General features: G+C 43.0%; 1 protein-coding gene and 2 long non-coding RNA genes across 4 annotated transcripts; 2 read left to right on the top strand and 1 right to left on the bottom strand.

The window, feature by feature from the left end:
• Positions 1-41,264: 41,264 nt before the first annotated feature.
• Positions 41,265-100,200, bottom strand: LOC128107135 (uncharacterized). Of its 2 annotated transcripts, none has more exons than XR_008216977.1 (3): positions 99,921-100,200; positions 94,299-94,474; positions 41,265-43,312 (listed from the first exon to the last, which is right to left on the bottom strand). It is a non-coding gene; the product is annotated as an uncharacterized LOC128107135 (long non-coding RNA). The 2 variants fall into 2 exon arrangements; XR_008216976.1 differs by lacking the exon at positions 41,265-43,312 and adding an exon at positions 75,760-76,179.
• Positions 43,820-48,778, top strand: LOC128107136 (uncharacterized). Its single transcript, XR_008216978.1, has 3 exons — positions 43,820-44,517; positions 45,187-45,285; positions 46,704-48,778. It is a non-coding gene; the product is annotated as an uncharacterized LOC128107136 (long non-coding RNA).
• Positions 100,201-119,914: 19,714 nt separating the features above from the next.
• LOC128107875 (testis-specific serine/threonine-protein kinase 1-like) lies at positions 119,915-121,986 on the top strand. The gene has a single exon (XM_052734225.1). It carries the CDS (start codon positions 120,432-120,434, stop codon positions 121,530-121,532), a length of 1,101 nt encoding a protein of 366 aa, XP_052590185.1. The 5' UTR covers positions 119,915-120,431; the 3' UTR covers positions 121,533-121,986.
• The last annotated feature ends 22,193 nt before the right edge of the window (positions 121,987-144,179 follow it).

Here is a 144,179-nt window from a genome sequence, read left to right as displayed (position 1 = left end):
TGAAAATGGACATTTAAACATAAGAGGTATTTATAGCCCCAAGTACTCATGACCAGAGAAGAACCTCCGTTCCGGTCAAGACGTCAAAACTTCAAAGCAAATAAACAGTGTTAAACCTGTGAGGGGAAAATGCCAACTCACCTCCAAAAGCTGAAACCCAAGAATGAATGAGATCACGACTGAAACTCCCAAGCCAGCGGGGACTTAGAAAGTGTGGGATGCTAGACTCAGAGCCCTGAGAGGGAATAACTGCCAACCAAGATTCGGATATCCAGTAAAGTCCTATAAATTAAGGGGAAATGGAGACATTCCTCCGTAAGATTTTAGCTTCTTTCTAGGGTTGGGGCCCACGAGGTTTTACCCAGCCACACTGGCATGTCAGCTGCTGAGGCCAGTGTTAAGGTTTTGTTTAAGATTTCAGACATGGAGTTGCCCCGTCGTTTCTTGAAGGCACAGTCTTGCAACAGGCTTGCTGGTCCTCTGGCCCTTACAATCTTCCTGGGCTCTGTTCTTTGATGTCACCTGAGCCTCGGCAGTAGAGGTTGTGCTATAGATGTACCAGCTGTTGCTGGGCACCCCGTGGCCAGCTGTTTTCTGCATTTTGACCAACTGTAGATTGCTGCAGTCATCCCTATTTACTGCAAAAACCTTTTCTGATGAATCATGAGAACTCCACATATCTGTGATTATAAGGATAAATATTTAGGATACTCACCAAGTATCATATTTTTAATGTATTTTTCATATATCGTTTTCTGACTGACTTCCATTCTCTCTTCCAGCTCCCTCCAGCACTATTGACATAGCAAAGGTACAGAACCAACATACATATAGATGAACAGACGAATGGCTTTTTAAAATGTGCATATATTCAAGGGATTATTTTCAGCAATAAAGGATACTAAAACCATTTCATTTTGCAGGAAAATGGGTGAAACTAGAGATTAGGTTAAGCAAACTTAGACAGACTCAGAAATATAAACATCATGTTTTTGTTCTCATTATATAGCAAATATATGTGTGTACATACACACACACACACACACACACACATATATATATATATATGTATATACACACATATATTTGATAAAGAATTGGAGTGGGGAGAAGGAGAGGACAGTGGGAAAGAATAAAAAAGGCATGCTCTCTCTCACATGTGAAGCTTGGCTATATACATATATATGTATATATATGTGTGTGTGTGTGTGTGTGTGTGTGTGTGTGTGTGTGTGTGTGTGTATGAAAGACATGAAAATAAAAAGGGGGACATTTGCAGGGAGAGACAGCACTGGTGAGAGGTGAAAGGTGACAAGAGAGGACAAGGGAGGCAAATGAATGAATTACAATAATCCACATGTATTAAATGTCATCAACTTATTTTATATGCCTACTAAAAAATCAATTAAAAACTGTCACATATGAAGGAATGAATTTAAAAGGCACCCTGAATACAATGTATCTGCAAAGAGAAAGAGTTTGAGAGAAAACAAAAGCAGAGATCGCAGAAGAAAACATGGATTGAAAATTCTTTGGCTGAAGGGAAGAAAAGGCTTCAGGAGATAAGAGCATTGAATCACACACCTTAAAGATGAAAGCGTTCAACAGACTTAAAGGTTTGCAACTCTTGTCAATAATTTGAATACATTCCTTCTGGAAATGAGCATGGTAGAGACAAGATCAGCAACCGTCGGCGGAGAACATGAAGCCTCACACAGGATCTGAGGGTTTGCCCATTCTCTCCCGGGAGATAAAGAACTGTTGTGTGCAGAGCTGAGGTTGCCCACTGAGTCTTCCCTGGATGTTTTTCCAGAATATGACAGCTTTCAGGGCACACCGAATCGGCTGATGTACACCCTTGTTCACTCACTACAGTGTGCTGTCATGCCCAGTCAGGGAAGTACTAACAGATACAGGTGTTGGATAATGAAGGTGTTTATCTAAGGCAGTATGTTATAGAAATAGCAGCTGGGATAAAACAAGGCAAGATTGGGTTATCCTAGCTATTACCCTAGCCATTACTAAGCTATTACACTAAACTACCTTGAATACAGAAGAGAGCGCCGATGCTCGGACAGTTACTGCATACAGCTGCTTCCGTCTTCAGGCCCTAATTGCTGATATGACGGTTATCACCACCGCTGCTGTCTCTACTGCTGCTGCTACTAATAGAGATAAAGGAAGGTAAGGGGAGAAAAACCAAACAAAACAACAACAAAGAGCTCTGTTTTCCCCAAACCTTCATGTCTTGTATCCCCTGGATGCCAGCTTGCAAGGAATTCTGGGAAATGCATTTGTAGTTTTCCTACTCCCATGGGAAAAGAAGGTTATAGAAGGGTAATGATAAACCTGGAAGAACTCTGGGCAGCACACATCAGCAATAATGTAAGAAGGCACTCTGGTCTGGGAGCCAAGAATTCAGACAAGAGGTTGAAGAACTTCAAAACGTGCCCAGTGTTTGCCCATGTTACCGAAGACTGAAACTTTGTAAGAGAAAATGGAAGGAAACTGGCCGACTGTGCAGATGGTTTCCAGGAATGAGATGTAAACTTTTTAGACAATATCTTAAGATTTAAGAGTGATGAGATGCTTTATAGCCTCAATTAAGGACAAAAAAATATTTGAGTGCATTTCTGAGGGCTAGAACAAAACATTTCAAATGGAATAAAACTAATTACAAGCAGAATTTTTGTAGAGAATACAGTATTGACTACTGTTTGAAATGGAATGCTAAACCCAAACTCCTAAGACAAATGAAAGAGTTTATTGAACTGTTACAGAAGTTAGCGAGGGAAGAAAGGTTGGTCCAGCAAGTTCTCCTGCTATGTCCCTGGAGCAAGACATGGTATTGGCCAGTAAAAGGTCTACTGTGGTGGTATTTTACTTATACTGAAATGTGATTTTAATTGTATGTTAATAAATAAAGTTGCCTGGGGGTCAGAGCTATTAGAGCCATAGCAAGTGCATGGCGGCGGTGGCACACGCCTTTAAGGACCTGGAGGGCGGTACATACAGGCAGTGACGAGGCAGTCACGTGTTTGGGTTTACAACCAATGAGAAGGCAGAATAGCTAGACTATATAAAGACATACACACAGGAAGTAGGTCCCTGAAGCAGGAAGGGTGAGGCTCTTAGCTCTGACCTCTTGGCTTTCTTCTCTGAATCGGCTCTGTGTTTCTTATTTAATAAGACGGTTGGTTACATCTACAGTCTACTGGATCTAGAAAGTCAAAGTATGTTATAAAGTAACTTTGAAGTGGTCAGCGGAAGTTGTTCATACAGAAACTCCATTGGCTATAGACCATAGGTGGCTTACCGGAAGCAAGGACAGCTTTACCCTAAGAGGGCAGTTTATAAAGAAGAGCAGAATTGCCTCTGGATTGGCTGGGAGACTGTGTGCAGTTTCTCCTAGGTTCTCACGATAGGATTTGGGTTAAGGTGTGCTGGTCAGTTTTTGCAAACTTGATACAAACTAGAGTTACCTGGGAAGAAGAAGCTTCAACTGAGGAATTGCCTTTCATCAGATTAGCTTGTGGGTGTTTCTGGGGGGCATTTCCCTGACTAAAGATTGATATGGGAGGACCCAGACCACTGCAGGCAGTACCACTCCTGGGCAGATGGTCCTGGGTTGTACAAGAAAGCAAACTGGGCAAGTCATGAGGAGCAAGCCAGTAAGCAGCACTCCTCCATGGCCTTTGCTTCAGCTCCCGCCTCCAGGTTCCTGCCCTGCTTCCTTTCATGGAGGACTGTAACCTGAAGTTAGGTAAACTCTCGTCTCCTCCAACTTCAATGTTTTCCCAGTCTTCAGTGTTCTATCACATTAATAAAATAACAACCTAGACATAAGGTTTCAACACACATTTAAGAATGTGAAATCTTTTCTCCTCCTCTTTTTTTTATTAAGAAGATTTTTTTATTTATTTTACACATTAAAGATCCCCCTTTTCCCCCTCCCCCCCACAAAAAGGCAAGGCCTCCCATGGGGAGGCACATCCAGTAGTGGCAAATCCAAGCCCCTCTTCCTGCCTCAAGGCTGCATGAGGTGTCCCATCATAGGTAGTGGCTACAAAAAGCCCTCTCATGCACCAGGGATGGATCTTGATCCTACTGCCAGGGGCCTCCCCAAGCAAATCAAGCTATACAATTGTCTTGCCATGCAGAGGGCCTAATTCAGTCCCATGCAGGCTCTGCATCCATTGATCCAACTTTCATGAGTTCTCACTAGTTTTGTTTGGTCATCTTTGTAGGTTTCCCCATCATGATCTTGATGAACTTGCTCATAGAATCCCTCTTCTCTCTCTTTGACTTGACTCCTGAAGCTCTGCCTGGTGTTTGGCTGTGGATTTCTGCATCTGCTTCCATCAGTCACTGGAGAAAAGCTCTGTGATGACAGTTAGGGTATTCACCGGTCTGATCACTGGGGTAAGCCAGTTCAGTTCAGGCACCCTCTCCACTGTTTCTAGTAGTCCAAGCTGGGGTCATCCTTGTTTGTTTGTTTCTTTGTTTGCTTTTTGGTTGGTTGCTTGGTTTGGCTTGATTTCATTTTTATTTTGGAGACAGGAGACAGGGTGTCCTTTGTGAGGATTACTTTTTCTACAAATTCCTCTTGCCTTCAGAAACTGAACTTTTGCTGGGCCTTGCAATCAAATTACTAGCATGCTTTGGGACCATCTAAACCTTTGTATTCAACCTGTTTTCCCATTGCATACTCAGTTTGTTTAAACTTACCTAAGTCATTTCCCCAGTCCAAATGATCATTTTTTTCTTTTTGTTTTTCATGTGTGGGTGGTATGTGCATGTGGGTGTGTATGTGTGTGTTGCATGTGTGTGGTTACACATGTGTGCTTCTGGGTGTGTATGTCCATCTTACATGTGTGTTGGGACACATATGGGAGAGATATGCACGTGGGTGTGTATGTATGTTTTGCGTATGTGCAGGTACACATATGGGAGGGTGTGCATGTGGAGGCCCCAGATCGACATCAGGAATCACTCTCCATTGCTCTCCCACATTATGCACTGATGCAGGATGTCCCAGTCAAACCCAGGCCTTGCAGTGATGGTTGGTCTTGTTAATCAGCTTGATTCTGGGGTCCTCCACCTGCTTTCCAAGACTGGAATCACGGGCTGGCCACCACACTCTCCTGGCACTTCAGTGGCTTTCTAGGACCCAAACTCCAGCCCTCAAGATTACACACCAAGCATTTTTATCACTGAGCCATCTGCCTGCCCAGCTCCTTCCTCCTCTCATCAGATTTTCAAGCATTTTTCATTATGAACTAGGAATGTTTTTCTGCAAACAAACTCAGTGTCACGGGTATTGAATTGCAGTTACCAGGACTAAAATCCACAGTTGCCTGAAGTCTGTCATTTCTTCCCTTGGTCTCCAAAGCTAAAACAGAAATTCCAGTAACACAAATTCTGCTGTAATAGAAATGTATCCCTCCTGCCCAGCCATTGTCCACTGACAAGATTCATGCATCTTGATTCTCTATGTCCTTGGGATGTGTCTGTTCACATCTGAAACGGAGCTCGGTTGAATAAAGGAAGGCATCCGTTCCATAATAACTCACAGTTATAATTTTGGAGAAAGATGTTAGTCTTACTGTTCCAAGTAAGTCGCTGACCTTCTAATGAGACTCCTAGGAAGTGTCCCTACAAAAAGGCAGACCCACCTGCCCCCACACACTCAGGCATATCCAAATCCACAGTGTTTCTCAGAGGGGAGAAACATGGAAAACCTCTCCAAGCATATCCCAATTTTCAGAGAAGCAAATTAGATTAAAATACCGTCTAGTATATGACAATGGATTATCAGCACAACTTGGGAAACCTTTAAAAGAAAATGCTCAGTTGATCTAATGTTACCTGCATGCCTATTTTTGGAGCTGATGAATTGGATAACCAATTAGTGTCCTCTTCCTTGGAGAAGACCATTTCTCCTGCTCTCGGTATTCCTCCTTAGTTGCCTGTAGTTTTTTGTCTAGGGTTTAGATAGTTCTCCCTTTAGTGTCAACATGGCTTTGTGTGGCATCTTTGGGTGGCATTTTTGGGTGGCATCACAGAAGTGTAGCTTCTCTGACATGTCTAGGAGACACAATCTCACGGCAAACCTCGGTTTTTCTGGCCATTAAAATGTTTCGACCTCTCTTCTGCAATTATCCCTGAACCTTGTTTAAATTTCACACCAAAGGTTCCAGACTAACTAACAGATCAATGACAATTGGTTTCAGCGGCATGCCCTGGTCATTTCCAGTTTGGCAAAGGACCTGGATGAAGACATCATAGACACATTTATCGTACATTTTCTATGACAGCTATCTAGATGGGATGGGAAATATAGAAGGTGACAGAATTAAGACAGAAAGAGACCTTGGCTGGTTAGAACAATGACTGTATCTGATGGAGCAGAATTTAATGAACAGTGGAATAACTATAAGAAGACAACCTGGGATTTAGGGATTTAGACACAAGGAAGGAAATTCAGGACGCGCTAGCAAGACTGCCACAGGGATTTGGCTGTGCATAGACTGCATCAGCGCAAGTGTAGCTTGTGAAAGAAGAAAGAAACTGGGATTGCATGGTACACTTTATTCTGTAGTGTTGTGCTCACTCATGGAACATGTGTCCATTGTGTTAGGGGCTAAAACACAAGCGTCAGTCATAGAATGAGCTGGCATATGTGGAGAAATACTGACTTGGTAAAAGGCCAACAGCCCAAGAGGTTCTACATGGGTAACACGCTAGAAAAAAATCTAAAAAGGTTAATACATTTAAGAGGCACTAGACTTACTCTATATATCCCTAAAAAATTAGTATTAATAAGTTGAAGCCACAGAGCTAAAAGCTCCTGGAGGAATGAACAAACTCAGGAAGGAGCTTTCCTTATTTTAAGAAGTCTGAAGAAGAACAGACTCACCTGATGTAAATACTGTACAGAATATCTAAGCCCTGTATTGGGACACTGACCCCATAAAGCTGTTTTTCTCAGAGCCTTGTATCAGCCATTATATACTGTCTCATTAGCACCCTACTGCTCCACAGACCTCTCCAAACATCATCCATGTTTCTCTCCATGCACTTCAGCATCCTAAATGTTGGTACGTACTCACTGTGAATCTGGCCAGTTCATTCATGACTGTGGTTCACTATGCACCATTCTGGGCATTTTATGTACACGAGCTCATTGAAGCCTCCTAACAATACTATGAGGTCTATGATATTAACATCTTCATTTGCTTATTTATAACAAATAAAGGAATTAAAATGTGCTATGTCTTATGAAATTAATGTTTATGCCCTCCTCAAAATCACATGTTGAAATACCAACTCTCAACATAATGATAGATTTAGATGAAGTCATGATGGTGGGCCCATTTTGGGATCAATGTCTTTACAAGAAAACGAAGAAGGACCACCAACAAATTGAGACTTTGTAAGAAGGGAGCTGTCCACAAGCAAAACAAAAGATCTTTCCTGGAACTTGGCTTGCTGGTACCTTGAACTTGTACTTCTTGGCTTCCAGAACTATGAGAAATAAATATTGTTGAGGCTACCTAGCCTATGCTATTCTGTTGTATAACCTGATCTAAGACAAGGCCCAGTTCTACAGCTGTAAGTGGTAGAACTGAGATCTGAACTCAGGCAGTTTTACTATGGCATCTGTGATCTTTCCTCGTGGCACGTTTAGTTTTAAAGTGAACATTCTAGAATGATTCCTGTCTCACTTCCTGTTACCTCACTTCCTATTATATAGGAATCTCACTTTTATATATCCTTGACCCAGATGTAATGACAGAGGAATAGACACTCTTAAAAGTGGAGACGCATCCCTGAAGGGAAGGAAGCTTTGTATCCATCAACTTGATCGTGGGAAGACCCCGGGAGGAATATCCTAAATGTTTAGGGTTTTTTCTAGATTCATAGAAAATGCTGAGTCAGCAGTGTGAAATTACAATGATCACGGACCAAAGTGACTGTGGGGATGGTCTAATGCATTAGCTTATGTGTTATATTTCCACCACCACAACCAAGCTAATTAATAAGGAGAAAAAGCGTATTGTGGCTCCCAGCCTCAGCTTTGTTCGGCCCTGTTGCTCTGGACCAGTTATTAGACAATACATCATGCTGGGAATGTGTGGCAGAGAAAGTTTGTTCATTTCATGCCAGCTAGGCATCAAATAAGAAGACAGGAGGTGGCCACAGTCCCAACAATTCCTCTTTAGAGCATGGCTGCAATGGCCTCGCTCCAAGCTACCAGGTCACACCTACTAAAGCAGTGGGTCTCAACTTTGGGGGTTGTGGCCCCTTTGGAGGGTTGCCTATCAGATACCCTGTATATCAGATATTTACATTGTGATTCAAAATGGCAGCAAAATTACAGTTATGAAGTAGCAACAAAAATAATGCTATGGTTGGGGGTCACTATCACACGAAAAACTGTATTAAAGGGTCACAGCATTAGGAAGATTTAGAACCACTATATAAAATGTTCTCACTAGCGGCATGTTGCTAACTAAGACTTCAACACATAGCACTTCAAAAGGCCACGTCTGTAGCCCTTAGAAAAACAGTCAAGATCCAAAATGTAGGGGCTTGTGTCATAAAAGCAGAAACAGCTTAAGCCTGAGTGGGTTTCATTTCCATCCTGATGTGTCTCAGTTATCAGCCAGCTGCAGGTGAGAAGTGATGCCAATGGCTCATGGCTTCGACACCCAGGGCTCATTGATTCTTGTCACTTTGGAACAAATGACAGATGATAATTGGTGGCGCTGGATCACGGATTTGGGGTTGCTGTCTGTGACCCCCTATGGTGTTAAGAGGGCACCATTAAAACTCGGGGTGTAGCACTGAGAGATAGTTATCTCCATGTGCCTATTCCTTATCTAAGGGGGGAAAAAAAACAAAAACTATATCCCAGAAGCTTCCTGACTACTTCCCCACTATCTCAATGGGACATCAGCCATTGTTGTCGCCACTGAACAAAGAAACTTTAGGTTTCAAGGAAACATGGGTCATCCAGGAAACTTGTTCCTGGTGTAACTCAGTCTTTGAGACCTGGGCTACCCGACACAGGCCTTTGTATGACAGAGGTCAGTGATTCTCTGAAGAGCAAGCCTCTGCATGCACTTGGCACGTTCTTCTGGTACCCTGCCAACTTAAAAATCAGTGGGGCGGAAAAGGACACTCTTCTTGCAGAGGCCATAAGGAAGCATGTCTATTTGATGAAGGGTAACCAAATACTCCACTAAAGGCATGGAATTAGACCAGAGGACGGGCTGACCTTTGTGGAAGCTGAAAGGTGTTTACCCAGCTTTAAGCAAACATAGAGGGCTGCCAACAGAGAAGGCGGCGATTAATGGCTTCTAGACCGGAGACCAACAAACAGCTGCTACAGGTGGCCATCTGACCTATCCACACCTCAGACAATAGAATGGCACTAGCCTGTAGTGTTTTCCAGGAGGTAATTGTCCTTTTTTATTTCTGTTTTTCACCTCAAGGAAGAGGAAAGAAAATGAGAAAGGAACTATCATTTATTATGTGTCTAGTGTACTCCAGAAACTGTGCTGGGAGCCGAAGATAAACTATTTTATTTATTCATAACCCTCTGAGATAAATATTATTATTATAGTTCTATGAAAGAAAAAAAATGAAGACTTTGGGAAGTAAGTTGACAATTTATATATATCATGTACGGTGGAACTAGGATTTATGCCCATGTTTGTATGGCACCAAGTCATTTATTCTTTATGCTATACAGTGCTGGCTTTATCACATTTTGTTCAATTTGTTTAACAGTTATTTCTAGAATATTCTATATAGAATCTCATGGAAGATGTTTAATTCCCCTCAAACAGGCAAGTTCTTTATATGGGTAAGCTCAATCCTTTTGTCTCTATAAAGCTACTGCCACAACTGGTTAGAGAGAGATCTCTCAAAAATTCCTGTGTCATGTGGGTAACCCTGAGAGACTTCTACTATTTCGCAAGTCCTCACATGCCCAGCCATATAGTTACCCTCTAACGAAAACAATCTGGACTTGTAGCTTATTGGTGGGTCACAAAAGACAATGGACGCAGAAACATACATTTTACATTGAGAAGGATGTCTACATATGTCTTACATATATAAATACTATTTATATGTATTACCATATAAGTGCTATTTCATTTAAAATACATGACTAGAAATTTATTTTCCAGTCTTTTGATACAAGACCAAGGCCCCTTCTTTGAACATAAGCCGTTAATTTCTGTAGGGAGTACTGAAGGATTGTAGTTACTACAAGGAAAATTTGTTAGTCGTTAGAAAGGTTTTTGACTGAAGGCCGTTGTAGAATTGGCTAGTATAGCCCAGGAGATTAAATGTCTCAACACTGGGCAGTCCTACTGAATGAATCATCACACCCAAAATGTCAATAAGACTCTCATTGGATCATTAACTGATGGAATTTCATGTTAGCAAATATGAAACACCCACAATGCACTGCTTAAGAATTACAGCTTCATTGCTTTCAAATAGAAGCAGATCATGGAGGGTGCATGTGAGACAAATGGGAATCAAGGTCCTCCTTGTTTTTATTGTTTCCCCCTCTTTTCTAATTACCCTAGGCACATGGAACTGGGCAGCACATTTTTGAGTGACTCCTAATTATTAACTACTCCAAGTCATTCAGTGTAGTTTGCATAGAAACAACTCTTGTAATCAGTTTATATAGTGTTTGGTGAAGTGTGCACATATAGTAACAAACACAACAACATAATGTGTTGAGGAGCACATCCACCTTGGAAAGCACACAATCAAACTGGAACTATCATGGTTGGGGGATTCTATGAAAATAAGATCAGTTCAGAGAATGTCCACTAAAATATTCTTCCTGGAATCACCATTGGTGAATTAAGGAAGCCCTTTGTAGCCAAATCACAGATACAGTGGACTGAAATCTATTCTGTGGTCCAATTTCTTATTATCTTGGTAAGTTTTCTGATGCTAACAACACAATATATCAGAATAGCTTAAATTTTTATGTTTAATCATGTATATGTTTAATTATATGTGTGGATGTGTGTACATGCACATAAGTGCAGGGACCCACTGAGGCCAGAAGAGGGTTTCAGATCCCTTGGAGCTGGATTATCAGGGGTTTGCCAGCCAGCTGATGTGGATGCTAGAAACTGAGCTGGTACTCTCTGCAAGAGCAGAATCTGCTCTTAATCACTAATCTATCTCCCCAGCTCCAAGCAGGCAAGTGTTAAAGACTGGAAATATGTTTTAGTTAGCAGTCTGGTGGTGTGATTCTAAGGGGCCACATCTAGTGATACCTTCTTGCTGGCAACTCCCAAGAAGGTACAGCACAACATGTGACAAGAGCTAGGAAGTGTACATGTATGGGTTGTCTGTCTGTCTGTCTATCTATCTAACTTTCTCTCTCTCTGCCAGGGTTTAATCATGGAGGCTTAATGACCTTAACACCATAATTAGCATAATTAAGTTTGCATTTTCTCTACTACCTCACAAGAGGAACTAAATTTCAACACATGACCCTTATAGGACACACTCAAACTACATCTAAACCATAGTAAGCGGTTGCTTCTTTCCTACTGTTTCTAAGGCTTCTTTTTTATCCATTTTGATCCATAGGAGTCCTAGTCAGTGTGCAATATGAAACCCAAAGAGTGGCTTCACGAGTCATAGCTTTATTTTTCCCTCAAATAGTGAAGTCAGAATTCTCATCCTACCTTATCCTTGTGTTGTTGCATGTGGATGAGGCAGTTATTTCCCAACAACTCAACTGGTCCAGTTGTGGTGTCACCTCTTATAGGTGTTACTTTAGCTCTGTCCAGGGTTTGGGAACTTAACTGGTGTTGCTGCTCCAGCCTCTCACTCCTTCTAACATCAGAGGTCAGTCCTTGCATAGTGCTGAGGTGGGCTTGCAAGTACCTTGGCATCAACCTCAAGGCAGTAAAGCACATAGGTTAAGATCTCAAATCCTAGAATAAGAAATCCTAAAGTGGTGAGCAGGTTCCATATTATTTTACCGGAGTGGCTTTGAAAAGATTTCTTAACCACTCAATATTTAGCTTTCTCATTTCTAAAATGATTTCAATCATTGCTATGTTTACTAAGGTTGTTCTTAACATTACATAAGATAATATAAGGATACAATATGATTTCTATCCATGATAAACATGCATGACACTTATGATCCAGGCACAAATCTAAGACTTTTTCCAGTGCTGAGAATTACACCCAGAACCTACAGTGTGCTAAGCAAGTGCTCTCCCCTAAGATAGACTCCCAACTCTGTTCAATCTTCAGACCAAGGCTGTGAGTCAAATACCATTTGTTCTGTTTAATAGATGGAAAATTCTGATGCCCAAGAGGTTTAACAACATAGATATTGAGTGGTAGTCCAAGGGTTTGAACCCAGGCAGACAGGCTCCCAAGTTTGACCTGTTCTGCTATTGCTAGACTCTACGCTGTTGTTGGTGTAACCCGGACAAAGGAAACAGCAAGGTCTGAGGCTTCCCCTGCACATAAGTGCTTTTTCCTGCTTTCCTATATTGCCACCAGCTTATGTTCGCCTTTTGCCTTTCCTATGAAGAAGATAAACTTGTCTTCACGCCCTCCCCTAAGTGCTGACTTTTCTCTCCTCTCCAGCTTTCTGCTTCCTCCTTGCCTCCCTAGGAACTGACTGGGTCACTCCTACTCTCCAATTTAGCTTCAGCAGCTGTCAAGGCATAAACTGATGGATTTCTCAGTTAAGGCTAATTGGAGCCAAACCACATGTCCTGTCAGGATGCCTGGTCCCTCTTGCGCTTGTGGAGATAGCCTGCAATTGTCCAACTGCTTCACCCTGCACTGCACACCACCTGAGTGACCGCAGAAGACTCCCCCGAGCCTGGTCCCTTCCCATGAGCTGGCTACTGTCCTTTTACTACTGCCTTTGCGTGTTTCGGATCCCTTAGAAGGCACGTTTAGAAAGGCTGTGTTGATGCAACTAACCATCACAATGAAGTCATCCAGGAATAACTCCTCCCATCTGGTAATGGTAAAATAGATCTTTGCTAAACTTTATCATGCTAATTTTGCAATTGTATTAAATCCTGTTGTCTTAGTTACTTTCCTGTTGCTGTGAAGAGACACCATGACCAGGGTAACTTGTAAAAGGAAGCGTTTAATTTGGGGTTCACTTACAGTTTCAGAGGGTGAGGCCATGAGCATCGTGGTAGAAAGCACAGTAGCAGGCAGGCTTGGTGCTGGAAGAGTAACTGGCAGGTAGCATCCGACTGTAAGTTTCAGAGAGAGAGAGGGAGAGAGGGAGAGGGAGAGGAAGGAAGGGAGGGGGGAGATAGAGAGAGAGAGGGAGAGGGAGAGGGAGAGGGAGAGGGAGAGGGAGAGGGAGAGGGAGAGGGAGAGGGAGAGGGAGAGGGAGAGGAGAGAGAGAGAGAGAGAGAGAGAGAGAGAGAGAGAGAGAGAGAGAGAGACTGGGTGTGGGGTGGGCTTTTTGTAAACCTCAAAGCCCACTCCCAGTGACATACCTCCTCCAACAAGACCAGGTCTCCTAATTCTTCCTAAGCAGTCTATCAGCTGGGAACCAAACATTCAAATAAACGAGCCTGTGGGGGCTATTCTATTCTCATTCAAACCACCACACCTGTCAAGGAAATCTTGATTATGAATTATGCCATCTTCTATATAGTTACTTCCCAGTGTTTGTATAATCAGAAAAAAATCATACATCGTGGTTTGAACGTGAAATGTTCCCCATAGGCCCGTGTGTTTGAACACTTGATAGCCAACTGGGGGTGCTGTTTGTGGAACCTTTAAGAGGTGAACCCTTGTTGGAGGGAGCTGGGCATGGAGAACAGGCTTGGAGGTTTTATAGCCTGCTCCACTTCCTGTTTACCCTCTGCTTCCTGACTGAGGATGGAATAGGACCAGCAGCCTCCAGCTCCTATTGCCATGGTTTCCCCCAACACAATGGATCACATCACCTTGCACCTGCAAGCCAAAGTAAACTGTGCCTCACTCAACTTGCTTCTTGTCAGGTATTCTGCCCGGGGAATGAGAAACGTGTACACTGTATGTGTATGATATTGATTCTTCACAGAAATACGGCTTTCATGGCAGTTTATGAGATTTTAGGGGAAGAAAAAGATGGCCACCATTCGGTGCCAGCGGGAGCTCGTCCAGTCTGGGTTGGGCGGTGCTGACTTCATTTCCTTTAGTTGAGTTGTTAGTCAGAGGGACGCCAAACACACATTGTACTAAATGGAACTCTGATTATGTTGCTGTGAATAGGAGTGTGGTCTTTAGGACAGAACACACCAGGGGGATGCTTCACTTACTGAACATCTAGCTCTCTGTCCCCCAAATACTGATGAGTAACTTTCAATCAACATAGCTCACAGAACCACACATAACAACTTAGCAACAGATGTGGTGGTGTTTAATGTTCGTGTCTAAGATTTGCACCTACATTGTAAATAAATTACAAAAATGTAATAAATTACATATATACATACATAGATAAATAGACCGATGTGTAGATAACATTGGTACTAGCATTGAAAATTCGGATACATTTTTTGGAATCTCTCCCACATTTGTTATTATTCAAGAAGGTGATTAAACGTTCGTGTAGTAGCTGAGATGCCAGTCACCTGGGCCTGGAGCTGTGGGCACTTCAAAGTGTGTGCTCTGGATGGCAATCCCTCCTTTGTATTGCCGGCTCTGCCTTACCCTCTCCAGCTTGCATTTTGTTTTTCTCATTGGAGAAGGCAGCGGTGAAATAGGAGTTGAGTAATTCCACTGCCACCTGGTAAATGGTCCTCACACTCCCCAGCCCTCTGTGCACTTATCTGCTTCTTATTCCTTGTGCCCTTGCATTTTAAATGTCCCTCCCTGCCCATCTGACGATATTTGCAAGTTTTAGTTCGTTCTGGAATTTCGCCTGTTTGAGATCACTTTGTAGGTCTCGGCCATCTATTCAACAAATTTATGGAGTGCACATTCTAACGGAGGAAGAAAGACAGTAACCGCCACAGACAGGTGAATTATGCTGTGTATTATATGGCTAGCGCAATGGGGGAAATACGACCACATGGAGATTTATAGTTCTGAGTTAGGAGGTTAGAGCTTGGACCTTTCTGTTTCTGTTTGTTAGTTTTTGTTACTGTTGTTAATTTTATTTTTATATTTGTGAGACAGGGTCTCACTATGTGCTTCCCTGGAACTCTTGCTATGTAGACCAGGCTGGCCCTAAACTCACAGAGACTGGTCTGCCTCCTCTTACTAAGTCCTGAGATTAAAGGTGAGCGTTTGCATTTTTCTTTTTTTACTTAGTTCTTTGGGAATTTCACATCATACACCCCAATCCCATTCACCTCCCAGTCTCTCCATATCCACCCCTCATCCCTGCAACATGCCCCCCCAAATTAATTAAAAAACAAAACCAAACAAACAAACAAAAAGCCATCACTCCTCCATCTTTTCAACAGCTCTTCATTTATCTTAGTGGCATCAGGAACTGTGGTGTGTCACCCAGTGTACCCTTTTGTCCAGTGAGCCCTGTTCACAAAATATTCATTGCAATGAGTCATTCATCTGGTCCAAGGCACACCCCCTGACACACCATCATCCCTGGACCCTCACCGAAACTCCTCACCGAAACTCCTCTCCAATATCCTGCTGTTGCTCTGAGCCATGGAGATGCTGTGGTTATCTTTCTGCAGTCCCCTCATGCACTCCAGCAGGTTATAGGTGGAATAGATATTAGGGTGGGAGAACCCAAGGCCCAGGATGTGAATATGGGTAGTAGCTGAGCTGATCAGTCCAGACCACTGGGACTGCCCCCTCGGGCAAGGGGCAGAGCCAGTTCCCCTACATCCATGCCATCGGGGCCAGTTCTCCCAAGACTGCAGTGAGGGGTGGGGCCATCTCTCCCCACCACGGGGGAGGGGCAGCTATCTTGCTTCCATGTCCAGTGAGGGGCCAGACCAGCTATCTCAGGACCAGTGAGGGGTGAGCCTGGCTTGGCACAGCTCTCGTATTGTGACAGGGATGGTTCCTATTACCCCCTGTGGTAACATGGGCCATGGGCATCATCACAGACCTCAGCTGCAGCATAAACACAGACCCAGATGTGCCCTCGGCAGCAACTCTGGCCTGGATATCACCATGGCCCTAGTGGCACCAGAGGCCACCCAGATCAGTATGGCCCTGATGACAGCTTGGCCCTGGTTCACCACCATGGCCCCAGGTAGCTGACCAGACCCCTGACATTGGCATTGCCTTCAATGGTATCAGGAGCCACAGACATTAACACAGACTCTGGGTGCTATAGGGCCACAGACCCAGACATGGCCCTTGGAAGCAGCCCTGGTCCAGGTGACACTATGGCCCCAGGCAGCAGTATAGACCACTCAGATTGGTGTGGCCCTGGCAGTGGCATGACCCTTGGGCACCAACCTGGCCATAGGTTGCAGCCTAGATCCCAGGCATCCATGACCTTTGGTGGCACCACAGACCACAGACATCAACACAGACCTTGGCTATGGTAGGACCATGGGCCCAGGTATGGTCCTCAGCAGCAGCCTAGGCTTGGATGTCATCTTGGTCCCAGGTGGCAGTGCAAGCCACTCAGATCTGTATGGCCCCAGCAGCAGCATAATCCTCAGATCCCATCGGGATATTTGCATGGCCTTTGGTGGTATCAGGGGCCATGAATATCAACCCAGCCCCTGGCTGCTATAGGGCGACAGACTCAGACATGGCCGTACTCCAGGCTCAGATGTCACCATGACCCTGGGTGGCAGCACAAACCATCTAGATTAGCATGACCTGGTGGCAGCATGGTCCTCAGACACCAATATGGACTAAGGTGTTTGACAAGACCCAGGTCATCGACATTGCCTTCAGCGGTTATTGAAGCCATGGACGTCAACACAGACCCTGGCTGATGGGGCCACAGACCTAGACATGTCCCCTAGTGGCAACACAGGCCACTCAGATCAACATGGGATTGGGGGCAGCATGGCCCAGACACCAAAATGGCCACAAGTGGCTGCCCAAACCTCAGGCATCCCCGTGGCCTTGGTGGCAACAAGGGTCATAGACATCAACACAGACCCCAGCTGCTGCGGTAGAACTACGGATCTAGACATGGCCCTAGGCAGCCTCCCAGACTCAGATGCCACCCTGGTCCCAGGTGGCAAGCAGGCTGCCAATATCAACCCATTCCTCACTGCCCTCACTTCTTCAGAACTGCCTCTTGCCACAGCACATGAACCATTCTGCCTCTACTTCTCTCCTGTTTCTCCACCATGTACTTGTTCACCATAATGGCACCACCCAGCACTACAAGGCATGGGGTGGGCCTGCGGATGCTTCAGGCAGGCCAGGAGAGTTTGGATCTTAAATGTCCCCCAAAGGCCTGTTGCTGGAGGTTTGATCAGCAGCCTCTGGCATACCTGGGATGATAGAGCCTTGAGGATGTGAGATCTAATGACAGGAAGTGAGGTAGCTGGGCAATGAATCCTTGAAGGGATTAGTGGGATCCCAGATCTCTTTGCTTCCTAATTACTCTGAGGTGAGTGATTTTACTCTGCTTCCTACTTCCTACCAAGGTGCTCTAACCACACTTGGGGCCCCAGAACAAGGCAGAAACCTCTGAAATGGTGAGCCAGAGAAACTCTTCCTCCTTTTAAATTGATTTTCTCAGCTACATTGTTGCTGTGATGGGAAGCTGGCTACAGGACCGGCAGGGTGAGCTGTAATTTGAACCCTGTAGGCAAGGCAGTCTCTGTGATCCCTCATCCTCCACGAATGAACAGAGACTGAAGCCTGTGAGCAGGGAACTAACCTTCTGTAAATGGTACTAATTACACACCTCTTCTCTGTTCTCGCTCAATCACGGGGTTTAAAAAATGGACGTCACATCTATCGCACTCCAGTTTTTCCATTAACACCCTGTCTGTCTCCCAGTTTCCTTCAGTTAAGGACTAAGCTCTACAGGGTAAATACGAATCCAGTTCTTACTTTCAGCCAAGTAACTGGTCATGTGCTTCCTTGGCACATAATAGACACTTAGAAATTATTTATTGTGGCCGGGCGGTGGTGGCGCACGCCTTTAATCCCAGCACTCGGGAGGCAGAGGCAGGCGGATCTTTGTGAGTTCGAGGTTCAAGGCCAGTCTGGTCTACAGAGCGAAATCCAGGAATGGCGCAAAACTACACAGAGAAACCCTGTCTCGGAAAAAAAAAAAAAAAAAAAGAAATTATTTATTAAATTGATGGCTAAGTGAACGAAGGCTACTAGCTTAGTAATAGAAGGTGAGAGTTAATAATAGATTTTGGAGCCTCTGAGGCTATATTCCTTTGATGGAGATCCATTAAAGAGGCACTCGGATGAATGGTAAATAGAAGTAATAGCAAGGGGTAGGCTTATTGTTTGGGGTCAGCTCTGACCTGCTGGCACTGTTAGGAACACTTGTAGTTAGGTGGGAACAGAAGCTCACTGCCAGAGGTTGCCCCTGAACTTGAGAACCGCACACCCACACACTGATTCCCTGAGAATAGGAAGTGGACAAATCACCCATGAGGTATTTTCAGCTTTGAATCTCCCTGAGTGAGCTTTTCTGCTGGCCACCACAAAACAAACAACAGCATGCAGTTTTCCCCGGGTTCCCACATCTTGGGCAGGCTGAAAGTCCCAGCCAAACAATCTGCGAACTCAGCCTACTGTTGGCAAGAAGAGAAAACAGAGATCCACGAAGTTTGGGGTCTTCTTGACAGTCTACATGGGAGAACTATTTGGAACTCACCTTCCTTGGCTTGAAAGATACCAAGTGGAAAAGTAATGCCTTCCGTATTCTGTAAACATAGATGATGAGCAAAAGAAATATAGAAGATGGGTGATGGTATACTTTATTCTCCAACTTGGGGCACCTATTTATCCCAGCAGAAAGAGTTATAAATCAAGACTTCATAGGTAAACGTCAACATATAGTGACCTATACAAACAAAAATAGTGGGAACAAAAAATATACAGAGAGGTCTAGGCACAATTGAATTTGTGTCTCTTGCTTTTTTGCATCCCTCTGACAGGTCCATTCCAAGCCTCTACTCACTGTGCCATAGACTTGTGAACTTTAAGGTAGGCTTGGAGACAATCATTATTCCCTTTGAGCCAAAAGATGGTACATGGATTGGTGGAATAGACATTATCTGCTAGCTAGAACATACCTCCAGGCTCTACTTCATCCCAAAGCTACTTTTTAACAAGTAGCTGGGTTGTTTGTATGCATATCAAAGCTTTGGAGGTAGTGATTTAATCCTTTTCACCAATTTAAAAGTTTATTTCAAGAAAGTTAGAGATCTTGATGGAGTTCTGCTTGCCATACCCAAGGCACTATCTAATTTCTCCCATAAGGCCCTTCGGCATCTGAAATGCAATAGTTCTCTTGTCTAGAATATCTAAAAATCATGAGTTTAATGGTACAGACCTGAAATCGTGTCCTGGTCTTCACAGATTCAAATTAATCATCACATCCCCCTTCCTCATCAATAAATTAAAGAAATTTGACCATACTGGCCACTGAGTATCCCTTCAAGGTTTGGAGTTCCATAAGCCCACAAGCTGTCCAGCCTCTGAGGAGTCCAGAGCTAATGAGGAGAGTCATGGACATTGAGGAACAGGACAGGGTTCTTATCACCATCTCTTATGAGGAAGGAAGAACCCGGAGGACTTCCCGGAAGTAGAAAGACAGACACCGCTGATCGGAGATGGAGCATCTAGGGGCATTGGAAAGACAGGGTATGGGACAATTACAAACGTGAAAAAAAAAAATAAGACATTTAAGCCATGGCATATGACAAATTTTTAACATCCTTCCTCAGCTGGAGGTAACTTACATTCTTTGCTTTGAGCCCTCCTCTTCCCAGCCTTGGGTACTCATGGCTCACAGGCAACATGCTGGTTCATTTATGTGTCAATTTGACTGGACCTTTAGTACCCATTTGTGCAGCTCAACATTAGTCTAGATGTGGCGGGGAAAGGTATTTTTAGATGTGGTTAATGTTTACAGTTAGTTGACTTAAAACAAATTGCAAAGCAGGTAGGCCAACTCCAATCAGTTGAAAATCTTAATAGGCAAGCCCAATGTTTCGGGACACAAAAAGAATTTGCCTCAAGACTGCAGTTTAGAAACCCTGCCTGAGTTCTAGCCTATTGGCTACTCTGTACACCTAAGGGTTAAGATTGAAATATCAATTCTTACCTGGATTTCCAGCCTCATACCTCCCCTACAAAATTCAGACTTACCACCCCTCACAATTATGTGAGCCAAATTTGTTAAATCTTCATCTTTTATTATACATACTATATATTACTTATTATACATGTGTGTTTTATTATGTATTCTATATTATTATGTATGTAATATATATAATCCCAGCTCTATCACTTGGTAGCTGTGTGACTTCAGGGAACTCAGGTTTTCCTTCTTTCAATCCATTCCTTTAAAGACTTGGCATAGTAATGTGCCTGCCCCAATTGGCCACTGGGAAGGCTAAGTGAATTCACACAAATGAAGTGTCAAGATGGTGTATTCAGTAAACACACACAGAAGTGTTGGCTGTCATTGCTATTGAGAAACCTGACTCCTAATGAATACTCAGTGTCTGCTAACTGCTGTGTATGAAAGCAATAATAAACAAACAAACTAAATCTGGATGGGGTGGCCTAGGTTCATAAACTGGGTAAACAGGAAACTAGGGCCGAAAGATCATGAATTCCAGGCTAGGCTAATCTACATGTCGAGACCCTGTTTCGAAAACAAACAGTAGTGTAAGATGAGACTCTGCCCTGAAAAATCATGAAATCCAACGTGAAGAGTGCACAGAACACGCTCCTCAATCTGCATCAGAGCACAGAAGAGAGCGAATTACCTGAACGCCCACATAGTTTGTGAGGCTTCCTGCAGGAGGTGACATTTGGACTAAATCTTAAGAAATGAGTGAGAACTCAGAAGTTGAAGAAGTGTGAAGCACATTTCAAACACAGGGGGAACATTTACAAAAAGCCTGAGGGCAACAGGAGGATACCAGGGATTCCATGTTGAGACTGTGAGGTGTCAACAGAAGAATTACTGCTTGGGAGAACACCAAGAGGGTCTGGAGATCAGCAGCAGCTGGGCTGGAGGAATGTATGTAAGCTGCAGCTTCAGCTGTAAGTGCAATGTGAGAGTCACCAAGGCCACCATGTTCAGAGAGAGGTGGGTGGCACAAAGGAAGCAGAACTCACTGGAAGGGTTGTGAGGCCTTGAAGGAAAAACCCTTCCGAAGGCCAGGAAGAAGAGTATCTCGAGAAAAAAAAGGACTGCAAGCCTACTTTCCATGCAAGTGGCTTTTCATTTTGTGGAAATGGGAAGATAAAATACGTGGCCTTTTGCAGCTAGCTTCTTTCAGTTAGCACAGTGTTTCCCAGATCCATCCATGTTGTAGGACATCACAGTACCTCATTTCTCTTTATCGCGAAGAAAACTGCTTCATACAGACTGACTTATCTACTCATCAGCTGATCGTCCTTAGTACTGCTCACCTTTGGGGCTGTTATGAAGACTACTACTGTGGTTTTCATGGACAAGGCTTTGTGTGAACATATGTTTTTAATTGTCTTATAATTGAAGATTAGCTAAGTAATGCAATAAAATACTATGAGGTCATTAAAAGGAACAATGTAGAGCTGTGCCTATTTGTGTGGCAAGATTATCCAATGAAAATTCAAGATGCATTACACGGTAAGTTGAAAAGTCTTTGTAATTCCAAACGAACGGCCATGATGGGGCAGAATGAAAGGATGTCTAGGAAGTGGATGATAGGTGCATTTCTCCCCAAATGCACAGTCTGATGTGCAGTCAGCTGCACAGGTGTGTGAGGGGCCCCTTACCCCAAGGTGCCTGGGCTAAAATGCAAAGAATGCAGTCAGCCCATTGCTTAGCTTCAAGGCAACCTTATTTCACCTCTTTGGTGAGCTTTTCATGAATAGGCAATCGAGGTAATTGCCAGTAACTCGGCAGACTTGGTCAAATTAGAAAATACACACAATTATAACTTGTGTGGGCACAATTAAGAAATAAAACAGAAAAATGTCTCTTAATACTCCGTAAATGCTTCCGGTACTCTATGTTCTTGGAAAATACTCCAAAATGATCAGTAATTTTAGTTTTACCCCTGTCCCCGCTCCCCTAGGAGAGTACCCTCTTTTTCCTTTTGTTTGGGGAAACCTTTCCTGGACAAAGGCTGTTCTGATCTGTTTCCCTGGTGGCTGCTAAGAGGCTTTCTCATTGGTGTCTGCCCTGTCCCCTCCTCCCCCCTCCCCGCTGTGTATCACTGCAGTCTGGCTGGGCTGTAACTCACTCTGGCTGTATGTGGGGAACACAGCACTGGGGTCCCCCCACAGTGCCCCCACACTGCAGTCTAGCTGGGCTATAACTCACTCTGACTGTGTGGGGGGAACACAGCACTGGGGTCCCCACACTGCAGTCTGGCTGGGTTGTAACTCACTCTGACTGTGTGAGGGGACCACAGCGCTACAGCTGAGCCTTGGAAAGATACTAAGATACTTAGCTTCTACTCCTGTGCTCTCGGGAGCCCTAAGCCACCATGGGAAAAGTGTGGGCACCTTGCTGGAAAGGACATGTGAAGAGGCCACAGAGAGGCACACACAGAAAGGGAGGCCCAGCCATGCCAAGGGTCCCTCTTGACCCAGAGGTGAAATGTAGCCGCCCAGGCAGCCTCTGAGGAAAGCAGCAGCCAAGCTTCTGGCTAAACCCACCTTTGCTACCAAATTTTTGGGGTTGGTATTGGCGGGGGGGGGGGGGGAGCTGGGGGGACGGGTGTCAGTTCCCAAATCTACAGCCACCAAATTCTGGCATGCTTTAGCATGAATTGGTGGGTGACCAAAACACAGGACCAGTTCCTCTGTCTGAGACAAGGGCATCAAGTTAGAAGAGAGATTTTTAAGAGTTGAAAGAAGTCATGAGCTCGACTGTTTGCTTTTGTTAGCACACATATTTCAATCAAAAACTGTTCCCTTTTTACCATGCTCCCTGTCTACAACTTTCCTCTCGTGGCTGGCTGTGTTCCCTGCTTCTCCAGCTTCATCAGAATCCCTGCTCATTGCCCTGTCTCTTCACTGCCCCCTCCAGGCTGTTTCTCTGGACCCTGGTTCTCCAAGTGGGGACCCTGGCCTGGCAGCCTCAGTGCTGTCGCTAGGGAATTCATTAGAAAGGCAAATTTCAGACACTTCTTCTGACCAGCTGATGCTGCAGCTGAGGAGGAAGCTGATGATCTGCTTTAATAGTCCCTCCAGGTGTTTTCTGATGCACAAAAGTTTGAAAATCACGGAGCTAGAACAAGGGTCACCCAAGATTTTCTGTGAAGAGCCGCAGAGACTCTCTATAACAACACTCCAACTCTGGGGTAACATGAGATCAGCTACGGAGCACAAAGAAACATTAGTGCTTGAGTTTTGTATAATTTTTAGTGCATTAGGAAAAATAATGTTGTTTAGCCATTAAAAAATAGGAAACCTATTCTTTTTTTTTTTTTTTTTTTTTTGGTTTTTCGAGACAGGGTTTCTCTCTGTAGCTTTGCGCCTTTCCTGGAACTCGCTTTGGAGACCAGGCTGGCCTCGAACTCACAGAGATCCGCCTGGCTCTGCCTCCCGAGAGGAAACCTATTCTTAGCTCATGAGAGGCACTCAAGCAGATGGTGGGCTGGGTCTTGGTCATAGGGCTCAATATATGAACTCCTACTCTGAGCATCTAATATTTTGCTGTTCTTGAGGACACACTGTGCTGTGAGCTGATCTTCAATTCGACAGTCTTTCCTTTCTGAGCCCCCTTTCCCTCAAATGATCTCCTGATCTCTCCAAGCCACCGATTCTCCTTGAAATCCTGTAGAAGAAATACTGTTTAAATGAATGACATCTATATAAGGCCCTTAACCAGGACCGGCTTCCCAACTAACTCATTTCAGGTCAGGCTTGTGGCATGGATACAGGCCATGGAGCTCCCAAAACTGATCATCTAATTCAGCTGAGCATGGCCTCTGGCAACAATCCCTATTAGCCCATAGCTTGAGCTGGGTGGCCTCTCTGTAATCATCCCAGGCAGGGATGATCTTGGACCAGGTCACATCCCCAAAGCCACTACCGTCAGTGGTTCTCTTCCCAGAGCTAGACAAGGTACCATTCCAAGTTATACCTTCTGGGTGGTCCAGGGAACAGCAAATATGTATCTTGGCACAATTGCATGGGACATAGCGGGAGACGGGGCGGCATTAGAGGCTTCTGATGTTTAAGGCAAAAACTCTCGAGTCGGGCTTCATCTCCCTCTTTCCCTGTGCTCCCTCCCAGGGATCTTACAGACACCTTAATGGCTGCGGGGGTTTGTTTTCCCAGGCTGCGCAGCCACAAACCCTTGCTGCCACGAAACTGCTTCTTCCCTCTTTGGCACAGCTGCTCTGAGAATTGCAGCCATTCCAGGTTCTGGAGGTAGAGGTAAATGGCAGACAGATGGGTGTTGTTGTTGTTGAATACTATTAAAAGAATCAAATATTTGGGGGGTTCTTCTACTGGCACAGCTAACGAATCTGTTGGAAGGAGAGGAGACAGGGGTTAAACTCAAGAGCATCTTTTCCCTTGCTGGAAGCCGAGCAGACCTCCCTCTTGAATACCATGAAAAGAGGCCATGTGTCTCTGTGTTTAAGCTTTCCCAGAAGCTGGATCTCTGCAAGAGCCCTTTCGCTGCAGCAGCACCAAGGACACAGCTCAGCCTGAGCAGAGGGCCCCTTCCTAAGTGGCAACTGAGTCACACACTGGGGGGAAAAAACAAGGACCGGCTGATAGAGTTATTAGGGCAATTGTCATCCTGAGCAATTACTGTGCAGTGCGCACTTGACTCAAAAGATAATGAAACAGGTCCAGGGAAATTGGGGGACTTGTTCAAGGTCACCCAGTTAAGTGGCCAAAGCTGACCGCCGTTCAGGATGGATTTGGCTCTATTCTACTGCCCAGCACCAACCAGGGCAGCTTCTTATTGACGATGGCCCTTTGAATGCAACATGCCTCATGCTGTTCAAGCACCTTACATAATTACTTCATTTAATCCTCATCATTACATGGCAGACACCATTATTATCCAAATTTACATAAGAGGCAATTGAGGTACCAGACAGGAGAAGGACTCACACGGCTAGCCAGTAACTCGGTGGCTGGCTTTGAAGTCCTAGCTCTCACCCACTGAACCTCCTCAGGCTCTAGAATCAGCTAGAGAGGCTCTCAGAGCCCGGAGTGCCCACCACTTATTAGCTGCAGCATCTGTGACAAGTCATGCAAAAACCATCGTTTTCCACATGGGCCTCACAGAGCCTGTGGATGGTCCTCTAACTACCTACGTGGGCAGACAGCAGGTGCTTAAAAAATGGAGCGCTAATGGAGTTAACATTGACTTTCAAATCGTTCCCCAAACTAAAGACAATACAGGTTCATTGCAGAAAATGAGAAAATGCAGATAAGGCTGAAGACAATGGAGATGGTTACAATTCCAGCAGCTGGAGACTAGCACTGTTAGCATTTGACTTACATTCTTCTGGTCTCGTCTCTGCCGATGTGCTCAACTCATAATGTTGAGATTACATTGTATGTTCTGTTGTATGAGTTCTTTTTCACGTGAACCCTGAATTGCTAAACATTCTTCTGTAATGCCTTTGTGTGTATGTGTGCACTTATGTGCAGGGGTGTTCTTGCACGTGCAAGTTTCTGTGTGTGGAGGCCAGAGGTCAACTTCAGGTGTCTTTATGGCTCTCTACTCTTCTTTTTGTGACAGGATTCTTTACTGAACTTGGAGTTCACCCATCCAGCTAAACTAGCTGGCAGCAGGCCTCGAGATCCGTCTCTCCTGGGATCACCCCGTCCCAGTACTGGGACCACAGATGCACACTGCCTCATTCAGCTTTTTACTTGAGTACCAGGGATCCTAATGCTTATATGGCAAGTACTCTGGCAGTTGAACCATCTCTCCAGCCCCACAAGGCAATTTTTAATGTATATCATTTTAGCTATGTGATTTTATTGTTTTAAAATGTAACTCCCTAGTGATGGACATCCAGGTTGCTCCCCATTTTTGTCTTTGAAGAGTTGTGGGGTTTTTGTTTGTTTGGCTGGATGGTTGGTTGTTTTCTTTAAAAACAAACAGACAAACAGACAGACAGACTCTCCCAATGCAGCTCAGTAAATGTACTATCCATCTAGTCCAAACACAGGCTGCTTTAGAACTTTAGATCCTCCTGCCTCAGCCTCTCAAGTGCTAATATTTGCAGACATGCTATATGCCCAGCTCTAAGAATAACTTTGCTGAAATAGTTTGTATTAGGTATAACAACAGAGCTCTAGCATGATTTGAGATTGAAGTATTGTGTCTGAGACTTGCATTTGTGCCATTGCTCATTAATACTTACTGTGCAACCTTCTACAAGTTACTCACCCTTTCTGAGTTCCATTTTCTCTCTGGTAAGTGAGCATGTAAGAATGTAAACTCATGAAATCATCTCAAAAACCAGACTGAGAGCTGAGCACAGGCAACCAAGGTGTAACTGTCAAGTCAAATGGTATGAATATGTTCAAGATATGAGATAAAAATTGTTCTATTACCTTCTAGAACAGCTGTTCTCAACCTGTGGGTTGTGACCCCCAACCCTTTCGTAGGGTTCACCTAAGAGCATCAGAAAACACAGATATTAGCATTACGATTCATAACAGTAGCAGAATTACAGTTACGAAGTAGCAATGAAAGTAATTTCATGGTTGGGGGTCACCATGACATGAGGAGCTGTATTAAAGGGTCACAGCACTAGGAAGGTTGGGAAGCACTATTCTAGAATGTCTGAGCAATTTATATCCTTGCCAGTAGTAAATTACAGTACCTAATTTTGTAGAAACATGACAACATTGGGTATTAATATTAAAAAAAACCAAGATATACCAGCTTGATTGACAAAAAAATAATTTCAGTGTTGTTTTGATTTGCATTTCTGATGAAGTGGATGTTGAATAAGTGTTCACCTCTAGGGTGATGTGCTGTTGCCAACTGAGAAGAGAAAAGATTGATGAGTGTACAAAAATAGCTGGAATAAAGGATGGCAGGGTAATAAAACATGCAGCTGATGGGGAGAGACAGGGCTTGGAAAAATGACACCCCATAAGTCTATAAAGTGCTCTCCCAGAGGCCTGCTCTCATCAGCGGGGGCAACATTTTACATGGGGTTGGCTGGGAATTCCAGGCAGCCAAACACAGTTCCTGGGGGGCAAGATTAAGTTGGAGGGTGGGGATGCAAGACAGAAGAGCCTGCTCCTAACAGGCTAGCTGGCTGCACTCATCCTGTTCCCTGCACGGTGGGGATCAGTTCCCACGGGGCTGTGCTCCTGCTCTGTCTTCCCTTCTCACAGTGGTGGGAGGAGGAAGCTTGTAGGCGAGCCCTCAGCCTGAGGACTTCATGCCTCAGCAGCTGCCAGAGAAGCAAGGCAACCATTGCCAGTTACAGAGCATCGCAGTTCTGGGAGTTCGCCTTGGCTCTTCTTCAGCTTTATTCCAAGTCAGAGAAAAATGAGTAAGCCAGATGCAGATACGGGGTTGAAGTCAACACACGTGACCCTGGTGGATCAGAATATCACCGCCTCCCTCACACACCAACGGTACTTACTGAAAGGTATTTTCAAGTTTACCGAGTTCAAATGTGAATTGACTTGCTGTCTGAGGTCTTCCACGATGTGTTTGATACTCCCACCCAGGACTAGGACAGCCCTTACTCCCTGACCGTGCTCAGCCCTGTGAATCCGTTACAGTCTTGTCTGAGGATGTGGGGGAAATAAATAATCACCCACTTGCAAGTGTTTCCAACTCCATGCCTTAGAAAGTCTGCCAACACAACTTTTAAAAAATGTGAAATTGTAACCAAGTACCAAAGAGGTCACTTTTCTCAAAGAACCAAAGCCAGGTGAGTATAAGACTTGCTGATGACAGTCTCTGGCCAAAAAGGGCTGGGGGTGGGGTTGGGTGGGGTGGGGGCTTCCCTGCTCTGAAGCCTACAAATCAGCCTGTGCCTTTCCTCTGCCATGTTTTGTTCACACTGATGCTTCCAAGAACTACTCTCAGTCCCCCAGAGGTCTTCACCATCCATGAGTTTCGTCACTTCCCAGAACTTCTAATTTAGATCTTTGCCCCCTCTGAAGGGAAAGCCCTGATATGCTTACAGCCAAGATCCTTCTCAGGCTTCCACAATATTCTATCACTTCCTAAGTACCCATGTATTGGCAAAGGAAGAGAAGAGGTACCCTGTCCTTTACTTTCCTCTCCTACGCCCAAGGTAAACAAGAATCTAAGGTCTCTGGTATGCCCAAAGTTCTGCTTGGCATTCAGTCTCTAAGGTCATTGACTTCCCTTAGCATAATTTTCTATCTGGACACCATCTTGCTCACCTTCCAACAGGCAGTCTCTCCTCTTGTTTTTTGGATATCATCTCCTAGCTTCCCAGCACACTCGTCTCTGATTGTGTCCAGCACCATCACTCCATCTCTAGCATCTGTTAGGATTTTCCAGGACTCTGGAAAGTTTTGTCTCCGTATTTTCAGCCCTTTTTCTGCTTTAGGTCATTCTCGCCTCCAGACCTGAGAGATGTTAAAATACTTCAATGACTTCCCCTTGACTTTGATGGATATTCCAACTCTTTGACATGACCTCCAGGGCCTGTATTCTTGGACATATATTCAGATTGATCCTGCCCTCTGGCAACCTAGCCTCTTCCACAACGGCCACAAGGTCTCTGATGTTGTATTTCCTTCTCTGTGGACTCCTTCTGTCCCCAGTATTGAATTCATCTGAACCCTTTAGATCACAACCCAAAAGCCGCTGGAATTGAAGGCAGCTTGTTTTCTTAACTCTAAGTTGCTCTCACTCTTTTTGTCCCTCAGCTGGGCACCCCCAGCCGAATTGTGTCAGATGAGGAGGCTCTTCAACCTGTGTCACATCATTAGTCACACACCATCATGTTGTCCTAACTGGTTGTCCTTATATAAACTTGTCGGGGTTTGCCAGATTTAGCATTTTTTTTTTTAAAAATGGTATGTTTCATGGCTTACCTGTTTTTTCCTTGTATTCAACCCAAACTTCTACCGTAGCCCTATTCTTGGCATTTCCCTCTCCCAAATCCTACGGGTTGCCCAGGCTGACTTGTTCTTCCAGTCATTTCAAATGAGACTCCTCCGAGTCCATTTTCAAAGAAGTGGGCCAGGGTTGTAAAGAGCAGGCTTCCCGAGTGGTGATTTCCCAGTTCATCATTAATCACCTCCTCGTGAACAACTGGGAAAATGAATTTCATGTGACTGTAGGCAGATAGCAAGCAAAATCCTCCACTGGGTCCTGTGAGGATGGAAGTAATTTCACGGAATGAAGAAAAAATAAGTTTTCCATTTTTCTAACCTGAGGTTTCTCCTTCCATTTCAAAGTCTCAATAGCTTTCACTTTTATCATTTCAATCAATCATAGGGAATGATTCCAAGGAGTTTATTTGTATAGCTGGTAGAGAGCAAGAGTGTTCCAGTGAGTAGGGTGTGTAAAAGGTGTCACCAGTCCAATGGGGTCACAGTCTTGTCTGAGAAATAATTCCCACCTCACATGTTAGATTTATTAAACCAGAGGTCTATGGCAGAGGAGAAAGTAATGAGCCATGTGGACCCCTTAGTTCTAAATTGCCTTCACTTACATGTGACCCAGCTCCACATGATGAATTTATTATAGGCTACAGCCCATAACCAAGAGCTATTCACACTACAAAAGCAAAGTCTTAAGACGGTAACCCCATCCTTGACACACAATTACTACCCCAAGGTGCTTGAAAGCTCTGGCAGAGATTCTGACTTATAATCAGTCTACATTTTCCTTGGCAGAATAGGCAGTTGTCCTCTATCTTTCAGTAGGAGTGAGCTCAAAAACAAGACAGAATGTACAGCTCTTGCTTTGGCAGGTGGGGCGACAAGCTGAAGTGAGGGGGACACAGGGAAACCTAGATTCTCCAGGAACACAAAGCTGTGAACTGATGGGAGACCAAGGGCTTAACCTTACAGATCTCCCATTGGAAACTAACCACCAACAGAAACAGTCCCCAAGGAAGCCAGCACAGCAAATGAGCACAAGCAGCAACCTGGATTAGTGCTGTGGAGATACTCTAGATCGCAACATCCATCCTCAGACAGAAAACAGAGCTGCTGAACCCCAGGGTGGGATGCACTACACAAAGGATCTTACTTTACTGTACGTGAGAGGCCACTTCAGGAGGACAGTTTTCTCTTCTTCCTCCTCCTCCTCCTCCTTCTTCTTCTTGGACAGTTTTCTGTTCTTCCTCCTCCTCCTCCTCCTTCTCTTCCTCCTCCTCCTTCCTCTCCTTCTTCTTCTCCTCCTCCTCCTTCTTCTTCTCCTCCTTCCTCTCCTCTTCCTCCCCTCCTCCTCCATCACCATCCTCATCATCCTCATCATCACCACTATTATTATTTGTGAGCATATAAAAATGGATTTTGTCATGGCACTTTCACACATATCAATACTTTGTTCTAATCATTTCCCCTTGCCCCTCCCTTCCTCCTTCCTTCCCTCTTCTACCTCTTGTTGGTCCCTTTCCTCCTGTCATGTTCCCACCCACTTCTGCCCTCACACCATGTATATTCTATTACTCTCCTTCTCTTTTTTCTCTTCCCTTTAAGATCTTTTCTATCCCTGTCATACAATCCCTTTTCTAATTCCATGACTATAATACACACACACACACACACACACACACACACACACACACACACTAAAATATAGAAACTACATGTGAGAGAAATCATGTAGTGTCTGTCTTCCTGGGTCTGACTTATTTCACTTAAGTTCAGTGATCTCCAATTACACTCATTTTCTTGCAAATGTTTTGATTTCATTTTCCTTCATGACTGAGTAAAATGGCATTAGTAACATGTACCACACTTACTCTATGCATTCAGCGGTTAATGGAAAACTAAGCTAAGCTATCATGACTAGTACACCAATAAACACAGATGTTCAGTTATCCCTGTGGTAAAACTTAAGAGGCTTTGGGTATAGCTGGAAGTTTTTCTGTGTCCCATACCCTCTCAGTCCCAAATAAGTACACAGAGGCTTATATTAATTACCAACTGTTTGGTCTATGGCTCAGGCTTATTATTAACTAGCTCTTTCATCTTAAATTAACCCATTTTCATTCATCTATGTATCGCCACATGTCTCGTGGCTTTACCTGTGTTCCATTACATCTTGTTCCCCTGGTGGCTCTAAACACCCCTCAACTCAGCCTTTCCCACTCCCCTCCTGTTATCTCTCTTGGATTTCCCGCCTGACTATAACCTGTCTTACCACAGGCCAAATCCGCTTCTTTATTAACCAATGCTAGCAACACATATTCACAGCATACAGAAAGACCACCCCACAGCATTTGGGTATCTGATCAGGAGCAGTACAGCTTGGCTCATATGGCAGTTCCAGTTTTCGGTTTTTGAGGAAACTCCATCCTAGTTATTACAGTCTCTTCACAAGTTTGTTTGTGCTCTTGATGTTAGTCAGTCTTACTGGGATGAGATGGAGTCTAAGTACTTTCAATTTGCATTTCCTGGGTGGGTAAGGATGTTGAACTCATTTTCAAATATTCATTGGCTGTTTGTGTTTCTTCTTTAGAGAACCATCTGTCCAGTTTGCCAGCCATTTATTGTTTAGGTAAGTTGGTTTTATGTGCTTTGATTTTTGTAGTTCTTTATATATCCTAGATATTAACCCATGGTGCATAGCTGGAAAATTATTTCTCCCATTCCATAGGCATTCTTTTTATTCTGCTGATGGTTTCTATTGCTGTGTTAAGGACTTTTTAATTTCATGTAACCCCAGTGGTCAATACTAGGGTCATTTTCTGTGTTATCATAGTCCTTTTCAGTAACACCTTGCCCATGCATATATATTTAACTGTTCCCTCTATATTTTCCTCTAGCAGCTACAGCATTTTAGGTCTTCACTAAGGTCTTTGCTCTATTTTGATTTAATTTTATATAGGGTGAGAGATATGAATCTAGTTTCATTCTTCTACAGGTAGATATCTAGTTCCTGTAGTACTAGTTGTTGGAGTTACTATCTTTGGAAATCTTTGTCAAAAATTATGTGACTGTATCTATGTGAGTTTATTTCTGAGTTCTCTATTCCATTCTATTGTTCTACATGTCTGATTTTGTCCCAGTAACAATAGTTTTGGTTATTATGGCTCTGTATCATGATTTGAGATCAGGTATTTGTGATCTTTCTAGTATTATTCTTTCTACTTACGATCACTTTGCTATTAGGGATCTTTTGCATTTTCATATAAACTTTAGGGTTCCTTTTTCTAGTTTTGTGAATCACTGGAATTTTGATGGGATTTTATTGAATTCATAGACCACTTTTAGGAAGACAGCTGTTTTCACTATTTTCAACCAATCCATGAACATGGGAAGTCTCTCTATCACCTACTGTCTTCTCCAATTTAATTCTTAGGAAGTTTTTGCTTGGATCATATTTAAAATATTCAGAATCAATGTTGCTTGAATATGACCCAAACAAAAGCCCAGGGATGAGGGTGGTGACAGGAAAGAATCTATTTCAATTCTTTGGGGCTTTGTTCTACCTTGAGACAGGATCTCACATATCCTAGCTTGGCTACAAATTTTCTATGTACCCGGGGGATAACCTTCAGTTCATCCTAATCATCTTGGCTCCCCGCCCCCCAAGTGCTGGGATTACAGACGTGTACCAACCAATCACTGTAGTTGCCTTACTTTATACAGCTTTTCATTTTAAAATGTTGCCTTATTTTCAGTTGCATCCAGCTTAAGGTTTTCATAATTTGTTAACCATGGGCCTGAACCTGTGTCAGACATCATGACAGGAAGATGATCAAGGCACGAGATTCTCACGGGCTCCAGAGCGGTTGAATGAGAGTGCCCTCAATTCTCAGTTCTACTTCTGAAGGGTTTCTGAGAAATAACGTTCTTTTGGTGCTATGATTTTTCTGAAAGGAACTGGCTTACAGATTGATGAAATGCTATAGTTACTCTAAAGATTCTAATTTAATGGAGACACGCCCCAAAAAAGTGGCATGCCAAGCACTTGGCCAGAGTTGGAGAGCAGCTGCCCTCAGCTGAGAGCCTGCATGGAAGTCATCGAAAGGATGGCTCCTGGTATCAAAGATGGCGTCTATCTGGCCAATTTTTGTTTCTGAAGTAAAATCTGGAGGAAATTTACTACAGGCCTCTGAGCCTGCTGGTCTGTCTTAGTTACTGGTCCATGGCTGTGAAGAGACAACACCATGATCAAGGCAACTTATAAAATAAAGCACTTAATTAAGGGCTTGCTTCCAGTTTCAGAGGATGAGTCATGATCATCATGGCGGGGAGCATGGCGGCAGGCAAGCAGTTAGGACGCTGGAGTAATAGCAGATATCGGAGCCACAAGCAGGCTACAGAGAGAGAGAAGGGGGGCATAGGCTTTTGAAACCTCAAACCCTACCCCCACTGATACACCTTCTCCAACAATGCAACACTTCTTAATCCTTCCTAAACAGTCCTCCCACTGGGAACCAAGCATACAAATATATAGGCCTATGGGGGCCATTTTCTTTCAAACCACTGCATGGTTGAATTGAAAAAAAAAAAGCAAGAAAGAAACAGGTAAGTTTTTTTTGTTTTTTTGTTTTTTTGTTTTTTTGTTTTGATTTTTCGAGACAGGGTTTCTCTGTGTAGCTGTGCACCTTTCCTGGAACTCACTTGGTAGTCCAGGCTGGTCTCGAACTCACAGAGATTCTCCTGCCTCTGCCTCCCGAGTGCTGGGACTAAAGGCGTGCGCCACCACCGCCTGGCATATATATTCTTTTAAACCAAGCAATAAAGGACTTTCTCTAAACACTTAACTTGTTGCAAGCAATGTTTACATGGGAAAAACAAAGCAAATGAGAAGGGTGCTCATTTGCTATGTGTGGCAGCCATGTAGACGGCCATCTTGGATAAAGGAGCCCAGAGAGCTGGCGAGAAGGAAGCAGCATGCCCTGACTTTAATATCACAGAATGAGTATTTCCATAATTAGGTTACTGGGTGGAAGTGATTTAGCAGATTAGATCTGCAAGAAAAGACAATCAGGAATGTGATCAAGCCAAGAAAAATGATAGCGAATGGCACTTTTGTGTTAAGTCCTCCTCAGAATGCCATACTTGCCCAAACATATGGCGAAAGACAAAACCCTTGCCAACAACTTTGGCTCTAAGTGAAAATGAGAGTTGAGGAAAAATATATACAGTCATATGGTTTCCACAGCTGTAGTCATTGGTTCAAATATTGACTTCAAGTCTAGCAGGCCCTACTGCCTGCTTTATAGTGGTTGAGGAAGACTGAAAAATCACAGCTATGCTGTCAGACAAGTTTCTGGGATGTTACTGGTAGTTACTTACCTTAGAGTCTGGGGAAGTGTAATTGAAGGGTTTGGGGAACTATAACTGAAGGACTATGTGAGCCTACCCCGTCTGAGGGAGATATGAACTGTTTTGCTGTAAACTCTGGCCTGAATGACTGCTCTGTGAACTGTGGGATCATCTCCTCCCTTTTCTCCAAGAGTCACAGACAGAGATGCTGGCACTTAGGGGATTCATTGTACATTGTACGCCTTGCATGATTCTGAGATAGAAAATGCTGGAAACCCCCATTTCACACTTTCCCCTCTCAGTAGTGATTCCTCTCTCACAGAAGGCAGCCTCCATGGTTTGTACCTCAGCGGTCACACCTGGGCATTGTCCCCTCAAAATTTCACCGTGTGAAACTGATGGTTCCTGCTTTTCCAGCTTTCCTTAGATGTGGATGCACCCACATTGCAGCATCACCACCACCCTGTCTTCAGCAACAGACTCGGAAGGCCATGTTGACAAACGCTCTCCCCCTGGAGCCTCCCGAAGTCCTGAGGTGGCCTTGACAGAGCTCTGACCATCTTTACTTTGGAAATCCTTGACTTCTCCTTCTGGTTTGTAAAAGAACAGAGACTTAACAGGCTGAGAAAATTAATTTCATTCAAATCTTTCTCTGAGTTCTGATGTCTATTCTCTCCGTGGCCTGAAAATGTGGGGCCAGCAGAAGCTTCTAAGTCCATCAGCAAGCAGCCCCTGGGACAAGCTGGGTGGACAGAGCCCAGAACATCTCTTCTCCTGTTGCAACCAGAGTACACGTGACATTTTTCTCTTTTCAATAATGTGCTTCCCTGATAGTTTCCCTTAGGCAAAGGCTTCTGTAGCTATAGAGCCCTTGAAGACCTCTAGGCTAAATTATCATCGCAGGTTCTAAGACTGAGGATGCTAACTCCACCATCCACACCTAACTGTTTTACAAAACAGGGACCAAACACCATCTCCCTGGTGTGGAGAAAAGAGCAATCTGCCTGGTGTATTTCCCCACCCATTTTGCCTGACACATAGGAAGATGCTGATGGGGCTAAGGCACCATCTAACCTGAAGAGCATCCTCTGGCAGGATGAAGTCTTCACCGATGTCCACTTACACATCAACTGCAGCCCTCCAGAGCCACTAGAACCAAAATGTTAGCCCCCTAGCACATTTACTTAAATCTAAACTAATTAAAAACAAATATAATTTAAACTCCAGTTTTGTAGTCATGTTTCTACATGTTGTACCATGTGGGGTTTACATGAGGGTGTAACCAGAGAGAAACAAATCTAGTGTTTTCTGCCTGTGAGATAAATGGTATGGTTGTTGAGTCTCTCCACCATGACCGAAAGTTCTGCTGGGTGAAAAGATCTCCTGGACCCCGCTTCTATAAAGTATCAGATATCCTAAGAGACCTGAAATACAGGAACCCATGCATCTCATTTAACACCTTAGTAAAAAGAAAAATCTGAAGAGGCAGCATGGTCTGCCAGTCACCAGGCTGTGCCTCTTGTCCTGTACTCCAGCAGACTCTATCTGTGCCCACACTCCCTGACATCTCCACTGTCTAAAGAGAGAGAACCCAGTACTAGGCAGCTCAGAAGTTTGAAAAGGGACATTAAATTTTACACACATTCAATCAGCTTCACGCATTTAAATAGAGACATTTAAACTCACATCAGGCACAAGCAGATGTGGTGGGAAATACTGTCAATTAGTGAGCAGCTAATTAATCTTTCTTTGCCACATACACTCTGGCAGGATCTAGAAAGTGCTGTTTTGCTCCGAGCTGTGGGAGTGCTTCCTATGGAAACAATGCATGATTATAATGTTGATTTCTTGACTCTGTGCAGAAGCTGGCGGGCAGAGGGCAGCTCTTGCCAACAGCCACCCTGCAGTCAGAAAGGGAAAGGATTAGAAGTTGGAAAGATACTTTAATTAGTGAACCAGGGCATTTTTGAGTCTCCACTTTTCATATAATAAGCATATTTTATCCTCAGAGCATCTCCCAACTCAGATATGCCTCACTGTATCTTATTTCCAAATCTACATGTGGTTGTATTTTGCAATATACAGAGATCCAGATTATTGAGAGGATTATTGCTCTCCAGGACCTGGTCCCGGGCTATGAGCTCAGAATTTGCCTAGTTCTACTATGTATAGATCATTTCTTCATTCCTGTCACTATTACCCTGTGGCTGTCTGTTCAGAGAGAGATGCCCTGAAATTGCAAACAAAAATTAGCATCTCTATGTATCAATCCAGGCAGAAGCCTCAGGAGCCACCTAAACAGCCTGAAGCTGGGAGCTTGAACCCTGTGCAGGCATTGGAGTAGTTATATCGAAGAGAACTTCATCTCATTCCAGAAAGGGACTCCTGAACTCAGTCATAGTATGGCAGACTATGTGTTTGTGTTAGAAACATTTCAAGTTCTGGCTTGAAGTGAAATGGCTTCGGCTCCCATCACTTCCTGAGAGGGGTTCTCTCTAGTGTTCTGCTCTGGATCTTCTGGAGGTGCACTTATCTTGGCCTTTTCACTTGTCTAGGTAACTTCCATTGATTCATCAAAGTTAAATCGAAGTCACTTTTACTTGAATCCTCTCTGACCACACTAAGTAATCGGGAGAGCTGAACGCTTCTCTGTTAGGGTCTCCCATTCACTTCTGTAACTAATATATCACATTAGATTGTGGTGTATGTTTATTATTGATTAAATATTTACCACCCCTTTAGACTAGAACAATATGTGTGTGTGGGGGGGATATACATCTTCAAATTATTGCTAAAGAGGTAGTGTGGTTTGCCAGTAACCAAGCTATACTTTAGGTCAAGTACTCGACCAGACTCCATCTGCACACATACCCTAACGTCACTGCTATCATGAATAAATGGATGAATGGAGGAGATAGAGTATATGTCACGATTTATGGACTAGTGTGTGAGTACCATTCGGTTATGAAAAATGAAAAGATATTTACCAGGTATGAAGTATGTATTATGTTTAATAATACCCTTCTCAAAGTTCAGAATTAATCTAAAAACTGAGAACAAGTTTGTTGAAAGTCCAATGTTCAGATCACTAGGGTACATTTTAATTTCACTCATTTATTCATTTGTCCAATAAGCATTTTTCATAAGTATATATATGAGATATTTATGTAATCTTGACAAAAGAAAGACACAAGCCTTCCTTTGAAATAGTTTAAGGCAATGATACAGAGAATACTTAAGTTATGGATAAATAATTAGAAGCTGCAAAATGAATAATAGACATAAAGTACATATGCAAATGTATTTGTGTGTATTTATGATCGATGATATCTAGAGGTTGTAATTATGCTCTGATTGTAATTGAGAAAAGTTCATGAAATAAATGGAACTTAAATGGGCCTGGAGAGTGTAATATTTGGAGGGACTAGAAATCTAATACTAGACACAACGATGTTTAACTTCATGGAGCTTACATTCTACTGGGCCAGACAGACCATACAGACAGAAGCAGTAAATACAGGTGTCAGGAAGCAGTGGGAACTATGAAGAAAAATAAAGTAGGAAAAGAGAAAAGAGCATGAAAAGTGACAGAAACTGCTGTCTGGGGCAACAAGGCCAAGGAAGCTCTACTCTAGACGGTGTCATTTGAACGGCGACCTGCATGCAGTAGGGAAAACAGACAGAAAAGTCCATCAAGAAAGCAACCTCATGTGGAGATGACATCAAGTGCTAAGTCTGAGGAGAGTCAGAAGGACAGCCAAGCATTATGAACTAAGGGAGGAGTAACAGAACACGTTCGCAGAGGGTAAGCAGGAGCTAGCTCCAGCAAAGCCAGATGCACCATGACAATCACTTTGAATTTCTTCATAGCTTTGCTACAGGCAATTTGGGACCTTGGAAAATGAGGTACATGGTTTTGTTTTAAATGATCCTTTGACTAGTGCATGAAGAACTTATCTTATGAAATCTGGGCAAGGAAGGAAAAGGTAGGACAATAACCACTCAGTGATGATGAGGATGGTAATGACCACGACAATGTCAGAGGGCCAAGAGCTGGTTTAAGTGTTTCACATAGATGAGCACGTTTAATGCCAACAGAGCTCCTTGAGGAACTCACTGTGCTAATCCCCACTTTACATGTGAGGAAAGTGCAGTGCACAGAGTCGGAGAGTGAGTGGTAAGGATGGGATGTGATCACATGGTCCGCCCATGTCCCTAAAAATCACTCAGTAGCTGCAAGACTGGTAAGTTAGAGTCAGCCTGTGGATACATGTTGAAGGTACAGCCAGTAGGATCTACTGAAGGGTTAAATTTAGTGTTAGAGTAAATAGTTGGTGAGAGGGAATAAAAAAAATGTATGTGTCTGTCCTATGGTTTGAGTGTTCGAATATCTTCAAAATTCATGTTGAAACTTAGTCCACAATACAAGGTGAAACTTTAGACAGTTGTAAGTCCAAGAGGGATTAGTGCCCTTATAAAATGTCCTTTGTCACGGCCACATCAAGAAGGTGTTATCTTGGTGGGGAGGATGTCCATATTAGGCATCAAGTCTCGATTTTAGAATCCCCAGCTTAGAATGATAATGTGTAAGCATTTGCTGTTTATACTTTTCACAGTTTTGAGTATTTTGTTATAGCATCCTGAGTATACTCAGAAAACCTGCATCCTCTGCAGTGACTATCCCAGCAGGTAACAGAAGGGAGGAAAAAAATTCCCCTTTGTCATTTAATTGTTTTTATGTGTGAGCATTATATAGTCAATATGAGTATCTTAAGGCAAAGCTCAAGTATTAAATATTACCAATTTATCACCAATAAATCTATGGTGTTATTTCAATAACAAATAAATGTTAAGAAATGAGTACCCCCACTGTGCCTGTTAACAAAGATAGCAGGACATTTGGGAGACCATGAAACACTCTCCATTGCCTTTTGATGTTTCCTGAGTGAAACACCAGGGTCCCTAGAGTGTAGTACTAGCCTGAATATTGAAAGACAAAGGGGGAAAATCCTTCTTATGGATGACATTTTTCTGATAATATGTGCTTGCTAGTAATCCAATCACTTAGCAGTATTCTGAATGCCTACCATACACAAGTACGCTGATAGCATGTGGAGGAGGGGACATCTTTAAAGGTTCAGACATAGTCTCTGTCCTCAACAAACCTCTGATCATGTGAGAAAGAGCAATCTCATACACAAAACTACTTTTTTTCTATCTGTAAAATAATTCAGTTTATCCATGTGATCTATGGTCTTTCTCAATGCTGTTTTCTAATTGTGATCAGCAAACAGCGCATGACCTTATGTAGCCTTATGGTTCTGAGCAGGCTGGGGTGTGGGTGTTGGTGTTTGAGTACACAGAAATCATGGGTGACAAAAGAGGTTCTGTCACAGCAGGGAAAGCTGATGTGGACAGACAGGAGGGTTGGTGAATTGGCAGTGGTGTCTCTCTCTCCCTCTCTCCCTCTTTACCCTCCTCTTTCTCAATGTGGGAGACTTTTTGTTTCATTAGTTTTAGTGTTTTACTCACATATATTGACTGTCAACACAACAGATTTGCTGTGACACTTTCACGCAGGCCCCTCTGTTAATGCATTGGTCCTCCATCTTCGCACAGTAGGGGGCTTTTCCTCTCCATTAGGCGTGATGGATACTGCTTTCTTCCATCCTTCAGCTCCAACACTAATATGTTAATGACAGCGGGTGTTATCAAAGCTGGGGAGTGCCAGCAAGTATAAATAAACACAGAGGTGAGTGTCATAGGCTGGTGACATTTTTTTGCTTGCTTTAGAGTTCTGAGGAAGAGGTCTCGATAGACCTTTTCCCACTCAGTACATTGAAGGGGAAAATTAGGCCTGTAGAATAGAGAAGCCTGGATTTACTGTGATTACTTCTTCACTTACCTGTAGAGCCCTGAGACTTGTCTACCAACTAAAAATGGGAAGCATTTTGTAGGGCTATTTTGAAGATTAAATTAGATGGATATAAAGATAAGGAACACATATCAGACATCTATTACACTGGAGCTGCCCATTGTTATTGGAGTCTGCTTCTCAGCTCTAACCCTAGCAACACTCAGGACATAGGAGATTCTCCTTCACAGGTCATCATCACTGCATGTCTCCAAGGGACCAGCTGTTTCACCACGGTCCTGGGTTCCCCGCCAACTCTTTCCACCTTGCCAGGTGGAGAGGTGGAAGCTCTGAACTGCTTTTATTTCCTTCAGGATGTAGGTACAGGACTTGTATTTCCCATGAGGATCTCCTCATCTGTACATCAGTATGTCTGTACACACATACATACATACATATATACATGTTCGTGTATATAAATATATATATATACATATATATATACATATATGGCATTGGACCTTATTATAAATCCTTAGGGCTAATCCTAGCTTTTTAAGTTTATACTTATATTAATAATAACATTCAATCTTAGTTTATGGATCAACAACTATCTGTCAGGGCCTATATACTAATTAGTCTGCATAAATTAATATAGTGGAATGCTCTATGATGCAAAGAAGTTTCTCTCAAACATTTAATTCATAATTACTTATGCTTTTTGTCATAAACAGTAAAGCAGAAAAGTTCAATAACTTCCTTTAAGTCACTAAATCAAAATGATTTAAATCAAAACATATATCCAAAATTACTTTATTTGTCTGGGCATGTGCTAGGCATTGTACAAAAGAAATTGACAGAAGATAATTCTTGTCAGTAAGAATTTACTACTCGGAGAAGGCAAATCAATATCCTGTATCACTGAGGCTAGTTCCATAATTATATTCTGCAGCAGCAGGAGTCAATCTTGCAGAGATGTCAAAAAAGATAAGAAAAAGACGAACTCCATAAAACCTCCATTAGCAGGAACCCAGCTAATTGTAACAGTCAAAACCTTCTTTCTCATCTGCTCCTGCCTTCATTTTCTGTTTTCTATTTTTAGGACCCAGCAACAAATGACAAGAACATTTCTCATCAGGGAGGTAAATGATGTGGCTGATGCTTGTGATTCTGTGGATGTGCTGGTAGGTGGTTGTCTCGGAGGGAGGATGAGTGACAGGGAGCTGCCAGCAGACACAGGCAGGGAATACAAATGATTTTCCTGAAGGGGTGCAAGCAAGAGCTTTTTCTGCAGGAAGACAGGTGCAGGGGAAGGGGCCTTGTGGAAAGCTTATGGCTAGGGACACAGTTTCCTTCACCCCTGCATGTTTTAAGCTAGAACACAAACAGATGATGCTCTAACTACCACGGTGTGGGATTGACTGTACAGCAAGTCCTCCTAGGTTAGAGTGTGGAGTGGTATGTGTGTGGGCAGGCTTCTTTTCACTTCTCTGATATTTCTTTATGGTTTAGAGAGTGGAAAGCAGACTTTCTGGTCATGTATCTACTGCTCCTGGTGCTGCCCAGAGCAAATTATTTTTTAGCTGCATCAAGGTAGGAATGCATTTTGCCCCAGGGATGTTTACCTACATCTTTCATCTCCGCAGGAGCTAGTGCAAGTCAGTCTTGCACATTGCTGGCTAGAAGATGTAGGCTGTACTGAAGTACTCAGTACAGGAGACTCTGAGAGCTAGCCATCCCAAGGAGACCCAGATTCCATTCTGCTTGAAGTCAGATTCTCACCACTAAGCTTTAGCTTTACCCGGACTTGAAAGATACACTTGTACAAGTTAGCACTGCACAACTCCAGGGAACAAGCTGTTTCATGACGGTCCTGGACTCACCTCAGACTCTCATTCTCCCTTCCCAGGCACAACTACTTATCACAGATGCTTTTGGTAATATAAAAAATACCCTACATCTCAGACACCAAACAAGAGGAAGGCCTACTCTTTTCTACTTCGTCTGGGTAGAAAGTAAACCAGCACAACATTCATCACATTCTAAGACTTCAAAACAGAATAGGAAAGACAACTGTCTCCGCCTTAAATTTAATTTTCACAAATTCATTTATTTGGGGTTCTGTACTGTAGATGCTACATAGCCTATCATAATCCATACATAATGAATCATATTTTGGCTGCCTACTCACTAGCACCCTTCCATGCTGAAAATTATCTTGTGAGCTTTCCATTTCAGTAAGAGTTCTAAATACTCAGTCTATGAATCAAAAACCTATTAGCTGAAAGTGAACAGTGGTTTGGGAGGTTAATTTGTAATTCATGACTACCCCCAGATAATACAGGCAAGTAGAAAGAAAGAGCAGATGGAATACACAGACAATTAACACATTTTAAGGTGCATGGAGATTGGACAAATAAAGACAGAGTCAGAGCCAGAAGTGGTGATACACATCTGTAATGTTAGCTCTCTCACTCTGGAGGTGAAATCAGGAGCTTTGGGAGTTTAAATGCCAGCCTAAATTACTTAGTAAAACTATGCCTCTAAAAACCGGGGTGTGGGGAAGGGCTGGAACGCCGTTCTCAGTTTAGGAGCGCCCTGTCTTTGATTCCAAATTAGAAGTGGTAATTGTCCCATCTCCATTTTCTTGAGTTTACAACAGAAACAGAAGTTAAAGCTGTATGCAATTCATGAAAGATCGCGGCCAATTGGAATGGCATTATCTAATACGAGCAGCACAATTTCCCGATGGAAGCAGCAGTTCTTTCTGATTTCTCAAGTTCAGCTAATACAAGCCATTTTGTAGCAGCCTCTCTCTGCACGGTTCCCCCCACCGAGAGGACTCCGCTAAACAGCCTCCTCATCCAGGAAGAGAAAGGTTCAAGGACCGAACACCTTGAGTGGGAGGAAACGACAATTAAACCAATTAGCCATTTCATAACCTCCATCTAGTTTGAAGACAGGTTTTGTTCCAGCTTCTTTATGTTTCGGATGCTCAGAATGTTTTTTACACGCGGTAATCATTATTCTGTAATTACATTAAATGCTAGCTTCTGTGATCTCTCTTGAACCCTGTGAAGCAGTAAAGCAATCCACCTAGGCTATGCTGAACTTTCTAAATTAGACACAATACACCGATTTAATGTGGATACGGCTGGAGCCCAGTGGGGATAGCTCATTATTTGTGGTGGTAAACGTTAACAAATGAGCAAGGATGAAGTCATTGCGCTCTCATTCTTTCCTACACACACACACACACACACACACACCACTCACACACACACCTTTCATTAAATTGCTACTCAAGGAATATTTGTAAAATGATAAAAAAAAATCACAAGTCTTGTACAAATTGAACTCTAGTAAGATGCTTTATTTCTTTCTCTAAAGGGGAAACCAATACATTGTTACTAGTGAATTTGAGGAATTTGAAGATCAGACAATAAAAGATGCTGAAATCTGCTAACAAATGCAGGCTCTCTTACCAGGTAATAAAATATACTATTTGGCGTGATCTTTTCAGCAGGTGAGTAACACTGTATGTACTTACCAGACAAAATTCATGTTCAAGACTCTTGATTTTCACAACCTCCCTCTGCCTCTACAGATTGCTGGACACCCAGTGAAGATGTAGCCTCTACAGAACCCAATAATCCTTAGAAGATCTGCCAGGCAATGGCCACCATGGCCAGGGCCAAGGCATTGTGCCAAAAGTGCACCCTGCTGTCTCCTTTGCCTGTGTCTAAGCATTTGACCATTTTCTTTTGTCAGAGAAAACCATCTATTCACACTGTTGTTTCAAAGGAATAAAAAGACAAGCTGGAGAAAAATCAAGCAATTCATTCAAACCCACGTTAGCAGGTGCTAAATAAAGCAAAGGCTAAAAGTGGGGGATGCTTAGAGTCCTCAAAACTGACAGTTGAAAGGAACTCTAGAAATCACCTAAGAATTTCACTTTATGGAAAATAAGTCTGAGGCTGCCTTCTTGGTAGTGGGAAGATATTAAATGCATCTCAGGTGTCTCAAACTCTGTGGGGGTACACCTCCACTCCCTCTTGGTGCAAAGATTCCACACACACCCCCATCGTTCACATACCATGGTAAGAATGAGGTGCTTGTGCTCGTATTCAGAAGTAATCAAAATTTAAATGTATAAGAAAAAAATATGTATCATGAATGCATGCCTTAATTTTTCTCTAATGGAGATATGGGAACATTGACTTTATTCATTTTATTTTTTGGTGTGTATGTGTGTCCTGATATGTCTGAAGGTGCACATGTGTGCACATGTATGTGGGGGACAGAGCTTGCTCTTTACATTGTATATCTAGGCAGGGTCTTTCACTCAACCTAGTGCTCACCTACTCCGATGGTCTAGTTAGCCGTCTTGTTTCCAGGAGCTCCTGTTTCTCCCTTCTGTGACCTTAGATAATGAGTAGGGGCCATCGCACCCACTCGACATTCACAAGAGCTCTGGGGATCCAAACTCAGCTCATCACGTTTGCATAGCATGTGCCTTCCCCACTAAGCCAACCCCTAAGCCCAATAATGAGCTTTGCAATAGACATTATATGGTTCAGGTAAGTTGTGGTGGTTTGAATGGCTCCCATAGGCTCATAGAGTTGAGTGTTTAGTGACCAGAGAGTGGAACCATTTGAAGGGATGAGGAGGAATGGCCTTGTTGGAGGAAATGTGCCACTGGGGTGTGGGCTTTGAGGTTTCAGAAGCACATGCCAAGCCCACAGTCTCCCTCTTTCTGTTGCCTGTAGATCCAGATGTAGAACTCTCGGCTCCTTCCCCAGCACCATGTCTGCCTGCATGCCACCATACTTCCTGCCATGATGACAATGGACTAACCCTCTGAAACGGTAAGCCAACCCAAATTAAATGCTTTCCTTTATAAGAGTTGCCATGATCACTGTGTCTCTTCACAGCAGTAGACCATGACTAAGACATAAGAGTTATGAAGTATTGTGGGAAACAGTTCTACAGGTAGAAATGAGATCCAAATGTCAAGTTCCTTTGATGGGGGATAAATTCCTTATGCCCCATGAAGAGTGAGAAGGTGGTAGCCTTGTTTACTCAGAACTCTGGTTCCTTCTGTGGAAGCTTTTGTTGGGTTGGCAATCTAGCCTTTCTCTACATGTTAAAGCCCTCAAGCTCCCAAAATGTTAGGGGATCGAAGAGAAGAAAGCACTCAGGTAAAATAAAATACCCTGTTTCATTCATCTTTTACCTCCCAAACATAATCTTTTAAATCCATCCTTTCCTATAGCTTCTTATACATAACCCCACTCAGATCTGTGTAGTCTACATAATCAATTCTTGAACATTAAAATTGATTAAACACAGGGGAGCATAGATCTGGATCATTAGATATATGCTATTTAATTGGTAGATTAAAGATACTCATTAGGTGAAATTATATTGATGCCTAAGCAACTTCTCTAATTTATAGCTCATAAAAAGTCAAATTCTGATTACTGTAATCATTTCTTTCAAAATGTAAAAATATGTGAATGTAACTCCATAAATGAATGAGAATCAGAAAAATGATTCTCATTTGTCACCTTGTCTAGGTCTTCAAGACAAAATAAATTGCTATTATTTCATTTTCTTAAGTTTGACTCGTCTCTGCTAATGCTTCAGAGACAATGGTAATGAACGAAACTTCACAGTCTCCCTGAACTCTATTCAGAATCTTCACAAAGAGATGCTGATGTACATGTGAAGTTCTGAAGGAGCTGAGACCGGCCATTTTGTTTCCCGTACATGTTGAGTCACATCTCCCCAAACTCTATTCAGAATCTTCACAGAGAAATGCTGATGTGAAGTTCTGAAGAGGCTGAGACCGGCCATTTTGTTTCCGGTACATGTTGAGTGTTTAGTTCTGAACACAGTGCCATCATCCTCTGTTATTAGAAGCAAAGAACAAAGAAAACCTCTTGTCACCAAGCTAATCTTTTGTCTGTAGATAGAGAAGCCTTTCCTTTTGCAGGGGCTTCTCCACTGTCTCCCCTTTGGGATTCACAAGCAGCCTGCCTGGCAGCTTTCTACACCAGAAGGCAATGGAGTCACTCAGGGACTGCACAAAGCCTCATTCCTAGGCAATAGAAGAGCTGTGAATAGTTGAGCTTCTGTCTTCTCATTTCAAACCCTGTGTTCTCCTTTCTCTACAATCCCAATTACTAAAACTTGTCATTGAAAATGATTAAATTATGAATAAGTATTGTATTTTAGGCTATTAGCAGAAATCTCTATCCTTGGCTTTTATGATCTCTTCCAGGAACCAGTACTTCCTAGCTTCGTGATCACCTTGAAAAGCAATAGAGAGTAGATGTCACACTCCCAAAATGTAATGAGCCACATGAACAATGGAATCATTCCTAATAGAGAAGATATTTTGTCCCAGTAGGAATAAATGAACCATTTATTGCCACTGAAGTATGAAATTTGTTTCTAATGTAGTTAATAAATGCAAATAATTTCCTTCAACTGCTCGGAGGAACTCAACTAAGCAAGACAATGAGGCAATGTTTTTGAAACTGAGTGTGACTCAAGACTACAGTGCATAAAAGCAAATGCAAACTGACACTGCATTGTTTAAGTAGCAGAACCACAGCCAGAGTGGAACCGGAGAAAAAGCGGTACCTAGCACACTAGTAAATCGACGTGGTGATCATTTCCTTACTTCCATCAACTTGAAGCAGTCAGAAACACTGATCGTGAGACAGAAACCAGGCTGTCATGTACAAACTGCTCTTGACTGATCCATAGGGACAAGGAAGTACAAATTTACCGCCTGGCATGGAAAGATGGGACACAAAGTAGGGGTGCCGGGAGACCCCCTTCTATTGCTTTGACACCAGTGTTTAGCTAAAGGGTCTCTAAATGACTATCTGATTACTTTCTGTATAGTTCAGTTCCCATGCCCAGAATGAAAGGAGGTTTTCTCGCTTTCAGTATTTGGTTTTTACAAAGAAGGTCCTTTGCCCTTATAAGAAACATAAAAACACATTGCTTGACACATGCCATTTGAGGAAAACTCACGCTTTGGATTCTGAAGGGTTGTATGAAATCTGAATGTTGTCTCCAAAAGCACAGGGCCAGAATGCGTGTAGAACTGGGCCCCATTCATTGCATGGAGCACGCAGCACCGTCATGCAACACCGTCATGCAACACCGTCATGAAACACCGTCTCTGGTGCTTTGACAGTAGCTTGAGAGCAGGAACAGGTTTACATTTTAGCTCCTGCATCAGCTTCAAACGTCAGTCACTTCCCCTTGCTACTTTGATGCCTGACTTCTCCTGCCTTCTCCACCCCCTTCCCCTCTCATTCTCCCCACTTTCCACATCTCCTGCTTGCTCATGGCCACAGCCTCTGTTCCACACAGCCTCCACACCTGTCTCCTCACGTGTGCCACTTTGAGCCCTGCTGGCTTTCTGGGCCTTTCATTCGAAGTTCCCTGAAGAAAACTTGCACGAGCCAAGCAGTTATGCCTATGGCAGGCCCTGTGCAGAGCTTCTTGTGCTAAGAACCTGGAAAGTCCATCCAGATCACAGATGGTACAGCTCTACCCCTGGTCTGCTCTGTGGAAGCCAGGTGGGCAGGTACCCACGGAATAAACAGGGAGGCCTTTATAAAAGCAAACAACAGAGGCTGGGGTGAGTCTAGCACGTCATGCCTCAAAAGAGACCAGTGAGACCCAAGAGTTAAGCTACCTTCCAGGAAGTCCTTTTCTATCTCAAGTTCTATGACAAACCTTTTAAAAAAAATTTTTTTTCAATGCCGGAGCCACCAGTGTGATAATTCTCAATCTTGTATGTGTCTGACTTTTTACCTAAATAGAAACTAATCCCCAAGGGAGAAAGGGAGCTGAGGGCAATGACTCCCTATACTAAGAGAGCAAGTACTCTACACAAAGGGGAACGAGGCTGGTTATGTTTCTGATGTACCGAAACAACCATTACAGCAATTACTCACATTGCCACTAACCCGCTAAGGTGACACAAAACAAAGCAGAATCATAACTCTCCTAAAAGCACCGTCAAGGCCAAGGCCAGAATTTGTCTCCAACACAGATCCGTTCATTTATACCTCTACTCACTTCCACTGAGATGACCAGTTTCCATATAAATGGGTTTATTAATAAAAATTGGCAGATAAAGATATATGATAGGAGGTATATACTTCAATCCCTATAACATTGGGTTGTATAGTGTTTTATTATTTCATTTTTCCCCAAATGCATCTTTCAATTCTAAAAGAAAGTGTACATTTCTTTAAAAATATGTCACATTGCACAGACTCTTCACTCTTTCTATTGTATTTTTTGATAATTGGTTACCCATGACACTATTTTCCTACACAGGCCCTTTAATGTTGAAGTTGAAACCAATTATTGACCTGCCTCACAAAAGTTTGTAGTAGCAGTTTCTTTTCTAAATTAAAAATAAATAAATTTTGAAAAATTTTCCCTAACAAAAGTTATTGTTCCTTCACGGCATGTAAAACATCATGTCCAAGATGCTGACTTTCTTATAAAAAAAAATGAAAATTCTCCATTCCCAGTAACAACATCACAGTGGTGTTATTTCATCAAAATAGGGTAATTTCTCCAGCACTCAGAGTTAATATACTGACTTAGTACAGGGAAATCTTATCTCTATGTCTCTGTAGGCCCTTCAATCAACACTGCTAGAAATAATTACATTTGGCATGGCATGGTGGTCCAGGTCTGTAACTATGGTGTTTTGGAAACAGAGACCAGGGAATCCTGAGTTCCTAAGCCAGACTGGGCTATAATAGTGAGTTCAAGGCCAATCCTGGAACATAGTAAGACTCTGTCTCTGAAAACCAATAATACTAATTAACAATACTATTATGATCTGAATTTTTATTATTCAGTTATTATTGTTATTTTTGAGCACTTCTGCATTACCTAACTTTTTAGAAGGTACTGGAGAGACTCAGGAGATAAGAGTCAGATAAATGGTATTTAAGTCACAAGTATGGAGAAAGATGTTCCAACGTTTGCTGCTACTGAGTACTTCTGCACTGAAGAGGACAGAAAGTGCTACTTGGAGATCAGACCTACAGTTGATTGTCATTGATGAAGGATTCCCCCAAAGATGTTTTCACATCCTATTCCCTTAAATTTGCAAATGTTTAGAAAGTTGAGTTTCCTTATTTGGAAAAGGAGTCTTTATGTATGTAATTAAGGATTTTAATATGGAACCTCCCTGGGTTATGTAGGTGGTGAATGACAAATACTGCTTCGTCTTCTCTGCCTCCTCCTTCTCCTCCTTCATCTCCCCCACTTTCTTTGAGACAAAATCTTGCTGTAGCTGGAGCCCAGCTTTGATCTCATTGTCCTCTTTCCTCAGCCTTCAAGTGCTAAGATCATAGGTGTGCACCATCATGCTTAGTTCTTGTGAGCAAGAGCATAGGAAAGCCTCACAGAAAAAGAGCAGGCAACATGAAGATTGTGTCAGATATGGAAGGGATTAAGCTCCTAGCCAAGGAATTCCAGGACTAGAAGTTGGAAGACACAGGGAAGGACTCCCCAGAGCCTCTGGAGAATGTGTGTGGCACTGCTACCTACCTTGGCATTGGATTTATGCCAGAACTGAAAGAATAATATAAACGAGGTATTGTCTCATTTACTGTTCTATTGCTGTGAGGAGAAACCATGGCCAAGGAAACCCATAAGAGAAAGCACAGAATTGGAGGCTTCCTTACAGTTTCAGAGGAGGAAGCAGACAGGCATGGCATTGGAGCAGTAGCTGAGAGCTTTACATTCATATCCACAGAGAGCAGGAAGAGAGAGAGAGAGAGAGAGAGAGAGAGAGAGAGAGAGAGAGAGAGAGAGAGAGAGAGAGCTTAGGCCTGGCTTGACCTTTTGAAACTTCAAAGCCCACTCACTCCCAGTAACATACCTTCACCAACGAGGCCAAACCTACTACAACAAGGCCATGCCTCCTAATTCCTCCCAAAGAGTCCCACTCCCTGGTGTGTAGCTAGAGTTTTCCTGCTTGGCCCACAGTCAGGACAAAACTCTCTCACCTGCCAGTCCCACAGCCTCTCAGACCCAACCAAGTAAACACAGAGACTTACATTGGTTACAAACTGTATGGCCGTGGCAGGCTTCTTGCTGACTGTTCTTACAGCTTAAATTAATCCATTTCTATACCTTGCCACGTGGCTCATGGCTTACCAGCATCTTCACATGCTATTTCTCATCGTGGCAGCTGGCAGTGTCTCTCTGACTCAGCCTTCCACTTGCCAGCTTTATTCTCCTCCTTGTCCCGCCTACACTTCCTGCCTAGCCAATGGCCAACCAGTGTTTTATTTATTGACTAATCAGCAACACATTTGCCATATAGACCATCCCACAGCACTGGTGACTAAGCATTAAAATACATGAGCTAATGGGAGCTGTTCTCATTCAAACCACTACATTTTAAAGTCACTTAGTCTGGGCCATTTGTTACAGCAGCCATAGGAAGCTAAAGCAGTAACCTTTTTGCATGCGACTGTGATGGCCATTTTGAGTTGCTAGGAACTCTGGGATATAGTAGCCAGGGGGCAAAGTTTTGAACACTACATTGCACAGGATTAGAGTAATGGAAAACACCATGTACTACTCATATCACAATAGCAAAACATAAAATCTGCATAATAAGGAATTATCCTCAATGGGGTCAGAAGTGAAAATGGCTGACTCAGAAGAGCAATACAAATAAAACTCTTACAGACAACAAAGGACAATAGAGGTTAAAACCCAGGGACTCTTCAGGCTAGACAAATACTCTACCGCCAAACTACATAACTAGATATACAAGGGGCAATTTAAAATAAAGATTTCGGCAAGCATACTTCTATGAAGAATAAATTCAGGACTTCTCAGCACAGCAGATTCCCATATCCATTTATGTCAAAACTCAAAGAACCCTTTGTGTGTGGCTAGTTTGTCCATGGTACATTGCTGGGTGTCATAAATATAACATTAACAATAATAATGCAGGTCCTGAAAGTATACACTCTAGTGGCACAGACTTGGAAGTACACTGTAATATAATTACAGCACAATGTAGTAAGGAGCTGTTAGATTGTTCTAGATGCATAAATAGTCAGATTTAGGGGAAGAAGATTTCTGAGAAGAGATATTTGAGTGGAGTTTTTAAGGAAAATTAGATTCATGACTTAAACATAGATGATGATAGCCCCGTACAAAGGAAAGGAAAGTATCAGCTTAGGACCCCCAAGACCAAGTTCTCAGCACAAAAGATTTATTTGCCCCAGAGGGACAGAGGGCAGGGAATGAGAGACAAAGACAGGAGACAGAGGATGAGGGAGAAGGGGAAGGGAACAAAGGCAGAAGGGTAGGAATGTTTGCTCTAGAGAGCAAAGGACGCTTCTGGATAGCGAGGAGCGGACTGGCCCACAGGAAATGGCAGTTTATAAAGGTACAAGGGGAAACCGCATGTTAGGGTGAGGTGTTTAATTTTAATTTGGCCTGTTAATTAGGTAAGCCAAAGGGGTCTTTTGAATTCTGGACTTGAATACATTGATAGCTGGACTTTGGTAGTCAGCCTCAGGAGGAGGGATTGACCAAATAAGGGAACAGACTGGGCTGTATGTGTCCTTCCCCACCCCACCCCCACTTCCTGCCCCTACACACCCCCAGCCTCGCTCCATCTGTAAGTACTTCCAGGAGAATGAGATTAAATTCCTGAGTGAATGAAGAGTGAAATGTCTCTGGGGGAATTCGTTAGCTGATAACCGAGATAGACATCTTTGGTGAACTCCCCCGTTAATGAATACCCACATGTTCTTTCCTTCATTGTGGGTAAATTTTTATGGTACAAGCTGAAGATGTCCAGAGGCATTCCCTTCTGCCATTTTAACTTCTCACTCGTGTGTTCCTTACCTGAATTGTGGCTGAAAATATGTAGGCTATCTTTCCTTCCTGAGTTGTGGCTGCTATCTGAGCATGCTCAGGAATGCACTCTTTAACTGAGCATGCCCACAAATGTACTCCCTACCCCCCACCCCCCAAAAAATACTTTCCTGTGTGGATATGTACAGGCTCCCTGATACAGGTTTCCTTTGTTTGGGGAGGGTGTGGCTTTAGAGTTCATCCTCCTGCATTCGTTGGGGGTATGTAATAAACCTTTACTGTTTACAGAAAGGGCAGCTCTCTAAGCTGGTATCTATCTTTTCATTATTGTAAGTGCCATAAAAGGCTTGAGACCAGAGAGCATTTGCTCTGATTTCTCTGTTTTCTTTATGTGGAGTATAGTGCACTATATTCTGGAGTCTGCTCCTCTTACAAGATTATTCTATTCCAAGATTACTGAAATTCTTAGAAAAGGTGTAGTTCTGATTAGTTTTAGTGAGTCGGTTTCTTTGAATATATTGACTACCTATCAAGTGCCATTTGGTCCACTATCAATCATTAGCAGTCTGCATGCTATTACTAGAATCACTTAGCTGAATGAGACTCAGCCCATTTTTGTAATAAGGCTTGTCATAAGCATGAAGGTGAACATGCAGCTTATGACTCATAAAAATGCATAAATCCTGGGTGTTCGTAGAAGGAAAAAGCTGTGCCCAGTAGAAAAGGATCAAAGGCAACGGCTTGACAGAGGTGGCCCAAGGCCTTGGAGGACACCTTGGGTTTTTAAAGACACAGGAGTAACGTCTCATGGAGCCATGGTTCATGTTGAACTTCCTTCTCACTCGTGAACGTTTCTGGAGAGTGGATGCTGCACACTTCTCACCTTCAGCAATTTTTATGTAATTGCATTTTAATGTAATGACACTGGCTGGGAAGTGAGACAGGAAGATCTTCCCATGATCTAAATGTCCCCGGCTATGACTCCCATTCATATCGACTGTGTCGCTTTTCCAGTCTTTTTATTTAATTTTGTGCTTTAAGCAGCTTACACAGTAGCTGGTCTCCTCGTGGCGTTTTCTCAGTAGCTGTTTGTGACGTCTTTGATTTTTTCATCGTTTGACAAGAACCTCATCATTGTTCCAGTCCACACATCCCACTTTCCTTTCCCTCTTCGCCAGTATGTTCTTACAGAATAATTTCTGCTTATTTAAAATTTTAACTTCTTTTTTTTTATTTCATTTTTTTCTTTCTCAAAGGCACTCTCTTGATCTGAGAACTTACCTCATTTATTGACTGCTTTTCCTTTTATGATATGAACTGTGTACACACACACACACACACACACACACACACACACACATTCACACACATATACATACTCACACATACACGCACATATAACACCCATGCATATATACTCACACGCACACATACATACATACCCATAGTCACACACATATACACACTTATACATACACTCACACTTACACACATTTACCACACATGTATGTGCAAACACACACACATATACTTTTAAATATTACCTTTTGATTTGTCCCCAAAAATGTTATTACTATATAACTGTGTTTTCTGATTCCATTATCTAATAGATTTCTTTATTTTAAAAGCATGTGTCAGGAAGAGGGAAGAATCTGAGATCCTATACTATAATTCATCTTTTTTCTGAATTCTACATGCTGCTAAAAGCCACGAGCCATCCGGGCCAAGCACAGAGGACAGCCTACTGCGCATGGCAATTGCTAGTCCCAGAGTATGTGCCCTTTGCCAGTTTCCCCAACTCCAGTCCTCTTCGGATGCTGTAGAAGGAGCCAGGCAATGTGTTCTAAGCTTCAGTGCTCCCCTACGAGGAAAAGGGGGGCTCTCTTGCCTGCCTTTCCTCCTTCCTTCTAGTTGGGAGACAGTGAAGGCAGTGGGCCCCTTTGATCACCCTGCTCATGCAAACACAACCAGATCCAAGTCTGGGCTTTGACAGCTGAGCAGAGAGAAACTTCTACTTGGCTAGCCATGATTATTTATAAGCATGGTCACGCAGACACGATGGCTCCGATGGTAAAAACACACGCTCTGAGAGCCTGTGGACCCTGAGTTTGACACCCGCCCCCAAACAAAGCAGGATGTGGCAGCAGCGTAGCATCTGTGATCCCAGCACACCTACAGACTTCGGACTAACAGAATGAGAGGCAGACGCAGGAGAACTGGCAGGAAGCTGCTGAGGCCAGCTAGCCTGGAGGGAAACTATGAGAGAAAGAAAACCCACCTCAGCAAGGCGGAAGCTGAGAACTTACTCCTGAAAGTTACCTCCTGACCTCCACACATGCACTGTGACCCATGTGCTCGCTACCTCCCCACACAGGCACTAATCATAACTGGTCACCGAATTAACAATTAGCATTGTATAATAAACCAGAAGGTTTGATACAGGGAAGGCAAGAGACGACAAGCAATGTACAACTGGAGATAGTAGACATGAGCTGGTGAGTAGGTGGATGGGTGAGGGGCCCGAAAAGAAGAGTCTAGACTGTGTTCACAAAGTTCTCTCGATATTTCAGTTTCCTTCAAAAGCTAGCACTGCCCTTTGCAGCGTGTGTGTGTGTGTGTGTGTGTGTGTGTGTGTGTGTGTGTGTGTGTGTATGTGTGTGTGTGTGTGTGTGTAACAGAAGGCACTGATAGGACATTTGTGATCCTTTATATTCCTATCTTGGCAGACTATTTTATCTTTGCAAATACTCTCCCTTAATTAGCTGTCCCAGAAGGAACTATGCAGTCCCAATTACTGCCGAGCAGTATAGGTGACAGAGGCTTGACATTAAAGTGTTTTCTCTGGAAGGTAAACTTTTTCCTCAAAAATGAATCTTTTTACCAATGACACATACATGTTACTAAGTACCAGTATGCCTTTATACAGTAAACATCAAAGACTGTGAGAAGGAGTTGCAAAGGTATTCACATGGCTGTTCTAAGAACCTTCTTGGTCTAGAGATGCATTGATTAATCTAGCGTGTGTGTGTGTGTGTGTGTGTGTGTGTGTGTGTGTGTGTGTGTGTGTGTGTATGTGTGTAATGTGTGTACATATATACACATAGATATATAATATGCCTATATAGAGACACACAGAGAGAAAATAAAGAAAATGGAAATGATATACAATAAACATAGTAACTAATGTCATTTATCTGAAAATTCATGTTTTTATTCACCATATAACACATTACCAACACATTCTCAAAAGGCAACAAAAACTTATAAGATAAAATCTCTGTCAAAATGTTTATACCCTAGTGTAATAACTAAAAAATAGTCTGAAATAAATATAACACATTCAAAACGTGACAAGTGTATGAGTGAGAGCCCTGTGAGGCCCCTGGAAGAGCTGTCTGTCTCACCGATGGTCACAGCCCTTGGCCCCTGTGGTCCTTTTTACCCAGATTTGGAATCTTTGGTCTTGAGTAGATGGTAGTTGTTCAGCTTCCTGGATCTTTTCTAACACTGCACTGGAAAAGCCTTCATTTTATTTCAGAAGCAATCATTGGAACGGTATAAGCCATCATTTACGGTGGCCTTTGGAATGAATAAGGCACAAAGACGTCTCTTGAGCTACCATAACCATTAGGAACTATACACAAACAAAAACCCAAATCAATAGTTAAAGTCACAGTGAAATAATGTCTTGTTTCTTCTTTCTGGAAGAGACGGCGTGAAGCACTCCATTCTCTTTAATCTGTTCTCTCCCATCATACACCGTTGTTTATGATGCTAACAATTATAGCAGTGCAGCCGCATACTCAGTGACTCATCGGCGGCCGCCTTCCAGAGGCACTCGGCTGTCACATACGCAGTGAGTAATGGCTCACCGAGACGTTGCTTAATATCTGTAATCAGTTTTAGTCTGATGCAATTCTCAAAATGCATTCTTCTTCCTCAATAAATGATAAATTATAATGCTATTGCCTGGCAAAGAGAGAGTCATTTTTCCCCAGCCAAAGATTTATTTCCCAACCAAGTTGTTTTTGAATCCATGAATGTCACTTTTAGTTGTTTCCAATCCTCTAAACAAGTTATCTGCCAGTCATGCAGGCACGTGAGGGCCAACCATAGAGTGTGGAGTTGTTTAGGAGGAAAGGCTCTTCAGAATGGAAGAAATGGTCAGCCTGAATCTGTGGTGGGCGTACAAAGAATAAGGAAGTGTTGTTTTTAGCAAAATCTCAGCCATTTGATTTTACCAATAGAGACTCAGGAGCCAGATGCCAGGGTGAAAGCCTGCTAGCTCAGAGAGGCAGAGAAAGAACCCAGCTGACCTTCCTCTTCCATTGATGACACTAAACGGAAAAGACTTTTCTCCTACACCATCTCAAACAAAACTCCTCCTACTCAATATTCCTCCTTTCTACTTCCTGTGCATCTCTCTCTCCGTCCTCCTGACTCAGAGTTCTACTCTGTGGTCTAGGTTGTCCTAGAACTCTATGTAGTCCTGGTGTGGTAGATTGAATGTAATTGGCTGTAAGCTTATTACAAGTGGCACTATTAGGAGGTGTGGCTTTGTTGGGGGAACTGTGTCACTGTGGAGTGGGCTCTGAAGTCTCCTATGCTCAAGATACACCCAGTGCCTCAATTTACTTCCTGCTGCTTGCAAGTCAAGATCTAGAATTCTCCAGAACCTTCTCCAGCACCATGTCTGTCTGCATGCCACCATGTCCCATCATGATGATAGTGGACTAAACTTCTGAACTGTAAGCCACCCCCAATTAAATATTTTTCCTTCTAAGAGTTGCATGGTCAAGATGTCTCTTCACAGCTAATGAAGACACCAGGTTAGCTCAAACTCAGTTACCTCTTCACTCAGCATTTCTAATGCTGAGATTATAGGCATGAACCCCCATGCCCACTATATGGAGATTAAGAACATGGGCTTTAGAACGGTCATTTTCTGTTATTTACTGGTCATATGGTATTTTACAAGTTGCTCTAGCCCATGCCTCTGTTCTATCTTTAAAATGAATAGAGTATTTACAATGGCCAAATAATGTAACATATGAATAGTCTATGTCAAAGTGCCTGGTGAAGGTTGAATAAGCAGTAGCTAAAGACTTTTGAAAAAAATACTACATCATTTTTACAGCTCTGCTCAAATGTGACCTCTTATGACCTATTTTCAAATCCACACAGGTAATTTAGTTGTGTGCCCATGTGTTTAGTTGTGAGATTCTTGATGTCAAGAATCTCCCAAGTTTATCCATTTTTATGAACTTCAACACCCTGTCATATCCAGTCCACATTGAGTTTTAAGAATTATCTGTTATGGAATAAGACATAATTTTAATGCATTAGAAACTGACAGGTGAGTTGAAGACATTAAGTTCAGCACAAAGGAAAAAAGGTGACAAACACATAATCATTTAAAAATGCTATATAACCAGGTGTGGAATCCTGTGATTTGAACCATAATTTGATTGAAGAGAAGCTGGATGTAGATTGGAGAAGCTGAGAATGATTCTTTAACTGATAGGAGCCGGGTTGCCCTCAACTCAGTGAAAATACCTTTCCTTGGGCCCAGTATGGTTTGTTGTTGTTGTTGAGTTTAATAGCTAGATGTTGTTTTGTTTTAAATCCAATGGATTGAATGATTTTTGCTCACTGTGAAAATTATTTGTCCATTTTTGTCTGTTTCTTTGTATTCGAACCAGGCTCTCATTCTATAACCTAGGTTGTTCTGGGATTCCCTATTCCAGGTTGGCCTCAAACTCATAGGTAATCTCTTCCCTTAGACTATGTGCTGATTAATTTTAGTCAATTTGACACAGACTAGAGTCACCTGGGAAGAGGGAACTCAATTGAGCAATCTCCTCCATCAAACTGGTCTGGGGGTGTTGTGGAATAATCTTTTTGTACACTATGAAGATGTGTCTTTGCCAAGGCACCTTCTGATTGTCTTAATAAAAAGCTAAATGCCCATTAGCTAGGCAGGAGTTACAGGTGGGAGAGCCAGACAGAGAGAACTCTGGGAAGAAGGGCAGAATGGCCAGCAGGTGAGAGGGAACAGGCATGCAAGAAAAGAGGTAAAAGCCATGAGTCACATGGCAACATGTAGATGAATAGAAATGAGTTAATTTAAGTTATAAGAGCTAACTAGAAACAAGCCTAAGCTATTGGCCAAGAATTTATAATTAATAAGAAATCTCCATGTTGTGATTTGGGAGCTAGCAGGAGAGACAGAAAAATCCACCTATGTGGGGTTATGTCTGTGGGCCATTTCTTTAATTTAAGATTGATATGGAAAGGGAGGTCCCGGCACACTGTGGATGGTACCGCCCTTGGCAGGCAGTCCTGGGTGCTATAAGAAAGCAAGTTGAGCAAGCCATGGAAGCAAGCAAGCATTCCTGCGTGATCATTACCTCAGTTCCTGCCTCCAGGTTCCTGCCTTGCATTCCTAAGCAGTTCCTGCCTTAGCTTTGCACATGATGAACTCTAACTTGTAAGCTGAAATAAACCCTTTCCCCCCAAAGTAGCTTTTGGTCAATATTTTAATCACAGGAACAGAAAGAAAACTAGGGCAGCCTATTTAGCACTGAGATCACAGTCAAGAGCCGCCATGCCTGGCGAGGTAATGATTAAGAACTATGTTTGCTACATACTGAGTTTTAAGATCTATCTGTTTAGGAAAAAGATTAAGACAGGGTTTTAATGTATTAGGAAGTGACAGGTAAGTTCAAGACAGCAAGTCCAACACAAGGGAAACAGTGATGAACACAGACTAAGAGCATTCAGTTATTTAATATAACAATTTAGCAAATTATTCAGCTTGAGAATGTGGCTAAATTGGATTGAGTCTAAGAATGCAACTAAGCTAAAGTCAGACTACATGTTTTCGAAGCTACTGTTATTTCTTAATATATAAAAATATTTGATATAGAATCTGGCCTCCATCTTTCTCCTTCCTTTCTTCCTCTTATTTTTTCTAAATATATAAATCCTGCCATCTGTCAACATAATGTCATTGTTTTGGCACATATAAATTAAAAGTAAAAATTATCATTCATGATGAAGTTCATTCTTTAATATTGCATCTGTGATCCATGTTCCTGGTTTACAGCTCACATACATTGCAGTAACACTACTGCAAAGTTCACAATTATGGTTTCTTTTGGAGGAGAAGAAATGCCCAACAGACCAATAGTTGTGTAGTAGATGCCCTGTTCTCCCTTCCCTACTCACCCTCCAACACCCTAGGAGTTTCTATATAGCTTATAGAGTCACCATTTGTCAGATCAGACCACAAAGGGCAGAAGGGTCAGCATACTGCTCTCAGAAGCCTTCCAATGCCATTAAAAATATAAAAGACTAGGCGAGTTTATCTTCTTACCAAAATTCTTCACAGTATGAATTCTGATAGAATGTATTGGTGGTAGCAAGGTTAGAGGATAAAGCACAGGAACCCAAAAACAGCTTGCGAATCAAGAGGTGATGTTTCGTTCTCCTCTCAGATGTGGTTAATGGGCTTTTGTAGAGAAGTCTCTTGTTTTTCTGAATAGAGAGTGGAAGTTTGTGGCTTTTAATAAACTGTTTAAGACTAAGGGTTCTCAAGCACTAGGAAGCAGAAACCCTCAGGCAGCTTGGCAAAACTCTTTGTCTGGCCTCCCTCCCCCCATCCCCTGGAGTTCCAGACTCAGTAGGTCTGGGATGAGTTCTAGTAACTGCACTTCTACAGGTTCTTGTGTGAAGCTGATGCTACTTTGGGGACCACAACTTACAAAGCTGCACTCTAAACAGAGTGAAAGTGTATGTCCCAGTCACAAGATATCTTATGTCTCCTCTCTGTACTATATATCCAGCAATTATAGGTTAAAATTAAGTGTAATAGCTAGTCAGTAATGAGCCTGAGCTAATGGCCAAGTAGTTATAATTAATACAAGCTTCTGAGTGATTATTTTATAAGTGGGCTGCAGGACCACAGAACTGGTGGGACCAGAGAAACCTTCCGACTACACAAAGATGCCAAACTTAAATGGTTACGTGTATGAAGATTCATCAACAAGGTATTCTGAAGAGGTAAAATTACAAGAAAAAGAATTGATCAGCCATTTCCAGAGTCTAGCAAGGAGAAGAGTTTGATCTGAAAAAGACTACAGTGGTGAACATTTCAGTTTCTTTGGGGTAGCAGAAGTGGTGATAAGACATGTTCTTCTGTTGAAATTCATCTAACTATCCAAAATAAAGCATACTTTGTATACTATTTAAATTACACTTTATCAAGTTCCTTAAAATAACTTGTTATTCTAATTATTCAATGTCTAATACTTCTAATTAATAATGTCTTCAGCAGCCCTTTAGTCAACTGAATGAAACATAGTTGTATGTTATGTGACAACATTTCAGCCAAGGACTTACCACTTAGATGATGTTGGCCCCATGAGACTCTGTCAATCATTTACTGATGTAGCAGTCTTACTTTCATTAAGTCACTATCCCAGGTTAACAGAATGACAACTTACCATAATAATCTAATAATGCAAGTCTTAGAACTTACCCCCACTGTTTAGAGGGCATGATCTATATAAAGCACTGTCATCTCCAGATATACTGGGATTTTGCTTTTCTCAAAACTGAGTAGTGCAGGGGCTGAAGAAACAACTCAGTGGTTAAGAGCACTTGTTGCTCTTGCAGAGGGCCAGAGTTCGATTCCCAGCAACCATATGTGGCTCTCAAAAGCCTGTAACTTCATGCCCAGGGGATCTATAGCCCTCATCTGACCTCCAAGGGCATCAGGTACACACACACAGTGCACACACATACATGCAGGCAAAACACTAATATACATAAAAAAATTTAAAAACTGAGAAATACGAAATTATAGTTTGTGCAGCAAAATCACTAAAGTTTAAGAAGGTATTTCCTCTTTGGTTGCCACCTCTACTCCAGCTTGTTTCCTTTTGCCATTTCATGAAGATCAGACCCCATCTTTCAGACTGCTCACTAGAGATTAAGTAAATTCACGGGTTGCCATGAAAACATTCTAAATGGTTTGAGTTCATTTAACATTCTGCATAATAGTATTTTTGCTCATATATCTTATCAATTAAGGAGTAATTTTAGATAAGTGAGTATCATTAGAGAAAGAAGTATTAAGTGGAGGATATTTAAGCACTTATGTTGGCCAGAGCGAGAATAATTTGATTAGATAATTTGGACAGATTCCCTCTCTTTGTAATTCTATGAGAAACAAAGGGGGTGAATATGAGTTCCCTGGGGGACTGAATGGAACAGATAATCCTGTGGTCAAACAAGCAAAGAGAAGCACGCTGCTGAAGATGAGGCTCTCTGTCTTCATTGAGGATGCTTTAAAGAACTCCATTAAGATAATGGTGTCTCTTGAAAGAACTGTGTGCTTCACGGTGTAGGTACTTGATTAAGTGGTAATTCACCCTCGGCTTATCTAATTGATCTTCTTTTCCCCTCCTTCATCCTGCCCTTGAGATACCCAGAAGTAAATGACATGTAACCAATAGCGATTTCTTTGCTTTACTCATCAAGCAATGTCAAACTCCATCCACTGCGACCTCAGGTCCTCTCAGTGCCCAAAAAATGAGGAGATGAATTTGGGGAGGAAGAAGTGAATTTTCCTGAGAGAGCAGCACCTGGCTTCCCTGAGGATGGGAAGCCATTCTTAGTGTGTTTTCAGAGGAAGGGGAGTTCACCATGATGGGCAAAAGAGACTTTTCCCTTAGGCCACTAATCCATGTTCGCTGTGTAGCCCAGTAAGACACCCTTATCATAGGAGAAAGATAGCATGACAGCTGATGGGCAGCTCAAAGGCCTCCAGAACAAATTAGTGTTTATTCTGCTCCTCATAAAATGTGACATGCCCAATCGTCTGCTGTCACACACATGATTGATGAGATTTACACTTCTGACGTAGACATTCATTTATTCTGGACAAATCTGTTGAGTACCCATCGTGGGCTAGGTGCTCTTCTATACCCTAGCAACCTAAGTGAACAGATAGAAATAATTAGTCCCTCTGACACTTAGCGTTTCAGTAGAACAAAGGAAATGGTTTAGACTCCAAGCACATTCATAATTTTAGATACAAGGAGATTAAGAGAGACAGACAGAATACCACGTGAAGACACGGGCATAGATAAAGGTGACACATCCACAAGCCAAGGAACCCACACGTGGCAGAAGACAGATGCTGGCAATGAGGAAATAGGATGCTTTTCTTGATCTGATGAAAGGAGCCCTGGCCAGCCAACAGTTTGATTCAATCTTCCAGCTTCCAGATCCGTGGAAGAAGTCGTTTCTTTTATTCTCTGCCATGGCCTCGTGTCACAGCTGCCCAGGAACACTGCTGCACTCATGACCATAAAGCCCACAGGAGTTTTTGATGAGTTAGGAATAGATAGCAAGAGAAAGAAAAGTTAAAAAACAAAACAAAACAAAACCCACTAAAATTGGTGGAACTGAAAGAATGCCACTTCGAGGCAATATCTGACCTTCATTTTTTAATATTTCATTAAAATATCCATACAGTACCCGAACCATATAATAGTTACTCTACTTACTCTGTGCTAAGAAAAGAAGAAGATAAGCTCTCCTGTCCTTTGGCCTCCGGATAGGAATAAGAAGGATAGGTTTAACAAAAGCCATGCTTGATAGACATTTAAAGAAGTATTTAATTGCAAAGAAACAATGAGAGAAGGAAAGGCGCCAGATGACCCCGTGCTTTTGTAACGAGTGCAGGCCTTCTCTCTCGTGCCAGCAGAGACCATGTGTAGTACAGGACGCAGGGTACCGGGCGTGAGTTGTAAGCAAGCCTCCTATAGCGCTATGGCCAGAAACCAAAGGACTTTCACTTGCTAAAGAGTCAGTCACCAGATTTTAAAGCAAGAGTAGGTTTTCTTCCATTGATATAGGGAATAGATACAGTAAGATCTCCTACAGAGAGAGGCTTCTGCTTTAAAATGGTGCAGTTTGTACTCTCCTTTGTCCCAGAGCTCATTAAAATAACAAAATAATTTTTAAAATTACGATTTAACTTCTGTTTCCTCGAAACAAACAAACAAAATGATTGTGACTCCAAACCACAAATCCTAATGAATATTTTCTAGACACCATGAAAATTTGGACCAAAATTGGGAGGGATGCTGAGAACTTATGTAAAGGTCTTAAGACCTCAGGTGTGAAACAAGAAACGAAAACCAGTTTTTAAGTCAGTGTATAATGTGGGTGTGGTAAGTTTGCCACTTGCTGTGCTGTGAAGTTTTATTCCAACTTGACATAACTTAGAGTCATCTAAGAGAAGAAAGTCTCAATTAGAAAATGCCTCCCTAAGATGGGGCTGTAGGCAAGCCAAGGGACATGGTGTTTCGTCACAGCAATAGTAACCCTGCCTAGGACAGCAATTGGTACCCAGGATCATGGGGTGCTGTGACAGACAGACCTGACCATGTTTGGGGGAGGATTGTGAAAGGACTTTGGAACTTTGGATTTGAAAAGTCATTGAGTATTCGAAGCTTGGTGAGCTGCTTTGTGTGAGCTTGGAAGATACGAGTGTTGAAAGCCATTCAGATGATGGCGACCTGGCTTGTGATGTTCCCGAGGAAATTTGAGAGTGCTTTAAAAGACTCTGTCAGGGCCATTTACCATTTTGAGTTGAAAATCTACAGTTCTGGTTAGGTGGGGCTGAAGAATTAGCATTAATAAGATACCAGAATGACGGAAGTGAAACCTTTGCTTTGCTGGGACAGCTGAGGCTGCAGATGGAGCTGAGAAACTAGAGGAGATGAACAGGAAGTCAGCATTAGTGAGGTGAAATCTTCAGGGAAGTGTTTGCTCAGAGTCAGCACACACAAGCTGTGTTCTAAGAGGTAGCCAAGGTTGTTGTGCAATATCATTTTAAGATGTGTTACACTTGTTTATGCTGTGGAACATCTGTTTTAATGATGCAAAATTGTGTTGCATTCTTTTATGTTGCATTTGTTTAACTCTGAAGCTGTGCTACTTTGCCTGTCTAAAACACCTGATTGGTCTAATAAAGAGCTGAACAGCCAATAGCTAGGCAGGAGAAAGGATAGTTAGTACTGGCAGGCAGAGAGAATAAATAGGAGGAGAAATCTGGGAGGAGAAGAAGAAGGAGCAAGAGAACAAAGAGAAGAGGATGCTAGGGTCCAGCCACCCATCCAGCCATGGAGTAAGAGTGAAAGTAAGATTACAGAAGTAAGAAATGGGAAAAGCCCAGAGGCAAAAAGTAGATGGGATAATTTAAGCTAAGAAAAACTGGCTAGAAATAAGCGAAGCAGCTGGATGGTGAGTCCCCAAAAGAGCCAAAGAATAAAGCATAACATGAAAACAACCAACAACACAAGGTTGTACCTCCTGCTAGCAGCCGAACTTGCTAGCGTACGAGTCATCCAATTGGTACTTGCTTTGAAGGTATGAAGGGGTCGTAGAGAGCAGCTGTGTTTGGCACTGGCACTGTGTGAGGCCAGGGGAGGCTCCTGATGAAGGTGCAGCCTCAGCAGCAGTTGAAGGCTCAGGATTGAGGGGTCATGCAGGGAAGTTGAGGCTTGACACCATGAGGAGAGCCTAGAGAGGTTATTGGTGAAATTGCAGCTCAATTGCAACAAGAGACCCAGCATTTTGGAGATGCCAGTACCATGGGGTGATCACCAAGAACAGCAGCATTGGGGAGTGGATGCAGCCAGAGCTTAGAAGACTAACTGTGTGCTGTAGAGGGTGGAGCTGGAGAAGTGACCCAGACCTTTGGGAGGAGCCCACAAGATTGTGAGTTTATCTCAGATATTGGATACAGAGTTACTTACCGTTGGAGTCTGGTTTTTTATTTTATTTGGTTGTGACTGTACCTGGTTCTTCCCTTTTGGAAGAAGGCATTAAACTTATTTTTGATTTTATGGGAAGTCACAATTGAGGGACTTTCAATTTTAAAAGAGACTTTGGATTTTTTTAAGAGATTTAATTTTTAAAGTGTTTGAATTTGTAAGACTGTGGAACTTCTTTTTTTTCAAGACAGGGTATCTCTGTGTAACAACCCCAACTGTTCCATAACTCGCTTTTTATGCCAGGCTGGCCTCAGACTCACAGAGATCCACCTGCCTCTGCCCCCCGAAGTGCTGGGATTACAGATATGAGCCATCTGTGCCCTGTGGCCATGGGACTTTTTAAGTTTGTAAACTGTTTTCTATTGTGCTGTTTATATTAATGTGAGATCTTGGGGATGACTGAGAAAGGAAAGGTTGTGGCTTTACAATGATGTGTTTGTGTGCCAAGTTGGCATTGGCTCAGTTGTGCTGGATGGTTTTGTCAACTTGACACGAGCTAAAGTCATCTGAGAGGAGGGAACCTCAATTAAGAAAATGCCTCCATAAGATCAGGCTGTAGGCAGACCTGTAGGGCATTTTCTTAATTAGTGATTGATGGGGCAGGGTCCAGCCCATTGTGTGGTGTCACCCCTGGGCTGGTGGTCCTAAGTTCTATAAGAAAACAGGCTGAGCAAGCCAGAGGGAGCAAGCCAGTAAATAGCACTTCTTCATGGCCTCTGCATCAGCTCCTGCCTCCAGGATCCTGCCCTGTTTGAGTTCCTGTCCTGACTTCCTTCAATGATGAACAGTGTTGTGGAAGTGTAAGTCAAGTGAACCTTTTCCTCCCCAACTTGCTTTTTGGTCGTGGGCTTTTTACCACAGCAATGCTAATCCTAACTAGGACACTTGGGTTTAGAAGAGATCTCCAACAGTCACACACCCAGTCCCATGAGATGTTAGATGGTTAGTGCAGAATTCATAAAAGATGAGGCAGAAAATCAGATTAGCCTTTATGTCCCCAGCCCTCACCACAGAGGGATCAACAAGTTGGAATTCCAAGAGTTGATAGACCCTGGCGCACTGTGTCCTCTCCGAGCCTGCGTACTCAGAACTCCCACTCTGGCACAGTAGAAGAGCAGCCTGCTTCTCCCATCTCAGGCCGGATAGGAGGTCCTTCCCAGTGGCCACTGAAGCAACTTGACTTGTTCCAGACAGAACTGCTTGGCTCTGTCATGGTTAGAGCCCAGAGAGTCGACAGCAAGGTGCGATGGCTGTACTAGAATCAGCCTTGGGTTTTTCAAGGGAAAGAATAAATGAGTATGAGATTTTTGTTGTTGTTGTTGTTCAAAAGAAATTGAAGATAGCATTTTCCCTCTAAGGATAGCAGAGGGAAATAAATATTAGAATTCAACAAGGAATGACAAAACCTTGGGAAATGAAAGGTAAGCCAGCAGTATTCAGGAAAAAATAAAAATTGTTTTAGGAGTAAAAACTATACTTAAAAATACACAGCAGAAAGCATATCACTGAAAAAATAATGTTTAAATCCAGATAAGGAGTTAAACATAAGATTATAGATCACGAAGATAAAAGCTCTAACACTTTATAGTTTGTGTATCCCAAAATCATGTATATAGTTTCACTGTATCATTGAAAAGTCCCCTTAAAAATAAAACCCTGAGGGGCTGGAAAAAGGACTCAGTGGTTAAGAGCACTGCCTGCTCTTCCAGAGGACCTGGGTTCAATTCTCAGCACCCACATGGCAGCACACAACTGTCTGTAATTCCAGTCCCAGGGGACCCAACACCCATGGCAAAACACCAATGCACACAAAATTAAAATAAATAAATTAAAAGAAAAATAAAATCCCGCGTCTTGGAAAACTTGGTGAATTTAAGTGATAAGCAAGGCTCTTACAAGAATTGCTATGAAAATTAAAATTGCAACATTATTTTTAAAAAAATCAGAATTCTTTTAAGGTATATTTACTGCCCCCATATTTGTACAAAATATTGTTATAAATCTTGAAGGTCCAAGAATTTTATGCCCAGCAAAGTTGTCCTCTGAGTCAAGTACAGAAGTGTTAGACAGTTTTAGCCATGAGAGAAAACATGAGACTCAGACAAAAAAAAAAATCTCTGATTACAACATCTTTTTCAACCAGAAATAAAATTGTAACTAAAGAGTTCATGGTAAAGGGCCTGCTAGCCAGCATGGATCCCACTTTCCTAGTATTATAGACCTGAGAGAATTGTAAAGATGGCATAGAAATCCCAGGTTAAACAAACAAAACAAAAAAACAAAAAACAGAAAAACCACAACCAACCAAACAAAAAACGCTGAGAGAAGAGGACATAGAGAGTGCAAGTGTAAGAGGATGAATTTTCTTATATTTATAATGGGGATTTAATCGAGATTGAAACATGTCACAAATACACACTCACACCCTGACTTTAATCTCATTCCGTTTTCATTATCTCTCTTCTGACTTGGAGAATATTTTAGAAACTAAAAAGCACTTATGACAAAGAAATGTTTATGCATTATAATCTTATTTTAGAAAATTATGTCTCATTATTTTGCTGTCCACATGAGTACATAGAGAAATAGTCTAGTTAATGCTTCTCAGATGTAGATAGTAATTATTTCTGTGTGGTACTATCCAAAAACTTTTCATAGATTTCTTCCTTCTATTTTTCTAAATTGCTTGAGCAGTAATAATGAGAATGTATAGTTTTGGTAATAATAATTTATAAAAAATCTGTCCCATGATCTTTTATGCAAAAAGTATTTAGGACCAGATGTGTTTCAAAATTAGAATTTTTCAGTTTTTAGAAAGACACAGTAATATGGGTCTTACAGTCTTGAGGCCAGCACCCTATAATCAAACTTATTAATATCACCACAGGTGAAATCCATACAGAAGGCAAAATTGTTTCTATAATTAGCTTTTTAATTGTCTATTCCGGTCAGGGACAGCAAATCATAAATGACAGTGATTTTTCTGCAAACCAGCCGTAACAGCCCTCCATTTTCACAGTGCTTCAGATAGTGTTTTGTGAATACGGACACATGGACCATTCTTTGAATGTCGATGCTGTAAGCAGTTAGTGACTTCATCTTATGTGAATGTGCTGCTGTTTTAAGGTGGAGCTTATACACAGCCCCTCACTCTTCCATGCTGTTTGGGGTACAGAGCATGCCTCTGAGCACCCCCACTATCTGAGCCTCTCCTCACACACACCTTTTACTCTCACTCTCTTGGGTTTCTCGACACAGAGAGGCAGGACAATGGGGTGGAAAAAGACTAAAGTGAGAATTATTTAGGCTCTGACATGTAATCCATGTGTGACTTTGGACAAGTCAATTCCCCCAATAATCCTGTTTCTGCATGACAGAAGTATTTGTAGCACCTTTTAAATCTAATTACAATTAGGTATAACTCACATTTTATACCTAACTGCTAAAGCAGTCGGCCTTGAATGGAAAAGCAGGGAGGGATTTGTTAAATAAGAAGAGCAATGAATGGAAGAGACCATAGTGGCCAGGAAGCCAGCCTTTGAAGCCAATGGGCTAGGAGGATCAAATCCACCTTAGCATGGACACACATGCTCTGTGAGCACCCTGATCAAAGGAAAATCCCCCCCCCCTCTCTCTCTCTCTCTCCCTCCCTCCCTCCCTCCCTCCCCTCCTCTCCCCTCCCTCCCTCCCTCCTTCTCCCTCTTCCTATCCTTCACCTTCTCCCTCCCCTTCTCCCTCCCCCAAAACTACCTGTCATGTCTTTTTATTTTCTCAGTTGCTTTGAGGTCAGAATATCTGGGCTAGCCTTAGATTCACTCCACTTCCCTCCATGAGATAAGCAACCTGTGTGTCAAACTAGTCACACTGAGTTTGAGGTCCTAGGAAGTTCAGGGGAATTCTAACCCAAATCCTCCAGGTCTACAAATATACAAGAGCCCAGGGAAGAAAAGCAAGCAATACCAAAGAAGTCTTTGCGCCTCTGTGGCTATGAATCATTCAAATATGTTTAGAAATAATGGAAGTGTGCCTTACCCTGCTAAAATTCCTCCATAACGGGGATGTAAGCATATTCATCAGATATGGACTTGGTTAAAAAAGCTCCATTCCGAGCAGCTTTTGGCTATGAAAGCAGTGAAGCTGTGCTAAAAGATCACTTAGAGTCATAAAAAGCGATTGGATTGCTCTAGTTCCATCAGCACAAGTTGTGGGAAGATCGGATGGAGGAGATTTCCAGCGTAACAAGCTTTGGGCCGATTAATACGCAGCCCCAGGAAGCCGGACCCTTGGGCTGCCGACCGACACGGCAAACCCTTTTATACTGAATCTCCTTTTGGTGGTTACTGTTCACACAGGGGAGGGAACTCTGCTCTGATGTCTGGCCAGCTTGCCTCCCACGGGGGCTGCCTATGTAGGGGATGCAGGATTCACTGCGGTACTGTAGCCCTCTGCATCAGAGGAAAAGGAAAGAGGAGGAAGTTCACGGTTTATTTCCTCTGATTGATGTCCAAATTGCTGCAATGGCATCCAGCTCCAAGTACTGGCGTCCAGCTCCAAGTACTGGGTTAGAACCAAGAAAATCTGTGTTTCTGGGCATGTGCTCAAACCAGTCAAAACTTCCATTTCTTAGCCACATAATTTGATGGCTTCTGTGATGTAAGAGGTCCTGGGGACTGGACTTGTGAACTTGACCAGTCTCTGTACTAGACCTTCTTAAACGTTTTCTACTGGGGCCTCTTTTTCCCTTGAGAAATGTTTGTGTGATCCTTAGAATATAGAAACATGAAATAGGAATACAAGTCAACTTTTTTTTCTGATGATAAATTATAAGAAATTTATTATTTAATAATCCTTTGGTATACATATCATTTTACCATTTATTAAAGATAAAAGCAAATTTGCATACATGATGAGATGATTATGCTTGTTTTATATATAAAGAATTAATGTGTGATACTGCAGTGTGTGAGGCATGTTCAGTGTTTTTCAGAGTTGATTGATATTTTGATTTTATAATCATCAATGCTGAGAATGATAAGTTTTCTATTTTGAAGCTCAAGTCAGCAATTCAAATAACAATTTTAAAAATCAAACATTCTAACACAATGTATTTCAAAGATATACTAATTTTCTATTTATATTTGAAGAATGACATTAGGAAAATATTACAAGTTTAGTTTTCTGTAATTATACCATTATGATTCTAGGGGGCCAGACAATTTTTTATGTATAGGTTTACAAGCTCTAGTAGGCTTTCTTGGACCACCAGCCCCCAAATCATGACGTGGAGATATATTATTAATTATAAATGCTCAGCATTAGCTTAGGCCTGTTACTAGCTAACTTTTTTTAACTTAAATTAACCCATTTCTATTAACTTATGTGCTGCCCCAAGGCTCATTTACCTCATCTATGTACTGTCCACCCCGCTTTTCTGCTTCCTCATGTCTGTCTGTCTGTCTGGCCCCCGGCTGGCTGGCTCGCCTTTTCTCTCTGCCCACCAGCCCTACCTATCACTCCTCTGCTTAGCTATTGGCTGTTCAACTTTTGATTAGACCAATCAGGTGCTTTAAGCAGACAAGGTAAAAGAGCAACACATCTTTACCCAGTTAAATAAATGCAGCATGAACAAAGGCAACACATCTTTACATAGTTAAACAATTATTCTGCAACACAAATATAGTTAAACAAATGTTCTATTCCACCACAGCGAGCGCTGCAGCCTGCAACACAGAGTGGTCTCAAATCTCTACTGAGTTATCCCACACAATAGTCATTGTTATTGTTTGGTGTGGTGGCATGAACCAATGCAAAGTACGTGTTATACATTCAGAACCAAAACAGTATAAAAGCCACATGATGCACCATGGCAGGAGATGGGCCACACCAGAAATACCTCAGATACATTGCATGTGTGACTTTTAGTTATCTTTGGTTGTTGTGTGTTTGGTAACCTCCAGTTGTTACCAAGTGTTTCATGACCACCACAGGCAGGTAACAAACATGGAGTTGTGGTCCACAGTTTAAGAAGCAGAGTCATAAGCCATTCATTAAGTTGGCCTGTCTGCATCTTCACAGAATTGCAGCTGGGTTCAAATCAAGGCCATGGATCCCAAAGTAAGTGTATGTTCATACATATGTACACACACACACACACACACACACACACACACACACACACACACACAGAGAGAGAGAGAGAGAGAGAGAGAGAGAGACAGACAGACAGACAGACAGACACAAATACAGAAAGACAGAGTGAGTCCTAATGGATTACTATTTTTTTCTTTTTGAGCAAATAATATTCTTATTTCTTAGACACACAATGCTGTACCAGCATGCTGCTCAGCTTGCAGGGTAACTATCCACAAGCTGGCAACACAAAGATTTGCATTTTACCTAGCTCTTTGAATAATCTGTTTCTTCTTCTACAAAATTAGATTCCAGTCTCTGAACACTTTCTCAAAAACAATGTGATGTTCAGATGAGTCTGTACATCAGAAGAGTGCCTTCACGCTCCAACCCTGCAGCCAAACAGAAGTCTCTAACGACGGTAATGAGTATTTGACAAAGATGAAATAAATAAGTACAATTTCCAGCTCAAATTAAGTTGGAGAAAATTTAGGTTAAGCACACTGTCCCTCCTAAAGAATTTTCCAGAGCTTGGATATCCCCAGTGAGTAGTTAGAATTTCCAGGGGAGCTGGTATGAGCCGCAGTGCTGTCCAATGTACCTCACCTTGGAATCATTTCTCAGTAAGAATCTCAGGGGATATTTTCTGGGACACACTTAATTTTAAAATTCGAGTCACGTTGCGGTGGGTATAAATGAGCCGAACAGCCTGGCCAGGACCTTAATGGAATTAACCAGAAGGCATAGCAACGTTCATGTTTCTGCTCAGAAGGGAGCCTATTTCTCAGTTTGGAGCCTCAATCAGAAAAGTATTTCTCATGCTGGAAAGGAGGCAAGAATTTTATCACTTCATCACAGTTTAGACAGGATATGCAGGCAGAAGGCGGGCCACACAGAGCTGCTGGGGTACACAGCTGGTGGCCACATTCCTGGACTGATTAATAAGTGACTTCAGATGCTGCTAGACTTGCAATAGTGTTAGCCCATCATCAGTTGGAAATACATTTAATATTTACCTGCTGAACACCATAGCTTAGCAACACAGCACTCTGGACTAGCAGTGAGTTTCTCATACGATCACCTGGGTGACTGACTGAGCACCACAGCTTCCCAGCATCCTAAGAGAGCATCATATTGTACACTGCTAACCTGGAGTTTAGCAATCAAAATTCAAAGTATATCTTCCAACAAATTAGTGGAATCCTTCACATTCTTGTAAAGTCAAAAAATGACAAATCAAATCATCATAATTTGGAGACCATGTGTAATGAGAGCAATTTGTATAATATGTGGAAAGATGCAAATCTCTTTGTACATAACTTTGAAAAACATTATTACAAATTCTACACATGCAGAATTACCATAATATTGTTTATTCAAGAGTCCAACCAAATCCCAAATCAGGAAAATTTCTTAAACACAATTCCAGCTCACAGAATGGGAAATTGAAAACTGGCAACAGGATACTATCACATGCATATTATCAATTACAGGCTAACATATATAAAATATACATTTCACGGTGTAACTTCTCTAATGAGTTTTCAAATGCTTTACATAAAGCCACAGTCCTTCCAAACATCATTAGAGACTAAGATGTAAACAAGGTGGATTACCTGAGCATATAGATCTCAGCTGTTCTCGTACCTTATAGGGTATAGTTCCCCTATGGAAAGTGCTATTACCATGATTTACTTATGCAAGCCCCAAAACATGTCCAAGTTTATCAGCCTGAGAACAGTTTTCAGTTTTGTTTTTTTAAAGCACTATTGAGTTAATTGAAGATTACTTCAATATAATGTCTCCTCTCTGATTATCATTCCACTTTGAGAAGTCAATATTCCCAATTCAAATTATGACTATTATGTAGGAAGCTCTGTAAATGGTCTATGCATTAATCATAGAAAAACAGTGACAGTTAGTATTAAAGCCCACAATATCACATATTCAAGTGTTCAGGATGGGTCTGAACCAAGTTGCAGTCCCACATTTATTACTCTGGCTTGAGAGGTACAACACCCACTCCTTGAACTTTTGAACAAAATTAATGGTAAAGTTATACAACTATTGGCCAAACCTGTGACTTTCACTACAGAGGATCCCAGTGCTTGGAGATCTGACTCACACACATGGGAGAGAATTTAGATGAGACTCTAAGGATTATGGGAATGCATAAGTGTTGATTTTCCTCCTTCACCAGCAAGCTGGTAGACTACAGCAAAGAGTGAGACCACCGAGAACTCAGTGAAAAGGCTGAGGCATCTAGATGGAGAATGCACATCCAACTTTTCAGCTTTCCTGGAGGAATAAATAAGCAAGGTGGTGGTGACCAGCCTGTGTGAATCACTCAGCCAGACAAGGTTGAGAACTTCCTACCACAAAAAGCAACTGAAGTCGTCATAACTGTCTTAAAATAAAGGGATTTTGGAGAGAGATGGACTAAGAGAAAGAAGCTAAGGGGATGAAGTGTTGAATATAAAATTGTAAGGAAATTTGTGTCTATTTAATTCAGTGTATTCATAACTGTCCGGATGTGGATCCATAGTGAGACATCACCATCACAGCCCTTAGTTCAGTCTTCCTAGTGGCATGTTTTACAGCAAGCATGAGGTGGGGTGAAGTTTTGTGAAGATTACAGAGGCTGGGTGTGTGTGAGGACAGGTGACCTGGGAGCCGATCATCAAGAGAAGAGTTTAAAGGACACTGTCTGTGCTTCTTGGGGACATTAGTATGCCCTGTTCCACTGTTCTGTAGTCTAGTTCCACAGCATGACACATGCCACCAGAGAGAGCAATTGTTTGACAGCGAAGGAAAGGAGAAACAAATCTTTTTGTTTGTTTGTTTGTTTTTCGAGACAGGGTTTCTCTGTGTAGCTTTGTGCCTTTCCTGAAACTCACTCTGTAAACCAGGCTGGCCTCGAACTCACAGAGATCCACCTGCCTCTGCCTCCTGAGTGCTGGGGTGAAAGGCCTGTGCCACCACCGCTACAAATTCTTTAGCTTCTAACAAAGCTCAAATCAGAAAGCCCAGGAATGCCTCCAGCTGCGACAGGGAAGCAGAAGAGGAAGCGAGGAAGACGTGTCCATGCCTGTCCCTTCCCTGGTGTGGATTCTGAGGCTGTGATGGAGAAGAGAGCAAACCTCAAAGAGCAATGAGAAGTTCAGGCTGGGACAGATCTTAGAACCTGCGAGTCACTGGCAAAGGTCTGGAGTCGGCTCAAAACAAGACTGAGGAAGAGCAAGCCTACAGAGTCAGCTAGAAACAACGGCGGGAAGGAAGGAAGGACGGAAGAATGTTACTCTCTGCTTGTTCTTCATTGAGTCTAGCCTGTTGCCAGGAAGGGTGGTAGATATCCCGCATTTGTATCTTTCCCTCATAGCCGTTGGAGCTCTTCTTCCTTCCTTGTTCTTATCCCAATCGAAGTAAGTATCGGTTATCACCTACTCTATTTTGCCATCTGGGCAGGTAGTTCCCCAGAGCCAGAGGCCTTCTTGCCTCTTGCTCACTGTCTGCTGGGCTCCTCCGGTGAACTTAGTGCACAGTTGGCAATCAATACATATTTGTTGTGAAATGGGATAAGAACTGACAGCTGAGGGCATTCTAGCTGTGGGACCTGCAGTCTGATAAGTGATAGGCCAAGAAGAGCGTGGGGATGAGTTGTCAGTTTCTAAGCAGGACTGGAAAACACTATAAGAGCAGATAAACATACCAGCTTCTCAGAAATGAGAAATGCTAATGGGCAGGGCTGTGTGGCCCAAAGAGAAACCCATGTGAAGGGAGCTGATACTAATGAGTTCAATGAATCTCCAAACATTCAAAACCAGTCCATACCCTCACAGCGTAAATGTATTCTTCTAGAATTCCTTATTCTAAGATGTATTTTGGGCTGAGTGTGTGCTTTAGAGGGTTTGTTGTTTTTTTTTTAAAGTTTCGGATATATTATCAGGAAGAAGTTGACAAGGGAACTAAAATGCTTTAAAACTAAGGATTTGCTTTAAAAAAACAACTTATAAATTATCTCTAGGGAATGCAGAGATGACTCATTGGTTAAGAACACTTATTCTTCCAGAGGGCCCAGGTTCAAGTCCTGACATCCATACAGTGGCTCACAACAGCCTGTAAGACCAGTTCCAGGGGTTCTAATACCCTTTTCTGACCTTCACCAGGCATGCAAATGATGCACAGACGTAGAGACAAAACGTGCATACCTATCAGATAAAAATCAAAAATAAAAAGTAAATTGTCATCTAATCACTGTTTAAAAAAAAAACAGCACCACTGATCTCAGACAGGAATCCTTTTTTGCCATCAAATCTATTATTTATTTATTTGTTTGTTCTTATTTAAAAAATTTTTTAATTCATTTTACATACCAACCACATCTCATCCCCCTTTCATGTCTCCTCCTGCTCTTTGCTCCCCACCCCAACCCTGGCCTACCCCTCATCCCCTCGTCCAAAAGGGTAAGTCCTCCCATGGGAGGACAGCAAAGTCTGGTACATTCAGTTGAGGCAGGACCAAGCTCCCCCACTGCATTAAGGGTGAGCAAGGTGTCCATCCATGGGTAATAGGATCCAGGAAGCCAGCTCATGCACCGGGGATAAATCCTGAACACACTGCCAGGGGCCCCTCAAACAGACCCAGCTGCACAACTGTCTCCCATATGCAGATGGTCTACTCTGGGCCCATGCAGGTTCCACAGCTGTCAGTCTAAAGTTTGTGAGTGCTGTTGAGCTTGGTTCAGTTGTCTCTGTAGATTTCCTCATCATGATCTTGACCCCCCTTGCTCATATAATCCCTCTTCCATCTCTTTGATGGCCTGGTACTTGGCTGTGGATCTCTGCATCTGCTTCCATCAGTTACTGGATGAAGGCTCTATGATGACAGTTAAGGTATTCACCAATCTGATTACCAGGGTAGGCCAGTTCAGGCACCCTCTCCACTATTGTTATTAGTCTAAGGTGGGGTCGTCCTTGTGGATTCCTGGGAATTTCCCTAGCACCAGGTTTCTCCCTTAACCCATAATGTCTCCCTGTATCAAGATATCTCTTTCATTGCTCTCCCCCTCTGTCCCTCCCCCAGCTCAACCATCCTGTTCCCTCATGTTCTCAACCCCCATCCCCTACCGTCTATTGCTTCCCCCTCATGCCCAGTTTACTCATGGAGATCTCCTCTGTTTCCCCTTCCCAAGGTGATCTATACCAAAATATATAAAGAACTCAAGGAGGCGGAGGCAGGAGGATCACAAAAAATGGGCTACAGATCTAAACAGAGAATTCTCAACAGAAGAATCCCAAATGGCTCAAAGACATTTAAGGAATTGCTCAAATCCTTAGTCTTTAGGGAAATGCAAATCAAAACAACTCTGAGATACCATCTTACACCTGTCAGAATGGCTAAGATCAAAAACACTGAAGACAGCTTATGTTGGAGAGGATGTGGAGCAAGGGAAACGCTCCTCCCCTGCCAGTGGGAGTATAAACTTGTACAGCCACTTTGGAAGTCAGTATGTCAACTTCTCAGAAAATTGAGAATCAATCTACCTCAAGACTCAATGATACCACTCTTAGGCATACACCCAAGGGATGCTCGACCATACCACAAGGACACTCGCTCAACTATGTTCATAGCAGCATTATTCTTAATAGGCAGAACCTGGAAGCAACCTAGATGCCCTTCAACCAAAGAATGAATAAAGAAAATGTGGTATATATACACAATGGAGTACTACTCATCTGTAAAAAACAATGACATCATGAAATTTGCAGGGAAATGGATGGAACTAGAAAATACCATCCTGAGTGAAGTAACCCAGACTCAGAAAGACAAACATGGTATATATTCACTCATAAGTGGATACTAGATGTAAAGCAAAGGATAATCAGATTGCCAGTAACTCTTAATAGATGGCGAGGAAGCATTAGATGTCTAATACTTCGTTGTTGGTGTGTTTAAATGTAAGGTAAGGCTAGAGGGGCAAGGTGGTTGATGAGCAGTTGCCTTTGCACCATGCCTTGTATGGGAAGAGCCAGGATAACTGAGATAAAGGGTAGACTTTATCTCAGAGAAAAAGGGAGGAAAGGCATTGGAAATCACTGAAGAGCTAATAGGACAGCCAAGAAGCCTGGTGAAGCAGAACAGATAGCTAAAAGGGAGAAAATAGCAAAGAATCCGTGTCTCCCAGCTCTGCTCCCCAGTGGAAAGAGAACAGAAGCCTCATCCACAATGTAAGGCAGGTGGCACTTGTGACAAAAGACTGGTAAGCCAAGCCACAGGACAAGCCTGCGGTTCTCGTGAGCCCTAAACCCAACCAGAGGATCTGGTATAGCAATGATGCAGACTGGCCGCATGAGAGCCAGCTCAACCTACATGGAAGAAGAAACCTGCTGTCAGTCGCCATGTCTTTGAGGGCTTTGGCCAAGTGCTTGCTTGAAAGGTGGACTGCTGTTTGAACCTGAGCTCCTGTGAGGGTCTAAAAAACAAGGAGCAGTGCAAATCAAGGACCCTAGGGGGTACTTCAAAAAGGGGGGGGGGCTAAGTATACATACACGGAGAAGTTCAGGTGTCAGGAGAGGCAGGATTGATAGGCAAGGGACCCCTGGTAGCCTCTTCTTTAGCAAAGAACAGAGTTGTCCCTTGAGGACAGCATGAGATTGATCATCCCGATACAAGGAGGTTCAGCCTCACAAGCCACCTCTCTACTGTGTGGCTCACTGTCAGTAGGTGTGAGCATGCTGGAGTTCAGGTTCAGTGGGGTACAGGGTGGCTGGAGCCCTCTCTCTGCTGTAGTGGGTTTGCTGGGGTAGGATTTGAATGCACTCAGGTGGGTTCTCCTGGACAGATCTCAGGACTCTGTTTCTTTCCTCCACTATCCAGCCAGTCTAAGAACCAGGCTTGATAGATTACATTTATGTACTTTTTTTATTTGTGCATGTAACAATAATAATTAAAGAACAAGAGGCTATGAATTTGAAAGAAAGTGGGATGGGGGAGGCATGGGAAGAGCTGAGGAAGGAGGGAAATGATGTAATTATATTTTAATTAAATAAAAATTGCCTGACCAAGACCTGAAGAAGTACAACACCAATAGGCAGTCTAACATGGAAAGGGGAACTCTTACAGGGCTCTACCCATGGACAAAAAATCTGCAAGCAAATAAGAAATGCTGAGAGCAGGAAGATTGTCTTCCTTGGGGATAAGTCCTTAAGTGTTTATTTAGTACCAAGTGGTCAGCTCTGAAATCATATACACTAAAGTAATACTAAACAGACTGAACAGGTGTACTTACATACTAGGTAGGTAGGTGTGTGTGTGCGTGTAACAGTAATGAAAAAGAGGCCATGATTTCAAAGGGGAACTAGTGAGAGTTCACTGGAGGGACTTGAGGGAGAAAGGGACAAGGACTTATGTAACTATATTTTAATTAAAATGTTTAAAGTAATTATTTATTTAAAAAGAAACATCCTTTGGCTTAGACGTTAACAACTCCAGGTTATGTATGTGACTACTCGTCTAGCTCACAAGCTGCAAAGCTACGTGTTGCCAGCAGAGGTTCTAGACATACCAGCGGACACACAGATGGAGTTTCTAAACTGAATGCAGTACGATTCTGTGGCTTTTGAAGATAGCTTGTTGAAAGTATGTCATTGACAACAAGGTTCAAAGATTAAAGTTGTAATATTAAGGGAGAGAAAGGACAAATGTGTGAAAGTATGTGTGAAAAACAAAACACTCCAACTGAGGCCTCTCACATAGGTCCAGCATCAGACACCTGATAACAAGCCACGCCAGCGTCCTCTCTTGAATGTATTGTTAGCCCCCGGTGTTTTCCTTTTTCTTCCTTTTTACTTCTCTATTGGTATTATTTTAAGTTTATTATTTCAAGTTGTTGAGTCTGTTCCTTCCCTTCATATGTTTTTCTTTCCTGTGGAAGTACATCTCTTGACCTGTCCCCCCGCCACCGCTCACCGTGCCCCCCTTCTTCCTCGTCTCCTTGACTTAACTTTGCTCGCCCTCATTTGCTGTCCCCCTGTTTTGCTTCATTCCGTTATTATTTTTACCTCTACCCAGGCTGGCGTTTCAACTCATGGCCTCATAAAGCATGTTGGGTTTTTGTTGTTGTTGTTGTTGTTGCCATTTTTGTTTCTGCTGTATAGGTCATGGAGTAGTTGGCCTTAGTCAGTTTTGATTATTTCTATATCAGCTTTGGGTTAGTACCCTTGCTGTTACAATAGTCCCTTTCCCCCTCTGTGTGTGGTATTGGGTGTTGAGCTTCTCACTGAAGGAAGCCCCAACTATGCCAGAACAGGTAGTCATGTCAACTTGTGTATAAATACCAACAGAGACACACAGGAACCATGAAAAAGCAAGGAAATGGGAATCTTACAAAAAAATTTATAACCATTCAATAACCAATGACACTGAATGGTTAAGGTGTGAATGACAAAGAATTCACAAATCTAATTGGAAAATTGACCAGTATTTTGGTCTTTCATATAATAGGTGAAAGCTTGGCATTTTGAGTATCTGCTAAATGCACCATTATCAGGGACTGAGCAAAGTAGTAGGTCCCTGTCTTCACGATACACACCATCTAATAGGAGGAAAGAGCATTGTAGCAAATTATCATTCTCTCATAGTTACAGTGAAAGAAAGTTCTAGAAACAGCCTTCACAGACAGGCTGATTGTGAGCAGATGATTAAACAGAGAATTTGACACCTACGTGTGGCCTGACCTCCACCCCCTGCTTATTTTCCCATTCTTGGTACCTGAGACTGTCTAAGACATTCGGATTCTACTCCATGATGAACTTGGGAGTCACCAACCATAAACAAGACTGACTGGTTGTTCATTCAAGCTGCTCTTTACTTAGCCAGGATGCCAGAAAGCCAGAAATGAATATTGGGCAGGGTGACTCATTCCTCAGCATCCAGAAAGCTGAAGCAGGAGAATCAAGACTTTAAGGCTAGCGTGGGGTACACAACAAGACTCTGTTCCAAAGTGTACAATAATGTCAGGAAGTTTTGTTTCTCAATAGAAGTATTATATTTTAATATAAAGTGTTACATTTATCCATTATTCCCACTTCTCTGGAATAGAGTATTTCATATAACAGATTTTTCATATTTTGGAACATTAGTATATACATAATGAGATCTCTTAGAGCTGAGACTCAGGTTTGAACACACGATTCATTTATGTTTTATGTGCACCTTATGCACAGAGGCCCAAAGTAATTTTATGTAGCATTTTAAGTTTTATTTTATTTTTATTTGTGTGCATGTGCATGTCTGTGTGTGTGTGTGTGTGTGTGTGTGTGTGTGTGTGTGTGTGTGTGTGTGTGTACATGGTCAGGGGATTGTTCTGTAGAGGCCGGAAGAGGGCATTTGCTCTCTTAGAGCTGAGTTACAAGCAATTGTGAGTCGTCCAATGCGAGTGCTAGGAACCCACTCTGTTCTGCACTTCTGTCTGCCCAGCTATCTCTCCAGCCCCTTAGGAAGCATTTTTAATAATCATTGGCATGAAAAAATGGGTTTATGATGTGGAATCTCCTACTCATGGTATCCTGCCAAGAATCTGAGAAAGAACAGCACATTGGAAAATGTCAGTGTGCGCGCGTGGGGGCTTGGAGTGTCTGTGGAACTGAAATTGTATGAGTTCATTATGTTTGGGCCTTCAGCTTTTCAGTTTCAGGGTGATCAGCCTGTATTTTTATGTTGTTTTGTTATCACTGTTGTTATTCTTTTCGTAAGTGGCTGAGATTAGCACATACATCGACAATGAATGTGGTTTGCACTTTAAAGATAGGCCTCCTGTTTAGAAGTCCTCGAGCACATTTTTATTTCTACCACACAGTACTTTGCAAAGGTAAGGGATTATTATTACCACTGCTCTGATAAGGTCACAGCATATGTTTTTTTATCAGTGGATTAGCTCCATTTATTTTTCTATTGCTAAGCATTGTCAATTTATTTTAAGCTTACTCTAGTCTAGCCAGCGAATCTGTGGATCTTTCTGTTCCAATACTTGCCTTTGAAGCATTACCGAACCTAAAGCAGCATGGAGCCAGAGAAAGGAGCCGTGCTCCACAGTGGGTCTAGTTTTTCTCGCTCATTCCCAAGTCACCATTGCAACTTCTGCTTACAGGGCAGAGCAGATTGTCTCTGAACCATCTGGACAGCTGTGGCGACGTGCTTCATCCCCAGAATGCAGTGTCGTTCTACACGGTCCCTTTGTGCCATCCTTCTCCCTCTGCCTCATCCCCTCTTGACTCCTCCTCACCCCCCCTTCATCCCCTTCGTTCATTCTTGGAGGTCAGGGCTCCTGGGAGCTACCTGGAGGTCCCCATTATGTCTACCCCCCACATATCTAATTTATTTAAATCTTCTCTCTAGGCCATGGGGTTAGTCATCTGCCTCCAAATCTATTACCTTACTTTATAGTCCCCAAATGAAGCTACTCACTCACAAAACCAAAAAGAGTAAGATCCAAATGCCCCTGCAGCCTTCATGGTCTGCCTCCGTATTTATGTTTCCCTTATGTCTGCAGAGAATCTTGAAGTCATCCTTGACTTTGTTCCTTCACCTTTCACATTCAGTCGGCCAAGAAGATATTGCAGACTCTACCATCAATACCTCTGTGTGTGTGTGTATGTGTGTGCATATGTTTGTATGTATGTACTTGTGTGTGGTATGTATACATGTGTATGTGTATGCACATGCATGTGTGTACATATGCATGTGTGCATATGTATGTGTACTTGTATGTATGTGCATGTGTGTGTGTGCATACGCGAGTGTGTGTGTGCTTGTATGTGTGCAAGTGCAAGTGTGTGTTGAGTGTGCATGTGCATATTTTTGCATGGTGTATGTGCATGTGCATGTGTATGTATATGTGGGTGGGTGTGCTTGTATGTGTGTGCGTGGTTTTGAGTGTGTGTGTACACACTTCTATTGCTACTTCATAAACACCATCACTCCTCAGCCGGATAAAAGCTATAACCTTTCACCCCCACTTTTGTTATCATCCCCCACCCTCCACACTTACTGAATCTTAAGTCTGTGTTCTTCTGCTCAAACTCCTAAAACATCCCTGGGTTTTATTCAGTTAAAAGCCAAACTCCGTAGAATGAGTGACTCTTGATTCTGACCCCATTTCTGGCTTCTTCTCACATCTCTGGTCAGGTCTTCTGGGACACACTAGGCATATACTTGCCTCAGGGCCTTTGTATCTGCTCTTCTCTCCACCTGGGATGTTTTTCTCCAGGGTAGAACACAGAGAACCCCTTAACCTTCAAGCCCAAACTTCAACACTCTCTTTCCAGTTCAGCCTGGATCTCTGGAAACTGGCTTCACTGCACTGTGCTAATAAGCAATTCACAGAGCTCAGTGTCTGGGCACAGCATTACTCACAGGGTGCGTCAGCCCAGTTTCCCAGGGAGTATCTGCTTGTGCTGCCTCCTTGGGGACCTAGGCCACTGGTGGTGTCCTTTGTCATGTCCTAGCACCAGCACGGCTCAGACAAACGGTGAGCTGCCTTGTCTTCCATAGGTAACTAAACAGGTCCACTCAGGAAACCCCATAGCAAACCTACTTACGTTTTCCTTCTTGTACTATGGTGCATGACTATTCTCAGGTTAAAGAGGTTGAGAAAAAAATCATTCTACTTGGTATCTAAAAGGAGGAAAATTAAAATAGTGAGAAGAGGCTCTATGTGTGTGTCAGAGATTTGTTACAATTACGCTGTATAACCAACAGTGGGATGCTGTTGTGGCATACAAGATGGGCAGCATTTGCTGGCTACCTACTTCATTCCCCATAACCACAGGATCTATGTCTTCAGAGTCAATCAACTGTAAGTCAAACACTATTCAAAGAAGTTAGGGCCTGCACTGCCCATGGACAGGCTTTTTGTCATTATTCTCCCCCTAGTACAGTCTAATGGGTATTTAGAGAACACTTTCACAGGAAGCTGGAGACAATTTAAACTGTATACGGAGCTGTGCATAGGTTATATACAAATCCTACATGATTTTCCAGGAGGTTGCACCTCCCTGAATTTTGGTACCTGCAACTGATTCTCCATCAGGCAGCCAGATGTTCACGAAGTTCTTCTGCTCCTGGCTATGCTGCTCACATGTGTTACAAGAGACAGCTCACCATCATCTGCAAAGGCAGATGGACCAAGCTCTGTCCAAAGTTTGGTTTGCATGTCAACACCGATGATGCTCTGTGCACCAAGAAGACATAAAAAGAGAGGATCTTGTGTGTCCCTGTATTGCCAGCAGGTCAGCTGGGTGTGTTAAGGTGGTAGCAGAGAAATACCAGTGAATGGATATACACAAGGAGTCAGGAGACCTAGGCTTGGAAGTGGCTGCAAATAATGTACTAGTGTTTCAAGTTCTGAGCCAAGGGTCACAATGTTTATATTGGGCTTTATAACCACGGAGCAGATCATACTCTTTCTCTATGAAATACAGGAATTCTAAATACTAAAAGGAACCAACAGAGCTGTGGAATAGCCCAGTCAGTAAAGTGCTTGCTGCGTTTTCAATACCCAGAATTCAAGTAAAGAATAATCAAGTTGGTGATCAGCACTTGGATGGAGACAGGCAGATGGTGCTCACTGGCCAGTTAGACAGCCTAGTCTACTTGGAAAGTTCCAGGCTAGCAGGAGACTCTGTCTTTAATTAATTAATTAAATTATTAATTAATCTTTTTAATTAATTATAATTAATTAGTTTTTAAAAAGGTGCATGACACCCAAGGAACAGTGCTCTTAATGGTCCTCTGGCCTCTACATGGACTTAACCTGCACACATATATACACTTACACATCACAAAATAAATGAATAAATAAAGTCACAGTGACAATGTTCTAACATCAGCTTTTTCAGTAGATCATCACTGGCTGCAGCAAGTATTAGAATATCTTGTGTTAAAAACCATGGAAAAGCCAGGCATAGTGATCCATGCTTTCAAGGCCAGTACTCTGGAAGCAGAGGCAGGTGGATCTCTGTGAGTTTGAGGCCAGCCTGGCTTATATAGTGAGTTCCAGGACAGCCAGAGCGACATAGTGAGACCCGATTTCAAAACAAACAAACAAAAAATCATGGAAGACCATTTTTTTCACCTAAGTTCCTGCACCAGATCCCAACAAAACAGAACACAATGAAATTGGACCTCTTCTATTAAGCGCTACACGAGCAAACTGAAATTTTAGGATGCAGGTAGATGGAAAAATAGACTGCTTCTTCCTGGAAGCAGGGGCTGCCCGTCTACAGGGTCCACAGAGCAAGGGTAGCCCCCCAGCTCAGCCCTTACAAAATCTCTAACCTAAGTGACCTGATACCAACCAATCAGCTCTTCGTCTACGTTCTATTTCTCTGTCCCCCACCTTTCAGAACCCCTTGTCCTGCCATTGTGCAGTGGAAGCTTTTATTCTGCCTCGATTCATAAACTGCAAATAAAAACCAATTAGATCTATAACTAAATGTTTTATAATTTTGTCTTTTGACACCAGCCGAAAGTCCCTTACACAAGAAAGGGTTTATTATTTCACATAATAAGTAGGCTCTGTCGGTTATTTCGACTCTAAAGAATGCTTAGCCTTTGGGCATAATTTTCTGAAATTCTCATGGCTTTCTCCTGATAGTTGCAACCCAACTACTGGAGTTTCAGAAACCACGTTTTATAAAACAGCACACAATGACAGAGAGGATCAAGTCACTGCCTGAGTCACCTTTAAAGAGTGAAGACATTTTTGTTTTCTAGAAGTTCCCTTAGGAGGATTACTCCTAGTCACCACTAGCCAGGATTGAAGTCTGTTCTGTCCTTAAGCTAGCCACTAAGAGAATGGTTGCCATGTTGGCTTGACTAAATCACCATGTATTGCCTACACTGGGTAAAAGTTCCTGATGCATTCTAATTCCTGGACATGATATGAATATTCTTGGAAGAAATTTGTAAAACAGGGAATAATTGTTGAGCAGGCCACAGACACTTTCTCCACATCCACATTCTTTTCCATGTAGGGACTTTGAAAAATGCTCCTTCCTACATAGAACATACTCAGCCAGTCCTCTAAGAAGGAGAAAATCCAAAGTCTGTTCACATGTGTGTGAGTGCATGTGCATGAGTGTGTATGTGTGTGAGGTCTGAAATTGATGTCACATGTCTTCTATTACTCTCACTTTATTTACTGAGACAGGGTTTCCCACCCAACCAAACTCTAACTTAAGCTAGTCTAGCTAGCTAGTTTGCCTCAGCAATCTCCCGTCTCTGCCTCCCTCATGCTGGGATTACAGGTGGCCACCACACCTACTTGGGTTTTCTACGTATAGTGGGATCTGAACCCTGCTCCTCATGCTTCTTCAGCAAGTGTTTATGTAAGACAAATTGCTAAATGGTTTTAATAATAAAAAGCCCAGAGCCAGATATTGAGGTAAAAATTGAAAGATCAGAGGAATAGGACTAGCCACAGCCAACCTCACCTCACCAACTCCTCAGCCTCCAGAGAGAGCCACTTCCTGTATACCCACACCTATGTCCTTTCTGTGCCCTGCCATATCACTTCCTCTCTCCGCCCAGCTACATCATGTCCTCTTTCTGCCCAGCTCTATCACTTCCTGTCTGTCTGTACAGACCTCCAGACCTCTATGGTTAACTACCCCTGGGAATTAAAGGTGTGTGCCACCATGGCTGGCTGTGTTCCCAGTGTGGCCTTGAACTCACAAAGATCTGGATGAATCTCTGCCTCCCAAATGCTAGGATTAAAGGTATGTGCTACCATTGCCTGACTTCTATGTTTAATATAGTGACTGGCTTTTTCCTCTGATCTCCAGATAAGCCTTGTTGGGGTGCACAAAGAAAATATCACCACATGTTTTATCCACTGAGACATCTCGCCAGCCCCCAGAAGCTTTAGTTTTTAAAGATTCCATCTTAAATAAGGTAGGATAGTAAAACCCACAAGAAAGACATTTGGTCCTTCAGGCTGGCTATCTTTGCTGTCTAGAAGGTTTGCTCCTATCATTGTCCCTCACGGTTCTGGTTATTACCTCTTGAAAAATAGTATTTTCCCACTATACTCTAAAACCACAGCTCATTAAAGAGTTCTGGAAGCTACAGGGTATGGTGATATATTGTGTCCCCCAATATTGTGCACCCTAATAAAGTTTATCTGAGGATCAAGGGAAAAAGCCAGTCACTATAATAAACATAGAAGTCAGGCAATGGTGGCACATACCTTTAATCCTAGCATTCGGGAGGCAGAGATCCATTCAGATCTCTGTGAGTTCAAGGCCACACTGGGAACAGAGCCAGGCCTGGTGACACATGCCTTTAATCCCAGCACTAACCATAGAGGACTGGAGGTCTGTACAGACAGATAGGAAATGACGTTGTTGGGCAGAGAGAGGAAATGAGATGGCAAACAGAAAGGCATATAGGTGTGGGTATACAGGAAGTAGGTCTCTTTGGAAACCGAGGTATCGGTGAGGTGAGGTTGTCAGTGGCTTTTCCTATTCCTCTGATCTCTCGAGTTTTTACCCCAATATCTGGCTCTGGGTTTTTTAGTAATAAGATCATTTAGCAATTCATGTTACAACAGAGATTTGGCAGCCTGCTTCCTTTTAGAGAATTCAAGGATAGTATTTACTTAACAGGCCAGTGCCATAGTTTAATAACTAAATAGGCTTCTATAATATCTGTTTAGGGACAATAACATAATGATAACATGATTAATGGCAGCTGTCTTGTCTAGAGGTGACCTTTGGAGAGTCCCATCTCCTATCTTTCTGGTGTTTGTCCATGATCCTTCTTCAAGAGTAGTGAAGTCTGAATGCTTTTCTCTTCACTAAGTCAGGGCTCTGAACCCCTTATTGTTTGGCCCCGGTGGAAGTAGGGACATAAAATGTTGGCTTTGGGAAAGAGAAGCCTAGTTCCATTAAAAAAGGTTTTGTCACCCCATCCCTCCCTCTTCTTTCTGTGCCTCACATTTGGACTGAGTGAGAAGAAAACCAGGGCATCCCATCCTTTGGTGCCACTGGGTGAGTCCAGCAATACCACAAACCCTCACCCGAGCCTCTGTCTTCCAATTGCAATAGAACTCATCTGTCGCCTTCCCTCATCCACCGCTACCCAGTGAAGCCTGCCTTGATTTCCCCAGCATTTCAGTTATGTGGATAACACAGTCTTCTACCTCCACCCGAGGCATGTGTAACCTCACCAGCCATGACAGTTAAAGCACGTTTGGGGTAGGGGTCTCCCTGCCTCTACAGATGAAGCTTGCCTGGTGGTGTTTACTTACCTACAAATTCCACTGCAAATTGCTACCAGCAAGAACAGTTCTTAAGAGGCCTGTCTTTTCTCCCTGTTCTGCTTTTAGGCTAGATGAACTTCAGTCTGTAGGTAAGTCTTTCCTTTTTCTATTGACAAACTTAAAAGTCTCCAGGAATGCGCTCATTTTTTTCCTATTGTATCGTAACATTTGACTCCCTCTAGCAAATAGCGTGAATCTGAGATAGGAGGGCCACAATTGGTAACCTGTCATTCTTAATAGGCAGGGTCCATTGACTTCCCTGCCTGGAAAGCAGGCACCTCCCTATCTTCTTTAATTCTGCCTCAGCAGATCCCCAAATTTAGTAGCTGCTCCTTCCAGTAGCAAATTCTATAGTAGACAGAAGGTCTCTCACTGAAGTTCTAAAAATACTGCAAAGAGGGCTAAGCCAAAGTCAAAAGGTCCCAAAGTAGGCTAAATCTGTAACTTAAAAGAATTAACTCTCTGTACTAGTCAGGAACAGAACTGATAGAATATATCAGATATATGTAATATTATACACATATAATGCTGGAATATATAGATATAGATGTAGATATATACACACACACATATACATACAATACATCTGGCACTTGAACGTGGAGTTTCTGTTACTTTGTTTCTCCCAGCACAGGTTCTGATCGTCTCCCTCTCTTCACTCGCAGTGCTTGACGGTACCCCCAAGACGGTGTGTTTCAGTAAGAAGGCCCCTCTGTGTTGCGTACTTTTGGTCCCTTTGGCAGGTAAGCAATGGGACCCCATTTCATTCCTTCTTTTGTGTTGTCAGTCATGTTTGTCTGCCCATTCCATTAGGAAGGCACATGCCCAGCACCTCCACATAAAGATTGATCCCCCAGGAGGTGGAACCAAATCTCGGTTCCCGATCACCATGCCTCATCTGGAGATACCGTGTAGGCATACAGTCATGGCCTAAAAAAAACCATGAAAGTCCCCCACTAAGCACAGGACAAAAGGGTTCAATACAAATTTTCATCCCATTGAAAAGATGGGTAATCTTTTCACCACTCCTGCCAGTTCCCTGTCAGATATCTCTATGATATCCGATGATGAGGAGACAGACAATTTGGGCCCCAAGAAATCTGTCAGTTTAGGCCCTACATTGGGCACCAGATGTTGCTTAGATTCTAACAGCTCCGGGGGCGGGGGGGGGGTAAGAAGGTGCAGCGTCAACATCACAGACACCAGAAGTCTGTTGAAAGCAAATAACAAACTAATTTATTCAATAACAGGGAAGGCCTTATATACCCTCTTCCCAGAACCCAGTCTGTTTGGTCTTCCCTCATTGGCTGGGCATGATCAGGAACTCTGACAGTTGCTAGGCCTTCAGGCAGACTCTGCATGATCAGGAACTCTGACAACTCCTGTTGCTAGGCCCTCAGGCAGACTCTAGGTTGGCCCTTAAGGAGTACATTATGTGCATGCCTTGGCTACTGGTCTGAGCCAATTTCCTCGACCCTATGGGCCTGTCCTACTACATATGTGTAGTATGTATGTATGTATGTATGTATGTATGTATACATGTCTGTATAGACATTTATTAGGCTGATAGGATGCATTCTGGGAGTGCAGCAATGGCTGTCTCACACTGGTGAGTTGGGGAAGCTGATAGCTGGTCACTCCGTGAGGCAGGGTGTGTCTTTATGCTTCAAGTCATCTGATAAAAAGCCCTCACAGGAGTACCCAGCAGCTTATATTTTTACTGGTTCCATATGCAGTCAAGTTGACAGCCAAAATTAGCCATCACATGCTCAGATCTGACTTTCAAATTACTGTATAGTAGGTGCAGGGCCGATGTGCAATCTCTATTTTATAAGCAATTCCCACTGCCAAAATCATGCAGACTGACTCTAGTTGCTGAGTGTCTGTGATATGCCAACTGCTGGCCTACCATTATAGAGATACAAGACAGAACCTATTCTAACCTTCAAAGAGTTTATACTGCACTATGTAAGGAATTCTTACATTTTAAAATGATGCTCTGTGACTGGATTCATTAAGAAGAAAATACAACCATGTAGCCATGCTTACACTTTTCCAAAGAGAATATATGAACTACTAAGATAATGTTAAGTCTCTTCTTATACTATGTATACCCATAATCATACTATATTTTACTTTCATTTTTTTAACCCAGTATTATTTGGTTTTACCTTGTGTATTATTTGGTTTTAGGTTCTTAGGCTATCTAGTCTCATGGTCACCCAAGCAGTGTTGGGTATGGATTCCATCTCATGGAGTGGACCCTAAGTCAGATCAGGTATTGGTTGGTTACTCCTGTAAGCTTGTGCCACCCTTGCCCCAGCATATCTTGCAGGCAGCTCACCACTGTAGATCAAAGGCTTTGCGGCTAGCTTGGCATTTACATTTCCCTTTTGGGAGTGTGCAGAGTTCTTTCCTGTACCAAAGGTGCTGGGAAGTAGGGGTGGGGGCTTCATGTGGGCACATGCTTGACATCTCCAAGTTCAATGAATTGTGTAAGTGGTGTTTTCAACAATAGGGCCTCACTGTCAGTTTCTGGAGAGCAACTTTATAGTCTTGGCAATAGCCTGGTTTGTTTGAGAATTCCTGTGGGGCTCTTTTGGCCAACAACTCAAATAGGTACAACCCATTTCCAGTACTAGAAGCTTTGAAGAGATGGCCAGTTGGGACTCTGTCCATGCCCTGCCCCCAATTATTTGACAATTTTATTTAGGTTACTTTCATGTGTTGTATATATTTTAGGAAGTTTCTACTGTATTAGGTTTCCATACTACCCCTCAAATGCCCCCCCATTTTAACTGTCTCTCCCTGTATTCCCTCCCACATCCCCGTTCTCTGTCCCTACTTGATCCTTCCATTACAGTCCCCACCTGTCCATCCATAACTATTATCTCTTCTATTTCCCTTTCCTAATGAGACCTATCTGTTCTCTCTGGTTCCTTACTCTATGCCTACCCTCTGCGGTTCTATGGGTTGTAGCTTAGTTATAATTGGCTTAACAGCTAATATTGAAATATAAGCAAATACATATTTGTCTTTCTGGGTCTGGGATGCTTCACTCAGGATGATTTTTTTCTAGTTCTATCTATTTGCTTGCAAAATTCATAATGTCATTTTTTTTAACAGCTAAGTAATTCCATTGTGTAAATGTACCACATTTTCTTTATCCATTCCTTTGTTGAGGAACATCTCAGTTGTTTCCAATTTCTGGCTTTTATGAATAGAGCAGTAATGAACATGGTTGAGCAAGTATCTCTGAGATAGGATGAAGCATCCTTTGGGATATGCCCAAGAATGGTACAGCTGGATCTTGGGGTAGATTGATTCCCATCTTCCTGAGGAACTGCCACATTGATTTCCATAGTAGCTGTACAAGTTTGCAGGCCCACCAGCAATGGAGGAGTGTTTCCCTTGCTCCACATCCTCTCCAGCATAAGCTACCACTTGTTTTGTTGATCTTGGCCATTCTGACATGCGTAGGATAAAACCTCAAAGTGGTTTTTATTTGAATTTCCCTGATGGCTAAGGATGTTAAGGATTTCTTTAAGTACTTCTCAGCCATTTGCATTTCCTCTGTTGAGAATTCCCCATTTAAATCTGTGTCCCATTTTTTAATTGGGTAATTTGTTTTCTTGATATCCATTTTACTTTCTTAATTTACAAATCTTGACGTTCTTCCCAGCCTTCTCTTCTCCATGGAAAGTTTCTTTTTGCCTTGTTAAAAAGGGTGGTCTCCACCTGGCTATTTAAAACACCTGTGTTGTGTCCTCTGATGTCTTGCCTTCTTGGAGACAACCAGCCCAGAGGCACTGTGAACTCTGTTCCCTCTGCGGCTGCTGCACAGAGCTTATGCTGGCATTTCTTTCAATTCATTTCTAACTACCTCCCTTGTGTCCGTGAGTCTGAACACACTGCCTCTCGTTTCCCAGTTCCCTTCCTGGCTTGCCCAACTGTTTCCTAAAGCAGTATTTTCCTATGGGAAGAATGTTGGCAGATTCCTTGACTGTTTGAAAATATCCTCATTTTGATATTTATTAGCTATGATATCATACAGTTTTGTTGTATCTTCCACAAATTCAGGATTTCTGATTGTCTCACTTCTTCGTTGCCATTGCTACCATTACTATTTGTACTTAGTGCCACTGTAATTTGAGGAAGAGGTGGAGGGGGAGCTATGTGCAGTCCTCAGACTTGAGTTAGAGGTCAACTTCTCACTTTCTTGAAAACTCTGTATTTCAGATCGGCCTTTCGGTTTTGTTTCTTTGTTCCATTCTTAGAATTTGACACCATTTTAATACATATAAATGAGCCACCAGATGGTATTGTGGATATCTCTAAACTTATTCATAAATTCTTAGGTTCATATAGATTTTGTGAAGTCCTATGATAATATTCTTTCTTGCAAAATATTCAATTAAAAGAGGAAAGTTTTCCCAGTTTAAAAAAACAAAACAAGCCGGGCGGTGGTGGCGCACGCCTTTAATCCCAGCACTCGGGAGGCAGAGCCAGGCGGATCTCTGTGAGTTCGAGGCCAGCCTGGTCTCCAAAGCGAGTTCCAGGAAAGGCGCAAAGCTACACAGAGAAGCCCTGTCTCGAAAAAAACCAAAAAAAAAAAAAAAAAAAAACAAAACAAAAACAAAACCCTAGGCTACCATTCCTTTTAATTCTAGTAAAATAAATCACCCCAAATCTCATGTATCTCTAAAGTTTTAAGTTTTAGTTTCCCAACTTTTTCTGAGAAAAAAATGTTTCTGGTTTGTTGACCCATTTTTATGTCATATATATTATATAATATATTCTATTTATATTCATTTGATAAACATTATATTAGATATATTTCATGCTCATCTCTCAAGGACATTCTTTTAAATGTTGGTGATATTTCTGTATTTTCCCCAGATTTGCTAGACACATCTAATTACACAAGTGTACACTGTCTCCATTTAAGAAAAACTATAACCTTTTAATACAACAGAAGTTAGATCTCTTTCTGCTCTGTGATAAGGGATGATTTTTCTATCCTGCACCACATGTTTCTGTGGTTCAAATTTCCAAACAAACTCTGCTTTCTCAAAGAAACATTACTGAAACTTTGGCCTCTGGTATTAAATTTTCTCCAGACATCAAGAGTCCACCGCACAGAGGTAACATCAATCTCCTCTCCTGAGACAAGATGTTCCCATTACTTACCAAGATAACCAGTTCCCAGATTTTGCTGACAAGATCCTTTCTCAAATGTTCAGCCCAAAGAAGTTGGCAAGAACCCCCTTCAGGGAAGAGGACAGCCAGGGTAGAGTCCTCCCTTACTGATGCTCAGAGCATGAGTCATGTCAACCCCAGTGGTGACAGACATGAAAGTCACTCCACAGTGGGTGGTTGGGTGTCAGTAAGACATGAGGACTGTTTTCCTACAAACAGGAACTTTTTATTTGTCCATATACCCCATAAAAAGACAACAGCCTCTTAGCCCTATGCTTTGGTTTTATGTTTGAAGTATTACTTTTGAGGCTTTATTTATTGTTGCAGACACCTGGTCATTTGCATATAATGAAGTACTCAGACAGGGGACACATTGCAAAACCATGCATGAGCAATCTATATTGACTTGAAGTTTAATTACCCACCTGATGTCTACAAGAGAAAAGTGAACAGCTTATGTTGAAAACTGAGTTTTAATCAAAGTCTTTAAAACAAGTAAGTGTACTTTTCTCTCACTCCTTCATATTTTTAAAACACTTCTGAAGTTGTTTGTTGTATTTAAACAACTATTTTTTAGAAGATTTAACCAATGAATGCCTAGATATTTGGTCTTGAACTCTACCAAGAAGTTATGTATGTTAGATTTCCATAAGCATAATGAAATATCTAAGGCATATAGTTTTATATACAGAAAGGATTATTTGAACCACACCTGGGGGAGTTCAAGCACATGTTGTTAGTATAGGTGGACAGTGGTGGGCAATCAAATGACATCTCAGATTAAAAGGCAGCAGGTAGGGCCAAGTTTGTTCCTTTTAATAAATTTCTCTCACAAGAATTTCATGATTCTACTTCAATCCCTTGGTGACATAAAGAGCTAACTCTAAGTCATACTTCTCGAAGGTTTCAGGACTTTCCTAGCGATCACCATAGCCGATGATCACTAAGGACCTTTAGGAACATTCAGACGACCCTCATACCGTGACACTATGTAAGTTCACCTCTGTGTACCTCAGTTTCTCATCCTACAAAGACAGGGTGGCCCTTCATAAGTTCATGTCTACTCCATCTCAGAAACACAACTGATTCCAGAATCTCTGTTGTGTTGCAAAATTCCTAATCGGTGTTAGCCATGGACACGGCATTTGGTAATGATGATTGCAGAAACTAAAGCTATTGATCCCTGCAACTAAAGCAGCTTGTTTCTCTGGATTCCTGCCTTCCTCAGAACCATGGACTGCTAGTAATGCTCCAGTAATGAGATGTGTCCATCACCTGACATCCTTTGATTGAGCACTCACTGGTATTCCTAGCAGTGGCCAACTGTGAACCCAGGGATGTTTCTATCCCCTTCTCTGACACTTTCTGCCCTGTAACTACCATAAACTGTAAGCAGATGATAGACTGATTGATGCAGTGATGTCCTTTGCAGGTTCCCTGTGATGCCTATTCTTGGTTGTCAACTTTACTATACCTGGAATGAACTACAATCCGGAAATGGAGGGCACAGCTGTGAGAGATACTCTGCTTGGTTTGAAGTGGGTGAATCCACATCCAGTCTGGATCTTTGAGGTAGGAAGACACACCTCTGTCCAGATATTGAGGCGAGAAGACATACCTTTAATCTGGGCCACACCTTCTTCTGGCAGCCTATATAAGGACATGGAAGAAGAAACGTTTTATTCTTCACTTGCTTGTCCTCGTCTCGCTAGACATCCATTCCTTCACTGGCATTGCAGCCTACTTCTTCAGGATTCCAGCATATACAGAAGACCAGCTGAGACACCCAGCCTTGTGGGACTGGGCAACTACTAGATTCTTGGACTTTCTGTTCACAGCCAGCCATTATTGGATTAGTTGGACTTGTGGCCTGTAAGTCATTCTAATAAGTTTCCATATATATGAGAGATTCATTCCATAAGCTCTGTGACTCTAGAGAACCCTGACAAATACTTCCCCCACCCCCAAAATGCATGCATTGTCAGAGGTCACCCTCTGCCTTGTCTCCTGGCCTCCTCACTGACCTTACAAGTTGGGTAAATGAACTAAGACTAACATGGGTGAGGGCATCAGGCATTCCTTGGTCTAAACATGTTTGCTCTGGAGTTCCGTATTAAGAACCTTGAATATTGTGTAATTAAAATATGACCATAAATTCATGCAAACTGGTTGACCTTCCCAAAGAAGGTAAATGGCGTCCTTGCTAATAATCTAAGAATGATAGTTGGTGTGTGTGACTATGTGGGAAAATAAGCTTGTGATTTTCCAGGACAACATTAAAGTTGACAAGATGAAAAAAATTCGTTTCCCTCAAAGGGATACTGTTTCTGGCCTCTTTTGGCAATGTTGATGGAATGTGACAGTTTTATATAAGGTTGTGATTTGGTTCAAACATAGCAATTTTAGATTATTCTCTTCCCTCTTTCAGGGTAAAGACGTAAGCAAGGTGCCATTGATCTGTCACGCATCCCACTGAAAATGTCTGAGTTAATGAAGTGTTCAGGCTCAAAGAGTTTTGGAAGTTGAACAGCACATTAAGGATCTCTTTATTTATTTTATTTATTTTTGAACCTGACAGCACTAGAAGCCAGGTATTTCATTGTCAGATAAACTTACTGCCAAGATTCCCTTTATTTTCTGGAGGAGTCACTGGTCCTGTTGTTTTGTTTTGAAATAGCTTACAGAGCAGCAGGTTTCTGTGTGAGGTTTTCACACATATTTCTCTCAGTTGATTCTTCCTCACCGTACTGCCTCATCTCTCTACCCTGCTGTCCTCCACTGGACCCTTTTCATTCCTACCACTCCCTCTTCCCACTGGATTCAATTGTCTTCCTCATCCTCCTTCTTCTCTTAAAGCCTCCTTGTTTCCAGTCTCCTTGGCCCCTTTCCAGTATCATGGTCTTTGCCCACTTTTCTTCCCACCTGGATATACATATTTAACGGTTAGAAGCAACGATCTGCATTTGAGAGAGAAAACCTAGAGTAACAAGTAGTATTTCCAAATTAAAAAAAATAAAGTCACAAGAAAAACAACTACAACAGGCAAGCAGTTAGCAATACTGTCAGCACATTTTGGGGGGTTATAATATTCCAACAGAAGAAATCATCTAGACTAAGGATTGGAAACTGCAGCCACGGGCCAAATCTGGTCATGCTCATACACCTGTGAATTACCTCTTTCCTTGCTATAGTAGCAGAACTAGTTACCATGGAGACCATGAGTCACACAGCCTAAGCAATGAGTGAACCAACCTTTTCCAGGAAAAGTTAACTTAGCTCTGATTAAACCAGGGGTCCTTAACCATGGCCGCTGCTGAGCCTTCTGAGTGTAAGTGGCACACCAATCCATTCACAGAGCAGAAATAACTAAATTGCCATTGCTTTCCCCAATAGTAAATCTGTCCCCAACCTTTTCTTCTGATTAAGCACCATTTCTGCAGCTATAATTTTCAGCACATGTTGGGTTAGGCCAGGTAGGCATGCTCATATAGAACTTTGAAGATGTTGGAGACAGGGATTCCCCTGCGGCCACAGTCCAGTGTTTGTTCTTTAGCTAGAACATAGGCTGCAGAGACAGTAGGTTCCTCACTCGTATACCACAGCCATGGCAACATTTCTTAGGCTCTACTGTTGAGGTGGCTTGCCGATCCCCTCCCTTGCTGGTGAGAGCTGAAACAATCAGGGTCTAGAAGCATACTGGAAGTGAGTCATGCCAGAGTCTGCCCTGAACCTGATTCTTTACCCTGTTAGTGATTTGTGAGTGCTTGTCCTTTTATTCAAAAACCTCAAGTTGTTTTAATCTCTCTGTACACATGCTCACATAGTTCGTGACTCTGCTTTGAGATTCTTTTTCTTCTTCCTGACTTCCTGTTTCCTTCAGCTTCTCGCTTACCCCATTGAACCTGTATAAGCGATGGCCATTTGATAGGAAAACAGTCCTACACATTTTTTAAAGGGAGGGCCATTATTGATAATTAAAGTATTAAAAACAAACTTTGGGCCGGGCGGTGGTGGCGCACGCCTTTAATCCCAGCACTCGGGAGGCAGAGCCAGGCGGATCTCTGTGAGTTCGAGGCCAGCATGGACTACCAAGTGAGTTCCAGGAAAGGCGCAAAGCTACACAGAGAAACCCTGTCTCGAAAAAAACCAAAAAAAAAAAACAAAAAAAAAAAAAAACTTTGGAATAAACTTGTCAGCCAGGCTGCAGTGGTGCATGCTTTCTTCGTTGTTCTTTTCTTTTTTGTTTTTTTTTGTTTTGTTTTTGTTTGTTTTGAGATAGGGTTTCTTTGTGCAGCCTAATCCTAGCTCTCAGGAGGCAGAGGCAAGAGTCCTTCTGTCAGTTCGAGGCCAGCCTGATCTACAGAACAAGTTCCAGAACAGCCAGAGTTATACATATTGAAGAATGTTTCCCTCTCTATATTTTTTTCTTTTCTCTTTTAAAGCTTTATTCCATAACATATTTTTAATTTCTTGGAGAAAAAGAGAAATGAAAAGAATTAAAATCCACCCAGACTTCATGCATTATTATAGTTGTGTAGACAGATAGTAATAGAAACTAAAGCAAAATGTAATGTCATATGGGTGGTGAATCCCATCATCTACAAGTGGTTGAAAACAGTGATGGGTATGGAGGAAAACATGGTCTTTACTGGGTCTAAATATTATACTTGAGGTTCACAAAAACTAGAGCACCCTTTGAAATAATCTAATTACTCCTGTTCAGGTACTCAATCTGCTAAGAAAACCAATTCAGACCAACCATCTCCCACCTGTAAGAAATTTTTGAATTGCATTCCTAGTTAATCATTGTGGAAACTAAGCTTATTACTTGGTGAGGTTTCTATTTCATTCAGGGCAAAAAAAGTCTAATGGGAGAAGATTGCTCATAGGCCATCAAATTCCCCTATAATCCTACCTTCTTCTAGATCTAACATGAAGAAATGTTACTGTCTTGATTACTTTTCTATTGCTGTGAAGGGACACTATGACTAAAGCAACTTATAAAAGAAAAGCAGTTATTTGGGGGCTGGCTTACAGTTTCAGAGGGTGAATCTATTTCCATGATGGCAGGAAGTACGGTGGTGTGCAGGCAGACATGGTGCTGGAGCAGTAGCTGAGGGCTTCCATCTCAGTAGCAGGTTAGAAGCAGAGAAAGAAGCAAGGCCTGATCTGGGCTTTTGAAACTTTTGAAAACCCACCGCCAGTGACACATCTCCTCCAACAACACCACACTTCCTGACCTTTCCTACATAGCCCAATAACCAGTGACCGAGCATTCAAATACATGAGCCTATGAAGGCCATTCTCATTGAAACCACCACAGTTACGTTTGGAAAAGCCAATCCTTCACAGACCTAACAGTAACTTTCATCTCCCTATGCACACCTCAGTGGGCCCCTTTTAGTTTCCCAAACATCCTTTTCCAGCTTATGCCTCTCCCCTTCTCTGCTCTGTCATCCTTCTGCAAACTTATCTCCATGTGTCACAGCTCCATTCATGAGCAATGTCCTATGAGCCTTCTTCTCCCATTCAGCAGGCCCTTACTCCCTCTCCATATTTATGATGTTCCATTTAAAGGAATGCTTTCATGAACATTGAATTGTTTGATCCATAGTGTACATTTTATCATCCAGGTGTCTTATTTTTCTTACCTGAAATTTAAGGCAGAGGCGCTCTGAAGCTGCATGTTATATACATGCCTGCATGTGCCCCCCCTCTCTGAAAATAATTTCATCTCAGGATAATAGTACAAAGAGTGCCCATGTGTTCTTTACCCATAGTGACAATTATTATATCCTTCTCCACCTGCTTTATCACATGAGTCCCACCCCCTCTCTGCTAGACTGTCCTCTCTTTGGCCAGTGACAGTACTTCAAGCTGACTCTGGCATCCTCTCCACAGGCCATATTATGTGCATTCCTTCAGTTTGGGGGTAGTGCACAGCTGTCTATGCTTACCTATATTACACCAGCCCCAGAACCAGCTATGCTTTAATGGTCCCTACTTCCTAATAATAGGGAATTACATCCATGCTTATAATCAATCGCTATCTTTAAAGCCTAGGAGTAGCCCAGATGTCCTGTGCCCCACCCTTCTTTATATGAATTACTCAAACTCAAGCAGCTATCTGGAACCAGAGCCATGACAAAGCCATGACTAACTTCCAAATATCTGTTCTTTCTATTTCCTAACCCTTTGTCCTTTGGGTCTTGTGGTGGCCCACAGAGACCTTACTCAGGGTCAGAGAATCTGAGCTTGCTTTGCCCAGCAGGGCTGTGTAAGGGGGTGATTTGGCGACGGGCATGCTTACTAGGTGTTTGGAAGGGTCTATACTTGGCTGTATGGTGTGCTTTCATCTAGCAAGGGGGAGGTCTTTTGCCTCTCCCCTTGGCATATTATAAAAAGCCCTTTTGAATAAAGCTCTGGGTGGGTGGGTATTGATACAGGGCCCTCCCGAAGCTATCCTGTGTCTGTCTTTCTTATCGTCTCTTTTTATCTTTCTGTCTAATATTTCCTCATTCCTCCCTCCTCCACCCAAGAACCCTTTGATAAGTGGGAGCAGGTTGGAGCTGGACTCTGGCAGACTCCCACAGGGTCTGTGTGGTTTCATTATATTGATTTTGGCCCAACATTTTATCACTCCAATGTATTCCTCTATTACAGGTGCCCTCACTGGCTATTCAAACCCCTCCGACAGACTTTAAATGTGAGCTTCAAAACTGAGCTCAAATCTGTTTACAACTTCAAAAGAGATTTCTTGGGCTGAGTTATAAATCTTTGAATAATGAGGTTTTTAATGAAACCAGGCCCAACACATCGTTAACTGTGGAGAGAAAATGGCGTTCATATAATCACTATTTTTTGGAGCTTAATGGAAAAATACAGAATATTGAAAATGTTTTCTTATTATTACTTAATTTGTCAAAACCACATCATTTATGCCACATTTTAAATGAGGTGGAATAGTTTTTAAAGATGCAACAGAGATCATTATAAAAGCCCTGGGAAGCCAAATATGGGGGAGAATCATGGGAGGGAGAAAAAGCATTACTAAGCTCAATGTGCATCCGGGCGCCTGCAGCACGCATCAGCTTACCTCCTTGCCAACAGTCCACAGGGGGACATAATGTGCACGTTAAAATGGGCTGGAGATAGGTATGTTGACAGCTTTGCCTCGGTAACATCCATTCATCCCCAGGCACCATCTGTTACATCTTCAGTCTTTTTGTGAGTATCAGCAACAGGGGTAATTAAGCAAATGAGCAGCTAATATTGAAGTTTTCAGAAAGGAGAAAGAGTTTGCAAAGGCATGACAGTGGGGTGTCATTGTAGGAGCAGAGCCTGAACACCTGGAGGCTCCTGCAGGGAAAGGCAGAGTGGCCAATGGGGGTGGAGCATGGATGGAGCCATAAAGCCCAGAGCATCATGGTAGTTGTAGTAGCAGGAGCTGTTGAGAACAAAGGGAAATGCTTCTGACTTCTTTATTAAAGGGGAACAGGGTCTCGAAAAACCAAAAAAAAAAAAAAAAAAAAAAAAAAAAAAAAAAGGGGAACAGGGATGTACTCTGGAAAGACAAAAGACCAGCTTACTACTTTGATGGCACACAACAGTCAGTGTCTTAAGTTAGGGCTTCTAAACCCTAACTTAAAAAAAAAAAAAAGCAAGTTGGGGAGAAAAGGGTTTATTTAGCTTACACTTCCATACTGCTGATTATTATTGATAGAAGTCAGGACAGGAACTGAAGCGGGCCAGGAACCTGGAGGCAGGAGCTGATGCAGAGGCCATGGAGGGGAAGTGCTTACTGACTTGCTTGCACTGGCTTGTTCAGCTTGCTTTCCTATAGAATCCAGGGCCACCAGTCCAGAGATGGCGCCACTTACCATGGGCTGGGCCCTCCCCTAGTGATCTCTAATTGAGAAAATGCCTTACAGGCCTTTCCTCAGCTGAGGCTCCTTCCTCTCTGATGACTCTAGCTTATGCCAAGTTGATACACAAACCCAGCCAGTACAGTCAGTGAGTCTTCCACTCACAAATCTCCTAAGAATGGTGCTCCTTTTATCACTGAGATGTCAATGGAAACTCCATGTTTGAAGTGGCATTAGGTGGTCATTGGTCTCGGGACATGAAAGAACCTAGCACAATCCAACTGAGAGACTAAACCACCAGGTTGCATAGAACCAAATTAAGTGCAGAGAAACACCAGCCATGATTCCTCTGTGTGCACATTAGCCTCCATATTCCCTGTGCCAGAACCATCCCTAAATAGGCTCAAAGGGCTGGAGAGCTGAAAGGAAGAAACCCGTATCTGAAGTGACATTTTTGATGGTGAGATGTTGGGGGCCAAAAAGGCATTGGGCTTCTTTGCTGGTTTTGTTTGTTTGTTTGTTTTTGTTTTTTGTTTTCTTTTTAATGGCAATGTTTTGCTTTCAGCACATCCTTTTGAGCATTTTCTAACGTCCTTCCCTAACTCCTTCCTTCCCTTCTTCCCACCCCCATGTCATTCTATAGGTCTTAGGAATCTGTCACTGCACAAACCCTGCAGTTTGACACTGATCTACTCTCCCTCCTCAAGAGGATGAACCGGTTTTCCTTGAATACTGTCCCATAGCTGTCCCAGCCACTCAGGCCTCAGAATGCATTTCTACTACCTGGCCTTCTGCCTTGCTCTTCTTCAGCCAGTCTTCTGTCGATCACCAGCTTCCTGGTTCTTCTGTCCCCACTGGTGTCTCTGCTGCGCTTTTCTGGCCATGCCCTTCCTTCTTAGGGAGTGGCACTTGCATCGTCTGCCTCTGTGTTGCTATGGAAACAACTTAAGGATGGAAGAGTTTCATCTGGCTCACAGTTTCAGAGGGTTCCGTCCATGGTTGCTTGGTTCCATGTGCTCGAACAGGACATCATGGTGGTGGGAATGTATGACAGGAGGGTTCTTCATGTCATGGCTAACCGAGAGGCCAGGAATAATAATACATCCCCAGGAATCTTCCTTAGTGACCTCATCTTCCATCTAGTCGGGTCCTACCTCCCACTGATTCCACAGCTTCCCAAAATAGCATCACCATTAGGGACTGGACAGCAAGTATTCAAAACATGAGCCAGGAAGTGGGTTGGGCACTTCAGGTCAAATGCTAATCAGAGCCACAGCAGTGACCTTCACAAGCTTGGGGACCATTGTGTTTAGACTCGACCTTTTCCTATCTATCAGGAACCTGTACCTGCAGGCTGAGCTGTTGGCCCATGTTGTATCCCTGTTCCTGGCTGATAGACGCCTTGGGTTTCCTACAAGGTCCTTCAGGAGCTTTCTCTGAGCCCTCCCCTTCCCTTCGGAGTTCCACTCCAGCTGAAAGCCCTTCCTTCCCTGAACCATGGTCATGACTGAGGCGCTTATCTAGAAACCAGTAGAAGATACCAGCTGAGTGTGAGTACATTGCAAGTCACGTTCAAGTAAGACGGAAAGACTCAAAAGAACGGATGTCTCAGTCAAGGCTGGTGGCACAAAACTGTCCCAAATTCATGGGCTCTTAAAATAGTTTCAATTAGCTTCAGCTCCCTGAGCAGACTTGGAGGCCCACCAGTAAGCTCAACAATGTTTTCACACTGATTTATCTAACGGGTGTCAAGCTATTTGCTCTCGGTATCTTATTGATTAAGGCAGAAAAGGTGAACGGTGAAGAATTTGCGTTAAAAGGCAATTCTGTCAAGGAGGAATGCTCCTTGATGGGAGGCATTTGGTTTCAAGAAAAGAAAGATTAACTATAAACACTCGTATCAAAACTTCTAAATGTCTCAGCCCACCTCCCGACCACCAGGGACATCCTCAGGGAGCTTCTTTCTGCCTAGGTTACCTCAAGACCCAAATTAGAAGCTACCTTGTGTGAGCCAGCTCCTTTTCTAGATGTGACCATTAACTCCAAGAAAGAATGAGAAGAGAGTGCTGAGCCACTCCCTGCACGTGTGGGCCATCACAGAACAAGTACAGGGAACACGGACAGCAGGGTGAAGACCACAGTCGGAGGCTGTTCTCTGGGAGAGAGGCGCCAATCACCACCTTTCAGAGTCTCAGAGATGCAGATGCCTACGATGATATCCAAAGAAAAGGAAACTCAGCATAGAAAACACTTGCAAGAGAATATGAGGAGGGGCTGGTATAGAATAGCCTGGAAACGTGGTGAGACCTCAGTGCTGTCCCAATCCCAGGGAGAAACAAAGGAAGGGAGGCTGGATTAGAGGAAAGATCTTCAACTACAGTGCAGTTCACAGCAAAGATCAGGAAGTCTGTGAAGCCGAAAGTACGTGTCAGGTGGACGTTACATTCCAACATGGGCCTGTCTGAGTACTCCGGGGGTACTCATTAGGGAAAAGCATCGGCCCTGACACAAATATACCAAGGGACTTACAGCGACCTCAGCCACCTACGCTCTCATCCACTATACAAAGTGGCCAGCTCAGATTCTTAGATGTCATTTGTACATTTGTATTCCTGCCCCTGTCAATCACAATTTCAGGAGGTTTACCAACAACAACAGAAAACCTGCAGGAAAAAAAACTAACAAACAAGCAACAAATAAGAACCAAAACAAACAACCTTGGTCTCAACAATTCTTGCTCATATAAACCCTCCTCATTCTCGCTAATTGGACTCCCAGAGATCCACCTGGGGCCTAGCCATGGATCTCTGCATCCAGATCCCTCAGTAGTTGGATGGGGTTTCTAGCATGACAATTAGGGTGTTTGGCCATCCCATCACCAGAGTAGGTCAGTTTAGGCTGTATCTCGACCATTGCCAGCAGTCTGTTGTGGGGGTATCTTTGTGGATTTCTGTGGGCCTCTCTAGCACTTTGCTTCTTCCTATTCTCATGTGGTCTTCATTTACCATGGTCTCCTATTTCTTGTTCTCCCTCTGTGTTGTTGATCCAGCTGGGATCTCCCGAAAGCACAGGGACAAATAGCCAAACGAATGGAAACACATGAACTATGAACCAATGGCTGAGGGGTCACCAACTGGATCAGGCCCTCTGAATGGGTGAGACAGTTGATTGGCTTGATCTGTTTGGGAGGCATCCAGGCAGTGGGACCGGGACCTGTGCTCATTGCATGAGTTGGCTGTTTGAAACCTGGGGCCTATGCAGGGTCGCTTGGCTCGGCCTGGGAGGAGGGGACTAGACCTACCTGGACTGAGTCTACCAGGTTGATCTCAGTCCGCGGGGGAGGCTTTGCCCTGGAGGAGGTGGGAATGTGGGGTGGGCTAGGGGGAAGGGGAGGGGGTGGTGGGGGGAGAACAAGGGAATCCGTGGCTGATATGTAGAACTGAATTGTATTGCAAAATAAAAATAAAAAAATTAAATTAAAAAAAAAGAACCAAAACAAACAAACAAAAACTAATACGAAAAAGGGGATAAGTTCGTAAGATAAGTTCTTATTTAACACTCACCAAGCGTCAGGTTCTTTATATCATTATTTCTAATCCTCACAACCTTGAGAAGTTATTTTGCCAGTGAGGACATATTTAAGGGCTTACGTGACTTTGCTAAAGCTATCAGCCATCACGTTGAATATATAGGTCTTGGATACATTATACACTGACAAATTTTAGTTGTACATATTTTGGAGGGTACAAATTAGTTACTATAGTTTGGATAAAGGTCCCCTAAAAGTTCATGTATTACAGGCTTGGTCATCAGGCTGTGGTACTAGTGGAAGCTGAGGGAATCTTTAGTGGGTAGGGTTTGCTGGGATGAGGTTAATAAGTCACGGGAGAAATTTATTAGTCAGGTTTCTGTAACTGTGACAAAACACCTGAGAAAATAAGAAAAATGAAGGAACGTTGATTTTGACTCACAGTTTCAAAGATGTCACTTCATAGTTGACTTCCTCCTCTTCTTTAGGCCTCTGGCAAGACAGAAACTTAACCAAAGGGCAGGACAGAAGAAGGCTACCCACATCTTGGAAATGAGAAAGTACAGCTAGGATCAAGGATCATAATAATGTACCCTTTAAAGGCATCCCAGCAGCCTACTTCTTTCAACGAGGCCATGTCTCCTAAAGTTCCCAGCATCTCCCAGTAATGCCGCCAGCTGGGGACCAGGCCTTCGAAGCAAGCCTTTGGGAGGTATTCCACATATGAACCCACAGGGTATTCGGGACCTTCAGTTCTCCCTCTGTCTCTTGTGTCCCAGCTGTCAGGAGGTGAGCAGGCCTCCTCAGGAATGTGTTTCCACCAAGATGTAGTGTGTGGCCACAGACCCAATGCAATAAGGTCCAACAGCCATGGGCAGAAGCCTCTACAGCTAAAAGCCCAGTCTTTCCCTTGGAGTGTCCAGGGCTTGAGCACTCGGATCTGCAGCCTGGACATGAGAAGAAGAGACCAAATTCCTTCTCTTTTCATACTGAGAAGCAGTCAGTGACATACAGAGGAGGGGCAACTATAAATACGCTGAAACCCAGCAACGCTTTGGGGCTGCTGCAAAGCTAAAGCCATTAAAAATACACAATTCCCACATGGTTGCTCATCTGCTCAACGGTCCTTTAATGTCCCCTAGCTTAACATCTGAGTCACCTACTGGTTTTCAGAGCTCAAGGCTAGACACATGTTTATTTTCTCATGTTATCTTCTCATGTTTGATTCTCTCTCTCTCTCTCTCTCTCTCTCTCTCTCTCTCTCTCTCTCTCTCTCACACACACACACACACACACACACACCCCTCTGGTACAGCTGATGTCTTCTCCTTTATGTTCCCCCCAACTCCATTAACAAGGCAAACAACAAGCTCCCAAAGTTGAGCCATTTCCCCCACACACACACCTCCGACTCACCCACAGCTGTCACATGGCCGAGGTTGCCTGTGTTTAGAATTCTTCTATTCTTAGATCTGAAATCACTTGACAAATAGAGCCTAATCCTCTAAATGGTTCAGGGCTGTGGAGTGTGATTCTTCCCACTGCACAAATGAGAAAATTTGAGCTCCAAGTGTGACAGATTGTCTGGGCCTCCCAGACCTGCCCATGGGCTACACTGCAAAGTAACAGACCTGGCCTTGCTGGTTACTGCTGCAGGCCCCCAACTCCTCAACCCTTGTTAAGTCCCCTTGATTAAATCATGGCCAGATTGAGAAAAATGGCTTTGAAAACAAGCTGACTTCAGTATTTCCCTCTTCTCTGGGCTCTCTGGAAAGCACGCTTCCAGTCGGATGATATCCTTACCCATTTCATTAGCAGTGAGTCAGAAATATAAGAATACCCACCTCTGTCACTGACGAGTTCCCCTCTCCACTGGACTCACAGAGTCATCTTTTCTTGGGTAATTTTGTCAGTGACATGTTTGTTGCCGGCAAAGGCAAGCCAGTGCAGCTGATTCAGGGTGACTTGGGCTCTGCTCCACTCCCAGCATCAATAAAATTCCTGGGTCTACTTTGATTTCGGAATTTAGATCGCAGGTAATGATGATATATGAGCTTACAGAACAGATTCGATTCTCCGTGATAAGACCAGTTCTGGCAGCTGAGGAAGGGAAACATCATTTTGATTTATAGTCGACAGGCTTCTTCTGATACGGATGCCATCAATGGAACACTCGCATGAGCGTCAAGACGCCTATTCTGCCCCGACAACTGGCCCGCACTGACCAAGGAGTGGCAGCTGTAACACAGCCAAAGATAGGAGAAAGGAGAGATGGGTGTGGGACGTGAGACAGGAGGCCAGACTGTAAGTCAGCTGCCTTCCATTCACGCTTTATTATGCACCAGTGGTATGCAGGGGACACAACCAGGTTCAAGCAAATGATTACGCATTTACAACAAGGTAATCTGAAAAGACAACTCCAGCCCAGGACTGCAGCTTCTGCAAATCAGTCAGGATCTGACAGGGGCTGACAGCCTCCCGTTGAGGTGGTAAGGAAGGCAGGCTCTAGTGCTAATTAAAAGTGTCGGACGGTCAGGAGGGCAGGCTGGGCTGCTGGAATTGTGTGGTACCCCACTCGCTGCCCTGCTCCAGTTGGGCAGAGCAGACTCTCCTGCTGGCTCCTATATTAGACTCTATGTGTACGTGTGATGAAAACATATATAACTACAAAGTGAACTATTTAACTATTTTTAACTGGCAACCCAGTGACAAGACGATCGCGTGATTTTGCGCCAGCTCCAGGACTCTTTTGCCATCTCCAGCAGGAGCTCTGTACCCATCACACACCAACTCGGAACTCTGCCTGCCTCTCAGCCTGGCACCTACTGTTCTCCTTTCTATCCATCTTGCTTATTCTAGACACATCACAACATTCATCTTTTTACGTCTGTCTCATTTTACTTAGCATAATGTTTTTGAGGTTCATTCGCCCAGTAATTTTGTCACTGTAGCAAAATACCTGCGGAAGTTAACTCAGTAGTTTGTCTTCTGGCTTCAGAGGTTCGGACACAGAGTTGGGAGCAGGGTGATCCAGCTCAGAGAAGGGTCCAAGGACAAGCTGCAGGTATCTCAAGGACACTCCTGGGACCTACCTCCTCCAGCCAGGCCCCACATCCTAATAACCCATTTAGCTATGAGCTCATCAACAAGCTAATCCACTGAGAGGGTTAACACCCTCATGATCCAATCTCCTCCAAATGGAGTCACTAGCCTTTTAGGGGCACATTTCATATGCAACCATCACATCGTGCCACACAGTAAAACTATATCCCTGTTGGAAGCTGAATGATACTCTGTTGTAGTTAGACTCCACATTGTATGCATCTATTCAGCATGGCGGACATTTTGGTTATTCTACCTTTTGGCTATTGTAAACAATGATGTCATGAACATGGATTCACAAACTCTTGCTTTCTGTTATTTTGGGGTATAGTCTCAAAAATGGAGTTGCTGGATCCTGTGGTGGTTTCGAATTTATTTTAGTAAATTATCTATAAACAGTATTTTTTAATGTGAAAAATGTCATCAGTGTCTTGGAGATAAGACACGAGTTAGCCGGGTAGGATGGCAGAGACCTGTGGTCCTAACTCATAGGAAGTAGAGGCAGGATGAGTTCAAGACCATCCTCTGGTTCATACTGAATTCAAAGCCAGTTTGGGTTACATAAAACCAAATTTTACACACACACACACACACACACACACTATATATATATATATATATATATATATATATATATATATATATATATATATAGTGTGTGTGTATATATATATATATATATATATATATATATATATATATATATATATATATATATATTAAGAAGAGTACAGTCATCCTGCTAAAGGATGCACACAAGTCAACTGGGGTTAAGGCAGCCTGACAGGCAGAGGGAACACAATGCTACCAAGCACATAGATGCTCACTGTGACTTACTGAGTATCCAGTGGGATTCAGAAGCCAGGGATTTCTTTTTACCACAATCTAACTTAAACCTCATATGTGCAGTATTATTACATATTTACTAATGAGTGAGTGTGTTTACTAGAGACAACACAAACCTCAGAGATTAGGGGCATCAGCATTAAGGGGACCAAGTGAGGAGCAGGCAAGGTTATGCTCATCATACTGGAAACGGTTCTCCAGAGTTCATTCCGAGCGCTCAGATTGTGACTCTACAGTTTCCTAAGCCTGGGGAAGTGTGAAAACATGCCGTGTGCTCTCTCTATATATACATATAAATCTGTTTCTGATCTTTATCCTTCCCCTTCTCTCTGAAGGACTGCTTTAGCATATCTGCCAAGGCAGGTCTAGTAGCATCAAATTGCTTGCATTTTCGTTTGTCTTAGAAAGTCTTTATTTCTTCACCTCATGAGATGGATAATTTCATGGAGTAAGAACTCCAGGGTGCATTTTATTTTTTCTCTCTCAACACTATAAATACTTCACTCTTCTCTCTTGCTTGCATGACCTCTGAGAAATCGGGTGTTATTCTTGCTTTTCTGTTAGTGAAATGGCTTCCCTCCAGCCTCTTGGTTTCTTTCAGGGTTTATTTTACCTCAAATTTTTGTAGTTTGAATATAAACATGTTATGTACATGTGTGAGTCTTTTTTCCCTCCTTGGTTTGATGTCTTACATTATCGTTTCAGGTATTCTTTGCTGTTTTTTGTTTTGTTTTGCTTTGTTTTGTTTTTTTGCCTGTCTTCTGCTCTTATATTCCCATGAAGTGGAGTCATTTGTAGCTGTCTCATGGTTCTTTGATAGTCTGGTCTTCAACTTTCAGTTTTAGGGGCTTCTAATAATTTATCTCCAAGCCAAGATATTTCTTATCCAGCTGTGTCTAGTCTACTAATAACTCCACTGAAGACATTCATCATTTCTGTTACAATTTGTCATTGTCCTTAGTCTTGCTGATTTGACAAGCAGCAAGAACAATTCAACTGAGAACTTAAGAACTGCCCTCAATGATTTTTTAAATGTGCACATGTTACTACCAATATAGGTAAATGCTGTTCAGCATATCTCTAAAACATCTTCATCCTTAACTGAAGCTTCATGTTCATTGATTGATTTATTGATTGATAATTTCCCATTTCTCTCCTCTTCCTGCCCCTGGCAACCATCATTCCTCTCTTGAGTTCTACTAGAGACTCATGTTTGTGGATCATGCAGTAGTTGTCACCTTATTTTTGTCCTTTATGCTGTTTGCCTTTTAATCCATCAGTTTACAACAACCTTCATTTCTCAAATACTATCAATGCACTAAAACCCTACATATCAATTATATTTATTTGAAATTCTTAGTATGTTAATCCCATCATCCTTGGCATATCTGAATCCCATTCTGAGTATTGGCCTCTCTCTTCAAACTGAGTTTTTCCTTTAAGTGCATCTTCTATTCTATTTCTTGATAGCCAGACATAGGAAATTGATAAACAATCTGCTAAGAACAGACTTGGCAGTGCTGTATGGGGAGGGCAAGTGAAGCCTTCTGCAGTCACAAAATGATGGTTTAATCTTTTCCTGGGCCTGGGCCTGTATGTTATCCCCAAGTGTCCTTCAACAGCCCAAGCTCTCAAAGTGTAACAGGATGGCTATATGCACTGGAATTGGGTGTTGTGCCTCTTCCTCCAGGACAGTTAAGATTCTGATAAAACTCCAACATGGTAGGTTTGGTTCAATAATCTCTGCTGGGAATAAGCCTTCTCAAAAACAGAATGTTCCCACCTATGTCCAGACAGTTTCTTTTCCTTTCTTCCTGCTTGGAGTACACATGTATGTTTTTCTGATGGTGACTATAAGTACTAGATTGAGCTCCTAGAGGTCACCCATGACAGGCTCCTACAGAGTTCTTGACTCCCAGCTTTGTCAACTACAGATCAGAAGTCCCTCACCCCAGCATAGACTCCCTTTTGCTCCTCGGTGTAGTCCCTGGTAAGTTGGACATCTCAGAATTGAGCCATCACTCCATTTGGGAATTGATGCAGTTCGGATTTGAGTGTGCCCCAAAGTCCCATGTGTTAAAGGCTTAGTCCGCAGTTTGTTATACAAGTAGGAGAAGGTAGGACCTTGGTGGAAAGAAATTAAGTCATTGGAGACATGCTCTTGACAGAGATGTTGACATCCCAAGCCTTCCTGTATCTCTTTCCTTGTACAGCAGTGGAAAGATGAGCAGGCCTCCTCTACCGCATGCTCCATCCATTGTATCATCTGCCACCACAAGCCAAGAGCAATAGCACCAAGGGCCATAGACTGAATCCTCTGAAAAAGGCAAACTAAATGTGTTCCTTTATTAGGCTAATTATCTGTGTACTTTGTTATAGTGGTGGGCAGCTGCCTGACATGAAGTTAAGAATTGCTGACTCCTCAGTTTGTCTCACTTTGTGTTGGTTGTTATGGTGATGGGATGGTGGCCACTTCCAAATATCTTATATGGTGTACTGTGTAGCTGTTTTCCCCAGATTGGACCATTCCCTGTGAATGCAAGGGAGAAGCTCATGAAACTCACAGGAAAGTTACAGGACTCACAAAGCTCCTTCCACCCTGGCCTACCTCCCCACTCCATCCCTTACCCCCACATACACACTGTGGAGTCCGTAAACCATCACTGAGAGGGGGAAGCGTCCTTGTCGTGATGCCTGAACGTTTTGCAGAGAGCTCCAGTGATGCTGGGATGGGATTTTTAGTGATGCAGCTGTCAGCATCACACATGCACCTGCAAATTATCTCTCATCCTTAGTTTCTTGTCTTGTTGCTGTAATAAAATATTCTGACCAAAAAAAAACAACAACTTAAGGGCGAGGCATTTGTTTTTGCTTATAGTTCAAGGTACCATCAGTCATAGCAGGGAAGTCAAGCCAGCAGGAGCTTGAAGCCGCTGCTCACATCACATCCACAGTCAGGAAACAGAGAAGGGAGAATGCATGCTGGTGCTCAGCACACTGTCTCCACTTTAGACAGTCCAGGATCCCCTGCCTAGGGAACAGCCCTGTCCACAGGCAAGACGGGTCTTCCTACATCACTCAACATGATCAAGATGATTCCCTGCAAATATAGCCCACTAATGGCTTGTCTCCCAGGTGGTTCTATTCTGTCAGACTGACAATTAATATTAACTATCATAAATATACTCCTATGGCTAACCACAATAAACTCATTGGTCCACCAACCCAGTCATGAGTAGGATGTGTCTTTTGGTAGCCATCAATACTTTATCTTTGGTAAATGGACATCTGTGTTTATCTTCCAGGAAAATTGCACAACAACCTGAAACAGGAAGTCAACTGTCAACCTGAAAAGGTAGGAAGTTGTGATCAGAGGGCACCTCCTCCCACAACCTTGCTGCCAGTTCTTGCTGCCAGTTTTCGACAGCCCACATGGAAAGAGAGCCCTGGTCTGTCAGTACTCATGGTCTCAAAGGATTTCACAATCTCCATTCTAATAGTTTGGTAGACTTTGGTGGAACTAACCTTCAGACTTAAAATAGACTGAAGAAAGCAATTCTTAGAATGCAAGCAGGTTGAGCAAGATGTGAAAAGTTGATCAAAGGGTTGGGTTTGGGAAAGGCTTGTTTCTGAATCCCAGGTTTCTTCTGGATACTGTTAGCCGGGCTTCCAGCCTCCATCTCCTTGCCTATGAAAGGACCAGAAACTGCTTCTCAGACATAGGATGATGTAACATGAATTGCTAAATGGTCTTATTAATAGAAAACCCAGAGCCAGATATTGGGGTGAAAGCTGAAAGATCAGAGAAGCAGAACAGCCAGCCACTAGCTTACCTCTATGAAATCCTCAGCCTCAAGAAAGCGAGTTCCTGTTTCCTCACACCTTATATACTTTCTGTGTCCTACCATATTACTTCCTGGGATTAAAGGTGTATGTCACCACTACCTGGTTCTGTTTTTCTCATGTAGCCCAGAACTCACAGAGATCCACACGGATCTCTGCCTCCTGAGTGATAGGATTAAAGGTGTGTGCCACCACTGCCTGACCTCTATGTCTAATTTAGTGGCTGGCTCTGTCCTGTGATCCCCAGGTAAGCTTTATTGGGGTACACAATATATCACCACAGGACTTGATATAGTGTGCTGTTTGTTCATGGAGGCTGCACAAAATCATCATCATTAATGAGTTTATTAAACTTGAGAGGAGATCAGTACAGAATGAGGCCTCTTGGGTGACAGGAAGGAGGAGTCAAATTCTAAAGACAAATAGATGAACTTTCCAGAGCCTCTCAGAGGACAGTCTTCCCCTTGGCTAATTACATGAGGTGCTAATGAATGTAAAGACAGGTTTGAAGCTTGACTGTGTTGGCAGGGCATGACAGGAAATCATAAGCTGATTTTCCTAATCTTAGTTGCTTAGGTCACACTAAGCATCACTTTTGCCTCCCGCCCCTTCATTATGTAACTGCAGGGATTGGGATCCTGAAGAGTTTCATGTGTCATGGGTGGAGGAAATATACCCACATGGAACACTCATTTCATGCTGAGGGACTGATGGATGTCCATAGTGGCAGGTCTTTTTCTTTAAGTCATTTAAGTGCTATTATTGAATGTCATAGCCTAGACTTCTGGGAGAGAGAACACAAACGCTAACCCACAGGCAGTCTGAGGCAGGGCAGCTGATCAGAACAGGTACCCATTCCGCAAACAGGCTCTCACATTGTAACCTTCTACAGCCTAAGCTGAGTGTGCCTGTACCTAGGGCCGTATTGTCTCCACAAAGAACATTCTAGGCGATTTTTATTGATGCTTCTGCATTTAAGGAATCTCCCTGTGTCAAATCCTATCTTTGTTTCTTTTACTTTTATTTCTGAGATTTTAATATAATTACAACATTTCTCCCTTCTCTTTCCTCCTGCCAAAATGTCCTATATACTCTTCCTTGCTGTCCTCTATGCTCTCTTCTTTCAAATTCATGGCCTCTTTTTAAAAAAATTAATTGTTACTACATGCATATCTAAAATAAATACAAATACATCCTGCTCAGTCTGTATAATGTTGCTTGTACGTACATTTTCAGGGCTGACCATTTGGTGTTGGATAACCAACTGGTGTGCTCTTCATGGAGGAGGACTATTTTCCCTGCTCTCAGCATTCCTTAGTTTCTTGCAGTTCTTTGTGTAGGGTTGAGGTGCTTGTATGCTCCCTCCAAACACCCCCATCACAAGATCGTATCTCCTGGGTATGTCAGAAGCTTCACCCTTAAAGTCTCACCCATGTAGCTGCCTACACGTGAGCTGAACAAGGACGACACCTACCTTTGTTTCTCTCTGCTTGCATCTTCAGAAACTCTAAAATACAACCAGGTAACTCCAGAGCATGTTACTAACTGTACCTCAGCCACCGAGAGAATGTCATAGTTATAGATAGGATGGAAGGCAAAGGGAGCACAGTGGGAAGAACACAGAGACACAATCACATTTTCTGACATTTTCTCTCATAAAATATTAGTGGCTATTAAGCATGCATAAGCGCTATCCCTACTGGTTTTTTAGAAGCTATTTGCTGCATGGCCCTTGACAATTGGTTCCCTTCCTGCTCCCCAACACTGCTAGACAAACAGCACATTTCAAATCCTTCCTCCAGTAACGAACACATCTCAGCACTGTTTTCCACCAGTATCCAAACGACTAGTTCCCTGAGCATTTCTGCACCAAAGAGAAACGTTTCCTCATCTATAAAGCTCTGATCTAGAGGAAACTGTAAGTGACCATGAGACTGGAAGTAGCAATCATCCCCACACATTGTGTGTGTGCACTAAGGTATATTCCGTGTCAATTCCTCACGATGGTTCTTACCATTAGAGAAAGGTCTATATCAGGAATCTTCTGTATCCTCACATTGAACCATGTGTTCTTCCCCTAAACTCAGGACAAGCCCTGAATGTAGACAACCATCCTCAGCATCTGGACGTTTGGCTCCCCGTCATTCCAGAATACAGAAGTTCTGGAACACCTGCATTTCTTTGATTCATTGAATTTAGATTTGCCGTTTACTTGTATCAATCAATCAATAGTGAATGGAAGTGACTTAGCATGAGGAAGGTGATTATCTGAAGCCATGCTGGGCAGTCAACAGTATAAATGAGGACTACAATGCCAGAAGACTCCAGAAAGTCACCCTCACTATGTCCCACTCCTGTGCAGAAGTACCCGCACTCTATCTCAGGATTATATACCACCCTCAGCGCTAATTCCTATTCGTCCTAACCAAGTTATTTTGTAGCTTTCATCTTCGCTTTATAAGCAAGTTCAAAGGACTGTCTCTGAAATAGCCAGTGACCTGCAGCTGTCCATGTGAATTTCCTGATGTAGTCATATTTAAAAGATTATCAAGTACATTTGAAAATCTAGTTTTTCAAGATTGAAAAGTTAAATATGTCTCAATTACCCATCTTTTGCAGAACATCTGTAATGATTTTTAAAGTGGATTTCACAATCTCTTTTAAAATAGAAGAAATAAGTATTTGGTGAGTGAAAGTTTTGCTGACAGCGCAGTTATTGCTGTTAACGGCTTGGGCATATTCATTTGCCGGGGAACAAGATGAAGAGTTTGAAAAGGCCTATAATAAAGTGGAAGTTTGATTTGTGTGGAGGATGATATCTCTGCTCCATCCTAATTTACTTCATTAATGTACCCAGATAGTATAGAGTTGGCAATTAAACTTGGTAGAAATACAAACAGTGCCATCTTTTGGACGATGCTCAAACCACACATCTACACAGACATACCTGTTGAACTTTGGTTCACAAGCTTGGTCCCCACAAGCCTCATCACAGACGCAATGAGATCTTTTTTTATCATTAGTTAATTTGCATGGCATAAAAATGTTTATTGTCTATGGCAATGCAAGCCATCATGAGGTAGAAGCTGTACCTTTCAACTTACCTGTCATAGAACATTCAGACTGGCCTTATTTTTAAAAAAAAATGTGTGTGTGTGTGTGTGTGTGTGTGTGTGTGTGTGTGTGTGTGTGTGTGTGTGTGTTGTATGTGCATGTGAGTGTGCAGGTGGATATCTTTGTTTCTCACATGCAAAGGCCATAGGAGGATATCAGGTGTCCTGACCTATCACTCTCCATTTACTTTCTTTGAGACAGTCTTCCACTGAACCTGGAGTTCTGCTGGGAGCCAGAAATTCTCCGGTTTCTGCTCCCACAATCCTGAGGTACCGGGTATGTGTTGTTCTATGCCCAGCCTTTTATGTGGGTGCTGGGGGTTTGAACTTGAGTCATCATGCTTATACAGCAAGTACTCTTAGCCACCGAGCCATCTCTCCAAGACCTAACATGGTTTTTTAGCAGCTCCCTGAAAGTATCATAATAATCATGTGCTCATGTACTTCTTAGAGTGCATGAGGACCTCTCACCACCTTGGAAGTTCCTTTCTAAATCTGAGATGAAGTGTATCTGTCTTAGGTGTCAGTTTCAAAAAGCAAATAGATGGATACTATGTACAAAAAAAAAATAGAATGCCATTGCTATTCTGCTCATAAATGTTATTCAAACTGAAATGGAGGATAGACAAGCTAAGAATATTTCACCAAAACCTGTTTCTGTTGAATACCACAAAGCAGTGCTGGGAATCTGAAAAAGATGACCCAAGCATAAGAATTCTTTAAAAAAAATAAACAAAAAAGCTCAAAGAACCATTCTAGTCTGGCACCCAATAGCCATCTAGCATTATGCTAAGAACTAAGCATGATCAGCCCTATAGACCCTAAATTAGTTAAACAATTACTTCTTGAAGACTTTGTGGGAGGAAAAAAAGGGATTAAAGGATTGTTTTAAATGGGTGACATATATAAAACTTAAATGGAAGTACTTTTATGATAATCATAAAGAGGAAGAGGAGGAAGAGGAACTCATATACTGGGCATTTACCACACACTTGACAGTTTAAACACTGAATATAGATAAACTCATTTAACACCCATGAAAATTTAATGAGGTGGTTTCCTTTAAGCCCATCATTTTACAGAAGGGGAAACTGAGCCAGAGAGAGAGTCCTAATAATTTGTTCAATGTCAAATAGCCAATGACTACATACTGGAAATTTTCATATCAAAGAAATTGAAAAAAAGAAAATAATTTATCCTGGTGAAGAAATACTGGGCCAATGCCAGAATAAAAACATGACACCAGAGGCTGGAGAGATGGCTCAGGGGTTAAGAGCACTGGTTGCTCTTCCAGAGGTCCTGAGTTCAATGCCCAGCAACCACATAGTGGCTTACAACCATCTATAATGAGACCTGATGCCCTCATCTGGCCTGCAGGGATACATGCAGGCAGAATATTGTCTATGTAATAAATAAATCTTTTTTAAAAAATGACACCAAACTCATTCACTCATTCATGCAACAAATACACAATCATCTGGGCACCTGTTGTGTATCAAGGCTGAAGTGAACGAAGTCCCTGACCCGGCACAAGCACTTACATTGCAGATAATATCCTGAATGTCTTGAGGAGCAAGAAAGAGAGCTAGTGTCAATGTGTACCTGAGGACACTGTATGAAGTTCAGGTTAATATGTGATGAAATTGTTAATTCTAGTGCTCTGAGCCTGATGAAGGATACAAAGGAGTTCTGTATGTAAATGATACAGTTTCCTTTAAAACTATAATTTTATGGAAGGAGAGTCTGAGCCCCATCTATATAACATTTTATATTACTATAAAAATGCTGTGACCAGTGCTGGGGAAGAGGTTGGTATAGCATGGCTAGAGCCCTTAGGGTTTCCCACCTTGGCTGGAATGCAGTTTTTGAAGGAGGCTTTTTAGAGATTGTGATGTCACCACTGAGAATTTTAGCCTGGAAAGAATTAACTGGACAGGAAGTATAGGTGGACATTGGGAAAGAACACACAACACACACACACACACACACACACACACACACACACACACACACACACACACCCTAGAGCTTCCGAGTTGGGGAAGGTAAGTGAATGCAGTCCACAGAGTGGGGAAGCTTAGAACCTTTATTAAGGAGTAGATGGAAAGAGGCGTTCCTGGAGCTGGGGACGTGGCTCCTCAGGTAAAGTGCTTGTTGTGTAAGGGTGAGGATCTGAGTTTGGACGTCCAGGACCTGTGCACACAACCATCTGTAACCCTGGTGCTGAGGGAAGGGGAACAGGCAGATATCAGGAGCTTACTAGAGAGCCAGTCCAGTCAAAGCGGTAAGTTCCAGGTTCAGTGAGATATCCTGTCTCAAAGTAAGAAATAAGGTGGAAAGCAATAGAGGAAGACACTCAGCAATGACCTTCAGCCTCCAGAGATATGCATGTACCCACATATATATGTGCACACACATACATGCAACACACACACATAGGGACACAGACACAGACACACACACACACACACACACACACACACACACACACACACACACACACACACAGGATGTCTGTAAAGTTGGACAGAAGTTAAGTCACCAGATCTTTATGCTCAGAGGTGAAGGGACTGCTGATCCTGAGGATTGTGAGTAAACAGGAAGTAGTCAGTGATGAGAAATAACATGGTAGATTCAGTTCTCTACAAGGCACTCCAACAATGACGAAAACTATTGGCTGCAGGCATCAAGGCAAAGGTGGGGTAAGTATAGGGGTTGTCATAGCAATGTATGAGAGGAATGGGGGGGGGAATCTTAGCGGAAAGGACTGACATTTGTGAGGCCCTGAGAAGAAAGATGGTGGATTATTGGACTTAAGGGGAGAAAGAAAAAAAGAAGGAAAATGGGAAGATGTGTTGTTTCCCTCCAAATAAGAAGATGGCAAGTGCCATTCATAAGAAGAGGGAAGAATAGATAGAGAATTTAGTCTTTGAAGAGCACCAGATGTTCAGCCAACTCAAATCCTCATCAAATACGTGATGCCTATTCTCTCTGGGCATTTGAAAAGACTGCAGTCCCAACATGTCTCCCCACACATCCCATGGCCTCCTGTGGCTGAACTTTCTCTAGGTAATCCGTCCTCAAACCTCAAATCGTACCTCTGATATCATGACCACCCTGATCCCCACAAACCAAGGCAGGGTGCCTCCTGCCCTTCCAGGTTTAGTTCATTCTTCTCCAGCTGTGTGAAAATTTGTTTTTACTTGTCTCTCTCCCAAATTCAACACAAATCCTGGGTATTTTACTACCCAGTCCCTGCCCCAGGCACACCCTCCAAAAATGCCCAGATGCCTGAATGAATGAGTATCCTACAGGCCTGCAGATAGATTGGTGTCAACCTCCAAGGAAGGATCTGAAATTAGATGATTTGGACATCATCAAGTGGCAGAAGCCATTTCCTTTCAACTGATGATCTTGCTGTCCTAGAAGAAAAATGTTTTGTTGGTTTTATAACCCCATTCTGAAAAGCAGTGCTAAAAAGAAATACTGTATGTTCTCATGCTCAAGGTTCCTTGAATCTGTTTTCTTTAAACATTATCTTATCTTCCCAGGAAAACAGGAGCTAATGTACACTTATCTCCCCCCCCCCCACACACACACACACACTGGTTTCTTTTCAGCTACAGAGAAAGACTTTTTACAACAGAGATAACATAGAGTATACACAGAAATGTCATGTAAACCAAAGGTCTCCCCTTCAGTCCTAGGGAATGACTTTTCTTCAGGGACAAAGATAGAAACATTTTTTTCCTCTCCTCCCCTTCTAAGCCCTCTCCCATCCCTGGGGTTCTTCCTGTCTCTAATGTCTCACAATGACCTGCACCCTTCTGAGCCCCATTCTTTTCAGTAGCCTCCTCAGTATAGGATGGCTGAACTTGAGCCTTTGACCTAACTTCTCTATCATATCTTCTCACCAAGGTGAAGCAATGCTTTTTTTTTCTGCCGGAGGTTAATGGAGACATTGCTTCTGTGGCACACCTTGTGTTCTGTGCCTGTTAAATACAACCTGATATGCTAATGAGTGATAATTAGGGTGGGTTATGGCATAGCCATCTGTCACATCACTTTGTATCATTGTATTCCTCTGCTGGAAGAAGTTACACTTCCTACTCCTGTGAAAATTACTTAAATGCGATGTAGAATAAGGGGATTTCTGTCTTCCACTGATGACTCAATAGTCATCATCATTTGGATTTAGTTTGAACATTTTTCTACACCTGTCTAGATAGCTGAACATCACATAAACCCTGAAAAACAACACAAGACTAATTAGTACATATTAAATAAATGTACAAAGCATGTATACATTCGGACACAGATGATGAAGCATATAAGAGGTCTTTCTGAAATGCTTGGCTAGGGGTGTTGGGAATGGCTCCTGAGTTGCTGGGTATTATTTTAAATTGGAATGAAGGTGTGATTCAGGGTTAAATGGGTTACATCCTTCAAATCTCCCTGGGAAAAAAATCATACAATTATTATAAATTACTCATTATTTTCTGGAAATATTGAGACTGTCACAGAGGACTTTTTGTTAGAAGGATGTGTGTGGCTCTCATCTAAAGCTGGAGAGTGATTTCAATGTAAGCTGAAATGATTTATCTTTTTGTCAAAAGTAGTCTCTTCCTGGTTCAGATACTATAATATGAAGCCGATCACCCCGTAAGTGACTTATAATTGCTTTGGCACCCTCCTCAATGTTCACATTTGAAGGATAACAGGCAGGAAGTTTTTGAATCAATTTCAGGACTTTCTTTTTTTTCCATAAAAGGAGATTTATTTAATGGCGTAACTTACAAATTAAGGGATAGGTAGATCGCGGGGTCTGGGGAAGGTGTATCACAGTCCAGCGGTGTTCTCTGGAGCTCTGCTTGGTCCACCTCCACTATCCAGGGTCCCAGAACCGAGTGAGCGCCCCCCGATCCAGATCTCGGGTCTCCAGGCACCTCCCTTGGCCCTGCCTTGTAGGTGTGACAGTTGCCGAAGTCTCAATGGGGGTTGGAACTTCCAGATCAAAGCTGGAATGGTTACCCACTACAGCAGACCTTCTAGGTTCCAAGTCCAAGTGGCTCAGGTAATAGCCTCATTTCCCCCAGGGCACTACTCCTTTGTGACTTCACCCACTAAGTCACCCCCCAGAGACAATGCTGAATGTTCCATGCTAGAGTCTTGGCCTCTTAGGAGGCAGGGACAGCAGGCCTGGCCAGCTCAGAGGACTCTCTGTCCACAGTGTAAATGAGGATGCTGCTGGCCCATGTCTGGCAGGGATGTAGAGGGCAGCCTCAGAGGCACTGGGCACTCCCGGCACCATGGATGACGCTGCCGTCCTCAAGCGACGAGGCTACATCATGGGGATAAACTTGGGAGAGGGCTCATATGCCAAAGTCAAATCCGCTTACTCTGAGCGCCTAAAGTTCAACGTGGCGGTCAAGATCATCGATCGCAAGAAAGCCCCCACGGACTTCCTGGAGAAATTCCTTCCTCGGGAGATTGAGATTCTGGCCATGCTAAACCACCCCTCTATTGTCAAGACTTATGAGATCTTTGAGACCTCTGATGGCAAGGTCTACATTGTCATGGAGCTTGGGGTCCAGGGTGACCTCCTTGAATTCATCAAAACCAGAGGAGCCCTGCAAGAGGATGATGCTCGTAAGAAGTTCCATCAGCTTGCCTCGGCCATCAAGTACTGCCATGATCTGGATGTTGTCCACCGAGACCTCAAGTGCGAGAACCTTCTGCTTGACAAGGACTTCAACATCAAGCTGTCTGACTTCGGCTTCTCCAAGCATTGTTTGCGGGATGATAGTGGTCGACTGACATTAAGCAAGACCTTCTGTGGGTCAGTAGCTTATGCGGCCCCCGAGGTTCTGCAGGGCATCCCCTACCAGCCCAAGGTGTATGACATCTGGAGCCTGGGTGTGATCCTCTACATCATGGTCTGTGGCTCCATGCCCTATGACGACTCCGACATCAAAAAGATGCTACGCATCCAGAAAGAGCACCGCGTCAACTTTCCACGCTCCAAGAACCTGACTGGTGAGTGCAAGGACCTCATCTACCGGATGTTACAGCCAGATGTCAACTGGCGGCTGCACATTGATGAGATCCTCAGCCACTGCTGGGTGCAGCCCAAGGCACGAGGTCTGTCCTCTGCAGCCATCAACAAAGAGGGAGAATGCTCCCGGGCCACTGAGCCCCCATGGACCCCTGAACCCACTGGTGCCGATAAGAAGTCTGCCACCAAGTTGGAGCCTAGGGAAGAGGCACGGCCCGAGGCCCAACCTGAGACAAAACTCCAGGAAGATGTTATGCAAGTGGCCAAGCAGTCAGAGACCCTGGGCCTTAACAGTGAACTGAACAGGGAGACAGAGGAAGGGCACCCCCAACAGCCTCCAGAGACACATACCTAGTGAGCCTCTTGCAGCCCAGGGGGCCAGCAGGGAATGAGGCAGAGCTCATGGCTTGAAGCCTGAGTCTAGAAGTCAAGGGACGAGAGAGAGAAGGAAGACAGTCCCGGATGAGCTGCTATTTTCGTCACTTTCTTCTCCCCCCTTTGAACTTGGTAACTCAACATGGCTAGAGAAGCAATAAATCACTATATTGGTGCAGACCCTGGTCCTGGGCTCCCCTTGGCTTCCTATTAGACCACAAATCCTCATAAGGAAATTCACTCCCACGCCCCCAGCCCAGACTGTATCCTCAGGCCATGGTTGAGTTAGCAGTAGCAGACAGAGGCTGGTTGGGAGGATTTAAGAGGGGCGGAGGCCAGGGAAGATAGCTAAGTGAGGAAGACACAACTTCTGGAGGGGAGCCGAGAAGTGCAGAGAGGGACAGGGCTGCCTGCAGAGGAAGGGCTGGAAACCAGAGCCCTCTCTTGCACCGGAGGGCTTGCACCGGAGGGCTTGCACCGACTGCATCAGGAGCTCAGGGGCTAGGCAGGTGTTTCATCATTACCCCAGGGCTTCTGGCTGCACAAACCTGCCTGTAGGGGGCTGAGGGAAGACTACGGAAGGCAGGTTGACCCCCATAGTACCTTTTGGGCTCCCCAAATTGCTTTGCAGCTGGTTTTTCAGTTCTGCCCATCAAGGGATATGTCCCTCCATGTCCAGCTGGCACCCAGTTCTCAACTATGCCTTTAGTTGCTCCACATCACCATTTCTCAGCCCAGAAGTAGGGGGCTCCACTAGTTAACCCAAGAATGTCCCACAGCTCTGTATAGCTTTGGCTGCATCCCATTCTCTTCCAATCTCAATCTGTTCCAGAGGAGATGCCCTCAGTCAGAGCTGGAAGCAGACCTTGGCAAAGCAAAATTGTCAGCATGTCTGAACCTTATAGGCAAGGGAGGCAGCTACTGGTATTCCACATGGGTGTGGCCTGCATCTGGCACCACTGGCTGCCATGTGCCGCTTGCCTTGCTGACACCATGTCCCAAGCAGTCCTCACCTTGCGGTTGTGGCTCCTTTCTCTTCACCTCACTCTGGGCAACCTCAGGGAGGTTTGCCAATTCACCTCTGAAGACTATGCCAATGTCCCTGGGCTCAGCCTAGGGACTCAGTCTTCTTCAAAGCCTCCTGGGACCAAGCAACGCTCTGTAGCCCGCCTCTGTGAATTTTGCCTAGGTTATGTCACTTCCTCTTGGAAGCCTTCTGTCCTGCCTCCTCCACTAGAAAGAGGCCTTCTTGCTTTCCCTCTGAACACAGCATCCTTGGGTCACATCTTGGCAGCTCACTGTAAGCATAAGACTCCTGGCCGCAGCGGCTCGGTGACCGTGAGAACCAGCAGGAAGAGCAGCAGGAAGGCACCGCTGTCTGCCTTGGGCACCATTTATCCTCCGTTCATCGTCCCCGGGGCAGTGGCGTGACCCCGCGGGGAGGCCGGACCTGGCCCAGATGAGGGCGTGAGGCCGCGGCCGGGGACAGAGAGGTGGCGGGCGAGGGATCCGGCTGGGCCGCGGCGACGCTGGGCAGCTGCAGGGGGACGCCCCCGACTCGCGCGCACTCTAGGCCGCAGGAGCGGGGCAGGACTTTTTTTTTTTTTTTTTTTTTTTTTTTTTTTTTTAGGCTGGCCCTCCCTCTCCCAACACCACCAGAAGATCCAGAAAACTGATAGTTCCCTTATATCAAGTCTTGCTGGAAGATCAGATGGTTAATTTTGATTGCCAATTTGATATGCTCTAGAATTGTCTGGGAGACAATGCCTCTGGGAACTCCTGTGTGAAATACCTAGATCAGGTTAATTGCAACAGGAAGGCCCACCTTCACTGTGGATGGTACCATTCTCCTGGATCTAATACAGAGAAAATGAGCTGAGCATCAGGACTCACCATTCTCTGCTGCATGATGTCTGTTACCATGTGACCAGCTGCCTCAAGCACCTGCTGCCATGACTTCTCCACCTGGACAGACCGTGCCCTCAAACTGTGGTCCAAAATAAGTACCCCCTCTTTAAGTTTCTTTTGTCGGGTGCATTGTCACAGCAGCGAGAAAAATGACAAATATTAGAGGCTTTCTAGCAAATACCTAAAGAGTAGTAAACACGGGGACAGTGCCTGGCCCACATCTGGGAAGTCCAGGTTGCCTGTGAGAACAGTGCAGGGCAACCACGGCCCACACTTCAGAGCCATCAGGAACTAAGGGTGTGAGAGTGATGTCTTGGGACCAGACTCAGTGGCGGAGGAAGCTAAATTGTTATGAGGTCAATGTTTCTCAAGAGTGATCGTGGATGCGCAAAGACATCTTGGTGTGTTTGTGTGTGAGACTGCAATAAGTTCTTTAGCACCATGTTTTCCATTTCAGAAATCTAAGCTCTTTTAAAAAAAAATTAAGAATTTTTTTAGCTGAAAATAATTTTTCATACAATATATTCTGATCATGGTTTCCCCTCTCTCATCACCTCTCAGATTCTCCCCATCCCTGTCCCCCCTATGTCTTCTTTCCCTCTCTCTTCAGGAGACAATAATAAGACAAATTTTAAAAAATAAACCAGAACAATGCTGAGTGTGGTTAGTACACACCTTCAATCTCAGAACTAGCTTTCTTCACATGAAGGCAGGGACAGGTAGATCTCTGATCTATAGAGCAAGTTCCAGTACTACACAGAGAAACCCTGTCTCAGACAACAACAAAAAACAGAATAAAAGAAAAAAATACAAGGAAAAAAGCACAAGAAATGCAACACAACACATCACACCACACACACACACACACACACACACACACACACACACACACACACACACACACACACCCATAAAAATATAAAATTGGAAACCAAAAACAAAAGACCAGTAGGGTAAAAAAAAGCCCAAGCAAACCAATTTGAAACAAACAAAAATCTCCAAAAACACCATCCAGTTCATTTTGTATTAGCCATCTACTGCTGGCCTGCCCTTCAGTGTGGTCTAGACTCCCAGTGAGACTCCACTGGAGAAACTAATTTTTCCTCTGCAAGAGGTTGTCAGTTGGAGATAGCTTCTTGGTTAGGGTTGGGGGCTGTGGTTGCTTTCCCTCTCAGCACTGGGATCTCATCTGGCTTGGACCTGTGCATACTGCCACAGTCTCTGGGAGTTCTTATGCACATTGGTCCTATTGTGTTTAGAAGGCCTTGTTTCCTTGTTGTCCTCCATGCCCTCTGGCTCTTACACTCTTTCTGCCTCCTTTTCTGCAGGGTTCCCTGAGCCCTAAGGGAGGGGTTTGATGAAGACATACCATTTGGGGCTGAGTGGTCCAACCAAGGCCTCTTACTCTCTTCACATTGTCTGGGTCTCTGTATTAGTTCCCATCTAGTACAGAAGGAAACATCTCTGATGGATCAGTGATGACACTAATGTATGTGTGTAGCAGAATATTATTAGGAGACATTTTATTGCTATGTTCCTTTATCATATCATAGTATTTGGTTTCCCCTAGGTCCATGGCTTAGGCATGGGTTCCACCTCATGGAGTGGGCCTTCAGTCCAGTCAGGTAGTGGTTGGTTGCTCCCACAGTGTTTGTGCCGCTATTGCCACAGCATATCATGCAGGCGGGTCATTAGTACAGATGAAAGGGTTTGTAGCTTGATTGGCATTTACTTTTCTCCTCTGGTAGCATGCAGGGTACCTTCCAGTTCCATGACACTAGTCAGTCAGGGTGAAGTCAACATAGCTTTTTAAATGTATACGGGAACTAATCCTAGACAGTAATTTCTCCAAGGCCCTTTGTAACAGCTAATCTTGGTTGTCAAACTGACTACATTTGGAATCAATTACTATCCAAACAGCTGGGCACCCCTGTAAGAGATTTTTTGGTTGGATTATTTGAGGTAGGAAGACTCACCCTAAACATAGGCGACACCTTCTACTTCTATCCTACATAAAAGTACATGAAAGAAGGAAGCTTTTGATATTTGCCTGCTTGTCCTAATTCTCACTGGAAAGCTCATCCATCCCATTGCTGAGGCATTCTTTAGATGGCACTAGAACCTACTTCTTCCAGATTCCAGCATGGACTGAAGACCAGCAGCTCCCTAAGAATTATCCAGGACTCCAGCACAAATTGGGACTGCTGAGACATTCAGTCTTGTGGACTGAACAACTACTAGATTCTTAGCCTCCTGTCAGACGATAGCCATTGTTGGACTACCTGACCTGTAATCCACTCTAATTCCTCTTATTCTAGCAATTCTGTTCCTTCAGAGAACCCTAACTAATACAGCCCCTCATAGTCAGGCTTAGAAATTAAAACATTGAGCAGAATTGCAGCTAGACTCCCTCCGGTTAAGCTGGCAGTCTGCAAAAGCAGACTGAACCTAGGTCTCTACATGCTGTCTCTGACTTCCAGCACATACTTACTTCTTCATAAGCTTTGTGTGCATGGCTATCCTTTATCAAAAATAGTTCCTAGGCAGTCTCATAAAGTCAGTGTGTATCAGGGTAATACTAACTTACCACTGGCTCGGACTATGTCTTAGTGATGGACATGATGGACTTATTTTGGATTCTGTATTTGTGGCTGGAAAAGTAACACGAGCTGCTGACTGACATGGCATGAAATGGAAGGAGGAGAGTTATGGCTTCAGGTCACATGTAGGCATCTTTTCACATTCTGCGTGGCTCCATTGTATCCCATGGTTGCACATATATTGCCAATGTCAGTCAAGAGGAGTCAGACAGGCAAAGCCACCAAAGTCTCATCGACCACTATACATACCCAGATCATGAAATGAAAATTTTCCAGAAAGACAAATTATATCCTAACATCTATACGAAGACACATGCTGTGTTTTGCAAGCTTGCTGCCATCGGGATTCATTTGACAGAAGTATCCAAAGGCTCAAAATCCATACATTGATTCGTTTGCTCATTTATTTTCCACATTTTCCCACTTTGCGTTTTTTGCATCAAAACCTTTTGATTTGAAACACTAATTCCTTAAGCCTGCAAGCCATCCTTCTATTCTCCAGTAAGCAGCAGGGTGCTCATCAAAGGGAGTTAGCAATCTGATTTTTCCAAAGAATTCCCTTTTATGCTCAGGCAACAGACCTTCTATGAATAGATACATAGTATTCATGGCTTATGTTTTCTAAATCCCAAATATTAAATATGGAGGGACTTTGAAGATACAGTTTTTCTCATCTGGTGAGCACAGTTGGCTCTGTTGTTGGACAGACTTTCCATTTAGTCTAATGTGAATCATTTTAGTCTCATTGCTAAAACTCCTACAGCCTCTGATGGAGAGAGGAGATGTCGGATATGTTGGTCGAAGTACACAAACTTAACTAGACAGAAGCAATAAGCTCAAAGGATATATTATATGGCATAGACACCAATCCCGAACAATGTAATGCATTACTTGGAGAGCAGACTTGAAGTGTTCTTATCACAAATAAATGTGCAGTGTGACAGTCCACATCTGGATTGTCTCTCTCAGAGGCTCACCTGCTAAAGACCTGACCCCAGGATGGTACAACAGGAAGGTTTTGGAGTCTTTTACGAGCTGGGGTCTCGTGTGAGTAGTCAGGTCATTCGCCAGGCCAGAGATGGAGCCTGGATTCTCTAAGGTGAAGCCTCTCCCCCTTCCCGTTGTCGCTTTCCAATCATGAGGTAAATACCATTTCTCTGACACAAGCTCCTTGTCATGATGTGAGTACTTCACCACAAGACCAAAAGCAGCAGGACCAACTGACCATGGATTGAAACCTCCAAACCTGTAAACCAAAATGACCTTCTCGTCTTTATAAACTGATAGCCTTACATATGCATTATAACAGAAAGCTGACTACCACAGAATGTATGATAATGCCCAAATTAATTAGGTTTTATAGTGTATATCTTTATCAAAATACCATGTCACATACCACAAATACACATAATTTTTATTTGTGGACTCAAAACAAAGACAACAATTTTGGAAATGAAAATAAAAATCCCACCTGCGGCGTGGGCGGGGGGGGGACACTGGGAGGAGTGGATGGAGGGGAAACTGTGGTCTGATGTAGTACATGAGAGAAGAATAAAATAAACATCCCACCTGCCTTGGCTGGTTCTATGCTTTTTGTTTCTTCTCTTAGCCTCTACTTTATTATCTCCCCCATGAAGTGACTACATTCTCACTCCACCCCGCCCTGTACTGGATGGTATTCCTGAGCAAGGAGGCAAGGTTGCTCAGCCTTCCCATAAAATGCCTGGACATTTTTAACTTGGGCTCTCCTCACCCAGAGGAAGTCAGATGAGCCCTGGGGATGCCTGCTCTATCAACCGCCTCTCATTAAGATGTTCACTAGACAGTGACCACATTCCCCTGCATTTACATTTTTGCAAGGCCAGGCTGGGTCTGAAATAGCCATAAAATGGTACTAGACACCTTGAGCTGTTTCTTGCACCATGCCAGCTTCTAGTTTAGTTTTTTTTCCTTCCACTCAACAGACAACCATGTAAATGAGAAGGTGCTGGCCTGCCACATGATGTATTACTGTTTTTGAAGGACCTCTGAATTCTATTTGGATATTTTTTCAATAGCATGCATGCTATGTCCAGTCCTCTGCCTCTTGAAAGCAGGAGTCTTTGCTCTACTAACAAAGACATATTATTTACTGCTCTGGAGGTAGCAGAGGATTGATCTATCCAGCCAGGTACATACCACTTGCCCACCAGCTGTTGGAATCACAATCACTTGCTTAGAAAATCCATCAGAATTAAAGCAAAATCTCAAAATTAATTTTATGCTTTTCATCTGCAACCTGGCTGCATAGACTCTTTGAAGTACAAAAAAAAAAAAAAAAAAAAAAAAAAAAAAAAAAAAAAAAGGGCCTCTTTTGCTTAACCAGTCCTTTGAACCTCCATTCAGTAACAGCAGCTATGAAAGCAATTGCCTCGGGAGTTATTCCAGGGACAACAGTCGGCATTTGACCTCATGATATAGAGGTGAGCTTGACAGGGTCTGACTTCTGCTAGCAGCAGGGTGGCTCACAGGGTGACTTAGAACTCTTGAATCCTCATGGCTCTCCCAGCTCTGAAGATGCAAACCACCTAGAAATGGAAAATGGCGCCTCATGGCCCTACTGAATACTGGTGAGAGTCTGGTCCAGTGCCCAGTCCTGTGAAGAGGCAGACAGTTTGCCAGACAGTCCCTGGAGCTTAGATGTTCCTCCCTGGAAGGGTGGATTGACTCCATCTTCTGGTCCTTGAGTATCACAGGAGGGTGTCTCCTCTCTTTTGTTTCTATACTTGGCTCCATTCTGTGATAGCCAGCTTTTGCTCAGAATTTTTGAGATGCTTAGTTATCTTTTCCCATTGAAAATAGATTCTTTTCATACTCATAGTCTGATTATGGCCCCCTCCCCGAACTCTTCCCAGATTCTTCCCACCCACCCAAATCCACATCTTTTCTTGCTCGCTCTCTCTCTCTCCTTAGGAAAAAAATAGGCATCTAAAAGTAAGAAAATAAGATAAAAACAAACAAACAGAAAAACAAAAAAAACAAAGAAAAAGCACACGAAACACATATAGTTGCAAAGACACACAAATGGCACACAGAGAAATTCCCTAAAAACACAAAATCGAAACCCTAATATGTAGAAATGCTTACTGACCGGAAAGCAAACAGCCAAGGACATACACTCACCAGTCACCTGTCAGGACTCTGACCTCCACAGTGTCCCTGCACCATGACACTAAATTGTGTTCCCAGGGCTAGGCTCGGGGCTCTAACCACACAACACTCTGAAGGAATCCGAAAAGTATCACCCCAACATAGGCCTCAATGACATAAGTATTTTCCTGTTGAAAGAATTAAGCAGTAGTACATAGCAAAAGATCTCTTTGAGCCTTATCACCCACTTTCTACCTAAAACAGCATGTAAACTCCTCTCTTCTTCTCAGCTCAGAGTCGGAACCCGAAGAATCAAGGAGCATACATTACTCTGTTAGCGTACCCCATAGATTTACCCTGCCATGGGTCCCCACCTCCAGAAGCCTAAACCTGCTTGTCATTTCCCTACATTTTATTGTTTCCGGGTGCTATATAAATCAGGGTAATGTTTTGAGTTACAGAGCTTTCTCTCTCATAACTCACACTCTGTGACTTAATGAGCTCTCCTGTGTTTTTCTTGTTAATCTGTCTTTTGTTACAGGGGTCGGTACCGATTACAGACTTATGAGGGATGAGGAGAAACTGGATTTCCTCCTTAATACTTCAGTGGTTGCCCTCACTTTCCATCTCTTGTTCCCAACATCTCTGTTCTTTGTGTTAGTATGCTTTCTCTTCCTTCCCGTTCTCCTCCCTGCTCCCTCTTTTCCTGTTCCTCTTCCTGTATCTCCTTCTTAGCCTCGTTGTCCTCCTCCTCCTAAATCTCCACACTTCCATCTAACTCCGTTTCACTCTGATGGCCCAGTCACATAAACCTGACACAGCCAACAGCCAGGACAAGGGCGGGGCCCTGGAGTCTGCTCTAGTGTCGGGGGTCATTTGTCTGTCTCCCATGCGGTTTAACTCTGCTCTGTCTCATGCTCCCCACTGCCCCAGTAAATTCAAAGCTCTTCAAGGCCAGAAGCTGTGCCTTCTTTTTACTCTGATGCTCTCCACATTGCTCAATGCTCTGCACACAGTGGGTGCCCCAGATGTTCCCCATACTGAGCAATGCTCTGCACACAGTGGGTGCCCCAGATGCTCCCCATCCTACTCAATGCTCTGCACACAGTGGGCATCCCAGAGTTGTCACTAACAGATGGGTGTCACGAAAGCTTTCACAGCCTCATGAACCAATGAACCACAGAGTGGTGTCATCACACCCAATGTTCCTCTTAACCTCCAAAGTCTGGGCAGAAAGCCAAAAGCCACCCAAGATGTCATGATGATCTTATAATGACACACTATTTGTTTACAAGTCTCTTTAGGAGAAAGTCAGTCTGTAGCCTTGGAAGTCTACTAGACGTGTTGTATATTGGCCCTCCTATGGTGGACTGAGAGTGAGAAAACTCTCTAGAGGAAAGGAACCGTAGGGGGAATGGGTCCTGCATTATGTGATCCTTGGTGACAGTCACCAACAGTAGACAGGGAAACCTCTCTCTCCCCTACTCCTGGAAGCTGTCTTTGATTTCCTTGGCCAGTGATGACTTTCTATCTTTAAAGAGCTCTTGTAGTATCCATTGCCTAGAGCATAGAAATTGATCTTTAGTATTTACCGTCATGACTAAACAATGGAGGTCAGTGATGATGACGGCATGACAGCAAAGCAGCTTCATGTCACTTATCTCCCGAGGAAGTTCAAAAGCACCTTTCCCTCTTGGTCTTCACCTAAGAGGAGATAATGATTAAAAGCAATGGCTCCCACTCCTGGTCAATAGTGGGCTTCCCTTCTAGTCTCTGATGCTGAGTTTCTTCCTCTTTCAGCCATGGGTGTTAAGTAGATTAAAAACGTGAGCAGGATCATCCATCAAATGATGATGAAAAGTTATGCAGATCTGATACGTTTCCATGGAAATTACAGTGGGGGGGCGGTCATCAAATGAAAACTTAGAATTCTGATTTTTTCTTAGGTTTTGGTTGCTGACAGAGAGCCAGGTTTTCAGACAAGCTGAACAATCTCGCAATCTTTCATCTGAAACTATACTGTTGATCCAAAATAACAATCCCAGTGGTTTTAGTCACTGTTCTATTGCTGTGAAGAGACACTGTGGCTTATGCAACTCTTATAAAAGAAAACATTTAATTGGGGTCTTGCTCACAGCTTCAGAAGCGTAGTCCATTATCATCATGGTGGGAAACATGGGGGCAGACATGGCAGATGTGGTGCTGGGGAGTAGCTGAGAGCTACATCCTGATCTGCAGGCAGGAAGAGAGGACCTGGGCCTGGAGTGGTGGACTTTTGAAACTTCAAAGTGACACACGTCTTGCAACAGGATTATACCCACTCCAACAAGGCCACACCTCCTAATCCTTCTAATCCTTCTCAAATAGTACCACTCCCCGGTGATTAAGCATTCAAATAATATGAGCCTATGGGGGCCATTCTTAGTCAAACCACAATACCAGCCAAGCATGGTGACTCCTACCTGTAATCCCAACACTTAGAAGGGCTGAAACAGGAGAGTTTCTGTGAGTTTGAATAGTGGTCATGAGGACAGAGTGAAACTTTGTCTCAAAATATAATATATAAAATAAAAAACTATAGTAAAAATTCTGTATTTTATTTTTTACAAACTTATATTGATTTCTGTCACTGTTATCTAATATATAGGCCAATGTATAGACAGAGTTGTTGGCCCTTTATGACATACAGTCTTCTGAATACCCAGATTCAAAGCTCATAGATTCCAGGAGAGGAAGTAGGGAACAAGTTACCTGGGCTCTCAGAGTCTCCATTTCTTATATAAGTGGTAAATTATTATTAGTCCAGGGTGATTATGGCATTTATGATAGAAATAATAAGACATATTTAGGGTCACTGAAATGACTCAGTGGATAAGATGCTTGTTGCCAAGACTAGGAGTTTGACTCCCAGAGCCCACACGGTAGAACATGGGAACTATCTCCAACAAAGAGGCTTCTGACTCCTACAGACAGACAGACAGACACACATACAGAGAAAGAGCAGGTGGTGAGAAGGGGGTGGGAGACACAGACATGGAAAGATACATAATAAGTAAAAAAATAAAATGTATGTTTTAATGAACTTAGTGTACCATTGTACACTGTAGGTGATTAATACATGTCCACTGGGCCTTAAAAAGGAAACATAAATATATATCATTACACCTTGTTGACCAACACATATATTTCTGCTTCGGTTCATAGCCAAATTCATCAATGTCCTCACCAAGCTTCGAGCAGCGAAGTCCTTTAGCATTCGGTTGTAATCCCTGACTCCAAATAAACTTCAAGACAAATATTAGTTTCCTCCTTCTGCTGTAATAAATCACCAATGCTTATTGAAACCACACAGGCCTATCAGCTCGCTGTTTCTCTGGGTGAGACATCCCATGCCCGCCTAGCTGAATTCTCTGCTCAAGGTCTCCCTTATTTGAAGTAAGTGTCCACTGCAGCCATCCTTCACAGTCTGAGTTCACAGTCCTCTTCTGAGCTTGCTGGTTGCTGGTAGAGTTTATATGATTTTCCACATGGACCCTGCCCTCCCCTGTCACACACACACATTATCAGCCAGAAATGATGTATCTTATGCTTGCAATCTTTTTGACTTCTGCACTGAGCTAAGATGATCTCTGTTTTCAAGGGCACATGTGACAACACTGGGTTCAATCAGATCATACAGGTCAATTTCCACTGTAAGTAACTAGGACTTCTGCAGAGATATTTCTACCAGGTATTTATAGTGTATTTAGGAGTATGACATTGGAGGGTGAAGGTCAGGTGAAGGTCATGAAAGCCAAAATTCTATGGAGCTCATTAGCGAGGTAGAAAGCTTCTTTACCTGCTATAAATAGGGATCTAAAAACTGTCTGAAATAATTACTTCACCTAAATGTGCAGGGACAGAACCACAACCACATTCCATCTTCTGATATACCTGGGGTTACATGCCAGACATGTTACTTACTGTCCTACTTAGCTTTAACTGCCAATTTGACATAGCCTAGAGTCCTCTGAGAGAGACTATAGATCAGGTTGCCCATGGGCACATCTGCATGGGATTGACTTGGTCTTTAATTGATGTAGGAGGGCCCAGCCCTGCTGTGGGCATTACTATCCCTAGGCAGGTGGGCCTGAACTGTATAAAAAAGCTAACTGCATACAAGCTAACAAGCCAGCTAGAAAGCTGCATTCCTCCATGGTTTCTGCTGTGCTTCCTTGGCTGTGAGTGAGTTCCTTGGGTGGAGGTCATGCTGTGTGGGTTATCAAGCAAGCCTGCCTTCAAGATTCTGTTCAAGTTTCTACCATGACTTCCCTTAATGATGGACCGTCAACCTATAAACTGAAATAAACTCTCTCCTCTCTTAAGTTGTTTTTGGTCATGGTATTTGTCATGGTATTTGGTCATGGTATTTGTTACAGCAACAGAATGCAACTGGAACACCTAGTATCCCCAAGTGTTTACCCTTCAAGCAGGTCATCACCCTCAATATCAAATGCTCACTTTCTCACTGGCCGCCTTTTACAATGATTCGATGGTAGTGAAAGTAAAACTCAGAAAATAAAGTACCAGTGTTTTCTAATGTTTGACTGTGGTATTGTTCTACACACACACACACACACACACACACACACACACACACACACACACACACACACACACACATCACACATCACACACTAGAGTTTCCTCTTTGGAGAAACTCACAATGGAAAGAGATTTCAAAGGCACAAGTGATCCCTGGCAGATAGGCTTCCCAAATCTAGGAAAACTCCTGAAGAACCACATGCTCCCTAGAATATGTTTCCAAAATCATGGGGCTGATGAAATTCCACCAGTTCTCTAAGCTTTAAAAAGCAGCATGTCAGACATATGTGGGAATGATGAAAGTCCCCAGCCAGGTGAAAGGTCAAAGTCCTGGGCTACATGAACAATGCCAAAAACCCTTGGACCTTGTGTAAATTATCAGGATGCAACAGAGACATGTGCTGGCAGGTTACAGGGAGGTGAGCACATGTAACTGGGCATGAGATGACATGCTGATCAGGTTTTGTCAACCAGACACACACCTAGACATATCTGAGAAGAGGAAATCTCAACTGAGAAATTGCCTCCATCGAACTGCCCTGTGGGTATGTCTGCAGACAGTTTCTTTATTGCTGCTTGATGGCACTCTGGGTTATGCCATCCCTAAGTAGAATGAAGTTAGCTGAGCAAGCCAGGGCAACGAGCCAGGAAGCAGCATTCCTCCATGGCCTCTTCCTCAGTTCCTGCCCTGAGTTCCTGCTTGGCTTCCGTCCATGACAGACCTGTAAGCCAAAAAACCTTTTCCTCCCCAGGTTGCTTCTCATCATTGCCGGGACCTGTATTGCTTTGGAGTAGAGCTGACAAAGTGAAGGAAAGGATAAATACATGTACGAAAGAGCTGGGATCATGTGGGCCATGGGCTCTGATGGAGATGGACACAGTGTGTTTATTACATACATCTGGACCAAAGTCTAGGGCTTATTGTATACAGCTGAAGGAGGAGCCTGGTTTAGCTGATCTCAGTCGGAGGTCTCTACTGAGGAGACGTCTCAAGTTGTAAACATCTGGGAGGAGGAAGCTGAGGTCCACACTTTCTGCACACACTGCACATTGCCCAGGTGAAGGCTTTGTAACTTCCCTGAGCCTGTCCCAGGAATGGCTTTACCATTCCCATAGGTCTGAGGTTTGGGGGTCCTTGACATGGCTGTGTTCACATCAACCACACACATTCACTCCGGACTTCATGTGCTCCTCACAGGTCATGATGCTTAGAACAGCAACAGAGAGCAAACTAAGATAGAGGAGGGAAAGTATCAGCTTCTGATCCCTGCGAATAACAGAGGGGGGGAACACACTCAGAAATGTTACAGATAGAGTTGTAATGAAACGGAAACGTCCCCAGAAGTGGGGAGCTGCGTTTGCACTGTCATTTTCTCCAGGTAGGTCAAGAAACAAAACTTAAATTGAAAATGTAACCTACTTCAAAGGAAACATCCCCTAAGGTCCCAGCCCTGAATCCTCCACGCCCACTTTGAACAGTGATGTTCCACAATCAAGCTCTGCCGCTCCTTGGGGAAATGATTTGGGGTTATGAATCTGCTTGATTGTAGCTTCCTGGGAAAGTGACTTTGCCTCTGGCTGCTCAGTGTATCCTCAGATGGGTGGAATCTTTCATGCATTGTTTTCTAAACAGTACTTCATTCTGTCATAAACACAAGCATCAGCTAAATCACCAAGAGCACTTGCATTTTGGCTTATCATGTGATCACTCTTGCTTACTTTACAAATATTCCATTGACTCAGTAACCGCTACCTCCAAGGAAAAGCCCCCTTTCCTAGGGCATCGCCTATGCTTCCCTGAGGTATTATATATGAGCTAAATCACCCAGGTTAGAGACTGAGTCACCCCGTGCTAACTAACACTCCATGAGAGAGACAGGCAGTGTGCAAGATGGCTTGGGGTTACAAAAGCATCCCCAGTGATAACTCACAAATCTGTACAGTGTATGTGGCATGGTAGACTAGTTGCTTTATAAACAAGTGGCCAATGACAGCTTGTCAAAAGACAACTTAACACTAGTTGCTAAGCATTCTGGATGGTTCTTCCATGAAGACTGAGCAACCCAGGCTCCATCTGACCTTTCCTCATCCTTACATCCTCAATATTCTTTCCATTCAACTAGTAGATGAAGAAAAAGAAGTGATCCACCATTTCTGAACTGTATGTCAACGCCTGGGGGTGCTCCCACGACCTCACAGAGTGTCACAAGATATTCCACATTTTACAGGAAACCTAGCAATACTGAACATCTTGCCAGACTCTGCAAAATGACTTGGTCAAGGCAGATTTGCTGTTTCACAAATAAATCATGCTACATTAATTTTGATAATGCTATATCATTTTGAATCTGAGTTTTCAACTATTACTGTTATAAAAAGTAAGTGTCACATGAAAATCAGTGTGGACCAGGAAAGGAGATAGTAGTATCCAAGGTGATTCCCTGGTTTAAGGATGTATGCATGCTCAAAGAGGCATATACATCCCATTAGTAAGTCATTATGGTTCCATAAAAATTAAATAAAAATATCATTTGGCTTTTAATTGACAAGTACTTTTTTTTCAGAGTTGGCATTATAATGTTTTTAATTAAAACAGAATTACATTGTTTCCTTCTTTTCCTCCCTCCAGCTCCTCCCAGTTACCCTTCCTTGAACCCCTCCCATACCCCCTACTCTCGAACTGACAGCCTTTTTCTTTGACTATAGTATTTCCCTGTGTGCATACAAATGTATGTAAATGCAGCCTTCTGAGTCTGCTCTTGTTGCCTGTGTGTATATGGCTGCAAAGCTAGCCACACTGCATTGGACAAGCAGTAGAGGGTCTCATCCCTGGGAGAGGCGAATTCTCCTTCCAGCAGTTAGTAGCTGCCTGTAGTTCTCTGTCTAGAAGTCTCTCCCCTTCCATTTTAACATGTACGTTGACTTTGCTATTGTTCTGGTCCTGCTTATGCAGCCATTTCAAAGAAAGACTGCTTCACTGCAGACTTCCTGGTGTTCTGGCGCTTAGAGTCTTTCTGCTCACTCTTCCTTGATGTTCCTTGAGCCGTAGATACAGGAGCTGGAATGTGGATGTATGCCTTAAGGCTGAGCTCCCCATGACCCATTGCTCTCTGCACTGTGTGCCGCTGTGGCTTTCTGTCTCCATTTTCTGTCAAGAGAGGCTGCTTTGGTGAGGGGTGGGAGTTAAACTTGTCTGGAGGTCTAAGGATAAGATTTAGAATGTAGAAAGGAATTGTGCTGGTCTAGCAAAGTGTCGCGAGTAAATTCTTTTCTAAGGTCTGTGACCTCACTAGCCCAGGGAGGCTGGTAGGTTTCCAGTTCCAGACATGATTTCCCTCCTGTTGAGTGAGACCTAAGTCCAATTCTAATGTTCTAGTTTCTTCTTTTTTATGTACTTTTCTTGGTGTTTTAAAGTTAAAATGTAATCACATCACTTCCTCTCTTCCCTTTCCTCCCTTCAGCCTTCAGCCCCTTCCTTGCTCTCTCTCAAATTCGTGCCCTTTTTTCTTTAATTATATATACAATACATATAATTATATATAAATATATGTTCTTAAATGTATAAATACAACCTTCTCAGTCTGGATAATGGCACTTGTGTGTGCATGATTTCAGGGCTGACCACTTGGTATTGAATAAATCATTTGTGGGCTTTTCTCTGAGGAAGACTGTTTCTTCCGCTCTCAGCTTTCCTTAGTGGACTACAGATATTTGTCTAGGGTTTTGGTCCCATGTGATTTCCCCTTCCATGTGTTAGCATGTCTGTTAGTGTTATCTTTTTAAAAGCCTTGTCTAGGCAAACATGGTGACGAGACTTCATGAGTGTGGCTTCTTGGACATTTCAAGGAGACACAATCTCATAGCAAAACCTATCCATGTCCTTTTTTGTTTTTTGGGGATTTTTTTTTTTAAAGCATCAAGCTATTAAGGCAATAATACTTATATTCTTTAGACCTAACTAGTTAACAACTTAAATTGTCCAGTATCTCACTGAATGAGAAATACTAGGAAAACTACTGAGTCTTTGGAACACTATAAACTGAGGATAGATGATGTGCCAAGGAATGTTTAGCGCCAGTCCCAGAAGCAGCAATCATCACGTTCATCCACAGTCCACGGCCTGGGATTTACCCAGATAGCCATATCTGGCAGCAAGGGAAGCTGGGAAATGTAGTCTAACTGTGACTAGAAGAAAAAAGAATGAAATTTGATTCAAAATTAGCCATCGCTACTAGAAATGGAAAGCAAGGGCACAAAACTGCCTGTGTCCCCAGTCTGCTTTGCACTGACGATGGATAGGGGCTACCTTCTCCACCTCAGCCCATCTTCACCACCCTTCCTGTCTGCAGCCCAAAGGGACCACAAATGCTTCAACACATGGTTTCATTTTTCTTCTTATAACTTCATGAGCTTGACTAAACAAGGAATGCACCCCCTCTGTTCCGATTCAGAACTAAACATCATAAGCGCTGGACTATCTTGTCATCCCAGGTACTGTATAACAGAAGTCAGACCCAAGTCCACGCTTTACACAATCTCACATCTGTTTCTACTACGCCAAGGCCCAAGGCCAAAGGGACTCATTGGAGGGATGTGTGGATTGTCTTAAATGATTGACAGGTGATCTCTCAGGTAGGGATCTAGACATGGAATAGAAAAGGTGATTGTATCCCGAAACTGGCAGTACTCAGGACATAAGGAACCATCATCTGGGGTGTAATATTGAGCACTTACTATACCAAGCAGGGGCAAAAAGCACCTGACTTTCCTGTCTGAAGCCTAGTCACTTACACAGGACTTGTACATATATGTCTCTCAACTGCAGGAACGTGCCAGGAGAAATAACTGATTCTATCAAGCAGATGATCTTATCCACTAGCCCAATTGCCTTGCAATTTAGCAGATTTGTTATGACTCTTTCTCTAATACAGTCAAATTATGGTGTTTGTATGCCTCTCTAGGCATGTACACCTCCTTAAACCTGGGAGTTATTCCCATTCCATGCTGATTTTCATGATACTTACCTTTTAATCCCCCTAGTCTTTCCAGGATGAGGAGCAGGCTTGGTGGGTAAATGCTTGCTCCACAAGCAAAAGGACCTGAGTTTTAATCTTCAGCATCCACATATAAAAAGCTAGGCATGGGGCATGCACCTGAAATCTTAGAGCTGTGAGGCAGAGACAAGAAGATTCCAAGGGCTCACGGTCCAGCCAGCCAAGCCAGTCAGTGAACTCGAGGCTCAATCAGAGATCTCATCTCAAAAAATAAGGTAGGGAGCCATACAGAAAGACACCTAGTGTCAACTTCTGACCTCCACATGCATACACACAGGTATGCACGTCTGCATACACATGTGTAATTCAATTAAATCGCTACTAATCCACAGAAATAGCTTAATGATTATAGGAATTTATTGGGAGGTTAATTCATGATATAGGAAACTCACAATATACAGAAAATTGGGATTGAGGCATGATCCAGCTCTGTTCTCCAGAGAGCTCTGCCCTGATCCACACCAGCATCCAAGACCACAAGGTAGCAAAGAGAGTGAGCATGTATGTCATCCCAGGTCTTAAGGGGTCCCTGTCTGGGCCACGGGGGCGGATACCTAACAGTTACCTGCTGCCTCACTAGGGGTGGTGCTTCAAGGTAAGGCACAGACAACCACCCCTACACATGTTGCTATACATGCATAACACACACACACACACACACACACACACACACACACACACACACACACACACCATTCTCTTCTCTAAACTCATAACTCTTAGTGGAAATGATAGAGGCTGAACAAAAGCAGGAGAAAGCCATTCTGGGTTTTGGGACTCACTAGTGATAACCCACAATCTGAACAATCCTCATGTAATATGTATAACCTTTGTCTAGTAGAGGGAGCATCTCTGTCTCTGAAATCCTCTTCTGCTCCAGTAAATAGGTGGTAGCAAGCTGGGAGCATTGAACCCAAAGAAGTTGCAATCGAGAGTTTGCCGGCCCTGAATGGTGGGCATGCGGTGAAGGAAAACTGAACTATTGAAGATAGTTGAAAAAGAATTCTCTTGCATGGCCAATTTTTATGTTATTGTATTTTCTGTTTACGTTTATTTTCTTCTGCAACTTCAAATGAAAGTTGTTAGAGGCAGAGATTGCATCACTGGGTGCCGGTCAGAGGCCAATTGACTTTCTGATACGTTCCTGTATTTCAGCAGTCAGCTAAAATATGCCCATCTGGGGGCATGTGCAGGAGATGGTTTGAGACCAGACTCTGGGAAGAAGTCTGAGCTCCCCTGTGTTCATCAATGATTTATTGCTGCTGGAAGCAGAACTAGCTTTCCTGCAAAGCTATACTTACAGCCAGACCAATTGAGTCTGACAGAGCAGAAGCTAAAATTATTGATAAGAACAGTAAGGACCACATTTGAGAAGTTTATTCTTTTGGTGTGATTTCTAGGAGGGCATGCAAGTGCCTTCCTTGGAGTGTTTCCACCCTGGAGCTCTCTGTAGTATAAACTGGGAGCATCTGAGGCAGCTGTGAGGAGTGGAGTCAACTGAAGAGATATTTCATATACATTTTCATTCTGTAAGGTATGATCACACGAATGCAATATGCTTTCCTAGTAACTATTCCACTCATAAAGATATCCCAGAGATGCACGAGACTTGCTGAGTCCTTTGTTTCTAAATGTAGGGGAAAATGTCTTAATTTGTCTCCTTGGGAAGTGATGGTAATAAACTACACTGCTAGGTTTCCAGTGGCTAAACAGTGATTCCTGCTGTGTTAACTTCATCTAGTTTCACCCTAACATACACCCTTCAGTCACCCCCCCCAGTACCTGCACAATGATGTGCTAACACTGCCATTGAAAATATACTACTACTACTGATGATGATGATGAGGGTGATGATGATGATGAGGATGATGATGATGATAATGATGGTGATGATTATGATGATAATGATGGATAACAACAACAGTACCATATTGTGCAAGGCTTAGGCACCAATATTCTCACGTAGCTATAAGTTCAAGACCAGTTTCCCAACAGGGATGCTGTCTGGTGAGATCTCTCTCTTATTTGTATTCTTGCATGGCTGTTTCTCTGTGTACACTTTCTAAATGCATCTTTCTCTTTCAGTAAGAACACTGCTCCTTTCAGATGATAGTCCTGCCCCTAAGATCTCATTTAACCTTAATTATCTCCTTCAAAGTCTTACCTTCCAAGCTATAAAATGTGGAAAAGTCTTTGATGGGTATATATTAGAGTGGTGGTTCTCAACCTGTGGGTCACACCCCTTTGGGGGTCACATATGAGATATCCTGCATATCATATATTTACATTATAATTCCTAACAGCAGCAAAATTACAGTTATGAAGTAGCAATAAAATAATTTTATGGTTGGGGGTCACCACAACATGAGGAACTGTATTAAAGGGTCATAGCATTGAGAAGATTGAAAATCACTGTTTTAGAGCATTAGACCAAAAAACCCTAAATCATTCAGTCAATAAATAAGCAGAATAGATAGAGATAGCTCTCAAAAAAAAAAAGGAACACAAATGGCAAGTAGATGTTTGAAAAGAAAATGTTCCACATCCTTAGTCATCGGGGGAACATAAATTAAAACTACTTCAAAATTCTCTCTTCTCAGTTAGGATGAAGAAAAAAGTAGTAAGTGCTGGTGAGGGTGTGGGGAAAGAGGGGCATGGCCCGTGCAAACGAAAACTGATGCAGTCAGTGTAGAAGGCAGTATGGAGGGCCTTTAGAAAAGCAAGATTAGGAGTAACGTAAGACCCAGCTATGCGACGCCTAGGAATAAACCCGGAGGACTCTAAGTCAGTATACCACGGAGATGCATTCATGTCCATGTTTGTTGCAGGGCTGTTCTCAATAGCTAGGAAATGGAACTAGCGCAGGTGCCCATGACCAGAGGGTGGATTCAGAAAATGTGATACATATACACAATGGACTCTTACTCAGCCTTAGAGAAACCCTGACATTTGCAGGAAAGTGGATGCAATTGGAGCTAATTATTCATCTAAGTCAGATTCATAAAGACCATCACTGTGTGAGAAAAATCTAGATTTAAATTTGTGAATATGGAGAAGTTAAGAAAGGGGATCCTGAGAGGACAGGGAAAGGTTTAAAGATCTTAGGGGGAGAGAAAGAGAAAGCAATGATGTTCAAGTGGCATGCAAGTTGAAGAAAGGACTTTGTGGTGGGGAGTAGGGAGAGGACCAGCGAAAGGGGAACAGGGCAGATAGATGGGTGGGAGAGGGTAAGAACAAAGGATAATTTATGTGGATAACAATGTCATAGTCAAGCCTGTTACTCTGTACGCTAATGCTAAACTTAACTTAGAACAGGGAATAGGCCGAGTCTCTAAAGATAGCAACACGGGGTCAAGGTCAAGTTCAACCTTATAAACAAGGGTGGGGTGCACACTTCAGTGCACAACACTCTGTAGTCCACACTTTTTTGAGAAGTACCATTTATTACACACCAAGTGAGGGACAGAGCAGTTTATATGCATTGAATCATTTAATGTTATCAACACTACAAGGGGTGGGTGGAGAAAAAAACCACAAGTAGGTACAGGAAGCAGTGGTGATGGGGCGGGGTGGTAAACCTGAGCTGTGTGCCTCCTCCACACCAGACCCTTCTTAACTAGAAGCAGCCTCACTCTGATGACAACAGAATGCTCTCATTTACTGGCTGTTCCCCAGTCAGGTGGCAATTCTTCCTCGGGAACTTGGTGTGCATTACTAGCAATCAGTCTACCCCTTCAGCAAAGTCCTCACTTTAAACTGTAGGAAAGAAAATTCCTCACGCTGTCAGAGATCAGCTTTCACTTGGGAAGAGATGGCCTCGGGCCCGGTGTGAGAGCTCTGTCTGTCTGGTCACACTTCATGCAATGGCCTGCTTGTTGAGGGTGAGTGCTTTTGGAGAGCATCTCACTGACAGCTACTGCAATTAACTCTAATCCTCCTAGTGACCCCACTGGTCAGCATCACTGCTCTGACATTTCTTCTAACATAAGGGAACGGACTTCGAAACATCACGTCACTCCCCCAAATGCCACACGGCTCCCAAGAATTTCGAAGCCCTATTAAAGGACTAAACGGTCTCCAAACTGCCACCTTTCCGCCATGCTGTCTGCCTTAAAACCCATTATTCAAGCCTCTGTGAGACTGAAAAATCCATAGTGATCACAGTACAAATCATGGCTGGGATGTGAGAGTAGAAAGATGCCAGAGAAATGAAGACGCCTCTTACCTTCTTTATCGGGTGACAAGATGGATTTATAGATAGATGTCACATGGAAGGAGTAGATAGGAAGCCTGCCAGCACAGCGTGGTACATGAATCCTGCCACCACGGCCGTGCATGCTTGTCTGTGAGCCTGTTCCCACGTGTACATGTGCTTCTCCTCCCCCCTAAACAGATACTGAACTTGTGCTTTTTGTGTTTGCACGGCAAGGCCAATGTCCTGATAAGGCCTTTTACAAATGAAGGCATGGGGGCACTTCGTTGACTTTTCTGCATTTCAGACCAGAATATCTGGGCTCAACCAGGTGACCCCAGTTTCAGTTTAGTGGTCCCAGTGATTCAGTTTTCCTCTGTGGTAGCATCAGGGGCCTGCCTGATTCCGTTTATGTAGAAAGTGTGGTCCTGTAAGAGTGACAGAGACCGGCTGAGCACAGTACTGTCCCTGTGTGTTGGGCATTGTGCACGGTTTGGCTTGCTCCAGGAAGTCACAGCAAGCAGAACAACAAGTTAACAGCAAAGAAAGGCCAGTGCTTTCTGGCATATGTATGAACTTGGCTTTGGGGCCAGGGCAACACAATTCTGCTTAATAGTGGCTCATGGATGGTTAGCATTTTCATTAGAATCTACAAATGAGTATGAACATCAAATACTGGTTATACCTGGTGCCTACGTACCCACAGAGCAATTGTGAATGTTAAAATCTCTTTATTATTTATTATAACAGGTTATTAAAAAAAAAGAAAAAAAAAGGAGACCATGAAGTTCAGGGGGAGACATATGAGGACCACTAGGGGGAGTTTGAAGGATGTAATGATGGATGGAGGTCAAAAATGTAACACATTTGCATTTTGTTATATAAATGTATAAAATTGTATAAATGTATGAAAATTTCAAAGAATATATAAAATATTATTTAAAAGAAAATGCCATATTAAGTCCATGTGCTTTGTGTACTAACTTAAAATATTAAGTAAAATAAGCTGAAATTAAAAAAAAAATCCCTTTAGGCCACCTACAAATGTTCTGTTATTTGTAAAAGCACACAAAACTTAAAGATGCACTTTTCAGAATGTATTTTAAAGATGTATTTATTTTTATTTTATATAATGTAGATGAAATTCTAAACAATCTTAT

The sequence above is a fragment of the Peromyscus californicus genome, unplaced genomic scaffold, assembly GCF_007827085.1.
Source record: "Peromyscus californicus insignis strain IS unplaced genomic scaffold, ASM782708v3 Scaffold_12__1_contigs__length_115047231, whole genome shotgun sequence".
NCBI lineage: Eukaryota > Metazoa > Chordata > Mammalia > Rodentia > Cricetidae > Peromyscus > Peromyscus californicus.
This window is presented reverse-complemented; position numbering and strand designations above follow the sequence as displayed.

What these genes read in the sequence shown, in the direction of transcription:
- LOC128107875 (XM_052734225.1), top strand. Translation starts at nt 120,432, where the DNA reads ATGGATGACGCTGCCGTCCTCAAGCGACGAGGCTACATCATGGGGATA.